Source organism: Typopeltis vanoorti, chromosome 3, assembly GCF_054136105.1.
Source record: "Typopeltis vanoorti isolate ZY-2024b chromosome 3, IOZ_Tvanoo_1.0, whole genome shotgun sequence".
NCBI lineage: Eukaryota > Metazoa > Arthropoda > Arachnida > Uropygi > Thelyphonidae > Typopeltis > Typopeltis vanoorti.
In genome coordinates this window covers 76,045,167-76,189,345 of record NC_143551.1, presented here as the reverse complement: position 1 = coordinate 76,189,345, position 144,179 = coordinate 76,045,167, and the positions used below count along the sequence as shown (strand labels likewise).

At 34.8% G+C, this 144,179-nt stretch overlaps 1 protein-coding gene and 1 pseudogene across 1 annotated transcript; both read left to right on the top strand.

The window, feature by feature from the left end:
* The first annotated feature begins 12,674 nt into the window (after window positions 1–12,674).
* On the top strand, window positions 12,675–13,463 carry LOC150108281 (general transcription factor II-I repeat domain-containing protein 2B pseudogene; annotated as a pseudogene).
* A 13,013-nt stretch (window positions 13,464–26,476) lies between these two features.
* Window positions 26,477–143,082, top strand: Ssl1 (general transcription factor IIH subunit 2 Ssl1). Its single transcript, XM_090415723.1, has 14 exons — window positions 26,477–26,679; window positions 30,848–30,959; window positions 34,591–34,677; window positions 42,749–42,854; window positions 46,855–46,960; window positions 62,793–62,883; window positions 64,871–64,958; window positions 72,955–73,031; window positions 90,183–90,213; window positions 100,826–100,877; window positions 103,014–103,120; window positions 127,391–127,499; window positions 134,539–134,578; window positions 142,909–143,082. The coding sequence occupies exons 1-14, from the start codon at window positions 26,621–26,623 to the stop codon at window positions 143,011–143,013; spliced, it is 1,170 nt and encodes a 389-aa protein (XP_090271849.1). The 5' UTR covers window positions 26,477–26,620; the 3' UTR covers window positions 143,014–143,082.
* The last annotated feature ends 1,097 nt before the right edge of the window (window positions 143,083–144,179 follow it).

Below are 144,179 nucleotides of genomic sequence, written 5' to 3'. Positions count from 1 at the left end.
TCAAGAACTCATCTAGAGAGGCTATAAATCACCCAACCCAGATGTCATACCGTTCCTTAAATTCATTCACACTAGATGCACTCATTACCCCTAAAGGCAAACTATTCACACCACTGCTCTCTGGGAGAAAAACCTAACTCTTATCCTTTTCTTGAACTGTGAACAAACTTAACTTCCATGGATGCCCCCCCCAATTTCTCTCCCCACCTTTCATATAACGAAAAATTTTATCAGACGCTATCCTATAACACCCATTCAAAAGTTTATAGCCTCTATCATATCACTCCTCTTTCTCCTGTTTATCAGAGTCTGTACTCCACAAACTTGCAATCTGACCTCATAATCTAAATCCCATAATCCAGATATAATCTTTGTAACTCTTCTTTGCACCCTTTCCGCAGCTTCGTTATCTCCCTTGGAACCAGGGAGACCAAATTTGCGCACAATAATCCAGATGTGGTCTTATCAAAGCCTTATAAAGAGGCAAAATTACTTCCTTATCCTTACATGTCAAGGTTCGCCTTCAACATCAACATTATCCTCTGAGTTGTATTTGCAACTTTTGCTATGTGACCTTTGAACTTCAAATTACTATCCACGAATATATCAAGAACCCTCGCCTCCTCAGTTTCTTGTAGCATAACCCCGCTAATATAATATGCCGCTGGAAATTTAATCACGCCAAAGTGCATAACTTTACACATACTAAGATTAAACTGACAGCCATTTTTGTTTGTCCAAATTTCCAGTCTATTCAAATCATTTTGTAATATAATTACTGTCCGCGCGGTTATCCTAGTGGCTTTGCGCTTCGCAACCATATGACTGGGGAAGGAGTGTCCTAAGTTTGATTCCCGTCGACGACGTGAGGAGTTGAAGGATCTTCCTCAGCCATAGCCAAGTTAACCGGTCTTGGGCGTGGACAGCAGGGTTTTTCTCCTCAGTTTATCTGGGGTTTTTCATCCCGCAAGAAGGCAAACCGGCCCCGTGAACACACAGGGATACAGCTAGGAATACTTCGAGGCATAGGGGTGACCATTCTATCCTCGTATTTCGGTTACGAACTCCAAGCATGCTTGGAGGGTTGTGGGCCTTAAAGGCCTGTTAAAGCCATTGAGATAGATAGAATATAATTACTGAATATCAGTAGCATCCCTGATTGCCTTCCTTATCCTCTCATCATCGGCGAACAATTCCACATCTGATGTTAGACCCTGCCTGATGTCATTGATGTATAGATTGAACAAAAATGGCCCAAGGACTGAACCCTGAGACAATACACCACTGGTCTCCTTAAATCTGGCAGATTCACACCCACCCACTGTATACCACTTTTTGATATCTGTCTGTCTGTCAACCATCCCCTGATCCAAGTAGAGAGTTTATATTCCAATCGCATATTCTCCAGTTTATCCAAAAGCTTTTCGTGTGGTATCCTATCAAATGCCTTCGAAAAATCCAAACATTATTATATTGTAACTATTCCCTTTATCCAAGTTGGCCATAACATTGTTTATAAAATATAAGCAAATTGCTAAAACATGATCTTCCTTCAGTAAACCCATGCTGCTCCTTGCAGAGTACAGCTTGTTTGTGTATCCATTTCTGTATGCGAATTCTTACCAACTTCTCTAAAATCTTCACTACCACACCAGAGATACTGATAGGTCTGCAGTTAGACACATCAGGTTTTGCACCATACTTGTACAATGGAACTATCATGCATTCCTTTCATTCCTGAGCTGAGACTCAAGTTGTACAAACATGTGAAAGGCCTAGCGAATTCGGTTGAACATTCCTTTAGCAAACGGGCTGATATTTCATCTGTCCCTATAGACAAATTCTTATCGAGGTTATGCAACAACTCTTCAACGTCATTTTCATGCATCTCTAAGCAGTAGCACTACGACTATGCACCATGTTACATACGTAACATGGTGCATAGTCGTAGTGCTTATCAACCATACTTGGTTGATATATTTTAGTAAAGTGAGCACTCATTAATTGAACAATCTCATTAGCTTCAGACACTCGAGTATCATCTGAATTTAATAAAGTTATTCTTTCACATTCATTTTTTCTTTTGCTTGCGGCATAACGATAAAATTCTTTTGGGTTGCCTTTAGCTTGCATGGCTAATTTCTTTTCGTACTCCAATTTAGCTTCTCTCACAATACTCGTTACTTTTCTGGCCTGAGCTTTATATATTTCATAACTCCTCTCACTCTTATTCTCACGATATTCTTTCCACATCATCTTCTTCTTGTGAATCTTTTGCCTAATCCATTTCACTTCCAACCTATTTATTCTTCGAACACTAGGGATAACGCTTCATTTAAGCACTTTTTCAAAGATTCTCATGCATTGCTGATATTTTTCCCATTCAGTAACTGATATGGGACCAAAGATAGTATGAACATCGTTTTTTACTGAAGTAGAATTTCGACAGGCACATTAAACGACCATTTACTCATATTATTTTAACTTTTTGATAAAATAAAATTGGTGAATGGCATGTTTGATCCCAGTCGCTAACCAAAGAAACTTTTTCTTGTCCTTTTTCAGCCGATTACCGAGATAATCGATTTCAGGCACAAACAAGATTTCTCCCGAAAAGTCGGATTTTCAGTCAAGCATTTAAGAAACAACTCATACCATTTTCGTACAATGTATAAGTGTCAATGTTTAGGATAACAAAATAGCAGCAAGTGTCTGTTGTATTGTTTCTCTTATAACGTGAAAATATCAAAAGCTGTTATGTATAAAAATGTGCTTATCTGTTAGTAACAGCTAAGGGTGAACAATGACTTCTGCATTCTCTTCTCTTCGGGTCTTTCCATCCTGCAGCTTCTCTCTCTCTCTCTTTCTCCTTGGTCTATATTTATCCGTCACTTTTGGTAGCGATATCTTCTCATCCTAAATAGATGCTCTTTCCTTTTTTCTCTATAATCCTTGATCTTTTTCATTTACGTTGTAAATATCTAGCTCTCTTCTGATGTCTTCTTTTTTCATGTGATCAAATTTTGTGTATCCTTGAATTGCTCTTAAAAATCTCATTTTTGCCGACTGTATTTTACGTTCATCTTTCTTTCTAACAGTCCATGTTTCCGAACTATATAATGGAATGGGCCTGGCCATAACTTTATAAAATTTTAGTTCAGTTTCTCATCTTGTTCTCTTATTAAGTTTCCTTTTAATTGCTTCACAGATTTTCAAAAATGTCTTTATTTTTTTTATCTGTCTTTATCTTTTATCATTATTATATTATATTATATTATATTATTATTATACATGTATCGCCATGGAGTCAGAAGACTCATCGTGAGAATCTATTTATACCCTTAGCCGTTACTAAAAAATGAGCACATTTTTATATTTTATTTTCACAAACTAGCCACATTTACATAATATCTATCATACTTCTCCTTAAACTCATTCACTGATAAAGCACTCACAACCACCTCTGGCAACCCATTCTAACTATTTACCACCCTCAAAGCAAAAAACCACCTGGCCCTATTATCCTTCCTAACCCCACTCTTACACAACTTTCACTGGTGACCCCTTGTTTTCTCCTTTCTTGCCATGTACTGAAAAAAAAAAGTCTTCAGTGTCAATCCTATAAAAAAACCTTTAATAATTTAAATGCTTCTACCATGTCTCCACTTTTTCATCTAACTGCTAGTTTTAAAGTATACTGGTAGTGAATCTATTCTCATAAAGAACACAATCTTTAACACCCGCCTCTGGATCCTCTCCACAACTTCTTCATTACCACGGAATCTGAAAGTCCAGATCTATGTGCAGTAGTCCAGATGTGGCGTTATTAAAGCCTTACAGCAGGCATGTCAAACACGCTTGGCCGCATGAGGCCCGCCAAACTTTGTAACCAATATGGTTATTTAAATTTTGACAACATCGAATTAAATAAACATATTTAAAAAAATGAACATTTCCACTTAAGATTATTTTATATCCCAAACTACTCTGCAATTTCTAAAGGAAATAATGTTCTATTTGTTATTTAAAAAAATCTTGTTACACCACTGCATAAATATCGAATTTTAACGAATTTTAATGAGCAAGTCTACGTACGCGGCTACATCCAGAGGCTAGCAGTTAGCAATTTTCAAGTCGTAAGAAAGTGCAGTGTTTTCTTTATAATTAATAAAGAATTTATAAAAATAATGTCGAAACCTTCAACCAGTATGAGTAAAAAACGATTAATTGAAGAAGAACGTCGTAGTTTTCAATAAAAATGGGAATTACAATATTTTTATATTCAAGGAAAAAAAAATTATGCCTGATATGTAGAAATTCTATTGCCGTTTGCAAAAAATATAATATTAAAAGGCATTACGATACAAATCATAAAGAAAACTATGACAAATATGTTCCGAAACTTCGAAAAAAATAAATTGTCAGAATTAAAGTTGACACTTCAAAATCAACAAAGTGTATTTACCAAACCTATTGAAGATAATAGAGCTACGGTAAAAACCAGTTATTTGTTATCACCTTTAATTGCAAGCAAGTCGAAACAAGTGATTCACTGAAGGAAAATTTATTCGCGTATGTATTATTAAAGCAGATGAAGTGTTGTGTCCTGATCAATTAAAGAAATTTAAAAATATAAGCTTATCTCAAAATACCATTGCTAGCAGAATTGATGATATAGCCGGGAACTTAAGGAATCAACTAAAATCAATAATTCCAACATTTCTGACCTATACCCTTGCAATTGACGAAAGTACAGATGTACGGAATATCGCTTAGCTGGCTGTTTTTATTCGTGGATGTGATATGAACTTAAAAGTACGTGAAGAACTTCTAGAAATGATTTCTATGCACGATACACACGAGTTGATATTTTTAACGGTAAATAACTTCCTTATGGAAGTTATTTACCGTTAAAAAAGCTAGTTGGTCTTGCAGCTGATGGTGCTCCTGCCATGACTGATGTTGTCAAAGGAGTTGTTACAAATTTAAAATAAAAATGAAAAGAACAAGGTAATAATAATTTTCAACATTTTCATTGCATTATTCATCATCAAACGCTATGCTCCAAAATTTTAAATATTGGACATGTCCTAAAAATGTCAGTAAAATTGTGAATTATATTCGTGCACACGTGGGCTTAATCATCGCCAAATTAGTAACTTTCTAGAAGATATAGAAAGTGAATATAGCGATCTACCTTATTATACTGAAATTAGATGGCTTTCCAGTCATAGAGTATACGAGTATAGAACAAAGGACGTCGCGATCTTTGCAGCTGTCCAAAGGAAGAAAGGTGAGTCATGAAGTGCAACAAGTGCCTGACTTCCGTCCGACGGAAGTCATATAACCTGCAGGAAATGCCATAGGAATCTTCACTTTACATGTTCCGGACTTTCAGAAACAACTTGGCAACGTAAATCCAATGCCAAACGAGAAGAATGGAAGTGCCTAAACTGTAGAGAGAACAAAGAAACGCCGCCATCCACGGCACAACTGATTACACTGGAGGCAGAATCGGACGATGAACTGAACAGACAACAAAATACCGGTGAGTCTTATAATTTGAATTCCGTAAATTTATTTCTAGAAAAAGGTTTATAAAATATAAAAGCCAGCTTGGTAGATCTTGTCCAAGAACTATTTGATAAACAGAATAAAGAAATAACAAAAAAAAATTAGCGAATATGAAGAGTTTGTTAAATTTAATAATTCAAAAATCGAAGAAGTCTTAAAAACGGTAAAAGACATTAAAACCAGAATTAACGCATTAACTGACAGGCAGCACAAATTGATAAAAGACACATCGGAACTCCGTCAAGAATTTAATTCCCTGAAACTAAAATACGAAGTTTTAAACCAACAACAACATAAAGAAGACCTTGTCATAAATGGTCTTCCAGAAACCGAATCCACAGAAAATCTCAGAGACGTAGTTTTAAAGTTAGGCCATGCAATTGACATCCCCCTAGAGCATAATGATATTCAAACCATAAATCGGTTTCCCAGGAAGAACAGAAAACAAGGCTCGCCATGACCTACACCAGTCATAGTTCGTCTGACAAGCAAGGCTACAAGAGACAATCTCATAAAAGCCAGCAGACTGAAAAAACCAGTAGTCAAGGATTTAAATGCATCGCAAGACAATACGCCAATCTTTCTATCTGAGTACTTAACATTTCAATCAGGATCCTTTGTACCAAGCAAGAAAAGAAAAAACAGAAAAAAATTATCAATTTTTATGGATCAAAGACGGCAAAATATTCCTGAGAAAGTCACAGACTTCAAAGTCTATACAAATAAAAAGCTCGGAAGATATAGACAGGTTGCCAGAGTGTAACAAAAGACTCCAACTTAGTTCAATAAGAAGATCTCAACACAACAAAAATGAATGTGAACCATCAAATAGATGCAATTACACCAGAATACATCAGTAATTGTACTTTCGAATCGCTTGATGCATGGAAACAAAATACAGTACAAGCGAGGGGTCTCTCAATCTTGCATATTAACATCAGAAGCATCCGAAAACATTGGTTATTATTACAGGCTTATCTGAAGAATTACACCGATATTATTAATATACTGGTTCTTACAGAAGTATCCATAACTAATGACAAAGCGACTGCTTTCCAAATTCCAGGCTTCCAACAACATAGATCATCGCCAAAGAAAAAGAGGGGGTGGAATATTAATATTTATCAAACAAAAATTAATAGCAAAAGAAACGGCCAATCAGTTTGAGCATGCTGAAACCCCTTGCCTCGAAATCACAAATACCACTAATACACAGCATCCCATAATACTAAATGCTATTTACAGGCCACCAAACCAAAACATGATAAAATTCTTGAACGAACTCAATTGCTGGCTTTCAAGCCAAGAAATATGCTCAACCGAACACCTAATGATAACTGGCGACATAAACATAAATATTGCAAACGAAAACCAGAACAACACTGTAGAATACCTAGCCACACTATCAATGTATAATCTAATACCAACAATAACACCATGTACTAGAGAAGAAATATTCGGAAATACTATCACTGCCTCCTGTCTAGATCATATAAACGTCCGAGCACCACCAAATAGTTACACTGCATCAGTCATAAAGTGCAAAGTAGCAGACCATTACTTCACCGCTCTAAACCTGCACACCAAGACAATATCCATGCAATGTCCCACAGAAGAAAAGCGACAGAAAACAATAATAGATGAAGAAATAGTCAACCACGAAATAAGAAAAACAAACTGGGAACACCTGACATCAGATTCAGCAGATATCTTATACAACAACATTAAAATTACACTGGAGGAAATATATAAGAAAGCTACAAAGAAAATCTGAATTCGTTCAAAAACAACACAAAATCCTTGGATAACACAAAACTTAATCCTAGAACTACACAGAAAGGACGCTTTATGGAAAGAATTAAAGCGATATCCAAATAACACAGCTTTAAAAACTGAATATAAGATATTCAGTTTTTAAAGCCTTACAACACAAATCAGAAATGCAAAAAGAAGCTACTACAGAGACAAACTAACCTCTGTACAAAACAACATGAAACAAACCTGGCATCTGATTAATGAGATGCTAGATTTTGTTCCCAACACCATCGCCTCTGAAACCATAAAACACAGTTTCATGAAAGACGCAAAACCTCTCCAACAACTAGCAACTGACTTTAACCAATACTTTGCAGACCCCATCCAAGAACTACACAGAAATATTCCCCCAATCACAAAACGAGACCCTCCACTTGGACCACAATCAAAACAGGCATTATGGTTCCTAACCATAAAAGAAGTAGAACTTCTCTCTTCAATAAATTAAATCAAACCAAACAAAGGCCCAGGAATAGATGGTATCAGACCTAAAGATATAAAGCAACATGCAACTAGTTTAAGTCCTATCCTACTAAAACTAACACATAAAATATTTAAAACAGGACAGATACCAAGTATGCTAAAGACTGCCATAATCACACCCATATACAAACATGGAAAAATAAATTTAATCAGCAATTACAGACCCATAGCAACATTGCCAATTATCAATCAAATTATGGAGCTGATCATACTGAAGAAACTCACAGCATACACTGAGATCTTTCATATTATCCCCCAAACACAGTATGGTTTTCAGAAAAATAAGGGAACAACATCTCTCTTGGAAGACTTTACAGACGTAATTAATACCGCCTTAGACAAAAACAAAATTGCCATGGTAGTCTTTATTGATCTAACTAAAGCATTTGATACACTTACACATCGAACCTTGTTAGAAAAGTTGAGGCATGTTGGAATAGACGGGCCTCTTCACAGGTGGTTTACAAACTACCTTCAAAATAGAAGGCATATCACACGTATCGGGTCAAACCGAAGCAGAGCTACCAGTAACCTGTGGAGTACCACAGGGAGCTGTACTCGCCCCAACTCTATTCAACATTTACACGCACGATATTAATCAGCTACGTCTCAAAGGTAAGATATTCCAATACGCAGACGATACAGCAATAATATCCATCCATAATAACGCAAGCATAGCCCAAACAAATATGCAACATGACATAAATCTGATCATAGACTGGCTCACGAAAAACTCCATACACCTAAACTCAGAAAAGACAAAATTAATGATATTCAGAAATCCACTGACTCGACCAGTTGATAACAAATATATAACCATTCAACATCCACTTTCCAACATACAAAACACACAGAACAGCAAAACCACTACAATCACTCAGGTTGAAACAATACGTTACTTGGAGTTTACTTCGATGCAGATATGAACTGGAATAGTCACATAAACCATCTACACAACAAACTCCGAACAATAAGTGGCAAACTTTACAGGTTAAAAGACATAGTTCCCATCATCATCATACGTATCAAGGATTTAGGCCTAGTATGGCCTGTTCCGGCCTTAGAAGTCATCGTTGAATCGTTTAAGAGGACGTCCTGGTTTTCTTTTTCTTAATGGTTTGGACTTTAAGGTTTGTTTTGGTAGTTCCCATACACCTAAAAACACTAATATACAAAGCACTATGCCAAAATATACTAAGATACGCTATAACAACGTATGCTTTCTGCGCACCCTACAAATTAAATAGATTAATGTCGCTACAATACAAAATGATAAAACTGATCTTTTGGGAACAAAGAGAAAATCACGACCTTATAAACATTGCAATGTCAGAACACAAAATACTGACAGCAAAACATTTATGTCACTATGCAGCTTTGCTAAAACATTATTTCGATGCCAACTACAGGACAGTCAGAAATACTTACCGTATAACAAGACCTTAGACTACTAATTATATCACATATAAATACAATAATCACTACGGAAAGGCCACGCGAAACTTCTACATCCCAGACATGATAAACAAATTACCTTTTGAATACAGAAAAAAACTTACAAATTACCTTTTGAATACAGAAAAAAACTTACAAATTACCTTTTGAATACAGAAAAAAACTTACAAATTACAATAGCCTGAAAAGAGCTCTAAGGACATACTATGAACAAGAAACACGCACCCAAAATACCATACAAACTTAATGAAACACAATATATTCGTTCAGGCTTTCAGTTCAGCGATGCATCAATGCATTCCAAGTTATTGTGCGTGCGTGTGTGTATGTGTGATTGCGCGCGCGCGAATTTCTTAATCACAGATTTCGCAGCTTCCCAACACAGCAAAAAAAAAAAAAAAAACCAATTCATAATAACCAACTGGTGTCATCCTCAGATAAGCTTACATATAAGCTTCGAGGATGAAAGCAAAGAAGAAATTAGTCCTCATCCAAGATGTATCATATGTAACCAAATGCATGCAATGTACGTATCACATGAAAACCAATGTATGTAATGTATGTATTATATGTAAACCAATGTACGTAATGTAAGTAACACATGTAAACAAATGTAAGTAATGTATCATATGTAATCAAATGTATGTAATGTATATAATAACTGTAACAAATGTATGCAATGTAATAAAAAAAAATTCTTTTAAATGTAAATCATGAGTTTACACCGTATGTTTGTGAGAATTAGGAAATATAATATTTAGTTACTTAAATATAAAGAGCTAATAAGCTTCATTTCGGCGATATAAACAATATTTTAAATTAAGGGGATATAAAATCCACATTGTTTCAAAACCGAATAAGAAACTCAAAGATTGGAATCAGAGAGTTTCATGCCGAATATAGTAAACTATAAAGTATCGGCGAACACTAGCGTGAGCTAATGCAAGTGACCCTAGTACGTAGTACAATACCGGACAACTCGTTGCAAAGGTGGGGAAAGCTCAGATCGCTATTCTTAGGTATTTTCCATAATTTAAACACATTTCCTAGGATGTGTATGCTGTTGTTACATTATGGAGGGAGGTCACTACCCAGACCGGTTTCAGCCTTTTTTGAGTTGCGTTAATCGAACAATTCAGTTTTTTTGCGTTAATCGAACAATTCAGTTTTTTTGCGTTAATCGAACAATTCAGTTTTTTTGCGTTAATCGAACAATTCCAATTATTAACTATTCAATCAATGTCAAAACGTAAGCTGTAACATTTAACATGTGTATTGCATTTATATAATGTTGTAAACATTGTTATTATTTATAAACACAAACAAAATTTACATTTTTAATTTTTTCCTTGCGAGTGTTGCAGTGTCGCAGTGCTTATGTACGGACCGCCACTGATATACTTTGTATACTTATTCAATTTCTTGTTATTTATTTATTTTTTTCTTATTTACTTCCTTTCTTCATTTTTTTTACTATTTCTATTTTAGAAAGTAGTAAGTAATAATCTGAAAAAAATTATTTCCTCTGTAAACATATAACATGGCGCTAGTTTCGGATTACTAATGATATAATCCATTATAAATCTTGTTCCTCAGCCATTCCAAGCATATTTATTTATATTCTTTTATATATTTTTTTTTATTTTTGCAAAAAAATGTATCAGCTATTTAAATCTAATAGTTCTTGACTAATAGTTCTAATAGTTATTCATGCAAATTTCTCCATATTTTCCTAAGACATTTTGGAATTGGATTATCTTCAACTTTAACATTGAGATTTCCTGCTGTTAATACGAGTATAGCCATTTTTATTACATTTATTTAACTGTTTTTGCAGTTCCTCATAAAATTGTTCAGAATCCTCTTTTCTGCTTTCTCCAGGGACATATATAATATTTAAGAAGTTTCTGTTTGTTTATAATTTAACTGTTATAATTTGATCAGTTACAAAATTGTACTTTCTTATTCTATTGTTCCATTTATTATTAATTAAAATTACTATTCCTCTAGAACAGGGGTGAGGAACGTCCTGCCCTCGGGTCGTATAAGACCAGCGAAATCATTTGGTCTGGTCCTGCCAAGGCAACCGCAGGCGGGACTCGAAATTCAATAAATCAAGGAGCTTTTTTTTTTTCATAGCAACATAAATTTATATTAAGTGAAGCATGATAATGACGTAAATTTTGAGGGACAAGCAAGGAACGTCCATTACGTTATAGACAGAACACATACGAGTACATGGTGGGACAGACACGTATGCTTCTCGTCGGCTGCCCCGGCAGCCATGGAGAAGACCTCGAGAGTCGATGGATATGTTCCAAATCCAAGATGCAGGATTAGAACAGCGATCAAAGCAAAATAATCGCGTCGCTGGCGACGCACACGCTGGATAGTTATTACAACTTAAGTGGTGTGACATCCTACAAATGGCGACTAAATAGAAAAGAAAAGTTGATGCAGAGTATCGATCTTTCCAAGAAAAATGGACAAATGATTATTTTTTTGTTGAAGTCAAAGGCAAACCTGTGTGCCTAGTTTGTGGCGATGCGTTAGCAGTAATGAAAAAAGCCAATATTGAGTGTCATAACATGCTAAATTCAATTAATTGGGAGGCCAAATGCGTCTGGATAAAATCAATGCTCTTCAGCGGAGTTTGGAATCACAACCAGCTGCTTTCACTAGGCCTCGTTGTGACAGAGGCAACGTTATTCAGACGAGTTATGTAGTGAGCGAGCTAATCGCAAAGAAGCTGAGGCCTCATGTAGAGGGAGAGTTTGTGAAAGAGTGCATGTTGGCTGCTGCGGAGTTGTTAGCACCAGACAAAGTAAAATTGTTTCAGAGAAATTGTTAGTTTGTCTCGGAGAACCATCTCAGATCGGATTACTGACTTAGCACAAGATATTGAAAAAACATTGAAGGATTCTTCAGGAGACTTCCAAGTTTTCTCTCTCTGGCTTGTGACAAGACAATGGACATAACAAATACTGCTCAACTAGTCGTTTTCGTTTGTGTGATAACTGCAGAGTTTGACACGCGAGAGGGACTGATATCACTGGAAGCCATGCATGGTACTACAAGAGGTGAGGACTTGTTTGAGAGACTTGTTTTATCAATGAAAAAACTTCAGCTAACATTTGAAAAGTTAAGATGCCTTACTACAGATGGAGCTCCAGCCGTGGTTGGCTCGCAAAAAGGGTTAATTGCATTTGTCAAGAAAGAACTGAATCGTCTCAGTCTTGATCCAAGTGATTTAATTATATGCCACTGCATCATACACCAATAAAGTCTCTGCGCACAGTCGTTGCGGCTCAACAATGTGATGCCAACAGTAGTGACATACATAAATTATGTCAAAAAGGAAAGGGTTTAACAGCCGCCAGTTTAAGGAGTTACTGAATGATCTTGAGTCTGAGTACGGTGATCTTGTTTATCACTGTGAAGTGCGGTGGCTGAGTCGCGGGAACATACGCAAGAGGTTTTACGAACTGCGGGATGAAGTCAAGCAGTTAATGGAGATAAAGGGAAAACCTGTCAGGGAAATCAATGATAGCAAGTCACTGTGCGATCTAGCGTTCAAGGTGGCCATTACCAAGTACCTTTCAGAGCTGAACGTCAAGCTGCAGGGCTCCAACCAGCTTCTGAGCTCCCTGCTTTCAAACGTGAAATCATTTGAAGCTAGATTAAGGCTGTGGAAAGTGAAACTCGAAAGGAATAACGCAGTGCATTTCCCCACTCTGGAAGGACAAAAACCTTCTACGACTCTTGAATATGCTGGTGAATGTGCGAAACTAATTGAGGCATTTAATGAAAGATTCAAGGACTTGAAAAGTAAACAAATCGAATTGGGCACCTTTGCTACACCGTTCAGTGTGGAACCAACTGATGTGCCTGATAACCTTCAACACGAAATCATTCAGCTGCAAAGCGATGATGAGCTGAAAGCTAGGTACAACAACCTCCTATTGCTTGAGTTCTATAAACGTTACATAAGCAATGATGAATTTCCAACTTTGAGGAGACATGCATCTGTGTTCGGAACAACTTACTGCTGCGAGCAGTTCTTTTCAAAACTTAGCATCGCAAAGAGTCGACTGCGCTCCAGACTGACCGACACAAACCTGGAAAAGCAGTTGTGAGTAGCAATATCATCACTTCCAACTAACATTACATGCCTCACCAAAGAGAAGCTGTTCCAGCCATCACATTAGAGGTGAGTTAATTAAATGTTTGACCAAATATAGCAGACTAATTTTAAGTTGATAATTTTGTATGGCCCGCGAATGACGTTATAAAAATCTAAATGGCCCTTGGAAGAAAAAAGATTCTCCACCCCTGCTCTAGAAGCTATTAAGTTTACAAACTTAATTAGGATTAAAATAGCTCTTCCTATCTTTAGAGAAAAAAAAAGCGTTAAAAGATTGATTTTTTTTTTTTTTGTAATTAATGAATTTACTAACGCCTTTTATTGCCCTATAGGGACTAGGCGAAAGCTTGTTAGCCCTATCTAACTTTTTGAATCATGATATCTCATAAATATCAAATTATATGTAAACAAGAAGGGTAAAAAAGGCTTACAACTGTGAACGAAGATGACTGCGACTTAGAAATATTTGTTTGGTTGACATTATTATTCTAAATATTCTGAGAATGTAACATGTAGAAATGACATTTGCATCCAAGGGCTAGGCTGTCAGAAGAAAGCTGTTCTCAGTTCGAATCTAGTGGCTGACTAGGGAAATTTTTCTAATTATTGCTTTAATCAGTTTCCAAATTAGACGATCTCGGGCGTTGTCAATCTCGGGCGTTGCCGTAGAACCCACTAGTGGAGCACTCAGGATTTAATCTTGGGGGGGGGGGAGTTGAGTAGACGATTTGAGAATACACAGTACGCATTACATACGACCAATGACTGAGCATCTGCAGTGATCGCCAATACATGATACCCGTGATCTCCTCTGGCCCGGCTCTGGCAAACGAAGTAGCGCTCGGAAAGTCTGAGAACTACTTAGTTCGCCTTGTGTTCACAGGCCGCTGTAAACACAAGGCGAATATATATATATATGTTAAAGATACCAAGTTATTTTAAATATAAACCTGGATTTTTACTCCATTTCCCAAGTAAGCAAACAGACAAGTTATTCAAGTTTGCACCTGCAAGTGTTGCAAGTCTAGCTGACCCTGCACGTAGTGCAAGTCCAAGGCAACTCCTGGTAAAGGTAGAATAAGCTCTGATCTCTATTCTTAATATTTATCCTTAATGCAAAGCACATCTACTGGAGGAGATATATGATGCTATGTATTAAAGGCAAGGGGCCACTACCCAGACCGGTTTCGACCTTTATTGAGGTCTCATCAGTGGGTACCATATTTACTCAAATATAACTCGGACTTTTTTTTTCTCAACATTAAAACTAAAAAATCCCTGTGCGAGATATATGTGGGGATTTTCGGAAACTAAAGTTTTCAGGAAAAAACTGGAAATGGATATGATTTACCAAGTATCTCCTATTCGCTATCGCTACTTCCGGCCTCGAGAGTGGTTTCCTTGTGTGCATCGTTAAATTCATCTATTCAAATAGCGTCATCTTCTTTCCCATTATTTCAAACAAAAATTACCAATAGTTTACAAGACTTGAGATACGAATAATCCTTCACGAATAACTAATGAGAAATGAAAGTAGAGCACGAAACAGACAGCAATGGCAAGCCAGTAGAGATAGAGAGCTATGAAGATGTGCATATGATTGGTGCGGTATTAGCAAAAAGATCGCGCGACCCAATGACAAAAAGCAAGCTGACAATTGTTGAGTTGAAATGCTAATTTTCTTCAACCGAATTCCATAATATCTGAAATTGCCATAACAACATTCACTATATATTTCTTAGTGAATGTTTAACATCACGATGGGGTGGTGTTTTGGCTGTTTATCGTTCCGACGGAACTTATCATTACCGTTTGTGTACTGTTACCAAGTCGCACAGGCAGGCTCAACTCACACAAAGTTTCAACTCTTCGGTTGAATTTTATTGCTGTTTGTTTGCATGCCACTTCCAAGTCGAGCTGGCAGGCACACACACACACACACACACACACACACACACACACACACACACACACACACACACACACACACACACACACACACACACACACACACACACACACACACACACACACACACACACACACACACACACACACACACACACACACACACACACACACACACACAGTATATGGCATGTTTCAATTCGTGGTAGAATTTTATCTGGAGTTAGCCTTTGTGATCTGTCTTAATGACATCGAAATTTCAAATACAATCAAACCCTTATTTCATGTAATTGAAAAATTAGACAATAGTTTTAGTTAGATCCTATGTTTGCCAGTGCAACATATGGTTTTGCTGGAGTCTATATAGCACAGTTTCTGTGGGAAGGTACATGCGATTCATCAGTTAGTGTCGTTTTTATTACAGTTGTCTCTAATTGCACTATTTGTTGTGATATACGTGTATATTACACAGACTGCAAATATCTCTGTACCTTATTCAGCAATAAAACTACTTGTTTTTGCTTGCTTCTGCAGTATAGTGCTGTTGGAGAGGACATGTTGTTTACCGCAGGGAGCGAGTTACTATCGCCACGACGTGAACGTGTTTAAACTTTTTTTTCGTGTGCGAAATATATGCGAAACTTTTTAATTTCTTTTTTCGTAAGGTAAAATCAGGGATGCGAGTTATACGCGAAGGCGAGTTATATTCGAGTAAATACGGTATTGTGTTTTTGATATTTATTTTTTGCATAGTCCAGAAGTCCTGCTCTAGAGACCACATATGGAACTTTTTCAAGCCACTTCAAGCCTCTAATAAGCTGGGAAATTTTTTTTAATCCTTTTATTTAACAGCTCCAGAATTAGTCGATCTCGGGCGCTATCAAGCGGAATTTTCGTCCTATAATCTCAAGAACATCTACTGTAGAACTCACACTATTTAAAAAATAAATAAATAATACACCTAAATAATAAAGACTGAACTTCCCCTCAGTCTCCAAAAGGTAGATAGAGCTGAAACGGCCTCGCTTCCTAACCATAAGGAAAAAGGCGTTAGCAGATTTTATTCATTTATATTCTGAGCGGAAGTGGCGTGTGTTTCCACGGCTTTAGGCCACCCGAAGAAGAGCATCTCTAGTTTGATACTTGTTTCCGATTCTATCTATCTATCTATCTCTCCCTTCCATCTGCTTCAGATGGGTCTCCTCCTAATGAGGAGTCACAGCGAAATAATGCATCCGGCATGCCACTCCTCTGCTGCATCCCTATTGGAGGTATTCATGACTATAGTCTGTGTGTGTTCACTGGGCCGGTTTGCCTGCTTGCGGGATGAAAATCCCCAGATAAACTGATGGAAAACACCTTGCTGTCCACACCCAAAACAGGCTAACTTGGCTATGGCTGAGGAAGATCCTTGAGCTCTTCATGTCTCCGACAGGAATCGAATTTAGGCCACTCCTTCTCCAGGCATATGGTTGCGAAGCACACAGCCACTAGGCTAACCGCGCGGACTGTTGCCGAGTAGAGGAAATATATATAAGCCTTTTTTCTATAGGTTCCCGACTTAGTCGATCTATGACACGGACAAGAGGGTTTTTCGTCTGAGAAACTCAAGAAAATCTACCGTAGAATCCACAGTGTCTTTCAGACATTAAACATATGTGCTAGGATTATGAACCACGAGATGGCGGCACTCGCCAGCTGCCTCGCTTCACATGAAATTTAAAACCTTACAAAGTGTAAGGTTTTAAAATTTCGGACGAAAAGATGGGATGTAGAGTATAGGATTGGTGGGATATTTTAGAGGAGGCGGAGGAGATGAAGGATTTGGGGATTGTGGTGGATAGAGACTTGCAATTTCGTGGACATTTTTGCTAAATTTGTGATGACGATACAGCAGGTTATGGGAACGATGTGAAGAACACTGACATCTAGAATTGAGGATGTTTTGATTCCATTGTACAAGACTTTCATCAGGCCTCATATGGATTTTACTGTGCACAGATATGGTCGCCAGCTTTTTCAGAAGGCTGATACGTTGGAAAGGGTCCAGAGACGATTGACTAAGCTGGTAATTGGTTTTTGGAATATGGAATATGGGGACAGACAGAGAGAATGCAAATTACACAGCCTAGTGGATAGGAGGAACACATGATCGAGACGTATAAGTTGTTAAGGGATAATTACCAGATTAGCGTGGATGAGATTTTTTATAGAATATCTGGAGACAGGAGGAGAGCGAGAGGTAGTCCCTGGAAGTGTATATATGGTGGGTGTGAGCAAGGGGATGAGGAGCAGATTGTTTGCATAGAGAGTGGTGGATGATTGGAATGCATTGCCTGAGAAGTGGTGAGTGCAGGGACAGTGAATGCGTTTAAGTCAAGGTAAGATGAGCCATGCATGTTAGAGTGGGACTTCTCACGATGAATCTCTTGACTCCTTGGAGATCTGTTGATAATAATAATAATAATAATTTAAAAAATCAGCTAACGCCTTTTTATTCCCGTATATAGGAGTAGGCGAGGCCATTTTTAGCCCTATCTAACTTTGGAGACTGATTGGGCAGTTCAATCTCCACTGGTACCCAATCAGAGTTAGCTGGCCCAAGGCTATCAGTAATTAAGCGGGACGCAGTGAAGAGAGACGGCTCTACAGGTGCCGCCATCTCGTGGTCCCTAACCCTAACACTCGTATTATGTCTGAAATAATGTGGGGTCTACGGTCGATTTGAGGAAAAATCCTCAAAAAAAAATGTGGATTTTTTAAAAAAATATTCTCAGAATGTGTCTCTACAAAATGGTAATCATATTATAGATGCAATAATTTTTTTTTTTTTTTTGTATGGAGTTCACAGAAAAAAAACGTGGGAATGAGTTGGTAAAATGCCTGGAGTACAGCGTCACGCAGAAGCGAAAGAAAGGGTAGAAAATGCAGAGTATGACAGAGTGAAAGCATGACAATAAGGATCAAGTTTTGAATGGCGATTCGTTGATAAGAGTGCTTGAGGATAGTATAACGAAATTTTGTTTCCCTGGCACGAAGATTAAGGATATCAGTGATGCTATGATACAAAGAATGAAAGTGAAAGAGATGTTTTTTTGACTGGTACAAATGATTTAGCAAGTGAAAAGTGTGCTATGTGAAAAGACAGGAAAGAGCTGCTAGTGTATGCGAAAAATGAATAGTGAGAAAGTAAAAGTTGTGAGACTATTGCCACGATATGATAAACGCAAGCTGAGACGGAAACTATAATCGCAAATAAGTCATTGCTCAACTTGTGCGGGAGAAATGGTGTGGAGTTTGTAGATGTGTGGATTAAGTTTGATGGAAGGGTATGGTTTGGATTTGAATAGAATTGGTGTCAGGAGTCTAGAAAGAGTGTAGTTCACTTCGAGTTCGGAACTGCAGAGTCAGGGAAACTAGAATGCTCAGGAATGGATATAGGTGATCATGGGCTTAGACAACCCAGAAGTTGATAAGCGGAAGAGTGATCACATGACGCAAAATATTGCACCCTCCACATTAACTTTAATCAGCTAAATAACACAAGGTGTAAGGGAGGTTGCGGGATGATGGGGGGGGGGTATTGTTTTTATATACTAATGCCACATATTCGAAATATGGGTGACGAGTTTTTGGTATTGGTTCAGTCAACTTTGTCAAAAGTTATCGGCATTAGTGAGAGTTGGTTTATGATGTGTCATAGGAATAACCATATCATCAATAGTGAGATGATATGGCCATAGGAATACAAGTAATACGGTGTCCTCAAAGAGGACAGAAGTAACAGGATGGGGGTGGTTGCTAATGATAGCAAAGGAAGTGAAGCCAAAAAAAAAGTGTGGAAGCATCTTAAAGGGACAGGGATATAGGGGGAAGTTCTGATGACGCTATCTGATCTAAGACAGAGGTCAACAGAACGAAATATGTAATTGGTTGCTTCCTCCTATAATCTAAATGGTATAAGGGAGGGTGTAGATGACATTCATTGGCAAATTAGCAGAATACAGGTAGAGTAATTATTATGAGAGATTTCAACTATAGAGACAGAGATTGGGAATCACGTGCAGGAAAGAAATAAAATTTATACAGCTGCTGAGAGATGATTACCTGAGACACTATGTAATCTAGCTACGCTTCCTCTGATTGGAGAAAGTAATCATGCAGTCTGGACCTCAGAGACTGCCAGTGCAGACATGCATTAATTTGTTAAGAATGGATATATATAAAATTACAAAGCAGACGATTTTAAAAATTTGAGCAGTTAGCTTTCAGCAGTGCCATAACATAAGAATTTGGAGTAGAGAGATGTTTGTAGTGCATAAGAGGTGTTCAATGTTCAGCAGTATCAGACTGTATACCCGAAGTCAGAAGGATAAATCAAGTAGGAATTGGATGATTAGCTTCATTAAGCAGGAGTTACAGACAAAGAAAAGGTGGTAGAGTGATTATAATAAAAAAAGAGGTGATTAGCATGCCCATGAGCAGTACAAAGCACAAGCAAGAATGGTGAAATGTATGGTAAAGAAAGCCAAACCTAATTATGAGAGAGAAGCTAGCTGATGAAGCCAAATGAAATCCTGAACATCAGCAATTTAAAAAGTGCGATGGTAGGGAGATAACAGAGCCAAACCAAATATTTCAATTACTCAGTGTATTTTGCAGGCGTGTACCTTCTAGGTTGCGATATTGACTGATAGGAGAACAAAGGTTGAAGAAATGGAGAGACTTGAAATATTGCATAACCTCAATACCAACACAGCCATAGGATTAAATGGCATATCGGCCCATGAGAATATGTAAGGGAATATTCGGGTCCTCGGACCAAGCTCTTTCATTTATGCCTTAGTACTGGGAAATTGTCAATGAAGTGAAAACTTGAAGGGTAAAATAGTCCCACTGCACCAGAGTAGGTGAGGCCGTTTAGCCATATCTAACTTTTGGAGACTGAGGGGGAAACGTTCAGTGTCCATTGGTAGCCAATAAGTAATAGCTGGCCCAAGAACTACCATTAATCATACCCGACATTCGGTGAAAAAAGGCGACTGACAAGTGTCTCCAACTCGTGGTCCCTATTTCTAACACTACATATTTATTTTCTGATATCGTGTTGATTCTATGGTCGAATTTCGTCTGATTTCTCGAACGAAAATCCCAAGTTTTTGAAAAAAAAAAAACCTTTTGCATATGTCACATGATCGACTAACTCAGAACTGGTCGAAGAAATGCTTAGAAAATGTTCCCATGATCAAGGTGTAGAACTGAATCTAGGTCTTTCTTTAGGCAGTCAAGCGCCACTTCCATTGAGCTACACAATACTCTATAAAGGACAGCACGGTTTTGTGAACGGTAGGTCTTACCTTTGTAGTATGCTTACTTTTTATAATAAAGTGACAAGTGATAAAGCTGGATAAAGGAAATGGCTATTCAGTACCTAATTCTGCTGAATAAAGGAAATGGCTATTTTGTAATACTGCTGGATTTTGCAAACAGACATCTGACAGAATGACATTGGTATCAACCTGGTGATTTGTATTAGAGCAGTGTTTCCCAAACTTCAGATATCCACATACCCCTTCTTAAATTTTCATTATTACCAAGTACTCATTAATTAATTTAAAATAAATAAATCATTAAGTAAAACTTAATTAATTAAAATTATTAAAATTAATTAAAAATGTTCATTAAAATTAAATATCTATTTTATTTGAATTTATATGTTCATGTAAACAAAAAATATGATTTGTTTGTAAATTTTGTTTCTCTAGAGATGTCAGACGACACACTCTTATCAATTTCATTTGATCTAGATGCAATATCAACGTTTTTTTTGTTGCTTACTACTTGTATTTGCTATATTGCTCTCTTTTGGGGGTTTTATAAATCCAATCTTTAACCAATGATCCATATGTAAGAATTTGAAAGCTAAAAAAATACTGTATTTACTCGAATATAACTCTAACTTTTTTCCCAAAATTAAACCTAAAAAATTGTGTTGCGAGATACGTGCGGGAATTTTCGGAAACTAAAGTTTTCAGAAAAAAACTGAAAATGGTGCGACTTACCAAGAAGCTCCTACTCGCAATCACTACTTTTGGCATCGAGAAGAGCTTCTTTGTGTGCATCGTTAAAGTCATCTACCCAAATAGCGTCATCTTCTTTCCCATTATTTCAAGCAAAATTACCAGTAATTTACAAGACTTGAGATACGTAGAGCAGCGAAGGACTGCATATGATTGGTGCGGTATTAACAAAAGATCGCGCGAACCAAAGACAAATTAGCATTTTAACAGTTGAGTTGAAATGCTAATTCCCTTCAGCCGAATTCCATAATATCTAAAACACATTCACTATATATTTCTTAGTTTTAACACGTTAATGACGGGGATGGTATCAAGCAAAACCATATGTTCCACTGGCCACATATCGTTTTGCTTGGTGTATATAGCAGTTTCTGTTGGAGAGGGGATGCGATTCATTAGTTAGTGCCGTTTTATCCCGGTTGTCTCTAATTGCACTGGTTGTTGAAAAATATAAAAAAAATCAAAAAAAAAATCAGCTAACGCCCTTTTTTTTTTTTTTTTTTTTTTTATTCCCGTATATGGGGAGTAGGCGAGGCCATTTAGCCCTATCTAACTTTTGGAGACTGAGTGGGCAGTTCAATCTCCACTGGTACCAATCAGAGATAGATGGCCCAAGGCTATCACTAATTAAGCAGTACACAGTGAAGAGAGACGGCTGAAATGTGCCGCCATCTCGTGGTTCCTAACCCTAACACAATATATTTGATGTCTGAAATAATGTGGGTTCTACGGTCGATTTTCTTGAGTTTACGGGACGAAAAACCCGAGTTTCCGGGAGGAAAAACCCACTTGCCTGTGCCAGAGATCGACTAACTCGGGAACCGGTCGAAAAAAGGCTTAGAAAAATTTCCTCTAGTCGCCGACTAGATTCGAAACCAAGTCTTCCTTCGTGCGGCCAAGCGCCGTGGTGTGTAAACGCCACATCCACTGAGCTACACATGACTCCTTTAATTATGCATAGCCAAAAATTGCCACGTACCTCCTAATGACCATTCGCGTACCCACGGCAGAACGCGCACCACACTTTGAGAATCGCGTACCCACGGCAGAACGCGCACCACACTTTGAGAAACACTGTATTAGAGGGCGGCTGATGGACGATGGATATCAAAGAGTAGTTTACGAATAAGTTCAGTCCAGGAGAAGGCAGGTGACTAATGATGTACCATGGTGCTCAGCACTTGATGTTTTGTGGATTAATTTTTACATCAGTGATATAAAAAATGATTTTAAAGGAAATATTTATATTTACGGCTATTTGCCTGCTTCTATTTAGTTGTTTTATTTATTTGTTTAAGAAATATTATTGGAAATATTTTTGGAAAAATTATTATTGGAAATATTTAGTTGTTTGCTAATGATTAAAAATTGGTAAGAGCAATGGTGAACGGCTAGAGATTCTGCAGGAAGACTTAAATATACTAGTAGTATGGTGAAAGATAAATGGCTACCAGTTTAATGTGCCAAATGTAAGGCGCACTTTGGGAAGAGATCACAAGTTGTGTACCATAATAATGGAACTGAAGTATATGAAACTGATAACAGCAGACTTGAGTGGGTGCTTGGGGAAAGGGAGTTGAAGTTTAGAGAGCAAATTTCAAAGGCAATCCAAATACCAACAAATTACATGATTATTGAAGAACATATGCTAAGGTTATGTTTTCCCATATATGGCTTTAATTAAGCCACATATAGACTACTGTGCACAGATCCGGATGCACGGATTCCAATGGGATGAAGAAACAGTGGAGAGGATACGGAGGCCAGTGACGTCTATGGAATTCTCTCTATGAGAATAGATTGATGGTCTGTAGGATTCAAAAATTAGCTGATGGGAAAAAAGAGGACATGATAAAAGCATGATTTTTTCACTGAAGATTTTTTCAGTATATTGCAAGAAGAGGGAGAGAGAGAGAGAGAGAGAGAGAGAGAGAGAGAGAGAGAGAGAGAGAGAGAGAGAGAGAGAGAGAGAGAGAGAGAGAGAGAGAGAGAGAGAGAGAGAGAGAGAGAGAGAGAGAGAGAGGTGGGGATCTCCATTGAAAATTGTTTAAGAATGTGGTTAGCAAGGGTGTTAGGGTTAATTTTTTTGCTTTGAGGATGGGGGTGTGTAATGGGTTATCAGAAGTGGTTTTATGTGCTTCATCAATGAATGGGTTTAAGGAAATATATGATAGTTATTGTGCAAATAATGACTAGTGTATGAATAATGAGTCTTCTGACCTCGTGGAGAGATCAGAAAACTTAAGGATTTCACTCCAAATGTCTTCATCCCCACTGAATATAAAGCCACATTATACAACTACACACAGACTGGGTAATGTGGCTTTATTAATATATATCTCTAAACTTCAGCTTCCTATCCACTGTTGCCCCCAAATCCTTAACCTCGTTAATTTCCTGCAGTTCAGTTCAGTATAGTACATTGCTTGAGATCTTTTCTTTCCAAAACTTGGAGGTCTATTTAAGTCCGCCTGCAGGATATACACATAATCGTTATTCACTATCGCTCTCCCCAGCTTTTATCAACATGAAATAACTCAACGTTTCGTCTCAAATCGTTTCATATATCATTGCTATACATAATAAACATCAGAGAACGAAGTATTCAGTCATGCGGCGCACTCACTAGTTACCTTTCTTCTCTTGGACTCATCTCCTTCGTAAACCATTCTTTGATATCTGTCCATCAGTCACCATATAATTGAAATCACTAGTTTCATATACATCCCCATTTACTCCAATTTATGCAACAGCAGTGGTGCACACAGGAGGGCCATGGAGCCATAGCTCCAAAAGAAAAAGGAAAGTAACACTAGGAAATTTTCCAAAATTTTTTTCCTAATTAAAATGCATTTTTTATTTATATTGTGTCGTGTCTTCTATTTCTATACTACTTATAAATTAGCAGTCACATAAGGTGAGAATACTCTATAGCTCTCGGGAATCACGGCTGCTGTGAACGCAAGGCTAACGAAGTAGTGCTCAGGTGGACTGAGCTCTACTTCGTTTGCCCGAGCCGGGACGGAGGATATCACAGGTATCATGTATTGGCGATCACTGCAGATGCTCATTCATAGGTCGTATGCAATGCGTAGTGTGTATTCTCAAATCGACTACTCAACTCGGTCCCATCCCCCGAAGATTAAATCTTAAGTGCTCGACCCAAATCCTGAGTGTGCCACTGTGCAAAAACATTCCCATGTGGAATTCTGTCAGATGTCTTTTCAAAATCCAACAGTATTACTGAATAGCCATGTCCTTTTTCCCAACTAAATTGTTACTTTATTGTTAAAAGTATGCATATTACTAAGGCAAGACCTGCCTTTTCAAAAAATCTTGTTTCCCTCTATAAAATATCATATTTCTGTCCACTAGTTTTGAATTCTATTTTCTATGAATTTCTCCAATACCAAAACCACCACATCTGAGAAACTAATTGGAATATAATTTTTACTTCTGTTTTGGATTTTCGTTTATGCAGTTGAACTATTTTCTCATATTTCTACCCTATTGGCACCTGTCCAAGCAGTCTCACAACGTTTAACTTCTCACGATTGTTATTAACTCGCACAAGCTAATCTTTCATATTCTCTCGCATACCACACTGTTACTGCTAGATCATTCATACCAGCCAAAAGGATCACTTCTTTCACCTCCCTTCTCTGCATCGTTACAGCATTGCTCATAACCTTAATCTTAGCGCCAGGAAAACACTATTTTGTTGCACTTCCTCAAGCACTCCTCTTACTATCAAATCACCATGAAAATTCGATTGCTATTATCTCCCCTTTGCTCTTTCCATAGTAAAAAAACTCTGCAGTCGATAGGGTAACGAAAACTTCATAAGATTTTGACATAAGTTCTTGACCATTCCCCCACAACTAGTAATGTAGTCAAAATAATGCGCCCTCTCTCTCTCAATATTTCTGAGTTGCAAGTTTCATAGGTTTTTTCCCCAGAAAACCTACTTACCAACACCAAAGATCGATTAACTCAGGAAAAGGCTAAAATGCATAGAGAAAGAGTTCCAGTAATTGACTATTAGGATCACATTTATAATTAATTATCTATGGTCTTGAAAAGTTCATTGTTCTAAACCAGCGATTTCCAAACTGCGGGCCGCTTCCCCCTTGGGGGCCGTGAAATAATGAAAATAAATTTAAAATGTTTTAAGACTATATAGATATTTTTTTATCTTAAAAGTAAAGGTATTTAATTTTTATTATTTCTTTTTTGTTATTTTTTATATAAAAAAAATCAGCTAACGCCTTTTTATTCCCGTATACGGGGAGTAGGCGAGGCCATTTAGCCCTATCTAACTTTTGGAGACTGATTGGGCAGTTCAGTCTCCACTGGTACCAATCAGAGATAGATGGTCCAAGGCTATCACTAATTAAGCGATACAGAGTGAAGAGAGACGGCTCAAATGTGCCACCATCTCGTGGTCCCTAACCCTAACACAATATATTTAATGTCTGTTCTAAATAATGTGGGTTCTACGGTCGATTTTCTTGAGTTTACAGGACGAAAAACCCGCTTGCCCGTGCCAGAGATCGACTAAACCGGTCAAAAAAGGCTTAGAAAACTTTCCTGTAGTCGCCGACTAGACTCGAAACCAAGTCTTCCTTCGTGCGGACAAGCGCAGTGGTAAGCAAACGCCACATCCACTGAGCTACACAGGCTCCGATTTTTTTTTTATTTTAATGGTAAAAAACACACATTGGTGTTGGTTCACAAATTTTGCTTCCTGCGTATTTCGACGCCGAAATATGTAAATAATAAATATTGTAATAATATATGTCTCTATTACGATTTTTTTCGATGGGGGTTGTGAAATATTTTAATTTTTCCAAAGAGGTCTTTACATCCATAAGTTTGGGAAGCACTGTTCTAAACCATTTAATAATAATTTCCTTACAACTGCAGTATTGTTCTCAGATAGGTGGCGTCATGTTATAATAAAGTATGTATGATGCCCTATGCGTTTTCTGGTTGCATTTGTACAACTGCTGTTGCTTTTGCGTGGACTTGTTATATTTAAAAATATAATATCGTTTAATTTAAAACATTAATTACCCTGGGTTGGGGCGTTTCTCTTTGTTTGAGTACAAGCTTACTATTAAATTCATCATAACTTTCTTGAGTCAAATTTAATTGCACAATGGGAGACGAAGATGACCATGGAGGTTATCGTTGGGAAACAGAGTATGAAAGAACTTGGTAAGTTTTAGATTCTCATAATGAGGAACGTGTGTGGAAGTGTCGTTTACGAATAAATACGGAGCTTTTTTCTTTATCCTTCGCCAATAAAAATCAGATTATTAATAAATGAAAATATTCTCGGTTGTGCTTACGCATTCCTGCACTTATGAAAAGCATTTTGAGCTTCAAAATAAATAAATAATATATATAATAATAACAGCACAAGAAAAACAAACTTGCTGGACCAAATATGAGTAATACCACATTTATGTATAAAAGAAAGGGACCAAGACCAATACAACACGTATTAATAAAATTTAGTTATAAATTTTCAAAGAAAGCCATGCAGCTTTATTTGGGCTATGTAAAATAAATAGATGTTAAATATCCAACCTTATTTCAAAGCCACATATGTATGTAGAAACTTTAACCGTTTGTACTGACAGTTCACTTGTTAAAAACTCAACTCTGACATTGGATTGCTTGGTAATGAATTAGAGTTTTTGCCTGGTCTCTGAAGAGAACTAGCAGTGAAACGCTTATCAAATACACAAATAAACGATGCCTGGGCAACATGTCTTTTAAATAGCGCAAAGCTAAAGCAGCTCCAGTACTGAGGATTGAACTCTCATGAGTTATCCGATTGAATTTTCGAAACTTGCAAAGTTTCTACATATATTTGGCTTTGAAATAAGGTTGGATTTTTAACATTCCCTATTTTTATACACTTATAAAATTGCATATAGATAGAAAATGCCAACAGAAATCATACTTAAAAAAAAAAAACTACAAAAATGCCCATGCCATTATTATAAACACATGTAGTCTCCTACATTCAAAAGCTGATCTTTTATTTTAAATGAAATCAGTATATCACTATGATTGATTAAAAAAAAAAAAGAAACGTCAGTACCAGAAATGCTATACAGTAGCATTTCTGGTACTGACCAAAAATCAGATACCAAATCAAACCTGTTCAGCTGGTATCCCTTGAAAATCTAATCCGACCTTTTAAAGTGGGTGAAATCAGAATACCATCCTTGGGGGAAGTACAACAATAAAACTTACCAAGACATGCCAAAGAAACTGATATTGTATTCATATTAAAAATTAATGAAGTCCAATTCTTGATATCAGAAAACAAACATCATGATAAACATTGTCATACTGAAGTCAAAATAGATATATCACCCATTTGAACAAGAAGAAACACACCCAAGAGTCGGTGAAATTAACGTATCACCCTTACAGACATGAAAGCAAACATAGAAGTACCAGAAATGCTAGTATAAAGAATCATACTATACCATACCATTAAAAAAAACAAAAAAAATCATGTCTTTATGCTAAAATTTTACAAAGGACAGTTATGTCCTTTGTAAATTTTATGATAAGAAAAAATATTTTTTTAAATATAATTTTTAATTTATATTTTGAGAAAAAAAGTATTTATAAAAAAAAATATTTTTATCAACATAATGACATCCAACCAGTAACATCACTTCTGGTTAGGCAAATCATATGATGGTGCAAGTTAGAAAATACACTACATCCAATGACCGAGAAATCCAGCTAACCATGTGACCTCTGTAACATTCTCAACTTAACCGACATCCAGTGATGTCAGTCATGTGACGCTGCTTTAAACAGACAATGAAAACTATACAGTTAAGAAAATAGGAAATTTCAAGGAAAAAAAAAACAAAACTAAAAACAAAAAATGCCAAATAATACCCGATACATAAAATAAAACAGAAGGAAAAACAGTATTAAAAGAAAAGACACACACAAAATAAATAAAAACAAAGCATAATTTAAATCATGCAATCACATGAAGTAAGCATATCTTCATCTCTGTAAATAACAGAATTTCTTGAAGTTTTATATGACACTTTCAACTGTTACTTTGACTTATGTGCAACAATAGCTAAAAATTACATTAATGCATATAAGCACTATTAATTATTCCCTTGTTTCTCTTCCTCCTTCAAACCACAATCCATTATTCACTAACTTATAAAGTGTATATGATTTTTATGAAATTGTCTTACTACAAATATTACATTACCTCAGTTATTCTACACTATCCTTAGCATTTTCTACATAACTTCTGGTAATATAGATGTAGCAAAAAAAAAAAAACACAAAAAAACTGATCCTTATTCTGTTTATTGATTTGATATAATCAACAACTAAACTTGTGCTTTTCTTCTGGTATTTAATACCACCAGTAGTGATGATAACATTCAATACTCCCAGTTGATAATTATATCATTAATAGTATTTCTTCACTACCTTGGAATTGTGCTTCATTCTTCAGGCTATTAATTTGTAAATATATATTATTTTCAATATTGAAAATGTTAATCATTATTAATTGCTTGAAAAAAAAGATACTAAAATATTTAAAAAAATCTGAAAAATAATAAAAAAAAACACATACCTTGGAATTGTGCTTCATTCTTCAGGCTATTAATTTGTAAATATATATTATTTTCAATATTGAAAATATTAATCATTATTAATTGCTTGAAAAAAAAGACACTAAAATGTTTAAAAAAATCTGAAAAATAATAAAAAAACATAAAATATCAGCAGGCAAACAAAATAAACATTAAAAGATCTGAATATAAACATAAAATATCAAATCTAACAGATAACCTACTCAAACAACTCAATGCAAAACAAAAATACACCAATACAAAAAGTGAAATTACCATGAAACAAAATTACATTACCAAACACCTTTAGCCTGTTTCCCTCAAGAGCTACTCTGACCTTTTAAAGCCAGAAAAACCAACATATCATTCCCTTGAGAAACAGATACAGCCATACCAATACCAAAACATCAATAGCAGACACACAGGTAACAAACATTTTAAGCTTCATTACTAGTAACCTAATATCATCCATTGTAGAAACAGAACCACCTGGAAAAAAATAAAATAAAATAATTCTCTAACTCACATAAGAAAAGGAACCCAAACAAAACCTCACAAAACATGTGAATAACTACAAAAAAACAAACTTACAACAAACACAATGGAGGAAAAAAACTCCAACAACAAACACGTCTTAAAAATTAACATACTCTCATCTCTAATAAAAACAAGCTGCTTTTATTATTATTATTATTATAATAAAAGGGAGGGCTCCTGCTCTACAGCTCTGTCTCCACCACTCAATCCACCAACTGATCTCAACTACAGCAATGCCATCTACTGTCGACCACCACCACTGGTATTTCCACAGACAATCACAAACATCCATGTCCACAGCAGGATTTGAACCCCCATAGCCTTTTGGCTGGAGAGTGGATACGCTAGCCACTCGGCCAGTCAGGCTGGCCTTAAAAAGTATAAACAAAATAAAAATAAAGACATAACATCTCCCCTTGAAAAACAAAACAATTCATTCACAAAATAATAAAAAAAAGCATAATCTTCAAGCAAAAAATTAAGAAAGCACAATTCAGATGATAAACAACAACCAATTTAATTTTTAGTATAACCAAGTGGAAAAAACTTTCAATTTCTGTCTCTAATCCAGAGTATTTTAATAATAAGGTGTGACACCTTTTGACTACTTGTGTATGGAAATATGATTTCTGCATTGCTTTAACTTTGATATCGCTTCTGGGTCTGGCTCACACTGATGAGACCTCAATAAAGGTCGAAACCAGTCAGGGTAGTTGCTCTTTCCATAAGGATATTTGCATTGCATTATGGGATACTAAGGCAATTGATGTGAAGTCATTGGACCCTATATACTAGTTGCCCTATCATGAAGTTACTTCATGTGCAAACTTTGTTTGCTTACACTTGGATAAAGGATGAATTTAAGACTATAATTTCTTGGCATCTTTAATTTATAATATAATCAAGTGGAAAAACTTTTGACATCAAATATAAATATGCTTGAGACATCAGATGGAAACTAATAAAAGTATATTGCTATATTGTTTTACTTGAAGAATCATTTTATTAACTCTGCTTAAAAAATGTAGTTTCTTTGCATTTCAAAAATTCATTCTCTCTGGTATATCAGTATAACTATTAACTATTATTCAGTCTGTAAAAAAAAAAAAGCTGTGATGATAGCTATTAGTTTTATCTATTTTTAGTTTTATTTACTTCATGTTTTTTTTTAATATGACATCATATTCACAATATATTAATATCTATAGGGAAGCTATCCACGAAGATGAAGGGGGACTTTTGCAGTCTACTGTGGAAGAAATTGTTCATCGAACAAAGAGAAGACATTTGTTGGAAAAGAAAAATATTCGACTTGGGATGGTAAGTTGTCATATTTTTTGGAAAATTTTTTTATTCTCCTGGTGACATTTTTCAGGTTGCATAAAATTAGGAAATTAAGTATTTTACTGCATTTCCTTTATTATTAAGCTTATGAAGGGACAGTCAAAAGAAAGACATCTGCTGTTTGGTTAAAAAAAAAAAATCTGGATTTGATTTATGGTGTCTCTGTAGCATTGTTGAAAAAATGGTAATGCCCCTGTTATCAGATTTTTTTTGTCTGGAAATTCAAGATATTCCTCCTTATAAAACAAACAAACAAACAAAAAAAAAACAGGCCTGTAGAGTCTGTTAATTATACCCGTAAACATGCACTCTTAACAGAAATAATCCAGATCCAGAACTAATCAACTTAGCATCAGCTCATATATGTATGAGCTCGTACTTAAGGACTGAAGCTAACTAACTAAATGCCCTTCACATATGAATGTGAAAAATTGAATCTGTGCTTCTTCCCCAGCATTTGAACTTATTTTCATGGCAGTCCATCGGTAAATATCCAGTTGGGTTTTGAACAGTAAGCTGACAATTTCAAACTTTTGTTAACCAAATTGTATTCTTCATTGACATAAAAATTAAATGCGTCTTTTGATTATACACCAAAATAAAAACTTCGCACACCATCACCAAGTTAAACAAGGCTTCTGTTGTTGAAGATCAAGATTAACAGTAAATTAAAAAAAAAATTTTTTAGCATGAACTCCACATATGAAAGGTTGCAAAACCTGTTATGATAATTTCATGTGAGGTTAAGTGATTAGGAAGAAAGATGAAATCTGTTTGATGTTATTGAAAAGCTGGTGGTTGCATTAATTGGGAAAAATAGTATGGGAAAGGATTTTCCAGGGAACATAGGTAGATGGAATGAAAAACAAGGATAAGAAATTGGTTCAGTAAATTTGGAACTAAACTAAGTATGGATGTTGATCAGTAGTTGCTGATATTATGTTGTTGTGATTCATGTGATTATGTTATTCACGGGTACTGCGAATAACATAATCACATGAATCCTCCAAAAACTGTTGGAGCATCTATAAGAAAGTGATTGGAGGGAATTTGTGGAGAGGAGGAGGAATGGTCTGTTAAGGGATTACCCTCTTCTGAATTGTGTGAAGCATTCTTGGTGTTTATGAAGCTTTATTAGGGGGTCTGCAGTGAAGAGATAGTGTTTCAAATAAGTTACCATCTTATGGTGAGTTGGTAAGAAGGCCACTGTGCTAGCCTTGCTCAAATACCTTTGCAACATCCAGAGTAAAGACATTTTTTCTGAACTTTCCATTGCTCATGTTGAAAGTGAGTAAAGTTGACTAGGATATTTGCTGCAAAGTGGGCGGCAGAAGCCATATTGGTGATTGCTAATTAATTGGTACACCTCAGTTAATGAAGAATTTGACTGTTAATGACCTTCTCCATTATTTTCAAGAGGATTGAGATAAGAGCAATGGGACAGTAGAGTAATGGCTATTATCTTCCTTTTTAGGAAACAAGTTGAATAAAGATATGCTTTCATGCTCTCCCTTCTTTGCTGCTTTAATAGCCTTCAGTCTTCTGGAAAAGCTTACTAGATTTTGGTAGATTGAGGTGGTAATTTGCATTCTTCCAGACAAGCATTAGTAAGGTCAGGCAGCAGATGAAAGCAACAAAGTGAGGCAAAGAAATCTTGTCAGATCATATAATAGAGAGTGAATTAAATCTTGCATGGAATGTCATATCATGCCACTCCAAAACTGCTAAAGTGAAGATGCAAGTTTAATTTTGAGCATTCTGTGTTGTGCCAGAATGACAAGTGTGTAGCAATGTTCCTATGGGTAATAATGCAAAAGTTAAATTTCGTAACAGTGTTTCTCTCTTTGTGATGCCTAAATGATGAATGTGGCACATTTGTGAAGTTGGCATTTCGGTACGTTCTCTTACGAAGTAGTACAACCAAGAATGGTCCCTATTTGTGAATCTTGCAGACTTTGTAGTTCACATTACATACACCAGAGATCATGGCAGTTGAACAATCATTATATTATGATATATAATAATATATCATTATATAATGTGTGTATTATATAATATATCATTATATAATATATAAAGTGGACGAATTTTTTGATGCTTTAGAAAAAGCAACTGACACAATGAGAAAGGAAAAGTTGGTCCTTGTTGAGGATCTGAATAGCAGAGTAGGAAATTATTGTCAGACATACAAAAATATTTGGGGAAAATTTGGAGAAAAGAGCAAAGCTAATAATAATGGCAAATACTTGTTGGATTTCTGCTCAGGACATGAACTGGTTATTACTAACACCATGTTCCAACATAAAAATGTGCACAAATTCACATGGAGAGAAGAGGCAAGGAATAAGAAAAGGTCAGCATTAAAAAGACAATGAAAATAGGTAGAATTGTTGAAAATGTCAACTGTGTTGTGAATGGGGAACCTGTATAACAAGTAAAACATTTCAGCTACTTAGGCATGAATTTTAGTGAAGATGGTAAATTAAATATGGAAATAGACAACAGAATCAACAAAGCTGGTATGGTAGGAAATCAATTGAATAAATTCATATGGAATAAGAGAGAAATTAGTTGGAACACTAAATTAGCTGTATACTAGACAGTGTTCAAACCAGTTTTAACTTATGGATCTGAGAGTTGGGTCGGAAGTAAAACACTTGACTAAAGACTAGAGACCGCAGATATGAGAGTCCTGAGAAAGATTAGAGGCATGAACAGATGGCATCAATGGCAATATCATATTAAAAACGAGTATTAGGAAAGATCTTGACATTGTCGGCATACAGGAGTGTTTTAGCAGAGCTAATCTCAGGTGGTATGGTCACTTAAACAAAATGGGCGAGGAAAGATTAGCAAAACAAGTGTTCTCTGCCATGTTGGCAGGAAAACGACCCAGAGGAAGACCAAGATATAGGTGGATTGATACAGTACAGTGTGAATTAGATGATAGAAATATAAGATCTGATAATGATAATATTGGAGTCTTGACAAGTAATAGACTGATTTGGAGGAAAATTGTAGATAGGAAGTTACTAATGATGTAAATTTTTCATGTAGTACTATCATATCCTGTACACCCCTTGATGGTACATGTCAGTAATTTGATGATGATGATATTTATAATTCACATAGATGGTGTTATTGTTTGATGTAGGCAGTGTAATCTGAATCAAAGGAAGGTAAGAAATTGGTAGGATGTGTCATACAATATCTTGTTGTTTCCAATGTTTTGGCAAAATGAGTGAAAGAACTAGTAGAATTCTTAATATGGCTGTGAAGCTTGAGAATGAAAGTGAAAGACTGAGTACAAATTGTGAGAAGATCATCCTTATAGGAGATTTATCATTATCACTGCAAGCTTATGAGTAATCTTTATTTTTAAAGAATTTAAATGAGTAATCTTTATTTTTAAAGAATTATGGTTGTAATCACAAGTTTTAGATTCTGATTCAAGATCAAGATTCTGCTGTACTGAATTTCCTTTAGTTTATCATTAATGCTATGATATCTGACTGATTTATTAACATGTGTTGTATTTATTCTTTCTTAAATATGTTGACAGTTTGTGTATTGTATTATGTTAATGAAATTGTTTGACATATTTTAGATGAGGCATCTTTATGTGATTATAGACATGTCAGAAGCAATGTTAGCACAAGATCTAAAACCTACGAGGCAGATCTGTACTCTCAAGGTTTGTGTTTGTTTGTAGTAATAAGAAATGTGTTGACCTGAACATTTATATTGCTTTTTTTTTTTTTTGGAATTATTATAATGCAACTTTACAACTAAGCATTCACAAGTGTGTTGTTAAATCTGTAATAGTAGTTTTTTTGACTGAAGTTTCTCTGCTCTTCATTCAACATGCTGGATTTGAATCTCACTGTAACACAGATGTTTGTGAATGTCTTTGGTTAGTAGATGATTTTAATTGACTGATGTGAGACCACCACCCTTCTTATTAGAGGTCTGAAGTGGATTGAAAGAAGTCTGTGTTTGATCCATTCTGATTTCTTTTTTTACCTATTCATTTATTGATTGAAATTCACATTCTTCATTCAGAATAAGAAGTGATATTTAAAATATTTCTTATTCTGTAAATCATGGTGGACTCAGGAAGTTAAAGAGGCAGTCAAGGAAAAGAAGAAAAGGCATTGAAAGTTCCAGCAAGAATTCAGCTTGAGGTCCTAAATATTTTTGTATTTTATCTTTTGTTTTGTAGAAATTAAGAAAGGAAGAAATGAGAGAAAATGTTAAAAAGTGAAGCATTGTATAAAACAGCTGAATAAAAGTCGTGGGAAGACTTTGATAAGAACATAGAAAATAAATAACAGGAAAGTGGTAAAATATTCTAGAGCCTGTTGGAAAAGCTCAGAAATGGAGGAAAGAGTACAGTAAAAGGAATCAAAAATAATAAAGGTGATGTGAAAAGTAAAGATAATGATCTAGATATCTGGAGTAATTACTTTGAAGGTTAATTTTGCTTTTACTAAATGAAGTGTTTAAGGGTCGAAGCTGTATAACTGAGAGGAGACCTCCACATAGCCTTTAAAGGAATGTGGAGAACTGACCAGGGTTTCTGACCTAATGTCCAATCCTCACCTTCTTGTGGTGCATCCTATTGGGCATCTACTTAGATACTGAACGAACAAGGATGGGCTGGCAATTTGGGATTTAGCTGACCAAATTGTATTCTTATTGGTTAAACCAAAATAAAAAATGATGGTACAACATGACAAAATTTCATGCCGGCTGGGGCGTCTCCCAGTTAAACAAGGCCCCCGTTGTTTTCGCCAGAGAACCAGAGTGAACAGCGAAAAGTCAGCTACTGGAACAAATCTGAAAACACACCCCAACTCAACATCACCAGAGTTAAAGATCACTACTATAAACATAAGAAGCCTGAATGGCAAAGAAATGGCACTACCTGAGGAATTAGATAAGTACCAGATCGACATAATAGCAATGACTGAAACAAAAAAAAAGAAAAACTGGTGAGATCTTTCTGAGCAATAAATACAAAATGTTATATTCAAGCAATGACAATCAAGGAAAAGAAGGAGCAGCCAATATTCAACACAAAATACAAGGCTAATCTTCTTGAATGGCAGTCAGTCTCAAGTAGAATAATGTGGGCAAATATGAGAATGGGGATCTGGACAATGAGACTTATTTGTGCCTATGGTCCCACAGAAGGTTCTACTAAGGTAGAAGTGGAGGAATTTTTTGATGGTTTAGAAAAAGCAACTGACACAATGAAAAAGGAAAAGTTGGTCCTTGTTGGGGATCTAAATAGCAGAGTAGGAAATGATTGTGAGACATACAAAAATATTTTGGGAAAATTTGGAGAAAAGAGCAAAGCTAATAATAATGGCAAATATCTGTTGGATTTCTGCTCAGGACATGGACTGGTTATTACTAACACCATGTTCCAACATAAAAATGTGAACAAATTCACATGGAGAGAAGAGACAAGGAATAAGAAAAGTCTCATTGACTATGTTATTGTTGATAGTAATGTTTTCTCCCTGGTGCAGGACACTAGAGTGTACAGAGGATTTGAAATTGGAAGTGATCACTATTTAGTCTTGAGCAGGATAAAATTGAATTTCATATCGAAAAGAATAACATCTAAGAAAGTTTTAAAACAAATAAAAGTTGAGCAGCTCTCAGATGTGAACTGTAGACTAAAATACACAAAGATTATTGAAGAAAAAATGAAAGAGTTTGAGAACAGGAATCAAACCTTGGAGATTCAGTGGCAAGCCTTGAAGAAAGCCCTGATTGATTTAGCTAGAGAGGCATGTGGTGAAGTTGTCTGCAATGATAGAAAAATTAGAACTCCATGGTGGACACAGGAAATTAAAGAGGCAGTGAAGGAAAAGAAGAAAGCATATCAAACGTTCCTGTCAAATAAGTCAGCTTGTGCTCTTAGAGAATATAGAGACAAATGCAAGAATGTTAAACACTATGTAAAACTAGCTAAACAAAAGTCATGGGAGGATTTTATCAAGAATATAGAAAATAAATATCAAGAAGGTGTCACCTTTATTTTAGATAGTGAAATGAAAACGGGAGAAAAAGATATCCTTGAAGTATGGAGTAATTACTTTGAAAAACTGCTAAATGAAACAAGCAATGATAGCACAGTGATAAAAAACACTCACAGGCATACAGTGAGGAATACATATCCATACTTGAAGTAGAAAAAGCCATAAAGGCTTGAAATGTGGAAAGGCAGCAGGAGTAGATGATATTCGACCAGAAATGCTGAAGTATGGTGGTATAAAAGTCTTACAGTGGCTGCACTGCATAGTTCAGAAGGCCTGGATAAAGGGACGAATTCCTGATGATTGGAGTAGAGCTCTAATAGTAGTCATATATAAAAAGGGAAATAAAACTGATTGTGAGAATTACAGAGGTATTTCCCTACTGAGTGTTCCTGGCAAGATCTATGCAAGTATACTTGAGAAACGGTTGAGAAGAATTGTGGAAGAAAAGCTGGGTGAAGAACAAGCTGGATTCAGGCCAAATAGAGGCTGTCAGGATCAGATCTTCACTTTACGACAAATAGTCGAAAAAGCTTGGGAATTTAACAAAGATCTGTATTTAAGTTTTGTCGATTTGGAAAAGGCATATGACAAGGTGCCAAGAGAGAAGATATTCAATGCGCTACAGTTATATGGTGTCAATGGGGCATTATATCAAGCAATACTTAGTCTTTATTTTAGTTGTATGTCAGCAGTTAGAATTGAAGGAAGTACAGGAAGATGGTTTAAAGTTAAATCTGGTGTGAGACAAGGATGTATATTATCCCCTCTATTATTCATTATCTATATGGATCACATTATGAAGGAAAGTGGTATTAAACATGATATCAAAATTGGAGATGTTAATATCAGCTCTTTGCTTTATGTGGATGATGTTATACCTCTAAATAAATCTGCTACAAGTCTGCAAGATTCTCTGACTAAATTGAATAACTGTTGTAATAGATATGGTATGAAGGTCAGCAATAGAAAGACATATTTCTCTTCAGTTCATTACTCAAAAACAAATTAACATCTGTAAGAAACTCTAGGGTTGAGTCGAAAAACTCAACTAATCTTTGTAGACTTGCACCTCTAGACAACCATCTTACTTCAGTATGCAAGAGTAATTGGTTTGATACTTCATTTTTTTCACAAATTTGGCAAACAATCGTGATTTAAGAGGATGAGCTCTAATTTCATTAATAGATTTAATACACGCTCTTAGAGTATCATGCAGTTCGTCACTGAGAGTTTTTGCCACCAAATGGTTTCGGTGCAACACACAGTGAATAGTACATACACTTTGAACTTTTTCTTTCAGAAAGGCAGCGAAACCTCGATAACGGCCCACCATTGCAGGTGCACCATCTGTGACTATTAGTACACCACCTGTTATATTAGTAAATGGAATATCATACTTATTTAAATATTCCTCCAATCGCTAAAAAATTGTCAACCCTGTTCCATCACTTTCAAGATATTTTGCAAATAAAAATTCATCAATAATTTGATGTTTAGTTTTACTATAATATCTTACATAAGCCATAAGAATAGAAGAACTATGTAGATTCATCAAGTTGGATGGAGAACTTACTATTTTTGAGTTCTGATACTACAGTTTTTCTACATCTTCAGCCATTTCACCAATATGTCTTTTCACGGTATTTGTACTCAATGGTAAGCATTTTAAAACAGGGCCAGAATCTTTTTACATTATGGTTTCAATTACTTCTTTTGATTGCAGGTATAACAATGTCCTCTGCAATTGTTTATGATTTTCCTTTTTTTTGCTATATTAAAAGAAATATTTTAGGAGGCTGTTAATCTTTGTTTATTGTCAGCTTCGGCAGGTGTTTTCATAAATGATTTTATAATTGGTCGATGTGTGTATTTCTCTTTCAGTTTAAAAAAGTCAAGATCTTTATCTTTCTTATCAGGATGGAGTCTTTGAAGATGATCTTTCATCTTCAAAGGCTCCATTTTTGCTGATTTCATTGCACCGTTACTAATTCTTCTTTTTTCATAAAGAAGACACATAGGCCTCGTTTCGTTTCTTAACAAAGCAACAAATCCAAGTTTCAAATATGCTAACAAATATTGTCTTCATTTCTTTTTAGAATCTGAAGCTGCCTTTGTGGTTACTGGAGTTGTAACAAAATAATTAAAATTGAAGTCAGTAAGCTAAAGTAATAAGTCTAAATAATATACCTACTCACGTATTCCTATAGGATGTACAAAACTACCAGCCCTGCTCAACTCTTCAACATAGAGAAGTTTAGTTTGTGAATGAATAACAATTGAATTATAATATGTATGTTGATGAATTTGAGAACATTAATGCGCATATGTCGATGCGCAAAAATGAGACTGGGATTGAATATGTGTAAGTATAAGTAAATAAGCAACCACGCACATGTTGCAATCTCACTCCTGCCACGCTGGCCGGCAGGAACCACCGACATACCTTTATTGGTAAATACATCATTTTGGCCTACTTGATTGCCCTCCGTAACTATTTTCATGACCTCGCTCCATCTTACAGGTTCTATTCATGTTACTGTTCCCACGATTCACTCTTAATTGCGTTGTCATTCAGGATGGAGGTAATCCAAGTTAACCGAATTAAATATTACCCGTACAATGATGTCTTATATTTTTCTATCGACCCCCTGAGCCCGAATCGACCCCTAACAATGTTGTATCGACCACTTTGGCAACCACTGCTCTAGAGCATAGTTTTTTAGCTTATCTAATCCTTCGACCCAACCAACGCTATTGAAAAAAAAGTTTTTTAAGAATTTTGTTCTTTCCTCAAGTGTTATCTTTTGGGGTGGGTACATTTACTTCAGCAGAATATAACTTGAATAATTCATAGAATTCATGCTGCTACTACCTTAGATGAATTTATGTCTCCTGGTGGATTTATCCGTAAAGAAATAAAATTTCTTTAAGAATTTAAGAGATTTATTTATTTTTTAATTTTATTTTTCTGAGGAGAAAATTGGAGCATAGACAAAATGCAACCCAAAACTGACTAACCAGTGAAGTTTAAAAAACCAACCAGCAGCTAGTGAGCCATATATTAATTATCATGGCTCTGGTTTCTAATGGAATTGGAATTGATATATATATGAATAAGGAAAGGACTGCAGACAATCATAAAAGGTGCATGGGCTAAGGGTTACTTAATCTGAGAACTCTTCTCTGGAGACTAAATGTAGTACCTTTTCAAACTGCTTGAGGCTTCTTATAAACAGGAGTATTCTTTCACCCGTCAATGCAAAACTTGTCTGCTACCTAAAGATTCTCAAACATCCATGCCACCATGTTAGGATTTGTACCTGCATTTTGTGTTCAGAGAGAGCAGGCATGCTAAGACTAAGACTTCATCATCTGGGTCCACCTGAAACAAAACACTAAATTTTCACTATTTTTTTTTTCTTCCATAATTGGACTGTTTTCAACAAATTTTTGTAAGTATATACAGACATGACACACAGCCTGCTGCAAATGCATTAAAAGAAAGATCTGATCCTGACAACTTCTGTTTGGCCTGAATCCATCTTGTTCTTCTCCAAGTTTCTTTTCAACAGTTTTTCTTAGCTTCTTCTCAAGTATGCATGCACAAATCTTATCAGGAACTCACTAGGGAAATTTCTCTGTAATTCTCACATTCAGTTTTGTTTACCATAGGTTATTTCTCATAGGTGGGAACTATGAGAAATCTGTTCCAGTTATTTACAATTGACTTTCTGATCAGGCCTTCTGAATTATATAGTGCATCCACTGTAAAACTTTTATATTTCCATATGCTCACATCTCATCTGCTCTAGCTGCCTTTTTACATTTCGGGTTTTTGGTGTCTTTTTGGTACCTCAAGTATTGATATGTATTCCTGATTGCATTCCTCTTGAATATTATCTGTCATTGCTTGTTTTATTTAGCAGTTAATTTTGCTTTTATAGTAGTAAAAGAGTTATTGCGTTACACAATTTCAACACTATTTTTTCCATTTCTTAGATTTCGCAAAGCTTCCAGAAACATTCTACTACCTTCCTGAAATTTATCTTCTATATTCTTACCCATGTCTTTTCGTGACTTTTTGTTTAGCTACTTTTACGCACTGATTTACTTTCTTAATTTTTTTCCTCTATATTTTATCATAGCACATGCTGACTTATTGCTAGGAACATTTTGTATACTTTCTTTTTTGCCAGGACTCCTTTAAATCTATACTTGTAGACAGCTTCACCGCATGCCTGTCTGACTGAATTAGTCAGTGTTTTCTTCAGATCTGCCACTGAATCTCCAAGATTTTGTTATAGTTTTCAAACTCTTTCATTTTGATTTTCATTTTTTCCCATTTACGTACATAAAAAAAAAAACTGAAAGAATTATTATAATTTTGAATTCAAGACTGTACTTGAGAATATCAGTATGAAAAACTGGGCACTTATAATTCTTTATATACGGTATGGTTTGAAGTTGTTCTGAGTTGAATTTTCATTTGTTGATAATCAGTTGTGTTACATTTAGATATGTAACACAACTGATTTACATTTACATTTTACATAAAGATTTCTATTCAATGGTGATGCCTTTTTAAAAATCCAATGAATGTATTTAAAAGTTATAAGTTTATGATATGCTTCTAGATATATAATTTTGTTTTTCCGAATTTGGCACTACAAATGGTCTGATTGAAACCATAATAGAAGTGATTTTACAAATTTCATTTACAAATCTCACTGCTAAGATAAAATTTTAATAAAATTTTATCTTAGCAGTGAGAAAATTCTGTAAAATTCCATCTTAGCAGTGAGAAATTATTAATATCAGTTAAATATCTTTAAACTAAAATTTAAACTACATATTATTTTGCTAATAAAAATGGTTTGATTGAAACCATAATCAAACACCCACTTGATCATCATGTTATACATCCATAATACCAAATTTTAGTAAATTCCATCCAGTGAGAGGAGAGTTATTGCATTATGTAATTTCAACACGTTCCTACAATTGGTTCAATTGAAATGGAAATTAGGAGTACAAATTGAAGGTGAATTAGCCGATCTCATATGGAGGTAGCAGGGTTTTTCATCCCACGTACAGGCAAATTGGCCATGAGAACACATGCAATTTACAAACAAAAAATACTTTTGCAGGTGGTGATGGATAGTAGATGGTAGTGTCATTATGTGTAGGTGGAGAATTGAGCATTAGGGAAGATAGAGAGATGTGTGTGTGTGTGTGTGTGTGTGTGTGTGTGTGTGTGTGTGTGTGTGTGTGTGTGTGTGTGTGTGTGTGTGTGGTGGAGTAGAGTGGAGTGCATTCCCGCAGTGAGTTCTTGGACTCCTTGGTGGTGTCACACAATAATAATAAATTTTTCTTGGATTTCAGCTACTATATTTCAATAAAATCTATCGATCTTGCATATGGATTGACAAAGAAAATCTAATATGGGACATATATATACATTTTGAGAAATGTACCAAGAAAATGCAATCCCCTACAACCCTTTTATAGATTAGCTTGATCTTATTCACACTCAATAACGGTTCTCTTTTACTCTCAGCCTTTCATTTTTCATTTTTTCAATTTAAGTTTAGTATTATTTTATATATATATACACACACATGTCATGAGTCAAAAATTATACACACATGTTCAGTAATGCTAATTACACATTGGTTATTAAAATAATAAATAAATAATGTCTCATTTTAATAGCTTTTAGAAGGTTTTGTTGAAGAATATTTTGATCAGAATCCCATTAGCCAACTTGCCTTCATTACTTCAAAGAATAAGCGTGCTGAAAAGTTATCAGAATTGGCAGGTTAGTTTGTATATTGTTTCATGTTGATGATCTTGTTTGATAATATGTTATGCATTTAACTAGGAATGGGTTTATATAGAATACTCTTAAATTATTGATCGCATTAAGGTCAAAGCCAGATAATTGGGATAAGACCTCCATATTGCTTTTAAGGAATGTGGAGAACTGACTGGAGTGTCTGATCTAATGCCCAATCCTCACCTTCACTTGGTGTGCCCCATTAGTAGGCATTCACTGGATACTGAACGAGGAATGGGCTAGCAATTTGGGACTTAGCCAACTAAATTATACTCTCTATTGGCTTAAACCACAAATAATATGATGGTGCAACATGATGAGATTTCGTGCCAACACACAATGTTGGTGTTGGCACGAAAAAGTGCCCAGTTAAATAAGGCCCCGCTGTTTTTTTCAGGTAACCAGGTTGAGCAGTGAAGAGTCAGCTACTGGAACAGACTCAAGCTCAACATATAGAAGAAGAACAACAACAACAACAACAAACCCCAACGCCAGAAGAATTGAAGATAGCAGGCATCAATATAAGGAATATTAATGGATAGGAAATCAAGTTTGCACAGCAACTGAAAAAGTACAATGTGGATGTAATTGGCATTACCGAAAGAAAGAAGACAAAACCAGGTGATATCTTACTAAATAATAAGTATAGACTTTTATATTCAGGCAATAATGATCAAGTAAAGAAAGGAGTAGCAATAGCATTCAACACCAAACATGAAGAAAAACTTCTTGATTGGAAGGTAGTCTGAAGTAGAGTTATGTGGACAACTTTAAATGGGAAAATGGACAATGAAACTTATTTGTGGCTATGGTCCCACAGAAGATTCTTTAAAAGAGGAAGTAGAGGAATTTTTCAAGTCACTAGAGTAGGCAGCTGAATAATGAAAATGGAAAAAGTGGTAATTATTGAAGATTTAAACAGCAGAGTAGGAAGTGAATCCCACAAGGCATATAGAAACATTTTGGAAAAATTTGGAGAAAAGGGCAAGTGTAATAATATTGAAAGTTTATTGTTCACTTTGTTAGACTATAATAAATTTAGTTTAATCCTTTATCCAAGTGTGAGCAAACAAAGTTTGCGCCTGAAAATATCTTCAGGACTGGGGTAAGGTAATACAACACCGGGCAACTCGTAGCAAAGGTGGACCAAGCTAGCATCACTCCTATCTCAGTATCTCCCATAATGCAAAACACATCTCCTTGCAGGTAGGTATAATGTTATGCATTAAGGGAAGTGCCACTACCCAGACTAGTTTTGACCTTTATTGAGGTCTCATCAGTGGGAGCTAGGTAGAAGATATTTTCAGGCGCAAACTTTGTTTGCTCACACTTGGTTAAAGGATTAAACTAAATTTATTAAAGGGTAATAATAATGGTAAGTATTTGCTGAATTTCTGTTGAGGATATGGAATGGTCATTACTAACACCATGTTCCAACATAAAAATGTGCACAAGTTCACATGGAAAGAAGATACAAGAAATCAGAAAAGCCTCATTGACTTGTTACCTTTGATAGTGATATCTTAATATTGGTTCAGGATACAAGAGTACAGACAATTTGAAATTGGTAGTAACCATCACTTAGTTTTAAGTAGGATAAAGGATAAAATATCACATTGAAAAGAACAGTATGTAAAAAAAAAAAAAAAGAATTCAAGTTGAACAGCTTTTACAGATAAACTGTAGACGTGACTTTACAAACATTATTGAAGAAGGAATGAAACAGCTCAAAAACAAGACCCAACCCTTACATTCTCAGTAGCAAACTCTGAAGAAGGCATTGATTGATTGAGCTGGATAGGCATATGGTGAAGTTGTCTGCAAGGGATAGCAAAATAAGAACGTCATGAAGAACATCAGAAGTTAAGGAACCAGTCCTCAAAAAGAAGAAAGCATACCAAAAGTTCCTATTAGGGCAAAAAGTTGCAGATGCCCCTACAAAAATACAGGGAAAAATATAGAGCTTTAAATAAAACAAGCAATGGCAGAAATATAGTAGAAAATTTTCAAGAGAAATGTAAACAGGACTAAATATCAATACTTGAGGTAAAAAAAAAACCATCAAAAATTTGAAATGCGAAAAGGGAGCTGAATTTTGTTTAGAATGAACAGTATTATTGTGCCTCATGAATGTGTCATATTAAAATCAATTTGCTCTTTTATATATATGCTTTCGACTAAAAATTTTAGCATGATGTTACCATTTTACTGTTTTAGAGACCCAAGATACATAAAGGTGTGTTTAGTCTCCAGAACAAGCTTGGTATACTTTTGGGTCAATAGTGACACTAGCATAGTACTAATGTGGTTAGGATACTTAGCATATTTGTATCCCAACATTTTGCAGATAAAATAGATTTTTTTTTTTTTAATAGTAGACTTATTTTTTTTTTTAAGTTTTGGTTTCTTCAAAATATAATTCTGTGATATTTATATGTTATTTCCAGATCGAACTGATTTTAATGATTAAAATAATTTTCATGGATTTTACCAATATAGTATTTTGAAGTGATACCAGTCATTTTAAAAAAACAAAGATTTCAAATATTTTGTGATAGGAAATCTATTATCAATATTAATATTATTCACTATTTCTGAAGCAGCTAGAATTTCCAACTTTCCCTCCTATTTAAATACTATATGCTATACTTATACTAGTTAATTTCTTACAGTCATGGCAAAGACTAGTTCATGGTCAGGCTGAACACTGACACTTTTAGGTATAATGTATTTAATGTTGACAACTTTTCTAATCACTTCAAGCCTCCAATAAGCAGGACAGTGGTCTCATACCAGGTGATGAAATTCATTAAACATCTCCACAGTGGGATTCAAGTGTACAGCCAACAGGCTGACATTTTTTTTCTCTCTTTCTCTCTCTCTCTCTCTGTATTTCTCTCATTTTAATTAAAATCATTCTGTTAGAAATATTTCTCACAAATTATTAAAAAAGCAAATCTTTCATGTTTATGGACCACTGAATGAGATATACAAACTTTTTTCTGTGGAAAATTACATTTAGTCCTCATAATCATTAAATGAAATTTTTTTCATCATGCAAGTAAACAAATTAATTAGTTAATTGACATTTTTTTAAATTTATTCGTGTGGATTCCCTTCTTTCCTTTACTGTCCCTGGTTGAACCCTCCTAATGAGGGATTATGTATATATTTTATGACTGTAGATCTGTGTGTGTGTGTGTGTGTGTTCATTCACGGGCTGGTTTGCCTGTTCCGAGGGACGAAAAACCAAGTTTCTGGGTGAAAAAACCTTCTACCTCCGTATGAGACCATCTAACTCACCTTTAGTTGAAAGAGACCAGGTAAAGGTTCCTCACGTCATGGATAGTAATCAAACCCAGGTCTTTTTAACAAAAGGGCTTTGTTTTTACCGACTGAGCTACAGAGGCTCTGCTGGCTTGATTAGGTGAGTGGATAGGCATCTGCTCTCCAGTGGGTTTTGAATGGGCCATTGGTTTAAATTCCACTCTATGGATGATGCTTGTGAACATCTTTAGGTGGTAGAAGAATTTCATTGTCCATTGTAATGACAGCATGTTTTGAGGTTCAAAAAAGTTCTATGTTTAGTTTCTAGAACAGAGGTTTCGAGTTATGTGATCCTTAGCAACTCACAGTACCAGTATTCTATAGGTTTGCATCTATAATATATCTCCTGCAAAAATAAAATATTTTAGAAAGGCAAAATAACATTTGATATTTGTTGACCAAATTATGTAGCAGAAGTTTGTACTTGGAAATAGGATTGTTTCTGACTATAGAAGTTGCAATATGTGTTACACAAATTAATTTGTGTAATTTCACAAATGGTAATTAGCATAGATTTATTTAAATAGTTGACTTAATCTGTATGATACGCAAACTTTTATTATTTAATTATGCTTGCTTTCTCTCTCTCTCACTCACTCATAATCATTCATATATATATATTATAATCATTATTCATGTTTATTTTATCATATAGGAAATCCTAAAAGGCATATTGCAGCTTTAAAGACTGCCTCAGAAATTACTTGTGAAGGAGAACCATCTTTACAAAATGCTTTGGAACTTTCTGCCCAAATTCTAAGGTAATATTAAAATAGGTTTTGCAAAACCTTTAAAAACAAAATGTACCATTTTCAAAAATTAGATTGATACTTGAACTTAAAGCTATATCTTATTCTTAATATTTAGAGTTATAATTTTCAGTTTAATGTACAGTAGTGTTGGTTGAGAAATGCAAAAAACAATCTAGTTATGTTATGATATTCTGAAAAGGGGGAGACAAGTATCCATTACTTTAGATGCAAGCATTACTTCCAAGTAATGCTTGCTATACTGTGTCAGAATATTAAGTGGTTTGAATGTGACATAGAAGGATGTGAAATAGCTGTACAAAATGAATGGTTACACAGATGAGTTGATCTTGTTTCTATTTCAGAAAACATATATGATTGCCTATTCCAATGAAGCGATTGAAAAGAAAATACAACAGTAGTCACTGCTGCATATTCTTGATGTGTGCTTTAAAATTAAAATATATCTGCAGGGCTCGACAAATCGCTTGCCCACTCATATATGGTGAGCAGATTTTGTCAGTTGGAATAACTCTAGACTGGACAGAATGAATTTTTTTTTTTTCATAAAAAAATAACTTTCTGTACAATATCTTTTTAACTTTAAGAAAACACGTATGGCTTGTAGAAAAAAAAACAACCACCATGATATATTCTTTGATGGATATTGCATATCACCATTACACAACAGAGAACTATATATCAGCCTAGATAATCTTATGACAGTATCATGCAATGGACTATCAAATGATTTGTGTGAACCAGAATGTGCAACTGATAAGGGGTAGTATTTTTCTGGAAATATGCATCATATGAAATGCCATTCTAGTAACAAAAATTAATGCTGTAATAAATTATATTTCTCAAAAATTGTTGTTTTTACTGTTCTTTCTATTCTTATTATTTATCCTGACTTTTCCTCATTTGAGTGGTTCTGACACAGAAGGATATCTTCTCCAACTACAATACTTTACCACCAATACTTCTTGGGATATCATCATCATCAAATTCCAGACATGTATCCTCAAGGGGTGTACAGGATATGATAGTACTACCTGAAAAATTTACATCATTACTAACTTCCTATCTACAATTTTCCTCCAAATCAGTCTGTTACTTATCAAGACTCCAACATTATTAGATCTTATATTTCTATTGTCTAAGGCACTTTGTACCGTATCAATCCACCTATATCTTGGTCTTCCTCTGGGTCGTTTTCCTGCCAACCTGGCAGAAAACACTTGTTTTGCTAATCTTTCCTCGCCCATTCTGTTTAAGTGACCATACCACCCGAGATTAGCTCTGCTAATGCATTCATGGATGCTGACAATGTCAAGTTCTTTCCTAATATTCTCGTTTTTAATATGATATTGCCATTGATGCCATCTGTTCATGCCTCTAATCTTTCTCAGGACTCTCATATCTGCGGTCTCTAGTCTTTGATCAAGTGTTTTACATCTGACCCAGCTCTCAGATCCATAAGTTAAAACTGGTTTGAATACTGTCTTGTATACAGCTAATTTAGTGTTCCGACTAATTTCTCTCTTATTCCATATGAATTTATTCAATTGACTTCCTACCATACCAGCTTTATTGATTCTGTTGTCTATTTCCATATTTAATTTACCATCTTCACTAAAAATCATGCCTAAGTAGCTGAAATGTTTTACTTGTTCCACAGGTTCCCCATTCAAAACACAATTGACATTTTCAGTGATTTGACCTATTTTCATTGTCTTTGTCTTTTTATTGCTGACCTTCATACCATATCTATTACAACAGTTATTCAATTTAGTCAGGGAATCTTGCAAACTTGTAGTTTGATTTAATTAGAAGTATAACATCGTCTGCATAAAGCAAAGAGCTGACATTAACATCTCCAATTCTGATATCATGTCATGTTTAATACCACCATCCTTCATAATGTGATCCATATAGATAATGAATAACAGAGGGCGATAATGTACCTCCTTGTTCACACCAGATTTAACATTAAACCATCTTCCTGTACTTCCTTCATTTCTAACTGCTGACTTGCAACTCAAATAAAGATTAAGTATTGCTTGATATAATGTCCCATTGACACCATATAACTGTAGTGTATTGAATAGCTTCTCCCTTGGCACCTTGTCGTATACCTTTTACAAAACTTAAATACTGATCTTTGTTATATTTCCATGCTTTCTCAGCTATTTGTCATAAAGTAAAGATCTGATCCTGACAGCCTCTATTTGGCCCTGAATCCAGCTGTTCTTCACCAAGCATTTCTTCCACAATTCTTCTCAACCGTTTCTCAAGTATACTGGCATAAATCTTGCCCGGAATACTCAGAAGGGAAATACCTCTGTAATTCTCACATTCAGTTTTATTTCCCTTTTTATATATGACTACTATTAGAGCTCTACTCCAATCATCAGGAATTCGTCCCTCTATCCAGGCCTTCTGAACTATGCAGTGCAGCCACTGTAAGACTTTTATACCACCATACTTCAGCATTTCTGGTCGAATATCATCTACTCTGGCTGCCTTTCCACATTTCAAGCCTTTGATGGCTTTTTCTACTTCAAGTATGGATATGTATTCCTGACTGTATGCCTGTTGAGTGTTTTTTACCACTGTGCTATCATTGCTTGTTTCATTTAGTAATTTTTCGAACTAATTACTGCATACTTGAAGGATATCTTTTTCTCCCGATTTCATGTCAACTTTATAATCTCTAACTCCTTTTACAGCACTCCTTCCTCCGTTTCTAAGCTTCTTCAACAACCTCCAGAATATCTTACCACCTTCTTGATATTTATTTTCTATATTCTTGCCAAAGTCCTCCCATGACTTTTGTTTAGCTAGTTTTACACAGTGTTTAGCATTCTTGCATTTGTCTCTGTATTCTCTAAGAGCACAAGCTGACTTATTTGCCAGGAACTTTTGATATGCTTTCTTCCTTTCCTTCACTGCCTCTTTAACTTCTTGTGTCCACCATGGAGTTCTCATTTTCTATCCTTGCAGACAACTTCACCACATGCCTCTCTAGCTGAATCAATCAGGATTTTCTTCAAAGTTTGCCACTGAATCTCCAAGGTTTGGTTCTTGTTCTCAAACTCTTTCATTTTTTCTTCAATAATCTTTGTGTATTTTAGTCTACAGTTCACATCTGGGAGCTGCTCAACTTTTATTCGCTTTAAAACTTTCTTACGTGTCATTCATTTCAGTATGAAATTCAATTTTATCCTGCTCAAGACTAAATAGTGATCACTTCCAATTTCAAATCCTTTGTACACTCTGGTGTCCTGCACTAGGGAGAAAACATCACTATCAACAATAACATAGTCAACGAGACTTTTCTTATTCCTTATCTCTTCTCTCCATGTGAATTTGTTCACATTTTTATGTTGGAACATGGTGTTAGTAATAACCAGTCCATGTCCTGAGCAGAAATCCAACAGATATTTGCCATTATTATTAGCTTTGCTCTTAGGAAAGAGCAAAGCTAATAATAACAATCACTTCCTACTTTGCTATTTAGATCCCCAACAAGGACCAACTTTTCCTTTTTCATTTTGTCAGTAGCTTTCTCTAAACAAATTCCGCCACTTCTACCTTAGCCTTCTGTGGGACCATAGGCACAAATAAGTCTCATTGTCCAGTTCCCCATTCTCATATTTGCCCACATTACTCTACTTGAGACTGACTGCCATTCAAGAAGATTAGCCTTGTATTTTGCATTGAATACTGGCTACTCCTTCTTTTCCTTGATTTTCATTGCCTGAATATAACATTTTGTATTTATTGCTCAGAAAGATCTCACCAGTTTTTGTCTTTTTTTTTGTTTCAGTCACCCCCATTATGTCGATCTGGTACTTATCTAGTTCCTCAGCTAGCTCCATTTCTTTGCCATTCAGGCTTCTTATGTGGATAGTGTAAAAATTTGATGTAGCTTAATAATGCCAGAAATCCTTACATCAATTTTTACAGAAGTCAAGTCCTGTAAGGATGTTATAAAAATAACCTGTATGTCTATGTATATTTAAAACCGTTTGTTAATGTAAATAATCCCTGTGGGAATTGTCCTTACTTGCTGCCCTAAACTGAAAATTCTAGAATGTGTTGAACTAAGGCAATACCTTGCCACCAGAAAACCATATATGTTAGCTCCTTATAAGGACATAAAATTTGTTTGTGAAATCCACCTGTAAATATTCAAGGTCAGTGTTAAACGGACCGACAAACTTCAGACAAATGTCCGCTGCCCAAAACAAATAGGATTAACGGAGTACACGAGAAGAACAAAGAAAGGGTCAGCGACAGTGGAAGAACAAGGGACCGCATCTAAATGTTCGGTTTCCCATATCTTCGTGCAGGGATATGAAAGAAGGCGAATAAAAGGTGTTGGCCAGAAGATCGAGTATCGGTTCCAGGAGTTCCTCATCGGTTGTCGAGAGGTCGTTATCGAAAAGTCGTCCACGGTTGTCTGTCAGATGTAAGCTATCGACCACGCGACTTCAGGAGAAATCATGCCAGTGATCTAAATGAAAGATGACGGGAGCCAATCCGCCAGGTAAAGCAGATATTTGATGACGAATCATCGCCGGAAGCTGTTGTCTGAGGGGAGAAATTTTAGAGCCGGAAGAAATTGCTCCGTTAGTCCAACGCGCATGCAAGCATTCCACAAGCCAATAATCTTCACCCGAAGTGCAGCAAGGACAGCGTCCCAGAAGCATCAGTAAATCTTTGATGATTCGTCATCAAATATCTGTTAAATGTTAAATGCGTCCAGTAGTTTTCCCATTACATTCAAATTATCCCTGATTAATTAATATCTGCAGTCGCTAATAGGCTCTAATATTTTTTCGGAACAGTGCATCAAAGAATTAAATATCAGGCAATACTCTATTAACATTTAAACAACATATCTATTTTATATAAAACAATTTACACTAATTTTGCACTAAAGAAAAATTTGCTCAGTTCAACAATTAGCTTAAAATGCCCTTTAAATTCATGAAAATTATCTCACAAAATTAACCACTCTCTTCCAAATACAAGTTACTACCCTAAGCAGTGGTACCTATTAATAAACTGTTACTTCTTAACTGTTATGCACATAAAAAATATCATTACACACAAAAGCTCTTTCCTTCCGATATTAAGATAATTCTATAGGCAAAATGCACCATTGACAAACAGTTACCCTCTGACTGTTACACATATAAATTTCTATTAACTATTAAACATCTAATTTTCAACCATTAACTCTGCTCAATTTCATCAGCCTCAACTTAACAGTTCACTAATAAAGTTCTCCTATGATTCATGAAAATTGAATAAACGGATCAATTCACTTTATGGCTGCTACCCACTACACGTGTACTTGGCTTCGAACTGGAGTCCTGATCCTTTTCTCCCAAATCAGGTTTTTTCCTCCCCTTTTTATGCCTGCGATAGATTTACTGACGCTTCTGGGACGCTGTCCTCGCTGCACTTCGGCGAAGATTATCGGCTTGTGGAATGCTTTGCATGCGCGTTGGACTAACGGAGCAATTTCTTCCCACTCTAAATGACCTCTCGACAACCGACGAGGAACCCCTGAAACCGATACTCGATCTTCCAACCAACACCCTTTATTCACCTTCTTTCGTATCCCTGCACGGAAATATGGAACCCCGAACATTTCGGTGCGGTCCCTTGTTCTTCCACTGACACTGACCCTTTCTTTGTTCTTCTCGTGTACTCCGTTAATCCTATTTGTTTCGGGCAGCGGACATTCATCTGAAGTTTGTCGGTCCATTCAACATTGACCTTGAGTATTTACAGGTGGACTTCACATACAAATTTTATGCCTTATAAGGAGCTAACATATATGGTTTTCTGGTGGCAAGGTGTATTGCATTAGTTCAACACATTATAGAATTTTTGTTTTAGGGCAGCAAGTAAGGACAATTCCCATAGGGATAATTTTCATTAACAAACTGTTTTAAATATATTGTTTATTATTTTAACGGTATAATAGAACACAGAAACTAAGTAAATAATTAATTTATTCACTTGATGCTGATATTTCGCTGGTATTATAACCAGCATCTTCAGAGCACAAAAACACTGTTTGTCACAATACGCGAGACTAAAACAACATGGTGTACATTAACAAAATTGTAGCAGCAACACAAAGACTAGAGTCCTGATTTTGGCGCCCTCTATCTGAAAAAAAAAAAAAAAAAAAAAAAAAAAAAAAAAAAAAAAAAAAACGCTATCATATATTGCTAGAGTCCTAGAAAAGTGCTAGTTTTTCCTTAATATGACTGTCTCCCAGATCTTCGGCAAGTTAATACAGCCATATTTGTTGAGATTTGGGGTGTGTTTTAGGGCTTCTGTCGCCTCTAAGAACAATCTCTCTGATTTATATGGGTTTCTGTGTAGTACTTTTGTGTTTTTCCAGTTGATCCTGTGTGCAGGGGTATCCAGAGCATGGTCTGCTAGGCCTGACTTCCCATAATGATATTTCCGGACGTATCGTTTATGTTCGCTGATGCGGATATTCACAGTTCTTCCTGTTTGACCGTAGTAGGCTTGATTGCATGAGCAGGGTACTTGGTAGACTCCTGGATGTGATAAAGGAGGAATGCTGTCCTTGGGTGAGCGGATGAGGGTGGCTAATTTGCTACATGGTCTGAATGTAGTGCGTAGTTTATGTTTAATGAGAATTCTTGAGATCTTTTCGGATGTGCCTTTAATGTAAGGGATGGTGACTGTTTTGTTGTAGTTCTCTGTGGTGGATGGTGGGAGGGGTTTCTTAGGAGTGTTTAGTATTTTGTTTATTTTTTGTGGATTGTAGCCGTTGGCCAAGAAGGTGTGGCGTAAGTGAGTCAGTTCAGCAGTAAGAGCCTTGTCATTTGAACAGATTGCTCTCGCTCTATGGGTTAGCGTTTTTAAAATGCCATATTGTTGAGAAGGATGATGGTGTGATTGTTTGTGTAAGTATCTGCCTGTATGTGTGGGTTTTCTGAAAACTGAAAATGATAAGGAACCATCTGGGAGACGTGTAATGAGTGTATCCAGGAAGGGCAGACAGTTGTTGGCTTCCGGTTCCATAGTAAAGTGGATTTTTGGGTGTTGGCTATTTAAATGTGCTAGGAATGTTTTCAATGTCTCAGGGCCATGTGGCCAAATGGCAAGCACATCATCAACATAGCGTAGCCAAAGTGTTGGTTTGAGAGTGGCTGTATTGATTGCTTGTTTTTCCAGGTGTTCTATGTAAAAGTTGGCTAGGGGGGAGAAAGGGGGGAGCCCATGGCTGTCCCATTAATAGTCCCACATACAAACTGGCTAGACATTTAGCAAAGCTACTAGCCACTCTCACTAACAATTCTCTCTCCTTTATCAAAAATTCAGCACACCTAAAAAGCATCTTACAACACCTCACCCTAAAAAGCTCAGACTTAATAGTAAGCTTTGACATCACTTCACTATTCACAAATGTACCACTAATAGAAACCCTCAATCTACTGAAGTCACACTTCCCCCCTGATATATTTGAACTATTCAAATTCACAATACATGCAGGATATTTCACATGGAAAGGGAAAATATACAAACAAATTGATGGGACAGCCATGGGCTCCCCCCTTTCTCCCCCCCTAGCCAACTTTTACATAGAACACCTGGAAAAACAAGCAATCAATACAGCCACTCTCAAACCAACACTTTGGCTACGCTATGTTGATGATGTGCTTGCCATTTGGCCACATGGCCCTGAGACATTGAAAACATTCCTAGCACATTTAAATAGCCAACACCCAAAAATCCACTTTACTATGGAACCGGAAGCCAACAACTGTCTGCCCTTCCTGGATACACTCATTACACGTCTCCCAGATGGTTCCTTATCATTTTCAGTTTTCAGAAAACCCACACATACAGGCAGATACTTACACAAACAATCACACCATCATCCTTCTCAACAATATGGCATTTTAAAAACGCTAACCCATAGAGCGAGAGCAATCTGTTCAAATGACAAGGCTCTTACTGCTGAACTGACTCACTTACGCCACACCTTCTTGGCCAACGGCTACAATCCACAAAAAATAAACAAAATACTAAACACTCCTAAGAAACCCCTCCCACCATCCACCACAGAGAACTACAACAAAACAGTCACCATCCCTTACATTAAAGGCACATCCGAAAAGATCTCAAGAATTCTCATTAAACATAAACTACGCACTACATTCAGACCATGTAGCAAATTAGCCACCCTCATCCGCTCACCCAAGGACAGCATTCCTCCTTTATCACATCCAGGAGTCTACCAAGTACCCTGCTCATGCAATCAAGCCTACTACGGTCAAACAGGAAGAACTGTGAATATCCGCATCAGCGAACATAAACGATACGTCCGGAAATATCATTATGGGAAGTCAGGCCTAGCAGACCATGCTCTGGATACCCCTGCACACAGGATCAACTGGAAAAACACAAAAGTACTACACAGAAACCCATATAAATCAGAGAGATTGTTCTTAGAGGCGACAGAAGCCCTAAAACACACCCCAAATCTCAACAAATATGGCTGTATTAACTTGCCGAAGATCTGGGAGACAGTCATATTAAGGAAAAACTAGCACTTTTCTAGGACTCTAGCAATATATGATAGCGTTTTTTTTTTTTTTTTTTTTTTTTTTTTTTTTTTTTTTTCAGATAGAGGGCGCCAAAATCAGGACTCTAGTCTTTGTGTTGCTGCTACAATTTTGTTAATGTACACCACCATGTTGTTTTAGTCTCGCGTATTGTGACAAACAGTGTTTTTGTGCTCTGAAGATGCTGGTTATAATACCAGCGAAATATCAGCATCAAGTGAATAAATTAATTATTTACTTAGTTTCTGTGTTCTATTATACCGTTAAAATAATAAACAACATGTTCGACGAACACATAAGTCTGTCCACATGTTTTAAATATACATAGACATACAGGTTATTTTTATAACATCCTTACAGGGCTTGACTTCTGTAAAAATTGATGTAAGGCTTTCTGGCATTATTAAGCTACATCAAAATTTTACAGTAGTACCAATCTTTAACTCTGGTGGTGTTGAGTTGGGGGTGTGCTTTCAGATTTGTTCCAGTAACTGACTTTTCGCTGTTCACCCTGGTTCCCTGGCGATTAACGGGGGTCTTGTTTAACCAGGCGACGCCTCAGCCAGCATGAAATTTTGTCGTGTTGTACCATCATTTTGTATATTGGTTTAAGGCAATAAGAATACAATTTGGTCAACTAAATCCCAAATTGCCAGCCCATCCTCATTCGTTCAGTATCCAGGTAGATACCCAATAGGGTGCATCATGAGAAGGTGAGGATTGGACATTAGGTCAGAAGCCCTGGTCAGTTCTCCGCATTCCTTTAAAGGCTATGTGGAGGTCTCCTCTCAGTTATACAGCTTTGACCCTTAAGCACCCGTTGTTGGGGGTATTTCATTTTAAAAAGAATGGGACAGGGTATTGTGCAGATGCATTTTTTTGTGCCAAGTAGGGTTTTGCATAATTTGTCAAGCCCTGCATAGCTCTTCAAGGTGTGTTCCTCGAAGAGCTATGCAGGGCTTGACAAATTGGTGAAACACTACTGCATTGCTTATTGAAAGCAATTCAATAAGTTTCATTCAGTAAGAATGGGTTTACAGTGATACTGCTGGACCTGGCAAAGGCATTTGACAGGACACCACATGGAATTCTAATCCATAAACTACAACATATGGAAATGGATATAGGGTTGGTGAGATGGATAGGTGGGTGGTTGATGGAGAGATATCAGAGAGTAGTTTATTCAGGAGTAGAATCCAAAAGACGGCCTGTGACTAGTGGTATGCCGCAGGGTTCTGTTCTTGGACCACTGCTGTTTAATTTGTTCATTAACGATATAGGGAAGGATCTAAAAGGAACAGTTCATTTGTTTGCTGATGATGCAAAGTTGGGTAGGGCAATAGTGAATGCAGAAGATGTCAAAATCTTGCAGGACAACTTGGATAGATTGGAGTTCTGGGTTAAGGAGAATGGATGTCACTTTAATGTGACAAAATGTAAGGTTATGCATTTTGGGGTGAAAAGATTAGCAGCAGTATACCACATTGGTGGAACTGTACTCCAGGAGATTGATGAGGCCAGGGACTTGGGAGTGTTGGTGGATAGGGAGATGAAGTTTAGGGGGCACATTGCAAAAGTAGCTAAATCAGCTCATCAACTCACTTGGTTGTTGAAAAATACCTTGACGAGCAGAGACAAGCAAGTTATTGTACCTCTGTACTGAGCCTTAATAAGACCTCATCTCGACTACTGTGCCCAGATTTGGTCACCTAGGTTCCTTCTTGATGGAGAGGAGGTGGAGAGGATCCAGAGGTGAGTGACCAAGATGATAGCAGGTCTATGGAATGAACCATATGAGACAGGTTGAAGATTTGTGGGTTGCAGAAATTAGTTGATAGGTGGAAAAGGGGGAGATATGATTGAGACATTCAAATTGCTAAAGGGTTTCTATAGGATTAACTCAGAGGATATTTTTGAGATCAGGACTGGTGGTGGGAGAACTAGGGAACACCTATGGAATCTGGGCAAGAGTGTGGTTAGCAGGGGGTGTTAGAGTTGGGTTCTTTACTTTTAGAGTGGTAAATGAGTGGAATAAGCTGCCAGAGTTTGTTGTGGGTGCTAGGACAGTGAGTGAGTTCAAGGCAAGGTATGATAGATACTGTGAGAATGTTGTATAGTTGTGATGTTTAAGGCCTTCCTTGATGAGTCTGAGGATGCCCTGGAGTCACCCGCAATAATAATAATTTAATAATAACTCAGGAAACTGACACATTGTATAGCTTCCATAGCTGATCATCTGCCACTTACCTTGCTAGGTCATGCTTCAAAGGAGTTTAAATATAGGGGTATGCTGAGGAAAACTCAAGTCCATGCAATAGACTGACTGAAGACTGTAATTTCTCTGTATGGAAATTTACTTGTGAGTTTTTACCCTCACAATATCACCCTACTCTTTATCATCATCAAATTCCTGATGCATACCTGCATTCTGCAAGTGTGTGTGTGGGGGGGGGTATATAGGATACTGTGAAGTATTATATGAAAAGTTTATATTATTATTATTTACCCTTTTTTTTTTTACTACTATGCAATCAATAAAAAAATTTCTTCAGCACTAGAGATAAAAAAAAAATCTCCTCTCTCAAAAAATAACATCACATCCCCCGAAAAAATAACAAAAAAACCCATGTGCAATTTCCAAAAAAAAAAAAAAAAAAAAAAAAAAACCTCATATTCGCTTCACCAACATTTATTGCTTAAATTGTAACACCAGTTTATCATTTAAATTTGTGTTACACTAATATAAACAATATGCATTACCACTTACAGGCATATAAATTTGATCTGCTATTTTTGGTAGAATCTCAGCTGAGAGGATCCAACCACTACTCTACATATTAGCTTTCCAAACTACACTGTGCATGATTCTATCCACTGCAAGGATGGAACCTGTGCATTTGGGATGTCTGACATTCTGCATCAGAGAATGGCAAATCATGAATCTTCTACTTATGATTTTCTGTGTCTCAAAATTTAATTTTTTCCATTCAGTTACATTTTAATTGCAGCTTGTTTCTTTGCCAAATTCTGATAACCACTGAACATTACATTATTTGTCTCTGAAGTTTGATCACTTACAGTCCATATAACCAAACAGTGAACTTGTCTTCTTTGGGATGTCAACATATGCAACTCACAATGACTTCTCTTCTCCAGTTCCACCAGTCAATCTGAAAGAGATGCAGAGAGATAATCATTGTCAGTAACAATCTTATACAAATTGTATATCTGCCCACCAAAAGATCTGAATAATCTTTTCCACCCTTTCAATAACTTTAATCTCTTTTGTAACCAGATTTCTTAATATGCTGTAAATATTGGCTCTCTTCTTCATAATTTGGTGCCATAACCTCATCCATGTTTTCTTTTTTTGTAGAATGCCATTCATTCAGCACTTGCAATCTTATGATTGTGAGTGCTGAATCACAATGTGATTACAATCTGGATGGGATGCTGCCTGTGTGATTTCAGGCAGAAATGATTTCTGCCTCTCCTTTCTTTGGGCTGACGACTGTTTTCACTCTTTGGATTCAGACATTTGCTCCAACTGAATATCTGAAATAATTTTTACTGGACTTGAAGGCCTTTCTGACCCATTCCCTCCAAATGCCCAGATCCAAGCCTTGTTTTTCAGCAACGTCAACAAGATATTCCAAGGAAAGAATTCATATTGCATGTGACTTAAACCTAAGCTACAGCATCTAACTCAACCTACACTTTAACACACTGAACCTGCAAAAAGATTCCAGCAATTCCAAGCTAGCTTTATGAGGGCAAAGTGCAAAAAACGTTCTTCCTGTTCAAATGGCCTTACCGAGGATTGAGTACAACTTCTGTCTATCCGTGTTTTAACCTCTCCCATAACCAGATGCCACTATTATAACAAATCACCCAAAGACAAGACTGATGGCATCATTCTTCTCTAACTCCCATATTGATCAAAACAGAGCATCTCCAACATATGCATGTCCACATGCACATTACTAAGAACTGTTCACTGCATGTCTCCTCAGGTCTTTTTGTTAGACATCAAAAGAATCCTGAATAGTTTAAATACCAGTATGTCTTCTTGGTCCTGATATTATCCCTCTCAGTTGTATTTAAAATTTGTGCCTCTCAACTAACTTCTGTCATCTTTACAATTTTTCATACTCATCTGACATCTACCATACAGTATAGAAGCAAAGCATAGAAACAAGCCTATATCCAATCCATCTCAAAGAAAAGAGATAAACATTAACTATGCATCTATCATCCCATTGCACTCACCTTGTTTCTAGCAAAAATAATGATGTCATCAACAGTTACACTCCTTCACCATCTAGAAGCACTCCAATTAAGTAGTTACTTTTTTGGTTATTAAGCTAATGTAATTTGTAGACTACTTATTATACACATAATTATGTGAAGATAAAGTATTTCATATAAAAACATTTATTTTGTATGCATTTTGATGTGATGAATATCTTATCACATAAGAGTGAAAGCACAAAAAGATAAACTGTTACGTGAGTGAGAATGGAATGAAAACAAACATTATAGGTACATTCTTTTTGCTACTCTCTAATAATATGATTGTCTTATGAACCTGTGGGACAGAATATAAACATAGTTAATGGAGCATGAATGCTCATTACAGTGTATACAGTGTAAAAAAAATAATAACATATGAATAAGAATTGCACACACACACACACACACACACACATAGATTAAAATTAACCATTAGATTATTAGCAAAAAATTCAATGCCACCATTTCCTATAATTTTGAAATCTTTAAACTGTCACTGTATCTGTATTTAAAATTAGGTTGATCGTGAAGGGCTTCATAGCACTCTTTGAAGTCTCTCAGATCTGACTGGAAGGACTGGTGTGAAGAATTTCTGTTGTTTTTTTAAAGGATATTCTGTGACTAGTTAATGCAAGGATATCCATATCCACAGATTTCTCAGATTGAAGAAAATGTATGTAATCCATGTGTTCTAATTGTCAGATGCCTGTGCTATGACTAATCTGGCCAGAATAGGAAAATAGGACAGATTGCAGGAAAAGGAATCTTGTAAACTGTCACGTAAGCAAAGAGAGGAAGTTTATCTTTAGTGGAAAGCAGGAGCGAAGAAATCTCAGATGGCATCAATGGCAATATCATATAAAAAACGAGTATAATGGGAAAAAACTTTACATTGTTAGCATCTAAATGTGTTAGCATAGCTAATCTCAGGTGGTATGGTCACAACAAAATGGGAAAGGAAAGATTAGCAAAACAAGCGTTCTCTGCCAGGTTGGCAGGAAAAAGACCTGGCAGAAGACCAAGATATAAGTGGATTGATACAATAAAAAGTGCCTTAGAAGACAGAAATATATGTTCTGATAATGTTGGAACCTTGACAGGTAACAGATTGATTTGGAAGCAAATTATAGATAGGAAGTTAGTGGTGATGTAAGTTTTTCATATAGTACTATATATCCTGTACACCATTTTGAGGGTACATCAGGAATTTGTTGATGATGAATTTCTGAATTATCAGAAATGTCAAGAAATTTTTGAACATGTCCTTCTGAAGCATCAAAATCTGTAATGGCATATGAAGGCTTAGAAATCAGAAACATCAATTGGAATGCAAAAAAAAAATTACTGGAGAAATTGGTTTCATAACACACAGCAAAATTCAAATGAAACCTATTGTATAAATATGTGTAATGTAACAATAGATATAATATTTCATTCTTTTAATGAGATATTTAAAATGCCATAATTTTTACAAAGAATTTTCATGTTAATTACCATTTAACAGCAATATCATAAAAGAAATGTTATAAGCCAAGATGATAGCCAATAAAATGGAAAAAATTCAGTTCATTTTCATTCTTACTGAAGATGTACATCTTCAGTAAGAGTCAAACTGAACTGAATCATTTTAAAAGTAATCGTTTTAAAAATTAATATTTAAAAAATTATACTTTGCATAAACATTTTTGTAAAGATATAAGTATTTGCTGGCCTGGTTCGTCAAGTAGCTTGCATTCTGCCATGATGAGCATCGATATTTGTGGTAGAAGATGAATTTCGTCAACCAGTGTGAAAAGCCAAATGTGGCTTGAAAAAGTTCCATTTTTATTCTCTAGAGTGGGGTTTCTGGATTATGAAAAAATAAATAAAACATACCAAAATTAATTTTTAAAAAATAATAAATATTATTATTGTAAATAATAAAATAACACCAGACAATATTTGACAATATTGGAGTGCTTACAACTGATAGACTAATTTGGAGAAAAATTGGTGATTGGACATAAATAACAATGTAAGATTATCTTGCTCTACTGTCATAGTATCCTATATGCTCCTTGAGGATGCATATCAGGAAATTGATAATGAGAATGGTATGAGAATGTATTTTATAAAATACATTATAAAAAATAATAATGTATTTTATAAAAATGTAATAAAAAATCTCTTAGTCCTTATAGGGTACAATATACCTTTCTTTATAAAAAATTATGTAGTATCATGTTAATATCTTGCAAAAAATGACTTAATGAAATAATGATGTTCTTAATGAACTAACTTCAAAAAAGCAGGAGGTTTCATTTACATAGGTTTCAACTCTAACTGGATTCAAATCATCCGATATTATTAGCAGCATGCTTCCTCCTCTCCTTTCCTCTCTTTCTTCCTAAAAATACTGTACCCTTGACACACTCGATACCAGTTATTAGGCCTGATTAGCACTAGCTAAGGTCCTTTTATGTTACAGCTCATCATTTCCCATTCATGTAACATAGTGTAGAGGACAGTTGCTTCGATTGCATAAAAATTATAGTTATTAGAACATCTTTTATGTTTGCTCATGAGCATTTGTACAATTCATTATTAAGTTGTAAATGGTTGATGGAATCAGGAAATGCAGTGAATAAAAACTTACTTTGGTGGAGTAAAAGATATATTAATACTTTGTGCATATAATGTGTTTTTTTGTATGACTGAGTCATGCAGAGGAATTCATACAGTGTTGTTTAGTATACTGTATTAATTAATTATACGAAAGGTTTCAAAAATAAGCAATTTTTAATAAATTCATTTTTATTATTTAAACAGCTTTATATATTTTAGAATTTAAAATTAAGTAATATTTTCTGTCTATTTAGTTTCAAAGTAATAACTGTTAAACAGGAATGTGCTGTCTTTATATCTGTTTGTGCTCCTAGGTATATGCCAAGTCACACAAGTAGAGAGATTTTAGTAATCCTTGGCAGTTTAACAACTTGTGATCCTGGTGATATTTATTCTACAATTGAGGTAATTTTATTATTTCTTGCTGCATTAGTTTATATCATAAATTTTCTGTTCTTTGAGTCATGTATCTTGAAGATTCTGTTTATAATTGATAAATCAATAAAAAAGTTTTTTTTTTTTTATTGAGAGTGAGAGTTAGTAGGATAGTTTGCCTGTTGAAGTGGTGAATTCATCTAATATGAATGAATTTAAGAAAAAGTATGACAGCTGTTATGGGTGTGTATAACTTCCCTCGATGAGTCCTCGATTCCCTGGAAGTCTCAGATAATAATGAAGATTAGGTCTTGAAAATCAATTAACAAATCATAAAGTCTAAAGTCATAATACTGGAAAAGAATTATGATCCTATAGACCTGTTACTAAACTTTTCATCTCCTATAATTTCATCTCCTAGCTGAATTGGCTAGATCCCTTTCACACATTTGTATAACTTGAGTCTCAGCTCAGGAATGATACCACAGGAATGGAAGGAATGTATGATAGTTCCATTGCATAACGGTGGTGCAAAAACTGATGTGTCTAACTACCGCCCTATTAGTATCTCTGGTGTGGTAGTGAAGATTTTAGAGAAGTTGATAAGAACTCATTCTGTACTCTGCGGGGGACAGCATGGGTTTACTAAAGGAAGGTCATGTTTTAGCAATATGCTCATATTTTATAACAATGTTACGGCCTAGTTGCGTAAAGGGAATGGATACACTATGATAATGTTGGTTTTTTTTTAAGACATTTGATAGGATACCACTAATAAACTGGAGAATATGGGATTGGAATATAATCTATTGACTTGGATCAGGGGATGGTTGGCAGACAGATATCAAACAGTGGTATACAGTGGGTGTGAATCTGCCAGATTTAAGGTGACCAGTGGTGTACCTCAGGGTTCAGTCCTTGGGCCATTATTGTTCAATCTATACATTAATGACATCAAGCAGGATCTATCATCAGATGTGCAATTGTTTGCTGATGATGCGAAGATAGGCAGGGCAATCAGATACTACTGATATTCAGCAATTACAAAATGATTTGAATAGACTGGAAATCTGGGAAAATGAAAATGGCTATTAATTTAATGTTAGTAAGTGTAAAGTTATGCACTTTGGCATGATTGGAGTTCCAGTGGCATATTATATTAGTGGGGGTCATGCTACAAGAAACTGAAGAGGCAAGGGATCTTGGTGTATAAGAATTTAATTCAAAGTTCACATAGCAAAAGTTGCAAATACAACTCAGAGGATAATTGCTACGTTGAAGCAAACCTTGACATGTAAGGATAAGGAAGTAATTTTGCCTCTTTATAAGGCTTTGATAAGACCACACCTGGATTACTGTGTGCAGATTTGGTCTCCCGGGTTCCAAGGGGATAAAGAAGCTGTGGAAAGGGTGCAAAGAAGAGTTACAAAGATTATATCCGAATTTTAGGATTTAGATTATGAGGACAGAATTCGAGTATGTGGATTGCAGACTGGTTAACAGGAGAAAGAGGCTTAATATGATAGAGGTCTATAAACGTTTGAATGGGTGTTATAGCATTTCAAATGATGAAATTTTTAGTTATATGGAAGACAGGGAGAGAACATCAGGGCATCCATGGAAGTTAAGGTTGTTCTCAGTCAAGAAAGGGGTAAGAGCTAGGTTTTTTTCTGAGAGAGCAGTGAGTGAAATAATTTACCCATAGGGATAGTGAGTGCATCTAGTGTAAATGAACTTAAGGAAAGGTATGATAGCTGGGTTGGGTAATTTACAGCCCCTCTTGATGAATCCTTGATTTCCTGGAGGTCTCAGATAATAATAATAATATAATCACTGGTTTCTTATTCTTTCCTATACCAGTTCTTCCTCCGACACATACCTTTTTAGTTCAACTTTGATAAATAATTGCATAGTTGTCTATGTTATTTATTGTGTAGTATGTTATATTTTTATAGCAAAATAAACTTAAAAGTACAAAACCTGCTTTACAGTAAGAGTGAATGTACTTTATTTTTAGGCCCTGAAAGGAAATAATATTCGGTGTTCAGTTATTGGACTGGCTGCAGAATTAAGGGTGTGTCGTTCATTAACAAAAGCTACAAAAGGTACTTTCTTAGTGTGTGTGTGTGCACGTGCGTACACACACATATGCTTGCATGTAATATTGAAACAAAAATTATATTGATATTTTGTTGCTTAAATTATTTTTCAGCATAAAAAAAAACAATAAATATAACATGTACAGTATTTCATTTGGGGAAGGTTCAGAAAATCTGCAAAAATTTACAGATTTAAAATTTCATGGCTCTCATAATTCAGAATTGTGACCTTCCTGAATAATGTGATTTAATTTATAAATAATTCCTAAAGAATGCCTATGGAATGCAACCATTATCAGTTGTTATAGTTCTTAATATATACAAAAAAAGAGATCATTATGAGAAAAATGCATTTATATGGTATATGATTTGTAATACAGTGCTAATAGCAGGGGTTCTTGTCATATCTAATCTTTGAATTCCACAATACTAATTTACTACACATTTCTAAACTTTCTTAGAAAGGATTGCTATTTAAAAATTTTGTCTATTCCAGAAAAGTATTCAAAATCAGTAAAATATGATTGTTAAGTATGTTTAACTAAAACTAATTTTGTCCTGTTTCTTATTTCCATAAAAGTAGAGACAAAAGAAACAGGTTGAAATTGGCTCCCCATTTTTTAATGCAATAATAGAATACTACTACTACTACTATCTATTTCCTTTGGAGAGAGAGAGAGCTGACCATCTTTCTGGTGCTTTCTGTTGTTTTGTTCACAGCATAAAAGTCCCAACTTATGCTTTTCAAAAATTAAACAACTATAAATTGAAAATATTAGTTACTTGAAAATATTATGAAAAGCATAAATTGGTACTTTTATGCTGTGCACAAATACAGCATGCCTACATTGTTCCACTCATGAGAAATAGTAATATACAACAAAAATGTATATGTCTGCTACTCTACTATTTGCCCTACATATATTTAATTAATGATAATCTATAATGTTATGATTCATACCTTCCATGTTGTCTTCAGTCAGTAGCCATTTTTTTTTTTTAAATATATTTTATTGATGGCTAAAATATTTATACATACAATAAAATATTTATACATACAATAAAATATTTATACATACAACATCTTGTGTGACATTGCATCTTATAATTTTACAGAGTTCAGCACTAAGTGCTGCAATTCCTACATTGGATTTCAATTAAAATTTTTAATAATACTTTTTTGCCTTTATATTATGTATTTACAACACATGTTCTTCTAATGATAACAATGAAGATTATACAGAATTTTTTTGTATAATTTTTTATTTTTTTATTTATTTTTTATTTTATTTTATTTTATTTTTTTAAGTTTGAGGAAGAATGATTATACATACAAATTTCTGCATTTGCTTATAAGGATTACTTGTAGATGAGTGAGGCAAGTTAATCCCACCTACTTCGAAGCTTGGGTTAGCTTTTATGAAGAGAGTGGGATTTAGACTTCACTATTTGTGTTGTTGCTACTGTTTATGTATGGGATGTAGGCATTGGATGCTAGTGCTTTAATGTGTATATTAGTGTTAATGGTTTCTTAACTTTGTTGGTATATTTTCCAGAGTTCGTTTTTTCAATGTTCTGTACTTATCTACGTGTTTTAACTTTCTTAGTAGGTTGTTGAGTTGTGTGGGTATCTGATGTGATCTCACAAAAGAACCGTATGAGTTGTTGAAGGGTGTGGGGATGTAGAGAGTTGCTGTAGGTCGTGTTATACGATATGTCTCTGTTGTTTCAATAGATGATGTTGAAGTAATTCCTTGTTAATGTCACGTAGTGTTTCAGGTTTTTAATGCTCAGAATTCTGTGTATCGCCATGTGCTTGTCGGATATTGGTTGTTGCGTGTAAGGTGTCCAGATCACTGTTGACACGATTTTCCTGTGTAGTGTTTCTAATTTTGTTAGGTGGCTGTTTGATGTATTTCATAGACTGTTATTCCGTATCTGAGTAGGGATTCGCAGATACCGTGATATAGGAGTTTTTTTATGTTGGGTGGAATGATGTCTTTAACTTGGAAGAGTTTTGCTGCGATGATCTGGAGTTTGGTGTGTAGGTATTCTATATGTTTTGTCCATTTAAGGTGGGAATCTATATAGAGACTGAGGTATTTTCCGTGTGTTACAGGTTTGATTTCGGAACAGTGGCAGGTATTTTTGTTGTTCATGCAGCGGTATGCGTGACAATGTATCGATAGTGATGCGGGGGCGTATGATTCTTGGGTTGTGTATTATCAACATCTGTGTTTTGGTGCCGTTGATTAGAATTGCATTTTGGTGGAAGTATACTGTGATTTCGTTTAGGTCTTGTTGTGCTTTGCAGAGAGCTGTGTTAATGTCTGTGTGGATTGCTAGTAGTGCAGTGTCATCTTTGTATTGAAATATTTGACTTCTTATGGATATGTTATGAACATCGTTAATGTATATGTTGAATAGAGTGGGTGATAATATGGCCTTGAAGTACACTGTGTTTTACTTGTATACTCCGACTGTGACATGTACCTATTTTTGTTACTTGTGTTCTGTTTGAGAGGTAGTTCTTGAACCATGTATGCAGTGTTCCTCTTATACTTATTGAGTATAGTTTGGTGAGTAGTATGTCATGTTCAAGCATGTCAAAAGCTTTGGTTAGGTCCAGCAGTATAAGGATGGCGTACTTGTTTCTGTTGAGAGCTTTGTTTATTGTGTCGGCGATGTCTTCTAATAAAGTAATGGTGCCTTTTGTTTTCTGAAAGCCGTATTGGTTTTGTGAGATGATGTTGTACTTCTGTAAATAGTTCTGTAGTCTGGTGTGTGTTATTTTTTCTAGAATTTTTGAGATGACTGGTAGTGTAGCTATTGGTCTTAGTTCTGAGTATCGTTTCTTTGCCGTGTTTGTATATTGGCGTAATTACTGCAGTTTTTAGTTGTTGTGGAATAATGCCTGTGTCGAATATTATGTTCACAAGTTTCAAAAGTATTGGATTTATTTGTTCAAAGTGTGTTATAAGGTCTGTGAGTCTTATTTTATCTATTCCTGGAGTGGTCTTTGGTTTTAGTTTTAAGAGTGCTTCTTTCAGTTCCTGTTTTGTTATGGGTGGAAAATACATCGTTTGTTGTTGACTTTGTGTTGGTAGTTTTTTGTTGATCGTTGGTAGTTTGTCTTTTTTGAGTTGTGTGATGTTGTTTGTGAAAGCATGGTTGAATGAGTCTGCTAGTTCCTCTTGATTTGTGTCCTGACCGAAGCTTTTTGCAATAAAATCTTGTGCCGAAGTTTTCTTTTTTCGGGTTACTAATTCGTTGAGTGTAGCCCATGTTTGCTTAATGTTGTCATTATATACCATGAATTTTTGGAAGTAGTAGCGTCGTTTTGCCCTACGAATTTTTGTTGTTAGTTTATTTTTTGTGTTTTTGTATAAGGTTTGTAAATGTGTGTTACTGGGTGACTTTTAAGTTTTTTCCATAGATTTTATATTTCAGTAATAGTATTTAGTATGTCGTCATTTATCCATGGATTGTTATCTGTTTGTCACCTCGTTTGTGTAGGTTTGTTGCTTTTTGTATATTTCTGTGAACTTTAGTTGAAAATTCTCGTATAATGTTACAGGATCGTTTATTTTAAGTAGGGAATTCCAGTCTGTATTTTTTGCTTGGTTATCGACAATGCTCTTTAGTATGATCAAGTTTTGTTGACTTTTGTGGTGGTGGGGAGGGGGGGGGTAGGAAATGTAATAAAACGAAGTTGAGACAAAGTAGTGATCGGCAATTTTTATGTAATTACTGATGATGTATATGTATGGATGGGAGCCTGTATATTGATGTGATCAATGCATGATTGTGTTAGTGAGTTATTGAGTATTTCTTCTCTTGTTGGGGAGTTAATGGTAGGATTTATGTTGTACTGACTTAGTATATCAAGATATGTGTTAGTGGTTGAAGAAGCATGGTCAAGAGTATTTATGTTAATGTCTCCTATTAGGATGAGCCTGTGTGTTGTACGCGGTTCGATGCCGCTTAGCCATGTTTCTAACTCGTGAAGAAAACTGAGTGGATTATTATCTGGGGGTCTGTATATTGTGTTTATTGTGTATTTGATACTATTGTGGCTATTTGTGAGTTCCAAAATTAGTGTTTCTGCATGTTCGAAGTAAGTTTGTTTTTCTGTCACATTGTATTTTTCTTTGATAAATGCCACAATACCACCTCCTCTTTTGTTTGGTCTGCATAAGTTGTAGGTTTGATAATTTTTTGTGTTTTATGCGTAAATTTCTGTGTCGTTTATTGCAACTTCGGTCAGTATTAGCGCATCTATGTTTATCATGGTATAATTGAGCTGTGTTATCAATGTAAGCCAGTGTTTTTTTATACTTCTTATGTTTGTGTGTATGATTATGAAGTTGGTGTTGGTGGAAATGTTGTCTGACCATTTCTTCAAAGAGTCAAAGACCTTGAAGTTTATGTTGTCTGACTGGATATGTTCGCCTATGTTTGAGATCTCCATTATATAGTTTTTAAATGAGTTCTAATCTTATTCTTAAGGATGTAAAGAGGTAGTTTTTTATATTGGTAGGCTGTGTAAGTCGGATTCACTTGTAATTATGTATACTCGAGTGTTTTCATTCTTTCTCAAAAATATCTGGGAATTCTTTGTCCACAGGAACTTGTAGTTTTTCTCTGTTTTTGTCTTCCTTGCTTGGTATAGAAGATTTTTGAAGTATGGAGTCCAGTGTTCTGTTATATAGATTGGTGTTGGGAGTTTCTTATCATTTAGGATCGTTGTTGTCGGCCTTGTTTTCTTGCTTGCTGTAAGAATGGAGCCTCTCAGATTTCTGTTGGTAAAACGAGCGACGATTGGTGGCAGTCTATCTTTATTTTTTTGTGGGCCTCGGTTGATATAGGTGATATCTGTGGTTGCGATTTGAATTCCAATTTTGCTGCCGATCAGTTGCATTATGTTGCTTAAGGCTTCTGTATTTTCTTTTGTTATTCCCTCAATTTGAAGTTCTTTATTTCTTTCTTTTTGTAGCATGTGTTCCATTTGACACTTGAGTGTGTTTACTTCTTTCCGCAATTCTTGATTTTCATGTTGGAGTGTTTCTTGCATTTCTATCGCTACCGTTAATTTCGTCTTTATTTCTCGCACAGTTCCTAACATTTCTTCAGAGGTCTCGTTATTGAACTGTATGTAATGTTCATACTCCTCGAATTTTTTGTTAATTTGTTCCATGTGTGCATTTAATAAGTCTTTCACCATGAGTTTAAATGAATCAAAGTTATTTTGATGCACCTAATGAGCATTATCTGTTTGAATTTGAGTCATTCTGTATGGATCATTTATAAAAAAAAGAGATGTTATGCTAAAGAAATTTTTCAATAAATAATTGAATGGTAGAAAAGGAGGGATCATCCATTAATGACAGCTTTTGTTTCAAGTCTGTAAGTCACGGTTTATATCTAAGATACAAGCCAGACAAAATGGAGAGAGATTATCAAATATTTAGTCTCAACCATTAATGGTATTAAAGGTGAAACTTTCTTTATTTTAACATTTTGCATTTTTTCATCCATCAGCTCATTGGACATCAATCAGATGCCATATGATCACTTCTTTCCTTGGTAATGTTCCACACCACTCCTCACCAGGTGGTCCTGTCGTATTCCTTTCTGGAGACGTCAACTCTTTGAAGGTCGGTCACTCCAGACACACCATCCATCTTATTGAAAGTCTACCCCTTTCTCTTTTTTCAGGAACTTTACCTTCTGTTACTGGCTTGAGAAGTCCTCCTTACATCCTTTCAATGTGTACAAAGTATTTCTGCTTTCTTCTGTCAATACCTTAAAGTACTGCCAATTCTTTTTTAGCTCCCATCCATTTGACCACATTTCAGTATATGATATCCTCAGCAGCCTTCTGTAACACATTTCAAAAACAACTATGCATTTTTGCCATGTTAAAATCATAAAACAACGGTAAAGGAGAAGTAAAATATAAAACTCTACACAAAAACATCAAAGTTACTATAATAATAAATATTGTATTATTTATTAGTATACAAAAGTAAACCAGGTGAGATTCTAAATGTGAAAAGCAATATAACAACTATGAGATGTTATATTTATGCATTAATGATCAGGGTAGCTGTAGTACACTAAACATGAAATTAAACTCCTTTAATTGCACTCAATTTCAAGTAGAGTAATGTGGGCAAACATCAAAATGGGAAATTGGACAATGAGACTTATAGTCCGTCAGATGTATCTATTAAAAGAGAAGTGGAGAATTTTTTTTTTTTTTTGTCATTAAAGAGCAGACATAAAGAAGACAGAAAAGACAATCCTTGTCAAAGATCTAAACAGCAGAGCAGGAAATTAATACCAGACATGTTTTGGAAAAATTAAAAAAAAATAGCAAAACAAATAATAATGGACTGATAATCACTAACACCATGTTCTAACATAAAAAAAAAATTGCACAAATTCAGATAGGGAGTTATAGTTGATAATGATATCTTCATGCTGGTTCAAGAGACATGAGTATACTAGGGATTTGAAATAGGAAGTGATCCCTATTTAAATTTGAGCAGGATAAAATTGAATACTTACTGGAAAGAAAAGTGTTTAAGAAAGTTTTAAAAAAGAATCAAATTTGAGTGCTTTTGAAGGTAAATTGTGACTCAAATATAGAAAAAATGTATATTAAAAAATGTAAGAGTTTGAAAACAAGAATGAAGTTTTGGAGACTAACGGTAGACTGTGAAGAAAACATTGATTGATTCAGCCAGAGAGGCATGTTGTGAAGTGCTTGCAGAAATCTAAAAAATCAGAACTCCACAGTGGACTCAGGAAGCTAAAGAGGAATAAAAGATGACATGAAATCTGAAGACAGAGATATCCTAAATAAGCTGTTACTTTGAAAGATTTAAATGAAATAAGCAATGACAATTGTGGTAGCAAATGTTTAAGCAATTAGGAGTACATATCACTGCTTGCAGTAGAAAAATCCATCAAATGCCTGAGTTATGGAAAGTCAGCTGGACTAGATGATATTCAAACAGAAATGCACAAATATGAAGGTGTAAATGTTTTTACAGTGGCTACACTGCATAATTCAGAAGGTCAACTGGGACACAAGCCCCACATTACCCAAACCAACATGCAGCTTCATCTTCATTGGTACAAAAAGCACGTAAAGTAGAAGAAGCAACGAATCACACTACACCCTTTACCAAGCAGATGGATGGGTATGATGGATGCCCAGTGAACATCTCTTACCAGAGTGCATAACCCCAACTATGAAATTCAGAGGTGGTTGTAGTGGTGTGATGCTATGAGCATTGAACTCCGAGAGACATCTGAATATTTTGGACAATGCAATGTTTGCTACTTTATAGCATTTCTATGGAATGGGTCATTGACTCTTTCAGCAAGACAGTGCACAATGTCATAAGGCTGCTGCTGTGATTGTGTGGTTTGTGGACATAAATGTCAGCACACTTCTGGCTTCCACAGAACCCTGATCTCAATCCTATTGAACATCTGTGGATGAACTGGAGTGTCGGGTGAGGTCAAGGGACGTCTATCCCATAACAGTGCAGGACCTCATTACATGCCTTCAGGAAGAATGGTCTAAATTCCTATTGATCACTATCATATGATTGTGGAAAGTGTGCCATGTAGGATTGCAGCAAAAGGAGCGCCTACATCTTATTAAGATGAGCCATGGCTGTTTGTTCCTCACATTATGGTGTTCGTTGACTCCTTTCCAAGTAGTGTATTTTAATTACTGGATCAACAGGATAAAAAAACAGTGGCAGATTATTTTAATTTTAATTGTAACATTATAGTATGTGCATTTTAATAAATTTAATTGTATACTTGGATGCATCCATTGCATAAACAGTATGAATTAGTATAAATTTAAATGCTGACAGTATACTTTTCACTAAATTAAATAATAATGATTGCTAAATCAAAATAATTCTCCTAAGCTTGTTTATATTTAATATTACAATGTACGCATTTTAATATATAGGCACATATGATGTGATATTAGATGAAGGACATTATAAAGAGTTGGTTTATCAGCATGTAATTCCACCACCAGCAGCTGTGAGTAATCTTTAAATTCAATTTTCTATAATAAATTAAATGAATAGGTACTCCAAACTTTTTTATTTTATTGTTATTACATTAGGTTATTGCTAAGCATTCACATTAAGATACATATTTATTGAAAATTAGCCAATTATGTAATACTAATATTTTGTTGCCATTTTATTTTGCTTGATCAAGGTTTAACTGAAAAAAAAGTTAAGAAACTGAATGTATTGTATTATCTTAGTGAATAAACAATTTTAGCTATTCTCCTGAATTGAAACTGAGGAAACAAACATATAATAATTATCAGATCATGAGTACATGGTCAGCATTGATGATAATGAGCATTGATAATAATGATGCCCTTTGGAAAATGGTTTGAATCCCATCTAGGTTAGAAGAACCTTTATCAGGGCTTTTCAACAGACAGTGAGTTATCTGGTCTCATATGGAGGTGGCAGGGTTTATTCCTCCTGGAAACTCAGGTTTGGCCAGAAGAGCATGTGCAATTTACAGATATAGCAAACATTGCATATAGGATTAACCACCTTATCATAAGCAGTTGAAGTTGTTGAAGTCATTGGAAAAACCTACGGCGATATTCATTCAGACCACTGTCAAATAAGAGCCATCCTCAAAATACATAAAAAAATGAAGAATGCATATGAGCACAGTCCAACCATAAATAGATAAACTCAAAAGAATTTAGAAAAAATGTGAAAGAAACCAACTGGAAATTAAAAAACGACATCGACGAAGATTTAACAAACTTTAATAACTATTTATTGAACTGCAAAGAAAGCGTCTCCTATGAACGTCCTCCTAAGACCAGGAAACACCTATCAGCAAGAACGATAGAACTGTTGAAGAAAAGAAGAATACTGAAAGATACAGGAAAAGGCCATTTAGAATATAAAATTATCTGTAAACAACTGAGACAGAACATCAAAGACAACTATAATATATATAGAATGACAAAATTGGCAGAAGCAGCTAGGCTCCACAGTAGCTTAAAAAAAGTAGAAAAGGAAATAAGTCTAAAGCAACCACTACCATCAGCCTTCATAGACAATCAAGGAAACAGAGGTGAAATGGAAAAATAATAAAATCGTTTTATGAGAACCTTTACTCATCTTTACTCATTTTGTTGATGGAGGTTTGTGTCCTAAACAGAATACAAACCACCATCAACGAAAATAGCTACAAATAACAGGCCAGTTTCAAAAAAGGCTTTTCAACAATGGATCACATTCACACTATTACTCAACTAACAGAAAGATGCAGAGAATACCAGATTCCACTTTGTCTTCTTTTTATAGATTTTAAAAAACATAACTGCATTATGTTTTTTATAAAGAACACAACACAGTATTCCAAGCTTTAATGGAACAAAGAGTAGAAATAGCATATATCCAGCTCATAAAAGATATCTACCAAGAAGGCACAACAAATATCTTTTCAATCACAGTACGTCACGGCGATCACCTAATCTCTTCACATCTACACTATACAACATCATTCGAAAAACTGACATGAAAGGTGGAATAAACATTGATGGTGAAATGTTAAATATCCTATTATTCACTGACAATGTGATATTAATATCTCTCCCTCGAACTCTTAGAATCAATGCTGAATGACATAAGCCAAAACTGCCAAAAAATTGGATTGGAAATACATTCAGACAAAACAAGATGGATGAAAAACGAATACTGTAAAGATTATACAATCACTCTAGAATCCCACACCATCGAAAAAGTTGAAGATTAACAGTCCATAAAAATGAATAACGACATATCAAATGAAATAGCAAGGAGAAAAAGAGCTGCTTGGATAGCCTTCAACAAAATAAAATCAACAATCACCACCAAAACATAGATATAGAAATAAGAGCCCATCTTTTCAATAGTCACATCCTTCCAGCCTATGGCAGTGAAACATGGAACACAACTTTAAAAGAACAAAGCTTAATAACAACTCAACGTGCAATTAAAAGAAGAATGTGCAATATAAATAATATAGACTAAGACACGCAAAAATCAGGAAGAAGTCTGGACTCAAAGATGTAATAAAAGCAATCTACAACAGCAAAAGTAGATGGGCAGGACATCTCACCAGAATGAGAGACAACAGATGAACAGTCAGAGTAACAAATTGGTATCCGAGAGATACCAAAAGGAAACCTGGAAGACCAACCTTAAGGTGGGAAGATCCAATGATTAAGAACATTGGAACAAAATGGAGAAGAAAGGCCCAAGATAGGAATAGCTGGTCTCTATACCAGCTAGTGAGTACTAATAACACACTTTAGGGTGATTGCTCTATCATCCATCACCCTTAAACAAAAGCTTCTTTTTAGAAAGTTAGTAATTTAGTTTTTTTTCTCTCTCTCTCTCCATGCCAGTAAAATACATTGCTGTTGTTTTCTCAACATATGTAAATATATATATCCAGAATCATCAACTGGCGGCTTGTAAGTTGATGATGCAAGTAAATCTGGAGATAGATCTACAAATAAATATGGATAAATCAAAATCATGTATAGTGAAAATACTCCAGAATGAAATAAATCAAAGAAAGTAGGTTGAAATAATGACTTCATGCAAATATTTAGGACAAATCATTACAAACAACCATCAAGTTGTAATGAAATTTCAGCTAGAATAACTAGCCAGCAGAATGGTAAATTTGTAACCATTAAAAGCAATTTACCAAACTGCCTAAAAGGAAAGATCTACAGTGCGTAATGTCAACAATGACCTATGGTGGCATGGCCATCGCCAGATTAGATCACGCCCTGAGGCAAACAATTAAATATTGCCCCTGATGGATTACAAGACAAAAATATAAGAAAATCTCCAATTGCTATTTTGTTTTTATTACAAGAGAAACATCGATGCAAAATGATTACATAATAATATTAATTAAATGTTGCTCTACGGGGATATCGCGCAATAAAACTGTTTATAAGCACTTCTAAATTTAAATTATAAGCCATGTCTGCCTCTGTCAATATAGTTGCTAGACCAACCAATCTTTCTTGGGTTGTTGCTGTTTGCAAATAATTTTTAATCATTTTAAGCTTGGAAAAACTTCTTTCTGCACTTGCTATGCTAATAGGAATTGTTAGTATAGCAACGCCACCTACCGCAATATGACTGAACGAGCGCCCTTATTAAGCTGTACCGTGAGGCAGGCTGCCTCTATGCTACACCCTGTCGACGGTACTGTATGGTGGTGAAACCTGGAGTCAGATTAGAAAGCACCTAAAGAAGCTGAAAAAAACATGGAAAGAATCGTTTTGGGAATAATTCCGTTAGATAAAAAGAATAATACTTATATTAGGAAGCAAACAAAGGTTTTCTTCCCAAGAAATTCACTTTTTTCTTTCTACAAATTAAGCAGAATGGCTGGCTGGCGAGAGCACGATTACAGGATTCACTGGACTACTCCAACAACCAGTGAATGGGTGTGTAGGCATACATAATTTTTGTAGTTAAATTGACTGAAAAAAGTAAGGGACATCAACTTTTAGAATGATTTCTACAACGAAACCCTTTAAGCTTTTCTGATACATGTATATGTAGTGTTGGATTCTGATTATGTAGAGATTAGAGTAATTATTATTTGCTTCAGAATCCAACATGATCTTCCATCACAAAGGCTAGACTTGTAAATATTATTTAATGTATATAACTTATTTTAAAATTTAATATTCATATAACTGCCTTAATTTTGTCTAATATTTAATTATTTAATCAAAGATATATGTATGAATAATGAAAAGACTGTATTAAATATTAATAAGTTATTTTATTTATTGTTATGTCAATATTATAAGAACTTGTATTTGTAATTTAACTATGCATTTATTGAAATGCAAATATTCTATTTATTCTTGTTTGTGAAAGTTTAACGTTATGTAATAACTGAATGTAGTTGTATAGCCTAATGTAACATTCGCGAGAATGTTTACGTTTATCGGTTGTCATAGAGATGCGTGAAATAAACGAGCGTGAGTGGAAGGGAGCGTGGGCTAAATAAGAAGAGAAAATATATACGTAGTAAGGGAGTCGGAATGGAATTTTGAAAGTAAAAGGTAGCAAGGAGATAAACTAGAGAAGTAGAAGTAAATAAAAGGTTCTTAAGGGTAGGAGTTGAGTGGATATTTTTTTATAAGTGAGCAAGGACGAAACGAGTTTTATAGTTAGCTGAAAGTATAATCAGCAGTAATAATGAAAAGGAAATTAATACTACAATCGGATAAAATAAAAAGCTGGATGTTTAAGGAAGAATTCTGAATGAAACCGGCTATTCTAGAATTGTGGCTTATTTCCGATTTGCCCTAAAAAGAACCTCACGGTGTTTAATTAGTTTATGAGTGGTAACGACGATAGTTGAAGTACCCTGTAATTGAAGTCTAGAATTCTGAAGTGCGTTTGATAGTGCTTTAAGTATAACCGTGGATAAGTCTTGTAGATGTGTTTTTATTAAGTAAGATAAATAAGTTCCAAAGGTTTGCTCACAACATAATTGATGTATTAGGAACTATTTCCGGTAAGGTTTATCATAGTGTATTATTTCTATGCTTGAAGAATTGTGTGTTAATTACGCTATGCTTAACGCTACTTTAACTGTGGAAACTCTTTGTGAATGAGAGTTGGAGATAAGAATTGTTTGAAAGATATTTTCAGCTATTAGTGCTTGTAATATTTTGAACTTATAGCATGACTGAGAATTGTGTGAAAACCGACTAGATTGGATGTTCCATTATATTAATTTAAGTGTAGAAACTTTGTAACCCAGAAGCTGAGAAAGTACATGTGAAGACTTGGAAGATTGTGCTATTGAGATTATCTAAACTTAATGTTTGACTTGTTTTTAGTATATAGAAATTAGAAGTAAAATTTATGTATGTGTTTATTTATGTATATGACCAAATGTTTCATTGGTTAATCTAACTATTGTATTTGCCTGAATTTCTTATTACTGCACCGTTTACAAAAATTCGAATCTAGCGGGAATCCCAGAAAGAAAATAAATACTTCGGCCTGAATAAATGAAAAGACTGCTAACTAACTTTGAATTGATCCTACTATTTCATATAGACTTATCTAAGGATAGAGTGGCACAGTATAATAGAAATTTCTCTACCCTTGGATTAGTGATCAATTTACAATTAGTTGTGTTTACTTAGATGAAAGTGACTTGTAACAAGATGGCGGATTCGAACACAACATGAGGAAAACAATGTCACGACAATAGTATGGTTTTCAAAATGTTAATTCCAAAGAAATTACAGAAATTGGCTGTTCTTCCCTAAACGTTTGTCAAATTGTAACATATACCTCCTGAATTTTATGAATCTATTTTTTCTTCAAATTCATAGTAGGAATTTGTACAAATCATGTATTACAGTATGTTCATTGTTGACTCATGAACCCTATTTTATTTGCTTGATATAGTGTTTGATGAGGTCTACCAAATGTTTAAATTTATCCCTTCATTTTTATTGCAACATCTTTCAAAATATTCTAGGATATCTAAAGCATCTTGGGATCTTGTTCATTAATAAGTATGCTCTGATTTCAGAAAATATATAAGAATTTGGATATTCTCTTGTATTGTACAAATTTCAATGTTTATTCTGTCTGATCTTTCCTGATCTTTTTGTCTGTCTATCTGTCACCTGTGCAGCTCATCCTGCAATTATTTGCAAACAGCAGATCTTATTATATACTGTTTTTTTTTGAAGGTGGAAGGTTAGGAGAAACACAGATGTGTACTTTTGTTGATCAGTGCAAAAACCGTTTTGATATTGTTTTGTTTCAGCATTAACCTTACTACTGGTCACTTGACAGAATATGGAGGTAAAGCATACATTAGAGTTGAAATAACATGAATAAGAAGTGTAAGCTATCAGTTATTTTCATTATAAGGTGTGATAATTCTTCATGCTCCGGATTAACATCCTGAGTTAACAACTCAGCTAACATGGATTAACTTGTGCTCATAACTAAATTTTTGAGCTAGTGCTACCAAAAACAAGCAATGCATAGCTCCTATTGTATGCTCTCTGATTTTAGAGATATTAGGTATACTAAACATGTCCAGTGATTTATTTTTATATTTCCAATTCTTTTATCACATACAGGAATCTACTGTTTATCTGACCTTCAAATCAATGAACCTTTCAGTCATCAGAACTTGCTGTTCTGATAATTGAAGGGTCAGGTAAACAATAGATTACTATCATTTGTTGTTAATGGCAGGACAGCATAATAAAAACTTCCTTGCTGCAATATATGTTTTTTTTTATCAGTGAAATTCAAAAAATAAAATAAAAATAAAACTGGTCATCAGTGGGTATGGGAAATAGTTATAATCAATTATGGCACATAATATCGAATCAGCAAAAAAGTACTGTCAGATTTTCTGTTGTTGTTATTTTTCTTTAATTATACTTAGTTAACAGTGCAGTTCTTGAAGAATTTTAATCAAGATAATTATTTTCATAAAATAGTTATTTTATAAGTTACTCATACACTCATGAGCCAAAACATTATGACTAGCCAGCTTGTTTCTGGTTAACTGGATGGCACAATTGGCTGGAAATAGTCTGGTGATGGCGGTATTCCAGTATAGGAATAGTTCTGATGGGAATTGTTCCCATCAGAACAATTGTAGCACTAAACATAACATCTGACTAAACACATTTGTCCTAACATTCTCTTTCAAATTTTCAGTTGCAGAAAATACACATAATAGCTTTTATAATGCAGTTGTTGGGTATAAAAATACCCAATTGCTTAATTGCTTACACAGTTTATGTAAGCAATTAAAGATACATATGTGACTTGAAATCAGTTTGAATTGTGTTTAGGATGTTTGAGATCATTACGACATTTTGCCAATGTTAATTTTACAAATAAAATTCTGTCAAAAAAGTTGCAACTAACATACTCTATAAGCTTTGTTAATATATGACATGTTTTTTTTCACTGCTGGAAACAGTTCTGGAATACTGTTTATGGCTCCAGCAACTTTTCTTTGACTTCGTTCACATCAATGAATCACTGCCCTTTCATGGTTTTCTTTATTCATGGGAATAAAAAAAAAAAGGCACATGGAGAGAGGGCAGGTGAGTAGGGAGAGTGGAGAACAATTGCCATTGTGATTCAGAAAGCAACAAAACTATAACACCAAGAGTCATCCCCCAGTCACAACTTTTGAAAGAAAGTTCTGATCATTAAAAACTTGTTCCCTCAAATCATGGCAAACATTCACGTTTTTTTTTTATCCTCTGTGAGCAAATGAGGCACAAATTTAGTGGACACATGCTTCATTTTGCAAATCTTGTTAAAATTTGCTGACATGAACTCCATGAAAATTCGTCTCTTCAGAAACTTGCTCAATGGTCTTGCAGCAATCTTCATTGATTGCTTGGCAAGACTTTTTGAAGTTTTCATCATTTCTATTTGTCAAAGGTCAGTCAGATCATGGTTGGTCTTCAACTGACATGTCCCCATTTTCGAAATGGGAAAAACCACTCGTAAACCTGCATTTTACCTAAAGTATCTCAATAAAGGCTTGCCAGAGCATAACAATAGTGTCAGCTGCAGTTTTACCCAAAAGAAAACAAAATTTCACACACATTCTCTGTTCCTTGTGGTCTGCCATCACAAAATTGCCAAACTTGGTTGTAAGCACTAACAAAAAAGCAGCCAGAACAACGAACCAGTTCACACAGGATAACACCACTTGCCAGTCTGTCAAATGGTGTTGTCGCAATGCCTAGCAGCAGCAGTATCCATAATTAGAAAATGCACGTGCATCAAGTTCAGAGTCCAGTTATTTTTGGGTATCCCTTTATATATGTGGCAAAGATAGTTCCACCAGTGGTTTTCGCATATGCAGACAATGCCCAGCACAAACATGTTAATAATACCATTCTTGTAATCACTTCATTGTTCAGCTCGCTTGACAAATATAACAAGAAAATAATCTCTGCATGCTTTTGTTTTGGGGAGAAACAAAACTGAAAGACCATTACAAATAAAAAAAATCATGTTTCATGAAGGAGAATTAAATACTGCATATTTGAAATAAAAACAATTTACTGTTAATTTTGGTATTGTAGTATTTTTGAACTCTTAATATTGTCTTACACTAAAAAACTCTCAGGATGGATGCTTCCAAAGTGAAATATATTTTTAATTCTCTTGTGAGCAATTTGAAAATCAACTATAATCTGAAATATCTGTAGTTTTGAATAGTTGGCTAACCCCCCCCCCTCCTCCCCAATCAAAAATAACTGAAGGTCTGTGTAACAAGTTGTATTTTTTTTTTTAATTTTTGAAATTGTTTTTTTTTTTTTTCTAAAGTAATTGTATCAGGTCAGATAATTTATCATTTTTTTGATAATGAAATTGAAGTGATTATTATAAATTAGGAAATTAGGTGGTCTTGGGGATGATTGGGAAGAATTAATTTTGACAAAAATAAATGTATCTGCCTACAAAGGAAATATCATAATTTTTGTTTAGAGTGTGTGATAAGCAACGGAAAATATAACAAGAAACCTATTTCCTGTTATATAAATTTTTTTGTAATATTTACAAATTATTTGTAAAATTATCTGTAAATATTAGATTAGAGTAATTTCAGCTGCTTGCAATCCCTTAAACAACCAGTATCAGGCTCAGAAGAAAATAAACTAGTACCCGGAGTAATAGTCTGGTTTTAGAAGTACCTACTTCAATCATGCAACAGCATTATTATCTTATTTCTTTTCTTGAAATGGCAAAATGAAGTAATAAATTTTGGATACTGTGTGTAACAAATTTTAAACCAGTGAGAAATAAAATAAAATAAAAAGTAAGTTATAAATCAAATTTCTGTATGTAGGAAATGGAGGGGGATATAATTGGAATACTGCAAAATGAATATAAATTTTGAATCAGCCTGTAGATAATTTGTTTTAGACATTTTCATCTTATATATTTACATTAGTTGAGCATTAGATATTATTATTGAAATGAGCAAATGATAGGAAAATTGTGTGTGCGTGCGTGTGTGTGTCAGGCAGGGGCAGGAAAAGGATCCTGAAGAAGACCAAGATCTAGGTGGATTGATACATTAAAAAATGCCTTATAAGAGAAATATAAGATCGGATAATATTGGAGTTCTGACAGATAATAGATTCATATGGAGGAAAATTGTTGATAGGAAGTTATTAATGATGTAACTTTTCAAGTAGTACTATCATAATATCCTGTACCCCCCCCCCCCCCCCCCCGAGGGTATATCAGGAATTTAATTAGATATATATGAGGGTGGTCTGAAAAGTTCTCTGCCTAACAATGAAAAACGAATATATAATTTTAAAATTATTTTTATTTTTCAACATAATCTCCATTTAATGTAAATAATTACATTTATTCCAGCGATGCTCCAGTGCCATTATCTTGTCCCTGTAGTGGTTCTCAGTAAGATCTGCAAAATACCCCTCAACAGCTGCAATTACCTCTTGATTCGAAGAAAAACGCTGACCATCGAGGAAGAGTTTTAGTTTTGGGAAGAGATAGAAGTCAGAGGGAGCCAAATCTGGAGAATAGGGTGGATGTTCCAACAATTCATAGTGCAGATCCCTTAATTTTCCCATTACCAAAATACTTTTGTGGGCAGGTGCATTGTCCTGATGAAAGATGATTTTTTCTTCTGCAAAGCGGGTCTTTTCTCACGAATTTTTTCGTTTTGTCTGGTTAAAAGATTGGAATAATATTCCTCGGTTATTGTTTTACCCTTTTTAAAATAATTAATAAACAAAATGCCCTTTAGCATCCCAAAACACCGATGTCATGACCTTTCCTGCTGATGGAATCAACTTTGTCTTCTTTTGGCGCTGAACAACCGGCTTCTGTCCACAGTTTTGACTGCTGTTTAGAGTCTAGTGTGTAATGGTGAATCCAAGTCTCATCCATAGATATTTTGTATGACAATTTATTGTCATACAAAACTGATTTTGTATGAAAATAAATTGACATACAAAATCAGTTTTATTCTCATTAAAATGCTCCAAGCATTCAGAGATTTTCATGTGAGTGCGTTTTTGATCTGCTGTGAGCAAGCGTGGCACCCATCTTGCACAAATCTTTATAATATGCAATTCTTCATGCAAAATATATCTTACACATTCTTCTGAAATGCCTATAGTCTCAGCAATTTCACACATTTTGACTCGCCAGTCATCCAATACCATATCGTGCACTTGATCAATCATTTCTGGTATTGTTACACTTTTTGGGCATCCTTTACGTGGATCATCTTCAAGGCTGGTATGACCATGTTTAAACTCGGCAGCCCATTTCTTGATTGTCAAAAATGAAGCAGAAGAGTGTCCATAAACTTTTATGACCCTCGAATGAATTTTTTTTGGCATTAAACCTTCTTTTACAAAGAATTTTATATAATTTAGTTTAATCCTTTATCCAAGTGTGAGCAAACAATGTTTGCACCTGAAAGTATCTTCAAGACTGGGGTAAGGTAGTACAACATCGGGTAACTCGTTGCAAAGGTGGAGCAAGCTAACATCACTCCTATCTCAGTATCTCCCATAATGCAAAACACATCTCCTTGTGGATATGTATAATGTTATGCATTAAGGGAAGGGCCACTACCCAGAGCGTGCTCCACCTTTGCAACGAGTTACCCAATGTTGTACTACCTTACTCCAGTCTTGAAGATACTTTCAGGCGCAAACTTTGTTTGCTCACATTTGGATAAAGAATTAAACTAAATTTGTTATAGTCTTACCAAGAGAAAAATAAACTTTCATCAAAGAATTTTATAATTGCAAGATACTCAATTTTATCTGTTTCAAGGGATACAGACAACACTTTCTTCAGACAACTGTATAAAACAAACTACTAATAGAATGACTTGCAATTTCACATGGATGCTTATGACAGATGTTCCAACTTAGAAAAAAAAATCTCTTCCCGATAGCATTGCCATCTATGGTCGAGGCCGAGAACTTTTCAGACCACCCTCATATATATAAAAGCATGTTGACTTTGTTGGTTCATGGCAAAAGGAAGTAATAAATTTTTAATGCTATGTGTAACAAATTTCAAGCCAGTGAGAAATAAAATAAAAAGTAAGTTAGTCAAATTCCTGTATGTAGGAAATGCAGGGGGATATAATTGGAATACTACAAAATGAATATAAATTTTGAATCAGCCTGTAGATGATCAGCATGTTGACTTTGTTGGTTCATAAGTTCATATAAGTAAGAGTTTATAAGGCAGAAAACCAGAATAAGTTGGTGACAATAATTTAATTAAAAATGTGATATTTCATCCTAATTACATAGGGTTTCTTCAGGTATAAACACACAAACTAGTAGACAAACAGTAAAGACTAACAAAAGGTGACAACTACTATGTAGTTATACAAGAGACTGATGTTTTAAAAATATTTCTAATTGTGTGTTGCATTGTTCAGCACGTTGTGTGGCATAATATATATATATATATATATATATTATGCATTCGCTTACACCTGTTTGGTTAATGATGGCGAGGATGTATTTGACAAGTTGGGTTTTATAGTTAGATATATACATGGGTTTTATATTTAGATATTTTGGATCCAATGCCATTTCTAATAATTACCAAATTTTTTTCTCAGTTATGTTGTCATAGCAACTGTGTAATAGTTCATATTTATCCCATAACACTTGATGTCTCATTGCCAAAGCATCTTGTGGATCAGCTGAAGAGATGTATGTGATGACACAGCTGAGGCCTCACTCCTTCAGTATTTAACATCTCAGATGTGTTCTTTGGTATGTTGCTTGTTAGATTTTTCTGTCTATCCATAGTAAGATAACCTGCATCCAGAGATTTAAATAGGCTATGCCAAGGTTTTGTGGATCAGAGTAATGATTTTATCTTGTTAAGGGGATGAATACTGTTTTGATTTTATGTTCTTTAGGTATTTTTGCCAGTTTTATGGCAATAGAGCTAATATATGGATGAGCTAATACAGTGATGAAGCCTCTGTTTTTCTCTTTATTAGAAATATCTCTAATCTTGTGTTGGTTAAGTTGTCTAGAGATGATGTGGTCATCATAGCCATTTTGAAGAAAAGTGTTTTTTAAATATTGGAGTTCTTTAGCTAGTTCATTCTTCTCAGTAATGAGTCAGTGGGCTCTTATTCCTAGTGTGGAAATAATATCCAATTTTTGAGGTCTATAATGATGGGAAGAGGCATATAGATATATATCAGTATGTATTTGTAGGCTTTTGAAATAGACTTTTAACTTACCTAATTTTTTTTTGTTAGTCAAAGATCCAGAAATGGGAGTGAACCTTTAGATTCTAATTCATAGGTAAATTTTATGTTAGGATGTTGATGATTGAGGTACTCATGAAAAAACAGAAATGAGGGTAGTCTGTGGTTCCAGAGTAAGAATATATCATCAGTATACCTTTTCCATAATTTTGGTGGATACTGGTATTCTTCTGGGAACTTTTTTTGAATGCTTCCATGTAAAGATTTGCTAAAACCAGCAAAAGAGGGCTGCCCATGGCTAGCCAGAGTTCTGTTTGTATATTATGTTTTATTTGAAATGGTTCTAGGAAAATTCACTGCAAACGTTTTCGCCATAAGACATTTTACATTAATTTTTGTAAATAATCAATGGATGATAAAAGGTATTATGAAATCATTAAAAGGGCAAATCTTTATTAAGGTTAATGTCAGAATTTTCATAACATAATGAAATCATTTAAAAATTGTGCAAATTAAAAGAGATGCTGAGTAAATAACTAACTTTTGCTGCAGATCGTCGATTCAACAAATCCATCAGTAACATTGCTCATTGGAAGAAATGCTAATGCTGTGAAGCATTTAATTTTCATGTTGAATTCAGCATCTGTTTAATAGCGTAACTTCAAACCAATGGCAACAATTTTGCGATAAAGATTTTGTGCCATATGAAATAAACAACCTGTTATAGTTGTTGATATTTTACAAAAAGCATTGATAGTTGCTTTCTCAAAGTCAACCATTAATGTTTCGTGATCTAGTGATGAACATAAGCCCTTTAAGGCACTGAATAATCTGCTGTAAGTTAATTCTGATTTGCCGGGAAGCAAAGCAAAAAGCTGCCATGGAATCCTTAGGGATCTCATGCCAGTCCGAAGCCTGGATAAAGGAGGAGGGTCGGTCAGATGAGTGTCGATGCTCTGACCATAAAGAAAAAACACAATTGTTATCTGATGCCTATATGATCAACAGCTACAACATGCTGGCTCGGACGTAGTCCGGATCAACAAGGTCCATGATACCAATCGAGCGATTGGGGGGTTGGATCGAAAAGTGCGATTCCGAAAGGAAACTGAAACTAACAGAACTATTATCAGTATGAACATGGGATGTACAGACACTTTGGATGACAGGAAAATTATAATTACTTCACAAGGAAATAAAGGGATACTGGTGTGATATACTAGGACTGGCGGAGTTGCGATGGACATCAGCATGAAAGATAAATAGATGCAAAGTCATATGGTCATGGCATATTACCAAGCATGAAGCAGGAGTTAGTTTCCTTCTTAACAAAAAAAGCACTAGCTTTTTTGTTAAGTGCAGAGTGATCAAAACTTGATCACTTTGCAGCATTAGTTGGGTGTTGTCAGATTTAGACTATTCTATCACATGAAAACAGAAGTACTGAAGTTTGAGACAGTTAATTGCATATGTAATAGTAAACTTCTTTCGTGACTATCCAGAACTCCATCCATATAGTGGTCATTCGGAAGATGGAGTTCTTCAAAAAATCGGTAGAACACTTCCATGTTCAATACTGTGATCAGTTTCAGAGAGTTTTCTTTTTGCATGGATAATCCATTTCTATTGCAGTCTGTGAAGATTACAGTTAGATATGCATCTGTTGGCGTTTGTGGGTTTAGACTGCTATATTGCAATAAGTGCTTGAAATTAATGATGTTACATATTGACTATTAAAACTTTTTTAAATAGCGAAACCTGTGATGAGATCATAATTAAAAGAAATACACGTATTAACCATAGTGCAAATTATGTAATTGTAAATATTTTATCCTAAGTATCTTAGGACATCATCAGTACGGTAGTTTAAACAATGATAGGAATAACATACAGTTAAGGCGCATGATTACAATAGAATCTCTATTGTAATCATGCTCCCTAACTGTATGTTATTCCTATTATTGTTTAAACTACTGTACTGATGATGTCCTAAGATACTTAGGATGAAATATTTACAATTAAATAATTTTCACTGTGGTTAATACGTGTGTTTCTTTTAGTAATGACTGTTAAAGTATGCTGTACATTAAGGTATGAGGTGCATTTCATAAATAAAAGCGTCGTCTTTAGCCAAAAGAAAATTGCTATGCCAGTCTTCGATCAGTGAGATAAAAGACTAATTAATTTTATATCCACCGTAAAGATGCCAGACCATGGCTCGCTTAGGAAAGTTTAGTTTTTAAAAGCAAACTTGAAAAAATTTTCTTCCTTGGAAACCTTTTTTTTTTTGCAGAATTAAAAAAAAAAAATTAAACTTCTACCAAAATTCTTAATACTGTCTTTGACATTCAGGATCCAAGAATGAACTCTACAAATATATTTTAATAATAATAATGATAATAGGGAAACTCTAGTGCCATCTGTACGGCATATAGTCAACTATTAAATTTTTTTCCTAATTGTTAGTAATCAAAATAAATCCTCTGAAACAATATAAAACGCATCCTATGAGCCAAACACAGAATTATATGGAATTTTCCTAATTATTTATAATAATAATAATAATAAATAGAAAGCCACAACTTAGGCTACAAACCAGTCAATGAATGAATTGTTGCAGCAAGATTTCAAGCAAAACCATTTAATATATCAATAGTCCAGATATATGCACCAGCATCTGACAGCACAGATGAAGATATTGACTTATTCTACAAAGATATGACAGAGAGAGGATAGAAACAATACCAAAGCAAGATGTACTAATTATTGAAGGAGATTGGAATACCAAAGTCAGAATATATAATGATGGTTGGGAAAATATGGTTTGGGAGAAAGAAATGATCAAGGTGAAAAAATGTTAGAATGTGCTGTGGACCATTAGATGATGATCTGCAACACAAGATTCCAGCAAAAGGAGTGTAGAAAATGAATGTGGTGATCAAATAATGGGAAAACCAAGAACATGATTGATATGATTAAAAGAAGATAGATAACAGTGTACTGATTTTTCAAGGAGCGGATATAGACTCGGAGCATAGTTTAGTGATTGCAAACATTAAGTTGAAATATAAACTCCATCATCAGAAATGAAGAGATACAGCAAGAATATGTGAAGCATAAATAGGAGGAAGGTACAAAACAGTGTTAGAGGAGAAACTTAAAAGTGTGGACAAAGAAAAAAATTTGAATCTAAGAGTGAAAGGAGTAATGAAGGAGATAGAAGATGCAGTTGAAGAAACAGTACCAGAAGAAGATCAAGAAGAAATGGATTAGACAAGAAACACTGAAGTTAGTACAGGAGAAAGGAATGTTGAAGATAAGAAGGGATACATCAGAACAAACAGAGGAGCAATATAGAAGAAAATGCAATGAGGTGAAAAAGCAGTCAGCCAGATAAGATGAAATGGTTAGAAGCCCAATGCCATAATATAGAACAGTACTATGAAGAGTATAAAACTAGTGAGGTATACAAAATGATTACAACCATTAATAGAAGGTGGCAACCACAGTTAAAGACGAAAAAGGCAAAGTATTGATGAATAAAGATAAAATTTTACAGCAATGGACAAGATACTGTAGTGAGTTATATGGAAAAAAACTAGATTTAGATAGCGTTGGGAAATTGACTGAAGAATTGAAGCAGATATCACCAGCAGGTAAGGAGTATGATATGGGATCGCTCGATTGGTATCACGGATCTTATTGTTCCAGGCGATGTTCAAGCTGGCATGTTGTAACTGTTGATCGTATAGGCATCAGATAACAATCATGTTTTTTCTTTACGGTCAGAGCATCAACACTCATCTGACTGACCCTCCTCCTTTATCCAGGCTTCGGACTGGCATGAGCGATGTTAATGATGAATTTGTTGAATTGACGATCCGCAAAAAAAAGTTAATTATTTATGCAGCAATCTCTTTTAATTTGCACAATTTTTAAATGATTTCATTATGTTATGTATCACAGGCTTCGGATTGGCATGAGCGATGTTACTGATGGATTTGTTGAATTGACGATCTGTAGCAAAAAGTTAATTATTTATGCAGCAATCTCTTTTAATTTGCACAATTTTTAAATGATTTCATTATGTTATGTATCACTGACATTCACCTTAATAAAGATTTGCCTTTTTAATGATTTTATAATATCCTTTATCATCCATTGATTATTTACAAAAATTAATGCAAAATGTCTTATGGTGAAAATGTTTTATGGCGAATTTTACGATCACGATTTGAAATATCCAGATAAGATACAATGTTTAAGGAGTGCCATAACTTTCTTTCAGAATTTATCTTGCAGCAGTACAAGGAGATCTTTTGTAGGAACTTTCGTAAAGAGATTTACTATATCAGAGTTTGCTTGGAGTTTTTAACAAAGGATGTTGATTGTCCTTTCAGGCCTTTACATAGCTTAACTAAATGTTTGCAAGAAAGTATGTCATAGAATCTATCCCTTCTACTAGACCATAAATTCTCAATCGAGCTGGAGAATGCCAAGATCCTTCCCAATGAAGCCAGCATGAATAACAAAATATGCCATGCCAGTAATATGAAAATAAAATATTGTGGGTTTTCTACCATAAAATAGTTGAATTAGTAGATGGGAAAAACTCTAATAGAAATGTGGAAAAGAAGTCATTACACATGCATGCATATTTTAAAAATATTCTTCAACTGTTGCAATAGAAAACACCACTGTGTCTCAGCATTTGCAACACAGTTGATGTTTCATACAGTTGTCCTTGAAAGGGTTGAAACAAACAGTCCCCTCCTTTTTTTAAAAAAAAAATAATTTGTATATACTTTTTTATTGCATATTCCTTCTTTAAGCTGTGGGCTTTATTCAAGTATTTTACTTTTGCAGGTGCATAGTGAATCATCACTGATAAGAATGGGTAAGTGTTTTCTATATAGTAATATATATATATATATATATATATATATATATATATATATATATATTTCTTCACAATTTGTTCATATATTGTATATGTATGGGTACTGAACAGAAAAATGGAAATACTAGCATAATACTAATAGCTGGTGCTAGTCCTTTCCAACATCTATCCAGGACAAGTACGCCTCATGGCATATTGTAACATCAACCTGCAAGCATAAACAAAAAATGGAGATTTCAATAAAAGCCAATTGCGATATGCCAAGGTCTTCTCTTGTACAATCTTGACACAGCACCTTATTGAGATTTTTCTGCATGTTTGTATTGTGATATGTTATTATACATGCATTTTTTATTTATATACATTTCATAATTTCAAAATGCATAGTCTATTTCTTGATGGTAATACTGTTAAAAGCATTTTTCCAAGTCAGTGAAGCACATAATTACCAGTTTATTATATTCTATTGATTTTACTGTTTGTTTTGCAACAAATATAGCATAAGTATATGATACTTATTTGCTTGTTTATTACATTATAATTTAATGGATTCTAATTGTTCTTAACTTTTGTGCGTAGTTTTTGGTAATAAACAGTAAATTTATTCCTCAATAATTTTTTTGGTTTTATTTTATTCCCATTTTAAAAGTTTCTTTTAATAGCCATCCACTATTCACCAAGGTGGTCTTTTTCTTAAAAATTAGTTTAATTAAGAACCAAATTGCAGCAGTGATCTCCTTACCATCCAATTTCTCATTCCACAATATAGCTGCAAGCTGTCTCCTGAGTGTCATAATCACCAGCCCTACAGCTCTATGTGTATTCCTTACTTACAGAAGTAATTCATATGGTGATCACCACCCAAGTGACCATCTTCCTCCAGTTGTTTTTTCACCAACTGGAGGAAGATTTGGCACCTCATTTATAATCTTATGAGATGATGAAGTCCAAGACTCTTGATCCTCATGTGCCCTCTGTTACATACTGCTAAGGTAGTTGCCTCTCAAAATTACCAGAAATCAGTTTTTCCTCTTCATTCTTCATGCCATTCTTCATTCCAATTTATATTACCAAATTAAAATCGTCCATAACGATAATCCCATTCTTATTTTCCAGGATAACATGCCTCTATATTTTCTTCTCACTGCCATCTCTATTAACAGTTCTATAGCAACACCCAACTAAATATTTCACTTTCTGCTTATATCTCCCACTATACTGCCTCAAAACCATTGCCACTATTTGCCTCTTGCATCTTCACTTGGATTGGGCATAAACTCCTCTGCTACCATCAACAGCACTCCTCCCTTTCTGTACTGCCTGTCATTACAAAAAATATCATATCACTCCATCTGTATTCCTTTCACATCTCATCCTCATCCAACCATATTTCAGTTACCTCGACAATTTTTGGATGAATGAACTTGTTATGCAACAGTTTCATTTCCTTTATTTCATATACTTTTGGTATTTGTATACAAACATAATAGTTCATTATATAAAGAAAGACTTAGTTATCATTCATTATTTATAATAATACTTAATGGTATAAACAACACCAAGAGAAAAAAATACAGATGATTCTGACTTGTCATACAGATGATCTTCGATGTAGTTTTTGTGTTCTTCAAGGCAGATGTTAACTGACTTACCAATCTGTCCAAAGATTGATAAATCAGATAATCAATTCTGTTGATCAAATTTATCAATCAATTTTATCAATTTTGTATGTTTTTATTTTCTGCAATTTTAATATTGTTACCCTGACAATGTCTCAGTGACTAAGACAAAACATAGGATTAATTAAATGTGTGTTAAACTGCAGGCACAAGATCATATTTGCTAAACTGTAAATATGATCTTCATACTACTATCCAACCTTTCATTCAGCAGCTATCTTCATATGTTCTCTTAAAGATTGACTACATCCTCTTGAACATCCTGGAGTGTATAAAGTTTCTTGTGCCTGAAGTTTAGCCTGCTTTGGACAGACTGGTAAATCAGTTAACATCTGCTTCGAAAAACACAAAAATAACATCAGAGATCATCTATCTGTATGGCAAGTCAGGATTGGCAGACCATGCTCTAGATACTCCTTAACATAGGATCAGATGGAGATAAACGTCTATGTTACATAGAGGTCGTTACAAGTCTCAGAGGCTATTCTTAGAATCAGTATCAGTTATGAAGCACTCTCCCAACCTCAACAAGTATGGTTGCATTAATTTACCAAAGATCTGGGGAACTGTCATTTTAAAACCTAACAGCCAGACTTCTCTAAATTAACTTTGTAGTTAATCAACAAAGTTAATTTAGAGAATTTGTAGTTAATCAACAAAGTTGGGAAGCACAGCCCATAGAGCTGTGCTTCCCAACCTTTTTCATATCACGGCACACCTCACAAGCATAAATAATTTCACAACACACTATGAAGGAACATTTTTCTATTAAGATGATTAATTTCTTCTATTTCATACAGGGATTCAATTAATAAGATCTTTTTTTGAAATATTTCTGCATTATAATACATAAACATTCCAGCTAGACATTCGTTTCAGATAAGTCTTCTTATGCAGTCATAAGCATGAAATAAACGAAACAAATGGAATGAAAATACCTAATCCATACATCCTCATTGATTGATATTTGACATAGGTTTTATATCGCATCTATGAACAAAATTGTCAGATTTGACTGAGTGAAACTGTGATTAAATTTTTAGAACACTTATTTTATAAAATTATGATGTGAAAATACAAAAGAAATTAATTATTCACAAAAGAATTACTGACTATGTATAAATATGCTAATAATAATAATTTAATGACAAACATTTTAAGTATTAACATAAATATCTACAATATTCTTTTGCCACAGTTAATACATATATTTCCTTCTTATTTCAGTGAGATACTTGGGCTTGTTTCTGTGAACACAACTTTTTTATATCTGGGTGTATGGTTGAAAGAGCTACATGCAATTCATGATCAAGACTCTTCAATGATGATCTCTTTAAATTCCTGACAGTGAGCATAGAAGAGAAACTTTGTTCACACATGTATGTTGTAGCAAATGGTAAAAGAATGTTTATAGCTTTTTTGCTGATGGATGGAAACTCCGTTTTTGCAGTTACCCAGAATTGAGATAATGGAACATCCTTAAACTCAACTTCAAGGGTACGATCACTTTTTAAGTCTAATAACTCCTCCTTTTCTTTCACTGAAGAATCGAATGCCATGCGATCTAATGAAAATGCAAATGGATTTCGAACCAAATCGAATTTCTTTGTCTCCGTTAATCAAAATAGTGATGAAGCTTTCTCTCAAGCATGCATAGGTGTTGATCTACAAGTTCTAGTAGTTCTTTTTTAGGATTCGAACTACAACACCGACTAAACATTTCAAGGGAACCATTTTTCATCACATCTTTCCAAAGTTGAATTTTGTTTTTGAATCCATTAATTTTGTCAGTGCAAGTTAATATATTCTCAAGTGGTCCTTGCATTTTTCGATTAAGTTCATTTAGCTATCAAATATGTCAGCTAAGCAGGCCATTTTTTGCAACCAGTAATTATCTTCCAACTTAGCTGATTACTGAGAGTTACTCTCAAAAAAATACTTTTAATTCTTCTTTCAACTCATGAACTCTGGACAGAACTCTCCCTCTCGACGGCCAACGAACTTCAGTATGGAACAACAAAGATTGATGCTCTGATCCCATTTCATCACATAAAATTGAAAAAAGATACAATTGAAGTGGTCTACTTTTGATCAAATTCACCATTTTTATAATGTCATTAAGTGTGAACTTTAATTCTAGAAGTAAACTATTTGACATGGGAGCTTCTCAATGAATAAAGTAGTGTATTATTTGAACATCAGGGTTTTCAGACCGAACTTCGGACGCCAAGCCTCTGACACTTCCTGCCATTGCAACCGTACCATCAGTACCATAAACTTATGCAATTTTTCCATGAAATTTTGATTCATCAATCTGTAAGGAAAATTTCTTAACTTCACAAATTTTCTGGATTAGTGTTCCTTCTATGCTAACTGACATGTCTTCAATGCGCCTGCTGATCATATTATTCGAAAGTGGTACTTTTTCAATTTCTTTTACTTCATCGATTCCAAGCATAGTTTTGACAATTTCCACACAAGCTGGTAAAATGAGTGATTCGGCAGTTGTGTGAGGCTTCTTGTCTTTAGCTATCAATCTTGCGACTTCGTAACTTGCTTCAAGAGCTCCATTAAATACCGTTGTGGCTGATCTCGTGAAAGAACTTTGCATTTGAATTTGAGTTTGCAGACGTTTAAAATAGTTAAAATCCTTATCTATGTACGAAGGATACTTGGTAGAGAGGTGCTGATGTAGTTTACTTGGCACCATCGCTTCATTTGACAACTTTTCCAGGCATATGAGACATTGGGGCACAGAAGAATTATTGGAGCACATGAAACCAAATTTCAAATAATCCTCTTTATATAGTCTATGACTATGTTGCGCTTTAAACTTTTTCTTTGGTTCACTTTCTTGGGCTCACGAATTTGATGGATTTTCTGATTTTTTTAAATATTTGATTCATTATTGTGGGTAACTGAAAATTAAATTTAATGGAATTAAAATATACGCAAATAAAAAAAAAAGCCATTGAATAGAAAGATATAAATCACATGAAACTAAAAATAGTACATTATAATTGAGGATATCAAATAGGCATCCAAAATACCGGAACACGCAAAACTGTTAGGAAAATGCCTATTAATGACAGAAAGTCTACGTTTACCAAGCTTAAGCTATACAAATTACACATTAATCATTTTGTAACTCATAATGTCAGCGTCCATTGTCCAAAAAATATCTCAGATACCTTTTGATTCCGAAGAAAATACATTACGAAAAAATGGTTAACTATAAGAAAAAAATGACTCACCAGTGTTTATTTTATCATGCAAAGGTACTTATTTCTTGTATGACTGTTATAGCTTCAGCTAAAATGAATGTTATAGATCGACAGTGACAAGAAAAGCGTCTTTGTCAGCAAATAATAACAATTCGACTTATGTTCCACAAACTATCACATTTGTTAAAACACAAATTCAGAAAAAGATGCAATAAGACATTCCCGCTAAGATTTTTTACACGGACCACTTAGCAACACTGAACATCCACTTGAGCGCAGTTCTTACAAAAATGATACGCTCTTGAAACACTCAACTGGTACTCTCACAACGCAACAGACTAGTTGGAACTGAAGCAGAAGTAGTGATCTTCTGAGTTGTAGATGCAAAATGTGAGGGAGGGAGTAATGGGAGGAATGGTGCCTATGACATTCTGGGAGGTCGCCTTCACATGCATAGCTAGAAAAGGGTTCAAGATCAGTACTAACAACATAAGAAGACTGAATGGCAAAGAAATGGAGCGGCCGATCGCGTAAATAACGCAATCAGCCGCTCATCTTTATCACGTGACATATTTGAATCTTTAAGAACAATGCTTCTATAATTAAATTAAAACAAACAATTTGATTGTTGCTTGTCCTTTTATCATTTCGGAATAATAAGATCACCATGATTTAAAAAAACTTAAAATGGGTATGACTTGCCAACAATTTACTATTCTCTATCTCAAACTGCTACAGTTGTATGGTGTCAATGGGGGCACTATATATCGAGCAATACTTAGTATTTATTGTTATTTTATTGGTTTCTTTTTGTATTTTCTTATGGTTATCTATTAATTATCTCGTCCTTGTGTTAATCGATTAAATTCTGACTTAGACTGACTATCCTGAAAATTCTAGACTCAGAAGGCTATCTATCTACTTGGCCGAATACTAAGAGTAACCACGTGTATTGAACTCTCGGACAAAGGGCTTATCTCCTTGTTGGAGCCAAATGCTTTGTAATTACTGTCTGGAGTTGTTTCCCCATCAGATACTGGCAAATTTATTTGTTTCACTGCACCAGCCAGTATCCTTAGGTTAGGAGAAATCCTTAACCAGGGAACTTCTCTCAGAAATTATACAGAGGTGATTATCCTTACGCTTATCCTTCGACACCTAATTATCTAAACTAATTATATTCAGTGAAGCTTGCAATCGTGGCCTATATATTCAAATATACTCCGCATTAGGTTCCTAATTTTATGAGTGATGAGTTGAATTCGGGCACAAGCTACATAGTTACATTCATTTTCACTATTAGATGAAAGTCATACTCATGTGAGGAGCTATTATTGACATTTAGAACTTAATTGGAAATCTAACATAAGCTCCCTTTAAGACTCCACTCATTTGACTGTATACAATACATTTATCAAAATTCTAATCTTCCCATTTATCCTATCAAGCTATGTTAAAAGTTACAAATCATGATTATCACACTCTACCTAATTCACAATCTGAGACAAAGTTACCAATAGAGCTAATCTTTGCAGTTAATGCTAATCACCTAAAGTTCCTTACTAGAATGTCCGTTCACTCTTAATACTTAACTGCAATTTACACTTATTTCACAGCATGCTTCTCTTTTTACACAACGGTGAATAAAACTCTACTTTACCAAGATAGTCCACATTCTGCATGCAGTGCTAGGTTCTCCTTCCTTGAAACTGGGTCTGGAACATCGTAGAATTACCTTTACGCACATGGTCATACATGGCATTTGTGTCGTCTGCCCCTTCAGCACGGCTGGTGATCTGTTCACGCTGGTTTGGTTCTGTTGCTGGTTGTCCTATTCCACATCGCTGTCTCAGCGGTCACGTATACGGGAACTATGGCTGCCAATATTAAACATCTACAAGCTATCCTGGATCCATCACGAAGCGAGATAGAACTGCTCGTCCAAGAAGAGCAGGTCAAATAACTAAAACGGTCAAGACACGAGCAAGGGCGACGACGATCAAATATCCCTCTGGGGGGGGGGGCAAACCCTTTTTATTTCTCACCTCTAGCGCCCTCTTTTCTCTTACGAAACTTCCCCTGACACTTATCTTCCTTTCCCACTAGCCTATCTGGGTCACTGCATCTCCTTAGGTTTGCATCTTCTGTGAATTCAAGTGTGAGCCACTTTCCGATAATTTACACTGCCGCAAGCGTTATGCTCGCCCAAGCACCTTGAACCTTAGATTACATACGTTTGACATAGAACATATTATGGTCATTACAACTCACTAAGGCATAATTCTTCACACAGAATAATTGACATATCTGATTCATGCCTTGTATCTTTACATAAATTATTCATTCTATATATTCTTTTTACAATCAGTTTCTATACTTAAAGTTCAAGTATCCCTTAATTGTTTTCTAATTCTTGTTGAATCCTGAATAAATCAAATTAAAATTTAAAATTTTCCATTCAAGATTCAACAACCAACTCTTTTGTACATTTATTCCTCATGTCCAACCTTTTTCTTTGTCTCTTGTTAAGTATGCTTGTGTATGAATCTTGTTGCAATACTCAATAGGGTAATTCCTCTATAATTCTCACATTTAGTTTTATTTCCCTCTTTTTTTTTAGATGGATACTATCAGGGTTCTTAAGGGTCAAAACTGTTTAATTGAGAAGCGACATCCACATAGCCTTTAAAGGAATGCAGAGATTCGACCAGGGCTTTTGACCTAATGTCCAATCCTCACATTCTCATGGTGCACCCTGTGTTAGGTACCTACCTATCTGGATGGGCTGGAAATTTGGGATTTAGCTGACCAAATTGTATTCTTATTGGTTTAAACCATAATATAAATGATGATACAACATGACAGAATTTCATGCTGGCTGGGGCATTACCCAGTTAAACAAGACCCCCTGTTGTTTTCACCAGGGAACCAGGGTGAAAAGTCAGTTACTGGAACAAATCCTGAAACACACTCCAATTCACATTCACCAGAGTTCAAGATCGGTACTAACAACATAAGAAGACTGAATGGCAAAGAAATGGAGCTGCCGATTGCGTAAATTATGCAATCAGCAGCTCATCTTCATCGCGTGACATGTTTGAATCTTTAACAACAATGCTTCTATAATTAAATTAAAACAAACAGTTCGATTGTTGCTTGTCCTTTTATTATTTTGGAATAATAAGATCACCATGATTTAAAAAAACTGAAAATGGATATAACTTAACAACAGTTTACTATTCTCTATCTCAAACCACTACAGTTGTATGGTGTCAATGGGGGAACTATATCAAGCAATACTTAGTCTTTATTTGAGTTGTATGTCAGCAGTTAGAATTGAAGGAGGTACAGGAAGATGGTTTAATGTTAAATCTGGTGTCAGACAAGGATGTACATTATCCACTGTGTTATTCATTATTTATATGGATCACATTATGAAGGCAAGTGGTATTAAACCTGATATCAAAATTGGAGATGTTAAGCTCTTTATTTTATGCAGATAATGTTTTTTATACTTCTAAATAAATCTGGTACAAGTCTGCAAGATTCCCTGATTGAATTTAATAGCTGTAATAGATTTGGTATGAAGGTCAACAAAAACAAGCTAGACAATGACAATGAAAATAGGCAGAGGCATTAAAAATATCAACTGCATTGTGAAGGGAGATATATAGACGATATAGGCCTATAGACAAAGTAAAACGTTGAAGCTACTCAGGCACGATTTTTAGTGAAGATTGTAAATTAAATATGGAAATAGACAACAGAATCAACAAAGCTGTTATGGTAGGCAGTCAACTGAATAAAAATATATAAAATAAGAAATTAGTCAAAACACTAAATTAGTGTATACAAGACAGTGTTCAAACCAATTTTAACTTATGGATGTGAGAGCTGGGTTAGAAATAAAACACTTGACCAAAGACTAGAGACCACAGACATGAGTGTCCTGAGAAAGATTAGGGGGTGTGAGCAGATGGCGTCATTGGGAAATATCATATTGAAAACAAGGATATTAGAAAAGAACTTGATATTGTTAGCATCCAGGAATGTGTTAGCAGAGCTAATCTCAGTTGGTATGGTCACTTACACAGAATGGAAGAGGAAAGATTAACAAAACAAGTGTTCTCTGCCAGGCTGGCAGGAAAAAGACCCAGAGGAAATCCACAATATAGGGATTGATACAATAAAAAGTGCCTTAGAAGACAGAAATATAAGATCTGATAATGTTGGAGTCTTGGCAGGTAACAGATTGATTTGGAGGAAAATTGTAGATAGGAAGTTACTAATGATGTAAGTTTTTCACGTAGTACTATCATATCCTGTACACTCCTTGAGGATACATGTCAGAAATTTGATGATGATGGATACTATCAGAACTATATTCCAATCATCCAGATTTGAGTTTCCACTGTCCAGGCCTTCTGAATTATGCATTATAGTCATTATAACACTTTTATACCTTGATATTTGAGCATTTCTGCTGCGTTATCATCTACATTGGCTGCCTTTTCACATTTTAGGTTGATCACTTTTTCAACCTCAAGTATTAATATTTACTTCTGACTGCTTTCTTCTTGAATATTTTCTACCAAAATGCTCTGATTTCTTGTCTCATTTAGCACTCTTTCAAAGAAATTATTCCAGACATCTAGAATATCTCTCTTCAGTTTTCATGTCACCTTATCATCTCTGATTTCTTTTACACTACTCTTTTCTTCATTTCAATGCTTAATGGCCTTCTATGTTCTTCTTATGACTTTTGTTTAGCTACTTTTATGCACTTCACTTTCTTGCAGTTTTCACTGCATTCTCTCAGAACACATGTTGACTTACTAGCTAAGAACTTTTGATACACTTTCTTCTTTTCCATGATGTCTTTAACTTCTTAAGTTCACCATGGTTCTGATTTTTCTATCCTTGCAGACATCTTCATCCTGTGCCTGCCTAGCTGAATCATCAGTGTTTTCTTCAGTCTTCCACTGAGTTTCCAAGATTTGTTTCTTGTTTTCACAATCTTTCGATTTTTCTTGAATAGTGTTTGTATATTTTAGAGTCCAGTTTCCTTTGAAAGCTACTTGAATTTGATTCCTTTTGAAATTTTGCCACTCACTTTCCTTTCTTTTCAATGTGATATTCTTTTTCATCCTACTAAAAACTAAATGATTACTTCTTATTTCAAAGTTTCTGTATATTCTGATGTTCTGAACTAGATTGAAGATATTGTTATCAACAATAACAATTATTCACTGAACTTTTTTTTTGTCTTCTCTCTGTGTGAAATTTGTGCACATCTTTATGTTGAAACATGGTGCTAGTGATTTCTAGTTCATGTTCTGAACAAAAATTCATCATGTATTTACCATTATTATAGTTTTTTTTTCCCTCCAACTTTTCTAAAGAATTTTTATGTCTGGTATAGAACTCTGTAAATATGAGTTATAGAACTCATATCATTATAATAATATGAGAAGACTTAATAGCAATTGTTTGTAAGGTGTTTTGAATCACTTCCTTTCAATGTGCTTCCATCTTTTTCAGCTGTTATTTTTTTAATGGTCTGACCAGTTGAGATTTAGTGGTTTAAAATCTATTTTAAATTTAAATTTTTATAAGACTTTAATTGGCCAACTTTTTAGCCATTAAGAAGTAACTGTAAAAAATATAATAAAAGAAAATGATAATGCCCATCATCTACAACTATAGGTTTTCCTCATCATCAAGGTGAAGGAGAGGGGAAACCATCTATGTGTAGTTGGTAAGTTCATAATTTCTACTTTTTAATTTAAGTGAAATAAATATAATCCATGAAGGTTGTGTGTTGTAAGAACTGTTTACTTGTATATGATAGAATACTTTATAAAAAGATTAAAAAAAAATTCAGTCGAAGTCTGAAAAGTTTTCATACATTGTTATCTTTAGGTAGAGTTACCATATTTTTTAAGACCAAAACTGTGACAAAATGTTTTTTTTGGGGAAAAAAAAAAAAGAAGAAGAAATCTCCACGTTTGGGTCTGCCTCCCACTGACGAGACCTCAATAAAGGTTGAAACAGGTCTGGGTAGTGACCCTTCCCTTAATGCATAGCAGTATACGTGTCCGCAAGGAGATGTGCTTTGCATTATGGGAGATACTGAGACAAGGAGTGATGAGAGCTTGGTCCACCTTTGCTCGGAGTTGCATGGTGTTGCACTACCTTACCTCAGTCCTGAAGATATTTTCAGCTGCAAACTTTGTTTGCTTACACTTGGATAAAGAATTAAACTAGATTTATTAAAGAAGAAAGAACAAAAGTGGTGTGCATATGTGACTGTGACAGAATCCACAATCATCTCCTGTTTTCCTCTAAATTAGTAATACACTAATTTTGTGGAAAATTGTTGATAGATGATTAATAATGTATTTATTAATAACAGCACTACATGTAAACTTAATCATGTAGTGCAGTATAGTAGCCTGAACATCCTTTGAGGGTACATATCAGAAAATTGATTATGATGGTGATGATCCTGGGTGGGGACAAAGAGTTCAGAATCCAGGATGGCTGTTCTAAATAGTATTATCAAAGTATTATGATACTGTTATTTTAACGATACTTTCATCATTAATTTTTAGCATCTCTATGGCATAGATTTTCGTGCCCTGCAGACTTTTAAGTCAACTATTAATAAATAAATAATTAGTAAATTATGTATAGAAACAAAACTTCCATGTTCCAACATAAAGATGTATACATATTTGCATGGAGAGAAGACACAAGAAATAAGAAAAATCTCATTGATAATATTCTTGATAATAAATGCCAAAATGCAGAAATCCTTTTGTGACTTATTGCTTAGTTGTTTATGAACATGTTGTTCATTGTTATTTTATTAATTATATTAATTGTAAAGAGAGTTGCATAGTTAAACTTATGAACAGTTAATAGTGATCACTTTCCAAAACTTGGATATCAGACTTCATGCTAATATCCAAGTTTTGGGAAGTGATCACTATAAAAAAAAAAAAAAAAAAACTGTTGATAAGGGCTTTTTTTTTAATCTATACAACATTTACAATTATTCCTTTGAACTCTAATAGTGTAATATCATGTGCTTGAGCTGTGACCAAGATACAAGCTAATATGTGCATGAATTATGACTCATTATTGTGATTCATCTTTTGAATGTAGTTAACTCACTGTCTGCCTGATGAAGTCCACGTAATGTTGGATGAAATATACTGGAGTTTTTAAATAAAATTCTGTATAATTTTGAGCTTGAGCTGTGACCAAGATGCAAGCTAATATGTGCATGAATTATGACTCATTATTGTGATTCATCTTTTGAATGTAGTTAACTCACTGTCTGCCTGATGAAGTCCACGTAATGTTGGATGAAATATACTGGAGTTTTTAAATAAAATTCTGTATAATTTTGAGCTTGAGCTGTGACCAAGATGCAAGCTAATATGTGCATGAATTATGACTCATTATTGTGATTCATCTTTTGAATGTAGTTAACTCACTGTCTGCCTGATGAAGTCCACGTAATGTTGGATGAAATATACTGGAGTTTTTAAATAAAATTCTGTATAATTTTGAGCTTGAGCTGTGACCAAGATGCAAGCTAATATGTGCATGAATTATGACTCATTATTGTGATTCATCTTTTGAATGTAGTTAACTCACTGTCTACCTGATGAAGTCCACGTAATGTTGGATGAAATATGCTGTAGTTTTTAAATAAAATTCTGTATAATTTTTGCTACATATGTAAGCCATAATGTTACTTTATAATACAATGCAAAGCTGTTATCCAATTATAGCTGTATGCGATCTCAGTGCTTCATATTGCATATGATAACCATAGTATTGCATTTTTGAAAAAATTTTAATTGATTGATTTATATTTTAGTCATTTAGATAGTAAAATTCCAGGCGAGGGATTTGGCACATCAGGGTATTATTGTCCACAGTGCAATAGTAAATACTGTGAATTACCAGTGGAATGTAAAGCATGTGGTAAGTGCTTAGCTATTTCTAGGTTTAGTTTACTGCTTAATAATCAGTAATTTTCTGTAACATATCAGTTTATTTTTCTTAGGGAGATTCCAAGCTGTACAATACTCTAAATGAATTACATGGTCATGTCCATTATTTTATGCAATGAAATTCTTATCTCTTTGTATGTTCTATGACATTTCTAACTAACTGACAAAGAATGCTATTTGCAGTTATGGCTTTCTTATTACACTTTAGAGTAAATTTCATATTTGACTACTGAAATTCCTAAGTCTTTTCATCTTCTGTTTGAAGTCTGTGCAAAATAATAGATCAATCCTGAGATTTTACTTCCCAAACAAAGAATAACCATCTACTTGTGTTGCAAAGATCTGGGTTTGAATCCTAGCAAGGAACATTTTATAAGTGCCTTTTAGCTGAGGATAGTTAGCTAGTCTTATATGGAGGTGACATAGTTGATAGTCACATAATTGACAGTCACAACAGTTCTGTGGAGAAAGGATTAACTGCTCTGGCATTAAAATAAGGTTTATAGGAAGCCAGGTTACAGTCACCACTCACTGTGACAAACTCGTAGGTGCCACAGGAAGCTTGTTATAATGAAGAGTTTGCTATGCTGAGTTTTTAGCTTAGCATTGTACCTATAGAGTTGGGAGTTTTCAGTAGTTTGTTATAGCAAGCAGATTTTTGTAGTAGAATTTCCCATAGTGAGACCTGATTGTACTTCATTGTAACAGGCCACTGAGACTAATATGTTATGTGAAAGTGAGATGAAATCTTAACTGTAATTTTTTAGAGGTATCTTGTTTGAATATGCTGAAGCGGTAAACATTGCTCATCATTTTTTATTCCTGTTCTGACTTTGATGTTATCTGAAAGTTTTGGCATTATTTCATTTCCTTGATGAATATTCACTATCGTTGTCATCCAGTTCCTGATAATGTACCCTCAAGGAGTGTACAAAATACATACACCCCTAGAAGATGCACTACATGAAAAGTAAACTTTCCATCACCAGTTTTCCTCCAACTTAGTGTGCTATCTGTCAGGATGCCAATATTGTTGGATCTTATATTTCTGTTTTCTAAAGTAGTGTTTCTCAAACTTTTTTGGTTGAGGCTTACTTGGACAAAGCATGTAACTCACAGCCCACTATCTTTTAAGCCTTTGCTGATAGGTCATAGGTTACTACTAGATGAGCCTTCATATACTACTCCTTATTGCAAAATTGTGGAACAGTTGTCAAAGCATATACAATTAATATTTTTTTCAATGAAGTTGGAAGAAAATTAGGATAGGATTTTTCTGCATACTGTAGCAACACAGTGGTGAATTTTATATACTACTACTATACACACACACACATACACACGTTGAGATATACAGCATGTGGCAAAACATTATGCATATATTATATTGAAATTAAACAAATTATGTAAAAGAACTTTTTTAATTAATAGGATTTTTAATATATCACATTTAAATTGTATATGAAATTTACAAACTGAGATAAAAAAATATATATTTACTAATAAAATTTCTCTCACTGCCCACCAGGAAAACCACAAGCTCCACTTACAGGCTGTAGACCACACTAAGAAATACAGTTACAAGGCTTCTTTGGCTGCATCAATCCAATGAGATCTTGGCAGGAAACAGACTTCTGGGTCTGTTTCCTGCCAACCTGACATTAAACACCTGTTTTGCCAACCTTTCATCTCCCATTCTGTTCAAGTAATCATATCACCTTGAAATTAGCTCTGCTCACACATTCCTGAATGCTAACAAGATATTGTTAGATATCTTCAATTTTAATATGATTCTGCCACTCTTCAATCCAATAGTTTTTATCAGAACTTTCATATCTGTGGTCTCTAGTCTTTAATCAACTGATTTCTTTCAAACTTAGCTCTCAGATTCATCAGTTAAATTTGGATTTGAATACTGTTTTGTGCATACATTAGATTTAATCTTGAAAGGCATCTGTGGCATAACTATAAACAACAATCTACATAATAACCATAGTAATTAACTTTAATGAAAGTACAGATGTTTCTTATCGAAAATAATAGTATGTCATCAATGTGTAGAAACAAGCAAATCAAAGAACAGCAATACAAGGTACATACTACAACCAGTTTACCGATTAAAAACGGTTGCTGTGAGCTAGAAATTAATATTAATAAATAATATTAACACTATTTTTGATGTTTGCATAAAATGAGAATCTCCCAAACTTTTGGGAGAGTGAGAGAATCATTCTGATTCAGGTTAGGCCGATGTAAAAGGGCTTCACAACTTCTTTGAAAAGGCGTTCATATTTAAAACTGCTTCTACAGAAGAGACGAGCTTCATCCCACTGGATGCTGTACCAGATTAGACTTTTTGAGGCTTCACATATTCAACGTAATATTGATATTCACTAATTCTTTTTTCCACAGAAGTCTGTTTGCCCAAAGTATGTCAAATTATATTCACAAGGAATCTGGTAAACACCAGCTAAAGATAGAGCTGACAGTTTGAAAATAGTTTTAATATTATTTATTAATATTCATTTCTAACTTGCAGTCACCATTTTAATTGGTAAGCCGATTGTTATAGTAACTTGTATTCCTGTTTTTCAATTTGCTTGTTTCTACACACTGATGTACTGTTATTTTCAGTGTGAAATATTTGTACTTTCATTAAAGTTAATTACTGTGGTTATCATGTGATTTGTTGTTTGTTATGTATACAGCAGGTTTATTGTTTTAACTGGTTTCTTTCTTACTCCTGAACTGTGTGTGTGTGTGTGTGTGTGTGTGTGCATGCATGCTTATATTCTTATACTATATTGCTTATACTCTTTTCACCTTTCATTTGTCCTCTTTATTAATAATTTTGACTAAATAGCTGAAGTGATGCAGTATGTAGTTTATATATCCATGGTACTTCATGTTTTATATTCTTTGACTTTTTATTGCTGATTTTCATACCACATCTGTTTCAGCAGTTATTCAATTATTTAAGGAATCCTGCAGATTTATTTAAGAGTATAACATTATCTGCATATATCAAGTAAAAAGCTCAGTTGATTATTTATTTTTTAACTCAGAGCCAATGCACTTCACTTCATAATGTAGCCCATGTAGATGATGAATAAAGCAGAAATAGTGTATACCCTTGTCTCACACCTGATTTTACATCATCTCATTTGATTCTGACTGCTGATTTACAACTTAAATATAGTTATTTATAGAGGGACCTGTGGCATAGTATAATTATTAAAAACAACACATAAGTCCACAGTAATAACTTTAATTAATAAATAAGGTAGATATTCCATACTAAAACTAATAGTACATCTTCAGTGTTACAAACAGATAGGAATAGAATACAAGTAACGAACATTCGGTGGATCACCTATTAAAATACAATGTTGTCGCGAGCTAGGAAATGAAAGAAATTAATAAATAATGAATATTTAAGATAATGTTTTTTAATGATTACATTAAATAAAAGTCTCCCAGATCTTCGAGAGAGAGAGAGAGAGGCAATCATTTCTATTTAAATTCGGTCGGTGTAAAAAAGCTTCACACCCTTCTTTAAAGAGGCGTTCATATTTGAAACTGCATCTATGAAGGAGAATAGCTTTATCCCACTGGATATTATGGGTAGTGGTAATACTATGTTGTGCTAGACCAGACTTCTGAGGTTTTTGTTGTAATCAATATAATATTGATATTCTTTAATTCTTTTTTCCACAGAACGGCCAGTTTATCCAAAATAAGAAACATCACATTCACAAGGAATTTGGTAAACGCCTGCCAAAGACAGAGATGACAGTTTATCTTTTGTAGAAGGCAATATAGAAGAAATTTTGTTGATAGGAATATAAGTGGGAATCAATTGGTACTTTTTTAAAATTCTACCTATAGGTTCTGAGATTCCTGGAATCTGGGGGATTGGAACTCTGTGAGCTGTTGAAGGAACCTTAGGTATCGGAACATAAGATTCAATTATCTGTTGGATTTGATTAGGGTGGTAATAGATACCATTAACTTTTTAATGATGGAAAGTTCTTACTGTAAGATTTCTGGAGAAGAGCAAACTTTATGTGCCCTATTAATTAGAGATTTAAGAATGCCAAATTTTTGAGATGTATGGTGAACAGACAAAAGACTGGAAACGTTTGTCTCATAGTCAGTTTTATTCATAATTACAATAGCTTTTCCTTTTTACAATATCTATTTCTAAGGCAATAAAGGAAAAGCTATTGTAATCATGAATAAGACTGACTATGAGACAAAAGTATCCAATCTTTTAGAAGAACATCTACCTACAAAGAGATCATGCATAATCCTACAAATTCACAGATTAAATAATTAAATAAATTACTTGATGAGGTCATCAGTTGGTACCCAAATTATGTGGATAAATTACGCACCTACTTTGGAAGATCTCCCCGTCTATATGGTCTCCCGAAAATCCATAAAGAAGGCTATCCAGTACGACCAATCGTGAATTGCATTGATTCTCCTACTTACCAAATTGCAAAAGTTGTCTCGTTCTTTAAGTGCTCTCACTGGACATTCAAGATCCTACATAAAAAATTCAACAGATTTCCTGGAAAAAATCAAGGATTTAAAAATCAAAGAGTCTGAGGCGTTAATCAGTCTTGACATTGTATCTCTGTTTACCAATATCCCATTAGCTGACACAGTCAATTTATTATATGAAGATTACCCTCCAGATATCGCAAAAATTTTCAAATTTGTTATCCATTCAGGTTATTTTAGTTGGAAAAACAAGTTCTACAAACAAGTTGAAGGTAGTGCCATGGGTAGTCCTTTGTCTCCACCTTTGGCTAACTATTTTTTGAAACAATTTGAAGAGACCATGTTTTCATCCATTCACCCTCAACCATCTCTTTGTATCGTTATATCGATGATGTTTTTGCCATTTGGTCACATACTGAAGATGAGCTTTCCACCTTTCTACAACAGATAAATAGCCTTCATCCTCATATCCAATTCACCATGGAAAAGGAAAATTCTGGTAGTTTATCATTTTTGGACATCCTGCTTACTCGAACTTCTTCTGGTACCTTATCTACAAGCGTCTTTTGAATGCCCACATTTACTGGCAGATACATTCATAAAAAGTCTGCTCACCATACATCTCAAAAATTTGGCATTCTTAAATCTCTAATTAACAGGGCACATAAAGTTTGCTCTTCTCCAGAAATCTTACAACAAGAACTTTCCATCATTAAAAAGTTAATGGTATCTAATAATTACCACCCTAATCAAATCCAACAGATAATTGAATCTTATGTTCCAATACCTAAGGTTTCTTCGACAGTTCGCAGAGTTCCAGTCCCCTACATTCCAGGAATCTCAGACCCTATAGGTAGAATTTTAAAAAAAAGTACCAATTGATTCCCACTTATATTCCTATCAACAAAATTTCTTCCTTATTGTCTTCTACAAAAGATAAACTGTCATCTCTGTCTTTGGCTGGCATCATCATCATGCGTATCAAGGATTTAGGCCTAGCATGGCCTATTCCAGTCTTAGAAGTCATCGTTTAAGAGGATGTCCTGGTTTTCTTTTTCCTAATGGCTTGTACTTTAAGGTTTGTTTTGGTAATCTTTCTGTTTTCATTCTTTGTGATCATACATCCTAGGTAGTTAAATGAATTCCCCGTTCTAAGATCTTGTTATCTATTACTATTTTAGTTCTTGCTGGATCTTGTCCTTTAAAGGCCATAGTTTTTGATTTTTCCATTGATATTATCATACCATAATCTTTGGATATCTCATTTAGATCTAAAATAGCTTTCTGTAAGTTATCTTCAGAATTTGTAATTATTATTTGATCATCGGCAAAGAGGAGAGTTTAAGTTAACTGTAGGAGAAAGTTTAATTCCTTGATGTAAATTTTTATTCCATTTTATTATTATTACATTTAAGTAGATATTAAAAAGAGTTGCTGAGAGGGGACATCCTTGTCGGACCTCTTGGTTTATCTCTCTCGTATATGATAGTGTTAAATTGTGAATGAAGCTATGTTATGTAATTTATTATTTTTCATTCACATTTAACATTGCTTATTAAATATTAATCATGGTTCATATAAATTTATTTATTATTCCTTAAATAAGAATTACTAATTAAATATTTACTCAAAATCTGACCTGCTATTAACTTATAAAATAATAATATGTTTAGAATTTTGTGTAACTAAATATATATGGTGTAACGTAAAGTGTTAATTTATATTTAACTGTATACGTAATCAAAAAGTTAAAGAAGTAGCTTAAATATTCTGTTGTTTTTATTTGTGAAATATTTAATGTTATGTAATCACTCATGAATAATATTAGAGCATACATTAGATTAGCGAAATGTTTACGTGCAGTCTGTTGTCATGGAGACGCACGCGTAAACAACCACGAGTGGAGTAGAGCGTGGCGTTCGAACGTAAGGTGGGAGTGAAGGTCAGATAAAGAGATATATTAGAGAAGGGAGTGAAGGTCAGAGATAAGAAAGGGAGAGTAGAATTATTATTAAGGAGTGAGGAGAGAGTTTTGCGGAACCAAGATTATATAATCCTCAGGGCAGAGATTTATGAGTATAGTGTTCGGAAGTGAACCTATAAGTAGTGAAACATAAAGTTTAATGTTATAAGCGAAAATTGCTGTTGTTATGAAGAAAGGTTGATGCCGTAATCAGATAAAAGGAAACTGGACAGTCAATGCGAAAATTCTGATTAGTTCTAGTTAATCTGGATTACGATTAAATTCTATGTTGCCCTAGGAAAAGGTTATATTGATTACTTGGAGAAAAGTGAACAGGAAAAGATATTAGTACCTAATTACTGTTGTTTGGAATAGTGAAGTGCGACTTACAGTAATACAGTTTAAACTTTGGAGAATATTTATTATGTGTGTTCCGCTAATGTTAATTAAGTTAATTCATAAGTGCTCTCTCAATAATTTGATGTATTGAAGAATCTGTCTGGTAAGAGTAGTTGTATAAGTTTCTCTATTCTAGCATTAACTGTAATATACCTCCGATGCTCAAGGTCTGGAAACATATTTGCTTGGAATATAGCTTACGTAGTTTATTGCCTGCTGTGAATATAAACATTGAGCTGATAGATTTGTGAAGACTGAATAAGATGTGAAATTGTTATATTAACTTGAGATAAGAAGATTTGTGTTTTTTGAGACTGTGAATAGTATATGAAAGTTAGAACATTGAATTAGCATCTGTGACCTAAGAAGATGTGTTAAGTTAATTGTATAGTTCTATTTTAAAATAGAGTTCTTGTATTTGTTAACCATATCATATATTAAATGTTTTATTTTGTTGATCTAAATATTGTGTTTGCCTGAATTCCTTATTATTGCACCGTTCATAAATATTCGAATCTTGCGGGAACCCCAAGTAAAAATGATAATAGATGATTCGGCCTAATGAGATGACTGTTAACTTAATTTAGAACTGATCCTACTATTTATATAGACTAATCTAAGAATAGGGTGGCGCAGTATAAATATAAATTTCCCTACTTTTGGATTGGTGATCATTTCGTAATTAGTTGTATTATTCATAAAAGTGACTTGAAACTAGATAGATTTAGAACACGACAGAAAGGAGTCGTCACGACAATAGCTCATGATTGAATCTTATTTGTATTTGATTATTTTCATATATACTTGTGATAGCTTTTAGGATATTATTTGGTATTTGTCTTTCTTTTAATATGTTAAATAATATGTTTCTTTTAACTTTGTCAAATGCTTTTTCAAAGTCAATAAATGCAATATGTGTTTCTAAATTATATTCTCTTCTTTTCTCTATTATTAATTTTAGGCAAAAGGCCGGATCTATACATGATCGTACTTTTCTAAATCCATTCTGTACTTCTAGAATAACGTTTTGAATATTTCATTAGTTTGTTATTTAAGATTCTGCTATATATTTTGTAACAGGAATTTAGTATACTGATACCTCTATAGTTTTTAGGGTCATCTCTATTACCTTTCTTAAAGATAGGAATCACAATTGCTTTTTTCCATTCTATTGGGGGGGGGGGGGGGCGGATACCAGTTGAGTAAATTTTATTTAAAAATAATAAGAGTCTTTCTTTGAATCATGTTCCTGCATATTTATATAGTTCTGAACCTAGCTTATCTTTTCCAGGTGATTTTCCGTTTCTTGTTTCTTTCAGGCTGATTTCTAATTCTTCTTCAGTTATTTCCTTTTCATTTTCGTTAATTGTTTGCCAGTTGTCTTTTTTAAAATATTTGTCTGTCCACAGTTCTGTGTAGTAATTTAGAAATTCTTCTAATTTCAATTCAGTGTTTAATTTTATGTTTTCTTTGGTATCTGCATTTAAGTGTTTCAAAATCTTATATACATTGGGTCTTATTTTATATAAATCATGTTCTAAATTAGAAACAAATTTATTCCATGATTCTCTGTCTTTTTCTGACTTCTCTTTTAGCTATGGCTCTTATTCTTTTATATTCTATTTCATCTTCTAATCTTTTACTGCTTAACCATTTGTGATAGGCTTCTTTTTTCTTTTTGATTATTTCTTTGATTGTATCATCCCAGATCTTCAGTTTTTTCTTTTATTGAATTTTTTGGTCTTTCCTAAGCTTTCATTTGCTGCTGCATTTAGTATCGATTTTATATTAAGCCATTCTATTTCTTCATTTTGTTTTATTTTATCTAGATATTGGTTAATTCTTTGTTCATATAGCCATTGTACATTTGTGTCATTCAGTAGTCTAGTTTTATAAACAAATGTTTCAAGTTTTCTTTCTGTTCTTGTTACTTGTAGCCATTTAGGTGGTAATCTTAATTTTATTTTAACAAGGCAGTGGTCACCGCTTATTTCATATCCTCTGTGAACTCTAACATCTAGTGAAAATTTTGATGTCTTTTCATTTAATATGAAGTAATCTAATATTGATTTCCATTCTCTTGCTGCCCAAGTATATTTATGTATGTCTTTATGTTTATAGAAGGAATTCATTATTTTTAGGTTATTATAAACTACAAAGTCAATCAATTTTTTACCATTTCTGTTTAGAGTGTGTTCTCCATGTATTCCTATATTATTATTAATTTTTGTATTTCCAATTATTGCATTTAAGTCTCCTGCTAAAATTATGTAATCATTTTTATTTATTTTATTATATATGTTTTGTAGCTGATTATAAAAATCAATATTATCCTGTTCTCTTCCTTCTTCTGGGGCATATAAACCAATTATTGTTAAATAGCCTCTATCTATTTTTATTCTAGCTTCTATTATTCTTTCATTCCATAATTTATAATGTTCTAACTGTTTTGAAAGGGAGTTATGAATCCAAATCACGACTCCTGCTTGTGCTCTTTGGTCTCTGTCGACTCCACTGTATATCACATTAAAATTTTCAGTTCTCATAGTTCCTTTTAATTTCTTTTTTTGTTTCAGTGATTACTGCTATTTTAAAATTTCTTTCATTTAATAACTGGTCTAATTCTATTTCTTTATATGCTATTCATCTTACATTCCAATTTGCTATGTATTATATTTTGTCGTTTCCATTTTTGTTTTACCTTTTTCATTCCAGGGTCGTTTCCCATAGATTCAATCCAATTATCATTTTCTGTCAGCTTACAAGTAGGATTATGTTCTCCATGTCAGGGGACTAGCCTGACGATGGAATAGTTCAGTGGTAGGGCTGCTATCTTAAGGCTTCTGAACTAGTCTTCTTCCGGATTTAAACCCATAGGAGGAATAGGGTATGTTGAAGGGGAAAGAGTAGCTTATAGAAGAAATATAGTAAGGTTTGTAGAGAAGGCATAGTTGCAAGGCCAGAAATGAAAAGACCCCATGGCCCTCGAGTACTCTGATAGCATAAGGGTCATAAAGTAAGAAGAGTTGGCTGATAAGGCCTTATAGGAAAGATTAAAGTAAGTGGATCTTCCTCAAAGTAGAAGAAGGAGAGAATAGATCCAGCTAGGGGTCCATGGGAGTGCCGCTTCCCTTACAATCAAGATGATTGCCCCTTATGGCCCTGTTGGTCCACGAGTCCTTATTCAGTATATTCGGACAACCCACCATTTATATACACACACACACACACACGCACGCACACACGCGCATGCACACACACACATGGTGGGCTCCCCTATCCGCCACCCAGGGGACGCGCTCTCTAGGGGTTACAGGGTCCCCCGAGAGAGCGTTTTTGGCATTTATCAAATTCCTTTTGAATGCAATGTTTCTTATTTTGGACAAACTGGCCATTCTGTGGAAAAAAGAATTAAAGAACATCAATATTATATTGATTACAACAAACCTCAGAAGTCTGGTCTAGCACAACACAGTATTACCACTACCCATAATATCCAGTGGGATAAAGCTATTCCCCTTCATAGGTTCAAATATGAACGCCTCTTTAAAGAAAGTTGTGAAGCTTTTTTACACCGACCGAATTTAAATCGCAATGATTGCCTTTCTCTCTCTCAAAGATCTGGGAGAATTTTATTTTATGTAATCATTAAAAAACTAATTATCTTAAATATTAATTATTTATTAATTTCTTTCATTTCCTAGCTCGCGACAACATTATATTTTAATAGGTGATCCACCGAATGTTCGTTACTTGTATTCTATTCCTATCTGTTTGCTAAAGATGTAATATTAGTTTTAGTATAGAATATAATATCTTACCTTATTTATTAATTAAAGTTATTACTGTGAACTTACGTGTTGTTTTTAATAACTTAAATATAGGCTATGTATTACTTGATATAATGTTCTTTTTACCTCATACCCTTCTAGAATGTTAAACAGCTTTCCTCTTTTCCTTTTACATATCTATGGAACCTAAATACAGATCTTTGTTATATTCCCTTGATTTCTCAAATGTTTGTCTCAAATGAAAATCTGATTTTGATAACCTCTATTTGGCCTGAATCCAACTTGTTATTCTTCAAGTTTCTCTTCCACAATTTTTCTTAGTTATTCTCAAGTCTTAAATCTTACCTGGAAGAATCAGTAGAAAAATTCCTTTTAATTCTCTTTCAGTTTTATTTCTCTTTTTATAGATGGGTGCTATGAGAGCTCTATTCCATTCATCTGGAATTTCAACTTTTGATGGCTTCTGAATTATGTGATTATTTAGCTGCTGCTCAGTTCTAACCTACTCAGCTCTGTTTACATATTTCAGGTTTTTGAAGTACTCTTTCTTCCATTTTTCAGCTTTATCACTAGCCTTCACATTTTGTCACATTTCTGATATTTATCTTCCATATATTGATCCCAAATCTTCTATGACTTTTGTTTGAATCTTACTTTATAATTCATGTACAAATAACATGCACACTATATTTGGCTATTATTTGTGCATGGTGCTTTCTTTAAATTACTAAGTATTTGAATCATGAAATTATGCTCTATAAATATATATATATACAGAATATTTTCTAAAGTGGATATGTTGCTGTGTGATTTATCTCTTAGCACCCATGCACAGGCATAGAAAGTATGAAGTTTGAGAAAAGCAAGTTTTCATTCTCTATTAACTAAAGGATTAGTTGTATTTATCAGCACAATGTACATCAAAAAAAATGTCTCAAAAATGGAAATTGCACTCGCAATAAAACAAATGCTTCATTTATATTTCTCCAAAAATTCTTGATGCTGTTCAGAGGAGAGCAGTTGGGCTCACAAACAATTCCTGCCTTACAAATTCACTTCAATCTCTGTCTCACAATGTACTTCAATGGTCATTGCCCTACTAAACTGGCAACCATCATTCCTCCATTTCTTAATATACAGGAACAGCAGCTGCCCAGCACATCTTTACTGTGCAACTTCAGAAACACACCAAACCAATTTTATATAGCCAAGGTGCCAAAAAGAGAAGCTATTCAATACACTACAGTTGTATGGTGTCGATGGGGCATTATATCAAGCAATACTTAGTCTTTATGTGAGTTGTAAGTCAGCAGTTAGAATTGAAGGAAGTACAGGAAGATGATTTAATGTTAAATCTGGTGTGAGACAAGGATGTTCATTATCCCCTCTGTTATTCATTATCTATATGGATCACATTATGAAGGAAAGTGGTATTAAACATGATATCAGAATTGGAGATGTTAATGTCAGCTCTTGGCTTTATGCGGATGATGTTATACTTCTAAATAAATCCGCTACAAGTCAGCGAGATTCTCTGACTAAATTGAATAACTGTTGTAATAGATATGGTATGAAGGTCAGCATTAAAAAGACAAAGACAATGAAAATAGGCAGAATCATTGAAAATGTAACTGTGTTGTGAATGGAAAACCTTGGAACAAGTAAAACATTTCAGCTACTTAGGCACGATTTTTAGTGAAGATGGTAAATTAAATATAGAAATAGACAACAGAATCAGCAAAGCTGGTATGGTGGGAAGTCAATTGAATAAATTCATATGAAATAAGAGAGAAATTAGTCAGAACACTAAATTAGCTGTATACAAGACAGTGTTCAAACCAGTTTTAACTTATGGATCTGAGAGCTGGGTCAGAAGTAAAACACTTGACCAAAGACTACCGCAGATATGAGAGTCCTGAGAAAGATTATAGGCGTGAACAGATGGCATCAATGGCAATATCATATTAAAAACGAGGATATTAGGAAAGAACTTGACATTGTCAGCATCCAGGAATGCGTTAGCAGAGTTAATCTCAGGTGGTATGGTCACTTAAACAGAATGGGTGAAGAAAGATTAGCAAAACAAGTGTTCTCTGCCAGGTTTGCAACAAAACGACCCAGAGGAAGACCAAGATATAGGTGGATTGATACGGTACAAAGTGCCTTAGACGATAGAAATATAAGATCTGATAATGTTGGAGTCTTGACAAGTAACAGACTACATCACATTTTTTATTCAGTTATTCAGTTATATAAAATACTGAAATAATAGTTCCCGACAAGTTTCGTAAATCGTAGGATTTACATCTTCAGGGGGTAAATAGTATAACTTAAAGTTTACACAAGAGAATTAATAAATACAATTCATAACCATCTGGCTATTCATAAAACTCAAATAACAGAATGCAGATATATAACGTTATTAACATTGACCAATACTGGACAATGTCATGTGTTCTTGTTTTCGTTCATACAGTCCGAGCTCAGATTGAGGTAGAATTTTTATTAGAGCTGACCACACTTGATGGAGAATTAAACCTTGATTTTTATTGCATTGGGTTGGGTTTTTTAGCATATTAGCAGCTTCTTTAAATTTTCTTATATAACTGTTGTTTTCTATGTATGACATCATGGTGTTTTGCCAGAGTACATCGTGTCCAGTGGAAGTGGTATGGAAAGCAAGACCTGTTTTTTGTTCTCTTTTGTATTGTACGTCTTTTTGGTGTTCAGCCATGCATATTTCTCCAGATCTTCCTGTATGTCCTACGTAGCAAATCCCGCAAGAGCAATGGATTTTGTAGACTCCTAGTTTTTTAAGAGGATGATGAGGTGGTTTTGGTGGATGTAGGAATCTTGAGATTTTTTCCATAGGAAGGAAGGCTACCATTATGTTGTGTTTGTTCATTAATTTGGCTAGCTTATCTGTAACATTTTTGATATAAGGAAGCGAGATTGCGTTTTTGTAATCCTGTTTTATTGTGTTGTTAGCTGGAGGCATTTTGAGGATTCTCTTGATGGTTTTTGTTTCATATCCATTCTGTTGGAGGATTTGTGTTAAGTATTTTAGTTCTTCATTACATCTTTCTTGTTAAAAATGTTACAAATAAGCTAGCCAAATTAATGAACAAACACAACATAAAAGTAGCCTTCCTTCCTATGGAAAAAAATCTCAAGATGCCTACATCCACCAAAAGCACCTCATCATCCTCTTAAAAAACCAGGAGTCTACAAAATTCATTGCTCTTGCGGGATTTGCTACATAGGACAGACAGGAAGATCTGGAGAAATACGCATGGCTGAACACCAAAAAGACGTACAATATAAAAGAGAACAAAAAACAGGGCTTGCTTTCCATACCACTTCCACTGGACATGATGTACTCTGGCAAAAAACCACGATGTCATACATAGAAAACAACAGTTATATAAGAAAATTTAAAGAAGCTGCTAATATGCTAAAAAAACCCAACCCAATGCAATAAAAATCAAGGTTTAATTCTCCATCAAGTGTGGTCAGCTCTAATAAAAAATCTACCTCAATCTGAGCTCGGACTGTATGAACGAGAACAAGAACATGTGACATCGTCCAGTATTGTTCAACGTCAATAACGTTATATATCTGCATTCTGTTATTTGAGTTTTATGAATAGCCAGACGGTTATGAATTGTATTTATTAATTCTCTTGTGTAAACTTTAAGTTATACTATTTATCCCCTGAAGATGTAAATCCTACGATTTACGAAACTTGTCGGGAACTATTATTTCAGTGCTTTATATAACTGAATAACTGAATAAAAAATGTGGTGTAATCGCCGAAATATATCTTTTGAAACAATTAGCCACAGAAGTCTACACCTGCAAGTAACAGACTGATTTGGAGGAAAATTGTAAATAGGAAGTTAGTAATGATGTAATTTTTTTCATGTAGTACTATCATATCCTGTACACCCCTTGAGGGTACTTGGCAGGAATTTGATGATGATGATGATATATATACAGGCGGTTCCCGGGTTATGGATGGCCCGACTTACAGCATTTCTTGGTTACGAACAGGCTCCCCATAAGAATAATTAAATTAATAATTTGGAACCTAGTTCTTTCACACATGCAAACAAACCCTGCACTTTGCCACGTTATTAAAGCAGCTCTTCCTGTTATTTGGAAGTCAAATTTAAGGGCTGGGTCATGCTTGCCATGTTTGAAGATTGGTTCTTGAACTGTTTTATTCCTGCTGTGGAACATTGTTCTTAAAAGAAAATTCCCTCTAAAATTCTGCTTGTGTCAGACAGTGCTCCTGGACATTCAACATCTTTAGATGACCTTCACCCTAATTTATAGGTCATATTTTTACCACCCAATACTACATCGTTACTACAGCCAATGGACCAGGGAGTCATTTCTGCATTTAAGGTTTATTACTTACAGTGTACACTTCCTCAAGCAGTCAGGGCTACGGAAGATGAATGTGATGACCTTGAGAGAGCTGAAAGAATTATAACATCCATAATGCCATCAATAACATTGTTGATTCTTGGGAGGAAGTGAACCAATCACCAATTAAAGGGGTGTGGAACAAACTGCACCCTCAGTTCTGTGATGATTTTTGGGGCTTCACAGAATACATCGCCGAAGCCAGAAAAGCTGTGTTGGATAGTGGCAATGCACTGCAATTGGACATCCATGAAAATGATGTTATTGACTTACTAGAGTCCCATTCACAAGAATTAACCAATGAAGACCTGATAGAGAAGCAGCTAAAGAAACACAAGAACATGAAGAATCAGATCCAAGAAAGTTTACAACAAAAGAATTAGCTGAAGCCTTTCCTTTCATTGAAGCAGGATTTGCTAAGCTTGAGCAAGATCCTAACATTCAGTTGTTTACAAAGGATTACCATGCAGTTAGTGAGAATATCAGCTGCTACAAGGCCATTTATGATGAAAAAAAGAAAAAACTGTGCAAACAACCCTAGATACCTTTTTCAAGAAACCGACTTTGGTGGTAAGCTCTCCTCCTCCAGAAACGAATCAAATCCTGATTCTCAAGCACCAGGTCCATCCTCTCTGGCACCATATCCATCATCATCTTCCGATTAATGTTAGCCTACCTTCTTGTTTCAGAAATGCCCCTTCAGTAAGCAAGACGTTGATGCAACCTTTAATATTCTTTTTTGAAATTTCTCCTATCTAAACTTTTGTATGAGTTTGTTTTTATGTTCTGTTTGTTTGAATTAAAAGAAAGAGCACAATAGTTTCTGTAATTTATTATTACAGTACAGGGGTATTATTAGTGTATTATTATTTGCCACATATGAGCCATTATAGTATTATTATTATTACCACATATGCCCTGTTCATCAGGGATCTGAGTTACATACAAATCCAACTTAAAGACATTCTCAGGAACGTATCTCGTTCGTAACCCGGGGACTGCCTGTATATATATATATATATATATATATATATATTGCAGTAGGCTGATATCGTTACATGCAGATTCTATTCATTATATTTAATTGAAGCAAATATTCAGTTTTATCATTAATGATAGAACTGAATATTTGCTTCATTTAAATATAATGAATAGAATCTGCATGTAATGATATCAGCTAAATTCTCAAAAACAAAAAAAAATTTCTCGATTATCTGATTAAATAAGGTGCATGAATATACAGTGAGAGCAACTATAGTTAGAATAGGATGTTATATTTTTAAAACACAATAAAATATTATAAAGTTTGAATTGTGTAAATTTTTCAATTGTCCATGAATCTGTTCCTCCATCAGCCTGGATAATCAAGATTATGCTGATAGATTTCTTTTCATTTTTCTGTAATTGGACCATTCTTATTAGCAAAAAGATTCAAAATGATTATAATAATTTCTCCCTGGATTGATGGAATTTAATGAAATTTGTTATTTAAGATTATTTAGATTTGTCATTGTTATTTTTCATTTCATCTACATAAACACTGAAATTATTTTTCTTGGAGAATTTAATGTTTACAATCCACTTTGACTTTTCCAATTCTTCCATTTCTTTTTCCTTCTACTGACCAGTTTGGAAGAAAAGCTGAAGTATCTGCTTTAAGTAATGACTTAAAGCAAATTGTTTCATCTACTAACCAGAATAAATACAGAACCAGACAATCTTCTCCACTCATCTAATGCACATTTCGTGTTCTTCCAGGTGCACTGTTGAGTTCGCCTATCCTCTTCGGAACTCAGGCCATTATCTTGAACAAGTTTCATCTCTAGTGCAATGCTGCTTCCATCAACTATTCAGGTCTGTGTCTTTTGCCATTACAATAATGCCAAGCAGGAAAACTTCCAAAATTTTCATCCTCTTTTCCATATTCAGGTTACTTTATGTTGGAATGAGAGCCCTCATTCCATACTCCATCTTAAACTCCTACTCGTTATCCAGCACTGGAGTCCCTGTAATAAGTGCAAAATGCAGAAAATTTGCATCTTGTGTAAATGGCAGTTTTGTCTACTTGTCCCTTTTCAAAAGTCATTGGGCACAATTTCTGTCCATCAGAGCTCTTGCTCCTCTCTGACACAGATGGTGCTATTGTAAAGTAATTAAAGATAAAGCTAATTTCCTGGCATCATTGTTCTCATCCATCTTATGCATTAAATTGCCTCTGACTATGCCATGAACAGGCATTGCATGTCTCCTGTGGTCTTCCACCACAGACATAGGAATATTGAACAAACTAGATAACAAAATGGCTTTTGGTGCTGATAGTATCCCCTTCCCCGTTGTACTCAGGAGTTGTGTCTTGAACCGAGATCTGTTTTTTATCACGTCTACTACCATTATACTCAATTGGCATCCACCCTGCAGCATAGAAGCAAGCAAGCCCATATTCAGCCTATTCCAAAAAAAAAAAAAAGGAAAGAAATGTCTTACATCAAACTGTTGATCTGTTCTTTTCAAAAGTCATTGGGCTCTCAAGTAAGGGAGAATTTCATCAACAGCAGATCTTCTCACTAACATCACCCACCTTTGAATCCATACCATGGAATGGGTTGGCAAAACCCGTGAGGTGCACTTGATCTGGTTATAAGAACTTCTGCTCTTGGTAATTGGATCACTAGTTTTCTCTCAGGCTGTTTTTCATTCAGGATGTTATACTAATGCCAGTGTTCTTCAGATTCTGTTATATCATTTGTATCATACACTCTCTTCCTCATATATATAAATTATCTTCTCTCACAGACCTTAAAACTTATTCATAGTTCTGCTGATAATAATCAGCAGAACTATGAATAAGATTTAATAGCACCTTTCATGCTTCCTACTTATATAACAAACATTTGCGATGCTTAAATATCCCAAGCTTCCAGATCATCTAACCTGTGCCTTAAACAGATCTCTGTACCATCCTTCACTGCAGTAATAAAAACTGTCACCTTCACCACTTTCAAAATACAATTTTTTTTTTCTCACAAAAAAGATCTTGGCTCCTCTCCCTATTGATAATACTCAGCTCACCAGTTAAGATTAGATCTCTTTTCTTAGACTGATACCTCTAGCTCTTCATGCCATAAACACCACCTCCTGTAGCATCCTCAGTCTCCAAAAAAGTTTGCATCTTTTTTTCATTTAGGATGTTACTTTTCATGTGTGCAGCAACCATACCTCTTCCAACAATTCCAAATCAATACCAGTACAGAAGCAGTTGCTGTAAGACTCTGTTGGAAATATAATAACAATATGTTGCATCTTCCTCCCTCCTGCTGCAGATGATCTTGATGATGTCATATTGCAGTTATCATCTCCATTTCTTTTAATGGGAGATTTCAGTGGGCATAACACTCTGTGGGGTAGTGCCCAAATAAACATCAGAGGCAGTTTTTGATTCTGCAACAGTTAGTTCATCTCCTTTCAGTGATGCAGTGAAGCATGTAACAGGGTGTATTATAGCAGCAGCCACAACTGCAATTCCCAAAACATCTAGCCAGTTCCCATGTTTCCCTAAGCCATGGTGGAATGATGATTGCACAGCAGCCAAAGAAACCCAGAAGAAAGCTTGGGGTATTTTCTGCAGATACTCCACAACAAGAAACTAATTGCTTTCAAACAAACCAGAGCCCAAACAAGATTCATCTGGCATCAGAAATAAAAAGAATTTTGGATCCAATTTACTTTTATAATCAAGATCCACCAATGGCAAAGAAGTGTGGGAAAAAATCTGGAAAATGAAAGGCAGATAACTACCCACCAGCTGCTCTCTCTCTCTCTCTCTCCTTGAGCACATTGGTTGCACAGTTGCTGATCCAACAGCAATTGCTGACACACTCACTCAGCAACACCTTCTTATCCTTCTGAGTTCTTTGCCCAAAAAAGCAAAGCAGAAAAACAACAAATCTGTTTTTCTTCGAACTACACAAAAGAATACAACAGACCATTTAACAAAGTAAAAACGAAAGCTGCCTTGCTTAAGTGTTGTCCAACTGCTGTTTGATTAGATAATATCCATTACAAGATAGTAAAACATCTCTCGTCGGCCATGTATCAACTGCTGCACCTTTACGACAGAATTTTCTGTGAGAGCATATTTCTGGATGCCTGGCAAAAGGCGATTATAATTGCCTTTTTTAAGCCAGAGAAGGATTCAATATTCCCAAATAACTACTATCCAACTACTCTGATCAGCTGCTTTTGCAAGATTTTGGGAAAAATAAACCTCTTCATTATGATTTCTGGAGAGAAACAATCTCTTTTCCAGAACACAATCTGGCTTTCAAAAATATCATTCCACCACTGATCATCTTATTTGGCTGGAGGCATCCATTTCTAATGTGCCTCAATAATAGAACAACTTCTTCCAACATTCAGTAATGCCCTATATGTGAATGACTTTATCATCTTCTGTCACTCATGTAGCATGAGGGTCATGGAAAGACAGTTGCAGTAAGCCATTAACCATCTCTCAAAATCAATACTTGCAAATGGTTTCAGTTTCATAGCAGAAGAAAGTTTGTGGACACTTTTGCCAAAAGACATGGTCTTCATCCTGACCCAGAACTCTGACTACAAGCACTAATCATACATCAGTTATGAGACAAGTGCTGTAACGCAATTAACATCCTATGCACCCTATCTTCCCCTGGGGTGCTGACAGATGTTCTCTGCTTCATTTGTACAGGGTATTGATAAGTTCATAACTTGACTACAGGTCCCAAGTCTATGCTTCTGCCAGGGAGAGTACACTGCAATGGCAAGACCCCTATTCACCATCAAGCCATCGGGCAACTACTAGAGCATTTCGCACATCACCTATTTCTAGTCTGCACGTTGAGGCAAATGAATCACGTTTGTTGCCTTGACACCAACAGCTTTCTCTACTGTATGTGACTAAAATAAAATCTCTGCCACACCACATATCCAACTATCTTTTGCCCACAATGAGAGTATCTCTACAACACTCAACAGACTGCCATGAGACTCTTTGCTTTGCAGATAAAAGCTCTTCTACAAGCTCCAGAAATAGTGGTAGACGACATAGCTCATACACGCCAAACTCACTTCCACTGTGGCAATCATACATGCCAATATGCAACCTTTTTTTTCAGCAAGCTACCGAAATTTTCTGCCCCTACTGTCATATGTCAACAGCTCTTTGAAGCTCATAGAACTGAATGCCTCTGATTTGGTGCCTGTCTTCACAGATGGCTTAAAATCTGAGGACCTAGTGGTCTTCTGCCATCTTTTCAGACTACATTATACCTGCACAAATGTCACTAGAATGTAACATCTTTACAGTAGAGCTTGCACTAAAATAAAATCAGATTCCACTGCTACCAAAGGTGCACAATATATTCAGACTTGCAAAGTTCTCTTCAAACAATAAAAAGCCTAGAGCTACAGCAACATTTGGCACTTTCTCGAATTCAACACCTCTTCTTTCAGTTTTGGAAGCTACACCTGGATTCCAAGCCATGAAACGAGGCTGCAAATACTGCAGCGAGGTCAGCTTGTTTCTCAAACATCCACCATCTGCGTGTACCATACATAGATTTATCAGACAAAAACTCCTATCCCAATGACAACTATCTTGGAGCACAGAAAGTAATAATTAGCTCTACCAAATTATGCCTGAAATTAAATTATGGCAGTCTAGCTTGCACAGGGTTCAAACAGAGGAAGTTATTATTGCTCTGCTCCACATAAGACATTGCCATCTCACCGACTTCTTCCTCCTGAGGGGGTGATGACATGCCTAGGTGTAAGTTTTGTGACTCTGGACTATCCATCTCACATATTTTAATCAACTGCCCTCATTTTGTCAACAAGGTGCAGTCATTATTTTATCCACTTTTTTAATCTGTCTGAGCCTTACATACACACTTAGGCAGATTTTATCAGACTCATCAACTGTTGACCTGGTTTTTAAGTTTTTACAGAGTATTAATTGCTGGCTTGATTGGCTGAGTTGTTAGCATTACCACTCGCCAACTAACAGGCTGCAGATTCAAATCCTGTTGTGGGCATGGATGTTTGTGATTGTCTTTAGGTGGAAGATGAATGTCATCACCCAATGCAAGACCACCTCCCTGCTTATTGGAGGCCTGAGTAGCTTGAAAAGGTTCCATGTTTGGTGTCTAGAGCAGAATTTTTGAAATGTGTAAAAAAATGAATGAAAAACACAAATATATATATATATAAATATAAAACTGATAAAAAATAATATCCCTAACCTGTCCACAAAATGTACTGTAGGTTTACAAATAAACAGGGCTGTACTTACACTTTTCCAAAGGGCTCCAGATCCATCCATCATTGTTTGGGGCCCTTAAATTGGCCCTATTTTTATCCTATATAAGGATTAAAATTTTTATCCTTATATAAAGTGTATATTTTTTAGTTTAAGTTATTGTAAATATGTTTTTAAAAATCCAGATTTATGTGCATTTTGTGAATTTTAATATTTTTTATACTTTTTTTATCTGTTTTATACTCTTCTTTTACATTTGTTTTTCTACACTGTTTTTATGTTGTCTTATTTATTATTTATTAAATAGTATACCTATAAGAATTGTTTCATTTATGATTTTTTGTATTTTGACTTTTATATATTGTTTTTTAGACCTATATAAATCCCTTATTTATTATGTTTTTGGCTCAGTAAGACCATAGCTGTACTTATGACATTAAACCCAAAAAACAAACAATCACTTGTCCAGCTGCTAACTCTGTACAAATCCCAAATATGTCTAACCTTAGAATATCACTCTTGCATTTGGGATGATTTGCATCACACCAGATGTAAGAGTAGTATTCTAAAATCTTCTCTAAAGAAGAGGGAATGATAGATGCCAGCTCTCCTAATTGGTTCCATGGAAGTATCTGCAGAAAAGACAGAATACAGAAACAGACCATCTGTGAGATAGTGGCTGGAGAGAGGAATCATCAGTTAGCTAACAGAGGACAGTTTTGTTACTTGATGCCCCCACTTTCCTACTGCTATTGAGGGTGGTCTGAAAATTTCTCAGCCTAACAATGAAAAAACGAATTTATAATTTCAAAATTATTTTTATTTTTCAACATAATCTTCCTCAAGACTAATACATTTATTCCAGTGATGCTCCAGCACCATTATCCTGTCCCTGTAGTGGTTCTCAGTAAGATCTGCAAAATACACCTCTACAGCTGAAATCACCTCTTGATTTGAAGAAAAAATACTGACTACCAAGGAAGAATTTTAGTTTTGAGAAGCGATAGAAGTCAGAGGGAGCCATATCTGGTGAATAGGATGGATGTTCCAACAATTCATAGTGCAGATCCCTTAATTTTCCCATGCCAAAAATACCTTTGTGGACAGGTGCATTTCCTGATGAAAGATGATTTTTTCTTCTGCAAACTGGGTCTTTTTTCATGAATTTTTTCGTCTAGTCTGGTTAAAAAATCAGAACAATATTCCCCAGTTACTGTTTTACCCTTTTCAAGATAATTAATAAACAAAATGCCTTTAGCATCCTAAAACACCGATGCCATGACCTTTCCTGCTGATCGAACCGACTTTGTCTTCTTTGGTGCTGAACAGCCAGCTTCTGTCCACTGTTTTGACTGCTGCTTTGATTCTAGTGTGTAATGGTGAATCCCAGTCTCATCCATAGTAATAAATCGACACATAAAATCAGTTTTATTCTTGTTAAAACGCTCCAAGCACTGTTCAGGGATTTTCATGCGAGTGCATTTTTGATCTCCTGTGAACAATCTTGGCACCCATCTTGTGCAAAGCTTTTTCATTTGCAATTCTTCATGCAAAATATATTCTCCACGTTCTTTTGAAATGCCTATAGTCTCAGCAATTTCACGCACTTTGGCCCACTGGTCATCCAATACCATATCATGCACTTGATCAATGATCTCTGGTGTTGTTACACTTTTTGAACGTCCTTCACATGGATCATCTTCAAGGCTGGTACGGCCATGTTTAAACTCAGCAGCCCATTTCTTAATTGTCAAAAATGAAGGAGAAGAGTGCCCATAAACTTTTATGAACTTCGAATGAATTTTGTTTGCTGTTAAACCTTCTTTTACAAAGAATTTTACAACCACATGATACTCAATTTTATCCATTTTAAGGAATACTGGCAACACTTTGGCTTCCGACAGCAGTATTAAAAAACTACTGGATAGAATGACTTGCAATTTCAATGGATGCTTATGATAGATGTACCAAATTAGAAAAAAAAAAAAATCTTGCGGATAGTGTTGCCATCTATAGTTGAGGCCGAGAACTTTTCAGTCCATCCTCGTATTTCACATATGATCTGTTTCAGCATTATGTGTTTTCTATAGATACTTCCGTGGGTGATCATCAGCAGAACCACCATCCGTCATTCCCTTCATTTCTGCTAAACCTACAAAAACATCAGAATCAGTTACCCAGCATCCATTTGTCATTTAATAGCTAACCCACTAAACCTGTTCATCTTTCATTCTATCTACTCCTGTTCTCTGAAACAGGCTTCCTCATGAAGTATTCTCCCCAAAGGCTACAACTCTCTAAATCAGTAGATTCCATTTTTCTTAATTCCTTCTGCACACACACACACACACACAGGAAGGCAGTTAAGAGAGAAGAAATCTATTCTCTCTCATTTATCAATTTGATATTTACAAAAAAATTATAAAAACAGAATATTGTTTTTCCCATTAAAATGGCAAAATTAAGTTAAAAATGCTAATAATTATGCAATTAATATGTGCAATAATGGCTCTAGGTTCAATTGCATGATAACAAATGGATAAAAAATGCAAAATGTTATTACTAATTGCACTTTTTAATGATATTCTGTTATAATTTGCTTAGTTGTTTATATTTTATAAATAGTAACTGTATACTTTAGAATAGATCCCTTTCATCTTTTGTGATTTTGAAAGTATAAAGTAAAATTCAAAATCTCCGTTTAAATAATTTTTTTAAATATGTATATTGGTTCAAAATATAACTTACATTATTTCTTAATATTCTTTAATTAATATTTTCTAATCTTCATGTTTGAGCCATTAATATTATTCTTTTTATTGAAATTTTGTATTTGGTTCTGTATTATTTTAGGTTTAACACTTGTATCTGCTCCTCACTTAGCTCGATCTTACCATCATCTATTTCCTCTTGATTGTTACAATGAAATTCCACTAAGTAACCTTTCAGAAGATGATTCCAGGTAATTCTATATATGTATTAAAACTTGCACTTTTTTTAATTACACTTTTTATTTTTGGAAAATAAAAGTTGTGTATTACATGTTGCCATTAAAATACATAATTTGTTATTCTATAAATAGCAGTTTTTCATTTAAGGGAAGAAAATTTTTCATCCTTTAAATGACGTTCATAGTTTTCACACTGCTGTTAATCAAAAGACAGATCTGATTTGTTATGATAACTTTTATGAGAATAACATCTGTGGTCAATGTGTGTTATGAGTAACTAACTTGAACTAAACTAATGAAAAAAAACATTAGGTTCTTATTGACAACACAAGTGTGAATGAGTTGTGTAATTTTTAGAATCACAGGATTCTGTAAGAGAGGAAACAAAAGTCTTTAAGATCATAATTAAAAAAGAATCAGAAAAATATACATGAAATATGATGAAAATATTATAAAAGTTATGCTCCTTAGTGTACATTTGTATTCGTACCCTCACTTTTGAACTTTAAGTCAATCAGCATTTAGCATTTGACAGGTCTTGGTAGTGCAGTGCTTGTGACATGTGCTTACTGTATGAATTGATCTGAGTTCAAATCCTTCAGAAAGTTGAAAAACTTTTAAATAGGCTACAATATGCATATTTAGCCTGCTTTCCAACCAACAGGCTGTGGGTTTAAATCCTGCTATGGGCATAGATGTTTGTGTTTGTCTTTAGGTGGGAGATAAATTTCATCATGTGGTGTGAGGCCATCACTGTGCTTATTGGAGGTCTTGAAGTGGCTTGAAAAAAGTTCCATGGTTACTTAAGTATAAAGAGCTAATAAGCTTCATTTCGGCAATGAAAACATTACTTAAATTAAGAGGATATTAAATCCCACATAGTTTTAAAACCGAATAAGAAACTCAAAGATTGGAATCAGAGAGTTTCTTGCTGAATATAGTAAACTATAAAGTATCGGCGGCCGGGTAGTGACCTCCCTCCATAATGTAATAACAGCATACATTTCCTAGGAAATGTGTTTTTACATTATGGAAAATACCTAAGAATAGCGATCTGAACTCCCCCACCTTTGCAACGAGCTGCCCCGGTATTGTACTACGTACTAGGATCACTTGCATTGGCTAACGCTAGTGTCGCCGATACTTTATAGTTTACTATATTCGGCAAGAAACTCTCTGATTCCAATCTTTGAGTTTCTTATTTGGTTTTAAAACTATGTGGGATTTAATATCCCCTTAATTTAAGTAATGTTCCATGGTTAGTTTCTAGAGTAGGATTTCTGGATTATTTAAAAAATAAGTAAAAATACCAAATATATATATATAATTAAATAAAAATGGGGGGAAAAATCCTTAGCTCATCCACAGTACGAATGTACTGTAGGTTTACAAATTACCTTTCATGGCTAGGAGCCACATAATTAGCATGCTTTCTGCTCATTATAATTAGTACCTACAGAAGGTGATGTGACAAAGACTGCATAAAGCAGGAATTGTTTTCTGATTAATCTATAGAATAACTTCTTTTTTATGTGAATCACAACCACAAAAGGCTGTAAATTAATTTTTTTATTCTTATTTTATTTTCTTAACTCTGCTCTGAATAGTGTTACGTATTATGATCCCACATGTAGAACAAGAAGAGGCCTAAGTCCCAGATACTACTCTGTACTATTGAACTTCAGACCTGGGAAATCAAAAAGTCATTCTCTGTAAGCTTTCCTTGTGCCAATGTGCCATGCAAGACACACAAAGACAATATCTTGAAATCAACCTAAGAGAAGCCAAAGCTTAGCAAGTCTATATAACTTCACTGACATCATATACCTCTAACGGTTACAGTTGCACAGGTAAATATTGGTACAGTGTGATGTTCTTCTTGAAGTAAATGCCCTAACACCTGGTTTTCAGCATGGTAGGCAACTTTCGGATGTTAGGTGGTAGTAAGTCATTGCCCAGTACCCATAACTTGTATGTCGATAATTACTAATTTATCTCCCTTTTTTTTTTTTTACTTACAAGGTAAGTAAAAATGAAATATATACATATTTCATTCTAATGTTTAGTCATATAGAGGAATTCTACTGCTTTTATCCAACTTTTATTTTTTTAACTTATTCTCTGTTACATTATGTCTTCTGACACATACTCCATGTGAAATAACAACATTGAGCAAACATGAACCAAATTTCTGTACTCTGACAGCCTGCTCTGCTGTTCTTATCATCACTTCTTCCCCAAGTTGTGTAAGCTCAAGTTAGCAAAACATTGATTCTTGTCTTAATTAATTAAAATCTATATATTCAAATCCAGAGGCAGAAGGCATTCTGGATTTAAATATTGTGGTGAGAGAACATGTTTAGATTCTTGTAATGCAGCTACGTCGACTGAATGGTGCAGCAACTCCATCTCCTCTGTTCACCTGAGGCAGTCATAATCAGCATCCTTCCATCAAGCACCCATCCAGAGGTATGTCGGATTTTTTATGTGAATCACATCCACAAAAGTTAAACATTTTTTTTTTTTTTAATTTTATATTCCTAACTTTGCACTGAAAACAGTGTTACATGCTATGATCCCACATGTGGGACCAGAAGAGGCATTGATTTGGAGGCAGCAAGAATTATGTTTAGAAATTTCTTTAATCTGGTTAGATGTAATCTAGGCATTAACCATTAAAGAAATCAATATATTATTATTGTGATATAAAATCTCAAGGCTTCCTTGGTTTTCATTGGCATAGAAAATGCTAATGGCAGATTATGAGGAAGATGCAACTAAGAATGGGCTGTTCAGCAAACAGCTACATCCATCTGGGACAGTATGGAGAGAGAGAGAGAGAGAGAGACTTTGCCTGAGACTAACCTATGGCAGAGTCCAGGAAGAAGGAAATAATTTAGAATGAAGTACTAGTGATGAGTTTAAGTGAGACTTTTTAGAGCAGAAAAAAGATCCTAGAAGGAAAAGAGGAGTGGCCTATCAGCAAGAAGAGAACACTAAGGTATCTTCACTGCTCCAGAATAGAGATAGAATGCAAGGACATAACTGTGCAGGGTAACTCAAAGTTCTACATCTTCAGTTTTCTCTGCCTGAGGGACAAGAGAAAGTGTACTCGACTTTGCCACATCAATGTGTTGGGCTTGATTCTGAAAAATGTTGACTGCTTGGCTGAGGAATTCCTACAAGCCTGCTCTAGTAGAGGCTGTCATCATCAGTGAATTTCATAGCATTAACAGTGATTGTGCCATGTGAGTAGAAAATATGGCTTGAAAGAGATGAAGATACTCATCACTGACACAATTGAAGAAAACAGGGAACAGAATTTTCTTGGCTTACACCTCTAAGTGCCAGGATGAAAGTAGATCTAGGGCATTCTCTTTCTTATAGTAGCTTAGTATTAGTTCTGTCGGTGGGCTAAGAATTAGATAATCTGGAAACATGCTCTAAAGATTAAGCATGCAACTTTTCCAAGCCACTTTAAGCCTCCAGTAAGCAGCTTAGTGGTCCTACACTGCTCACCAAAATTCATCTACATCTTAAAGACATTCACACATATCTGTTCCTACAGATAGCAGATATACTGCTGTCCACTCAATTTACTAAGTTGGCAAATTGTTAATACCCATTGACAATAACATGCTACCTGTTCTGGGTTGCTGAGTGGATAGCACACTTGCTCTCCAGCTAATAGGATATGAATTTATATCCTGTCATGAGCATGGAAAGTCTAGATGGCAGATAATTTTTGTTACCTAGTATACCCTCTATCCAAAAAGAATCCGAACTTTTCGAAAATAGAAGAAACTAGTGCCGCCACGTGTTGTATCTTTTTGTTTTCAAAAGCGGCAACCTTCAGTGTTGTGTCAACTGTTTATGACATTTGTTTCGTTAGAAGCCCAGTTATAGTGCCAAGAGTGACAGTGTGTTTTGATGAACAATCAGAAAATGAGTTTCAAACAGAGCTGTGATTGACTTTTTGTGTTAAATTTGGTAAAAGTTTTACCAAAACACATCAAATGCTTCAAAAAGCATACTGTGATGAATGCTTATCCCGTACTCAAGTTTACAAGTGGTTTAAATGATTTCAAAGTGGTCGTGAGGCGCTTGAGGATGATGAAAAGTCAGGCCGTCTAAAAACTGGACTGAGCGAAGTTAACATTCAAAAAGTGCGTGATTTCAACAAAGAAAACCCGAAATCATCTGTGAGATTGATTGAAGATGGGATTCCAAAATCAACTGTGCACAATATTTTGACCGAGAGTTTGGGCCTTCGTAAATTGAATTCACAATTTGTTCCCCACAAGTTGACTGATGATCAAAAAATTTATCAAATTGAACACTCAAAGGACCTCATTAAAACCACTCGTTTCAAACTTCCTTGAAACGATCGTTACTGGTGATGAAACTTTGTGTTTTGAGTATGAGTCAAAACACCACGAATATGAGTAAAAAAGTCACTTGGAGAAGTCAAAAGTAAAGACAATGCTAATTTGTTTCTACAATTCCAATGGCATTATCCACAAAGAATTCATTCTGCCTGGCCAAATGGTCAATGGTGAGTTTTATCTCGAAGTTTTGAAGCGATTGATAGTGAGAATTCGTCGCGTATGGCATGAATATCGTAATGCAGGCAGCTGGTCACTTTTGCATGATAATGCACCATCTCATTGTGAGACAGTTTTTGAGCAAAAACCAAGTTTGTGTGTTGGATCACTCGCTGTATTCACCTGATTTAGTACCCTGTGACTTCTTTCTCTTACCCCAACTTCATTTGCCGATGAAAGGAAAGCGATATGACACCATTGAAAAATGTTCAAGCGGCTGTAACCACAACCCTCAACAGTATCCCAAAAACCGATATAAAAAACTCATTTAACGAATTAATTGACTGTGCCAAATGCTGTATCGACGCTGAGGGAGAGTATATTGATTGAAATAAATGATTTGAATAATTATAATTGGCCTGTGTTTTATTTTCTATCAAAAGTTTGGTTTCTTTTTGGACAGAGGGTGTATGAGACCACCACCACTTCTTATTAGAGGCTAGAAGTTCTTAGCACCACCCATGGTACTGTGTATGATAGGTTTATTGCCTTTCATGGGTAGGATTCACATGAAAAAAAAAAATAATAAATACATAAATATATAAAATTGTCTAATTTGAAGTAGAAGCCAGATAACTGGGACTGCACCTTATTGGTAGGTATCAACCTAGATACTGAATACCAGATATGGAGCAATTTAGATGTAGCTGACTAAAATTAGATTGTATGTTCATTTAAATCACAAATGCAGCATTATAGTATAATATAATGAAATGTCATGTGATGAGGTAATGTCCAGTTAAACAAGGATCCTGCTCTGTTCATAGACAAACAAACAATGAAAAAAGCCAGTGAGTTTTTTGAAAGTGTTATCAGAACTGGAGATAATCATCATCAGTATAAGAAGCATCTCTGGAAAAAAGACAGAGCTATCAGAGGAATTACAGAAATATGATGTCATAATTAATGTTACCAAGATGAAAAAAAAGCAAAAAAACAGGTGTGATACTTCTAAATTATGTTTTTTATTATTTATTTTATTTAATGTTTTTATGTATTTTTTGTATATGAATCCCATACATTAAGGTAAGAGTTAAGAGAGAAGGAACCTATGGATATGTTTTTTTCTGAAGAGCTGAAGGTTGTAATTGTTGGGAATACTTTGCAAGGAAGACCGTTCTATAAAGTAGAGACATTTGGAATGAAAGAGGAAAAAGAGAAGTTGGTTTGGTAGTTCTGAAGTTGGATTTCTACCATTTGTGTTAAAACAAGAAGCTTATTAGAAAGCAGAAGGATGATGGATGGATGGATGGATGCTGGTTCTGTGTCTGTGGAAATATTTCATCATTAGAGGAGATATAAGGTTGAAATGGGCCATCTGTGAGATAATGGTTGATGTGAGTCATTGAGAGGTATCACTGATCAGCCTAGACCCTCCTCTGCAAAATATCAAGGACCTTCCTCACAACAAGAAGTGCGAATTGGTGCATTCTCCCAAACATGAGAACAGCATTTTAAGATTGAGCACATTTCAGATTTATGCAATATTAGTAACTGGGTAGGTGAAAATAGCATCTTGAACAAAAGAATGCCATTTTTAAGCAAGTAGTAATAACTATAACTTTGTATTCAAGCAACAGTCATAAGATAAAAGGAAGGAGTAGCTATAGTTATACAACAGTAGACACAAAGATAAACTCCTCGAATGGTATGCAATTTCAAGTAAAGTGATGTGAGCAAGTTGGAAAATTGTAAAATGCAACTTGGGTTTGTGCCTATAGTCCCCCCCCCCTCCTGAAGGATACTGGTAGTAAAGGATTAGAGAAAGTCTTTGACCACTATATAGATATAAAGAAAAGGTGACATAAAGTTCTGTGGAAACATATAAGGAATAAGACAAGCCTCTTTCAGAAAGTCTCCTTTTGAGTTTTCAAAAAAAAAAAAAAAAAAAAAAGACAGTTTCTCTTATGCGGAAAACTTTCCAGTTAAGGAACTCTTGTAAACAAAATTCAGGCGTTTTCGAGAGGAGATTTAAAGTTATTCGAGAGAAACTTGAATTTGAACAATGCATTTGATATTTACAAATTGAAATTTTGTAAATGTGAAAATATGATGTGATGAGGTGCCGGAAGAAAAGCTCTTCAAAATGCAATTACAAGGTTTATAAGCAATATGTGAATAAGCAGATTTCAAGGATGTGCGGGAAATAGTATGATGGTAAAATCAGGTTCAAAAGTCAAGGGTACTTGCTGTCTTTATATGGAATAAGAGAGAAATTAGCCAAATAATAAACCAGCAGCATACTGGATTCGATAGATTGGGTCACACATTTCTAGCTAATAATCATATTAGTATTCACTGTGGTAGGTTTCTCTTTCATCATTTTTTTTTCTATTTTTTATGACTCACTCCCACCCATGAAAATTGAAATTTTCCATTCCCTTCTTTAAAAGTACTGGACTTTTCAATCATTGTTCAGTACTAAGATTTTGTTTATGTATTACTAGGTATTGCTACAGTTGCCAGAGTGGCTTCAGTTCTTCAACAGTAAGTTTTTTTTAAGTTCTTATAATTTTGAATGGTTTGTATTTTTATTCAGTAAAGTTAAAAATCTTTTCTCTCTTTAAGATCATTATTTTAAAATTTTGTTAATAAATATTAATATATTACTAGCATTTGTTAACTCAAATTATATTAAACAAAAATGTTTCTTTGTGACTAAAATTTAAAACTATTATTTACTACTTCTTAATTAAATCCTTGAATTCAGTTTTAAATTTCATTCATAATTTTTTAAGAAGTATCACCACAGCCATTTTTTTATCTGTTGTTACTGATCTTCCCAGTTGCTAATGGGCAATTATGTTGATAATGAAGCCTGTATATTTCAAGTACTGATAATAGGTAGAGTTCATCTTTTCGAGAGTGGCTAAGGGAAGCTTGAATATGAGTATATAGATGGTTTGATACCATTATTGAGTATATTTTTTATTATACTTTATTATATTATATTTATTGATATTAATGCAAAGGGGAGAAAAAAATATTTTGTTTTGATTGTATTTGATAAAATATTACTTATATTTCATCTCCCATTACTGCAGCACTCTCCAGTTTGAAAAATCACAAGGTGCACAATAAAGAAATGGGGCTTGATATACTAAAAACTCATAACTTGATTGCATGTACATCTCTGGGTGCAGTGAGAAGTAATCAGTTTTGTTGTTGTTTATTGAGGGGATGGTAGGGGGTATGATAGATAGTCTCTCAGAACTTGATAGTTTCGCATCATGATCATCATCATCATCACAAATTTCCTGATATATACCCTCAAGGGATTTTCAGGCTACTGTGACAGAACTACATGATTAAATTTACATTATTATTAATCTTCTGTCCACAATTTTCCTCCAAATTAGTCTCTTATATTTGTCAGCACTTCAATATTGTCATAATAAAGATAAGGCACACTTCTAAGGCACACTTCTGACTGAATCAATCCACCTAGACCTTGGTCTTCCTCTGGGTCTTCCATCTTCATCAAACACTTGTTTGATGAAGATGGAAGACTTCATCAAACACTTGTTTCCCCTGCAAACAAGTGTTTGATGCCATCTTGGCATCAAACACTTGTTTTGCTAACCTTTCCTTACCCATTCTATTTAAATGGCCATACCACCTTAATTTAGCTCGATAGTTTCTGGAAGCCATTCCCCCCCCCCCCCTCAAATTAAGACCCTTCTGTAATGCTTGTGCTGATTTCCAAAACAGACATTCACTTTTTGAATTGGCTTCTTAAAAAAAAAAAAAAAAAAAATATTTAAACACAAAAAATAATAATAATACTCTTGAAACTCTATGCTGAAACAGTTTTTCAAGTTTTTTTTAGAAGATATTTGAAAAATGTAGTTTTTCAAATGTATTCTGTTAACCCACTTGTTCTGTATTGGTTTGTTATTATAAAGGTTAGCTATATTCTTTCTTTCTTTTTTTTTTTTTCTTGCTGATCTTCCCAGTTTCTAATGGGCAATTATGTTGATAATGAAGCCTGTATATTTCAGGTACTACTACTACTGATAATAGGTAGAGTTCATCTTTTGGAGAGTGGCTAAGGGAAGCTTGAATATGAGTATATAGATGGTTCGATACCATATTTTTAAGTATATTTTTTATTTTATCAGATGCCCTCAGCATGTAAAGGACTATTCCTGTTTTTGAGTGTTCCATAGGTTCTCTGTTAACAGGGAGGAGTTAATGATGATGGCAGTATGAGTAATGTAGGAAATGGAATTCAGGCTGCTCACTGTGAGATAAAGATTAACAACATAAAATATGTAGTTGGGTGATGCTACAGACTAGGATTCATCTGAAGAGAATGAACTGTGAAATCACATACACCGATAAATCTTAAGGATATAAGGAAGAGGACTGTGTGTGTGTGTGTGTGTGTGTGTGTGTGTGTGTGTGTGTGTGTGTGTGTGTGTGTGTGTGTGTACACATGCAGTCTTGCCATAAGTACTGTTACAACTTCCACATCCCTGCGCTGCCCACAGAATTGTGCGAGTCCAATTCCATTAGTGGTACTGTGTGCAGTAAACATTCGCATGTTTATCAGTAGAGAAAGTTGTCTAGCTATACTGATTAACATGCAGTGTGGAGATTATGAGAACTAGCTGTAATAGCAATACACAAGGTTGGAATGCAGCCACCTATTATTTTCGATATGCTAAAAGCACTCGGGATCTAGGATGTTTGTGTATCAGACTATTTATCATTATAATGATAAAGAAGACGTATCTGCCTGCCAAAGAACAAGTTGACTGCTTTAGGGTGTGCAAACAGCTTGTAAGGCCTGCATACCTTCACCATAATCCTTTGGGAATGCAGAAAATGATGTTGCGAGAAAAGAACATTTCACAGAGAATGATGTCATGTGTACTAACTGATGACCTAAGGTGAGAGCCTATTGTTGTTCTGCTGGACACTTCCTAACAGTGCAACTTATGCAACAGAGGGTGATAAAATCAAAGGCCTTTCTCTGGCAGTACGTGAACAACAGACACAGAGATATTCTTTTCATAGATGAGAAGATTTTCACCATTGAAGAGTTGTTTAATTGCCAAAACAATTGGGTATATCCCCCGGATGGTCACACAGTACTTGCTATAGCACCCAGGATTCAGAGTGGTCATCACCCTGTGTCAGTGATGGTTTGGTGGGGGGGGGGGGGAACATATCAGGAGGTATTCAAGTTGCATTTTTGTGAGAAAGGGGTCAAAACCTCTGCCAAAGTGTATCCAGCATGGTATCAAGAGACAACACCATGCTGGAGCCTGTGGTACGCCCCTGAACAACACCTTGTTTCATGGTAGGCAGTGGACCTTCCAACAGGACTCAGCCCCTGCACACAAGGTGAGGACTACACAACAGTGGTTGGAGGTGAATGTGCCCGACCACATTTGGCCTTCTGAAAGTCCCATTCTGAACCTGTTGGACTTCAGATTGTGGTCAGAACTTGAGTGAGTAGCCTGCAAGAAACAACACCCCAGAATTGCCAGCCTTGAAGGTAGATTTGGAGTGAGCAGTGGCAGAGTTTCCATTGGATGTTGTGCATGGCCTCATTTTGACTTCAGGCATGCATGAAGGCAAAAGGGGGACATTTCGAACATTGAGTACTGCTATATGCTTTTGGTTTGTGTGTGCTGAAAGCTGTAAACGATTTACTGATAGATTTAAGGTTTATGCACTGCTCAAGTTATAACAATATTTATGGCTAGACTAGGTATATAACTCGTACACCAGTGAACTTTCTATTATGGCATTCAAAGATAATAGAGACCCGTTGAAAGGAACTTTCTGCCATCTATATTCCCCCATCAGATTGAGCACTTCCTTCATGTGTAAACAGATCTTTGTTCGACTTATTGACCAATGCTGAATGATCATTATGAGCTGACTTTGCTGGCTAGTCAAATCCAGTTACCTTCAAAGGGAACCTGCTGCTGCTTTTCACTTCCATGTCACACTTTCATTTCACACTCCACCTTGCTGGCTAGTCAAATCCAGTTACCTTCAAAGGGAACCTGCTGCTGCTTTTCACTTCCATGTCACACTTTCATTTCACACTCCACCAACAGCGAACAGAAATGTGATTGCTTATTATGATAAGTGACCATTTTCAATCCTCCAATGCCATTTGCACCAGAATTTCTCTTAACATCATGAAAAGCTACATGATAGAGGAATCACTAGTACATGGAAAGTAATTAAAAGTGAAAAAAGCTATATCTGATATCATCTCCAAAGTTAGAAGAATAAATTGCACAGCAGTTAAATGGATGAATTACACTTTAAAGCAAGAGCTACATAAGAAGAGAATGTGTGGATGTGATATTGTGAGAAGAGCGATGGCATGCTTAAGCGTAGTATAAAGAGTTGGCTAGGACAATGATGGCCATACTGAGGAAGGAGAAATCAAATTATGAAAGCAGCTAGTTGAGCAGGCCAAGGAGTTTTCTGATTATTTTTAAAAAATCAATAAAAAGTTTAAAAAATACAAAAAAAATCCTTATCCCACACATAGTACTATATTTCGGGGGGGGGGGGGAGTTACATGAAAGGAAAAAAAAAGAGCATTATCAATGTTCTGTGGCATTACTGACATTCATTATGCATTTCATATAGTCACTCATGATTATTACAGTGGACACATCTTAAGTTTTCCACCCAGAATAATTCTCATTACATAATATTACACCTAGAATAATTCTCATTCTTTAGAATAACACGATAAACACGGAATATTAGATAATCTGTTTATCTGATAACTTTAGCCAGAAATGAATGCCAGTCTGGTCTGGACACAGTAACCAAATATTGTCATATTTGGTTACTGTGTTCAGTAGAGGAGAGGGCAGAAATTCTAAAGGAATTCAGTACAGCAAACTGTTAACTGTACCATACTATTTGTTTGGTTCCTGTGAATTCACTGCAGTAAAATTCAATTGGATAACCCAGTACATCTTCAACACTACTATAATCTAGTATGATAAGCTATTCTGGTAGCTATTCTTACTACATACCTGTATGTGGCTTTTGCAAACCATCATCATCATCAGCAGCAGCACAGACTAACTGAACTTTCTAGATTGACAACATGAAGCCTTATTCCACTGTGATACATACATTTTTGCAAATGTTCTCTCTCTCTCTGTTGAAGAAATTGGGTTGTGGATTCCATTTGACTGTTTAGAGTTTCTTAAACTCAGTGACTAGTTAATATGGGTTCAGAGATGTCCTGGTAATCTTCATTATAAGTCACTACAACATTGAATGCACACAAATTATACATGCCATATTGTCACAACATAGTAATATTATTTGCTCTGATGAAAAATGAAAAATATGATGGAGTTTATTATCCATTCAAGGAATAAGAGAGAGATTAATCAAAACAGTAAATTAGCTGTATATACAAGACAGTGTTCAAACCAATTTTAACTTATGGATCTGAGAGGTTAGAAATAAAACACTTGACCAGTGACTAGAGACCACAGATATTAGAGTCCTGAGAAAGATTAGAGGGGTGAACAGGTGGCATCAGTGGCAATGTCATATTAAAAACGAGGATATTAGGAAAGAACTTAATATTGTTAGCATCCAGGAATGTGTTAGCATAGCTAATCTCAGGTGGTATGGTCACTTAAGCAGAATGGGGGAGGAAAGATTATCAAAACAAGTGTTGTTTGCCGGGTTGGCAGGAAAAAAACCCAGAGGAAGACCAAGATATAGGTGGATTGATACAGTAAAACGTGCCTTAGAAGATAGAAATATAAGATCTGATAATGTCTTGACAGGTGACAGATTGATTTGGAGGAAAATTGTAGATAGGAAGTTAGAAATGGTGTAAGTTTTTCATGCATTAGTATCATATCCTGCACATCCCTTGAAGGTATATATATCAGGAATTTGATGATAATGATGAAATTTCTGGATTTTTTTGCAAATTTGCTACACTTAATAAAGCTATCCTAAACAATTACATAACATACTGGGCCACTTTCTGTAAACCACAAAAATAAATTTTATAAATCCTCTCTTTTTCTTACCCCAAAAGGGATATGGGATGAGGGGGGAAAACTCCTTTAGCCTTAACTGTTGGAAAATAAGTAGACAGCTGGTCTCTCCACCATTGTCATTATTAGTAGTTCATTACTACTGATGATTTCTAGACTTGTGTGTGTGTGTGTGTGTGACAAGTGTATGGCAAACAGTTGCCATGATTTTGTGCTCCTGATCCTAATTGATATTAGTAATGAGTTATGGAATTAAAAACTGGAGTTCCCAGGATGCAGAAAACCTTAATTGTTTGTGTCAGAGATCAGCTGATACAGAACCTGGCTGGAAAAAAGAAAAAAAAAATTAGAAAAGTTCTGCTAATCAACAATCAAATCAAATTTATAATGCTCTTTCTTTTGCCATTCTGTTGTCATGGAAGTTACTACAGCACTCTCTCTCTAAACAACAAATTTCACAAAAAAAAAAAAGCATATGTTATTTTAATATATTGGGTATGGGAAAGTAAATATCTTATTTAGCACTGAAATATTAATAATGATTAATAACAATTTATTACTATATGTTGTCTGTGCAGTTAGCCTGGTGGCTTTGCGCTTTATAGTCATATGCCTGGGGAAGGAGCGTTCTAGGTTCAATTCCCATCGACGACATGAGGAATTTAAGGATCTTCCTCAGCCATAGCCAAGTTAGCTGGCCTTGGGTGTGAACAGCAAGGTGTTTTCCACCAATTTATCTGAGGTTTTTTCATCCTGCAAGCAGGCAAATCAGCCCTGTGAACACACACAGGGTACAGTCATGGGATATAGTACAGCAAGGAAGGCAATGGGAAACCACCTTGCTCAGAGTCATTTCCCTAGATGGTATCATATATAGCTGCCACTAAACAGCTGAAAGGCAATAACCACAACAACAACTATATGTTATGTTATAATTAACACACATATATTAATATGTATGATATTAATAATGTTTTGTTAAATATTTTAAGCCATTTAGTAAAACGAAGTTGTCTGTCATACTTTAATCCCAAAGTCTTCAAAATCATCAGTAGCCTTGAACTCAACTATCAGTGACTACTAAGTGAGAGGCCAACTGCAAGTTTTTTGGCACAAGTTAGTGCTTCTTCTGCTTGCATACTCCCTTTGAGGAATAAATAGCATGAAAAGATTTATTTTATTTTTTAATAATACAAATTACAAAAGTTCTTTAATGTCTTTAGTTTATTATGCCTTATCCATATATTTAGCATTAAGTAATGGTCATTCAGTCATATTATTGCTGTTTGGAATTACTAGAGTAACTAATGCTGTGAGATCAGTATTATGTTAAATTGTGTGGCCTGTTTTGCAGCATGGAAGAACCTTGGAGATAGATGTCATAAAATATTAATACCAGAAACACTTATGTTTAATATTTTTATTGTAAAATTTTCAGCTAAGTTTCATAGCCATTGTTTCTGGTATTAATATTTTATAATGAATTCTTCTGCTTACGTCTCGATTTTCAGATGAATTGGAGATAGAAAGGTTAATCTTCCTGGAGGTTTCCTGAAATAATAACTCTTCCACCTCCATATGAGACATCATTACTGAACACACTGGAAAAGTGTTATTCACTGTATGGTTGATCAGAGCTATAAGTTCATCCTGGCAGTGACATCCAACATTTTTCTTATATTCGTGAACAGTAATTGCCATTATGGAATTATGGCAATTACTAATTTCTCTACTTCTTCTTTTAGCAATATGCTTGGGTTAATTTTTGGAATTGTTTTCAAATGATAACACCAAATGTCTACAGACAGCACTAATGTCCTGTCTGTAGACATTTGGTGTCAGAGTACATTGGTTTAGGTAAGGAAGTGAAAGCCTAGGCTTTAAAAAATCACTACATTCTGATCAGAGCTACAAGTTCATCCTGGCAGTGACATCCAACATTTTTCTTATATTCGTGATCAGTAATTGCCATAATTTCTCTACTTCTTCTTTTAGCAATATGCTTGGGTTAATTTTTGAATTGTTTTCAGATGATAACACCAAATGCTTACAGGCAGCACTAATGTCATGTCTGTAGACATTTGGTGTCAGAGTACATTGGTTTAGGTTAAGAACATGATTTATTAATACCTAAACAATTAGGTAAGGAAGTGAAAGCCTAGGCTTTAAAAAATCACTACATTTTGGTCAAATTGTAAATAGTTGAATTAAACACAAAATAGTGAATAATAAACCATTGTCTATATGCTAAGGCACATTTATTGTCTAAAAGAAAGAAAAAATTTTTTTTTTGAATGAGAGAATCTATTTATTGTGAATGGATTTTCATAGACATATAGTGGGTATTGCTCTTATGCAAATCTGTGTGCAAATTTGTATTGCTCTTGTGCAACGCTACACAGAGATTTGCAATTAAGAAAAGCATTTTTTTTTCTTAATTAAAAAAACAACAACAACTAGAGGTTCCTTATTTAAGTATGAATTGATCCTGGATGATGTTATTCTTATCCCACCCACATTATTAATGCGCTGAAGACCAGCATTTCATGATTGTAATAACTAGAAAAAAAATCATTCTATAAATACAGACATGATATATATATACATTTATCCTTCAAAAATTAGAGCATAAGGAACAATACTTTAAACATCTACTCTCTCTGCAACAAGCTGCAGAAGGTCTTTATATATAGTATTTATTATAGATAAACTTTATAGCAAATACACCAATAAGATAAAGTTTACTTTTGTCTCAATGTTATTTATTTATTTATTAAACTATAATGTATTAATCTCTCACAGGTATATCAATGCAATCGTTGTTATCAGCTCTTCTGTCTTGACTGTGATTTATTTATTCATGATTCCTTGCATATATGCCCAGGATGTGCTAGTATTCGACAATGACAGCTACATCGTGATCAAAGCCATTGTATATATTGTATGTTTTTTATATTCATCAATAAGTATTATTAAAATTTTATTATACAAGGTTGATTTATTTGTGTGGCACATGGTGGTATAGCAGTATAAATTAGCAGCAGCGAAATTTTCTTATTTCACAAAAATATGCTTCTTTTTTGAAAATGATATTTGTTAAGTGGTCGAAACTTTGATCCACTGGAAAATAGTAAGGATAATTTTTTTTAAAAAGCGGGGGCTTGAGGGTATTAAGCTTTCAGTGGGTTCCAGAATCGAGTTAAGAGAGTTTTTAAATACAGTTGAACTTTGTTGTAATGAGCACAGAAATAACAAGATCATGGCTGTAATGAGCAAAAGGCCATAATGATTTTAATTCACACACACATTCCCATACAATTGCTCACTTTTATAACAAGCGTACTACATGGATATAATGTGCAAATTTTAGTAACTATGGAAACATTCTTAATTGCTCAGGTAGTTCTTGAGTTACCCAATTTTGGAATAGACCAAAATAAAAGGAGTGACTTAGATTACCTGCATCAGATTATATGTCAGTTTACAACCTAATCACTAATGCCACAGGTTATTGGCATTAGTGAAACATGGCTGACGGAAGATGATGTAGTTAGTGGGATAGAATGTGTAGGTTATAGTGTATTTAGAAGGGACAGAGAGAGAATAAAATTGGGGGGGGGGGGGAGTGTTATCGATGATAGCTGATGAACTGCAGCAAAGGAGAATTGAAGTTGTATTGCAGGATAGTGAAAATAGCTTATTTGAGGCTATTTGGTGTAAGATTGAGACTGGCAGAACAAAATATACAGTTGGGTGCTGCTATAGACCAGGTGATGGAATAGATCGTGGAGATAATATGCATAAGCAAATAGAAGCAATGAGTGGAAGGAGGGTAATTATTATGGGGGATTTCAAGTATGGTAACATTGATTGGAAGGAGGAGAGGACACATGTGAGGAACGAACTGGATTTTATTCAATTATCAAGGGATAACTATCTGAGACAGCATGTAATTGAAAATACTAGGGGTTTGAGAGTGCTTGACCTGGTAATAGCATCTGAGAATTTGACTGTAATGAATATGACCATGTTGCCACCTATTGGTGAGAGTGATCATAAGGTCTTGACCTGGG

What these genes read in the sequence shown, in the direction of transcription:
- Ssl1 (XM_090415723.1), top strand. Translation starts at nt 26,621, where the DNA reads ATGGGAGACGAAGATGACCATGGAGGTTATCGTTGGGAAACAGAGTAT. An exon ending in ATCATCACTGATAAGAATGG is followed by an intron (nt 90,214 to 100,825) that starts GTAAGTGTTTTC and finishes CTACAACTATAG; the next exon opens with GTTTTCCTCATCATCAAGGT. An exon ending in CTTTCAGAAGATGATTCCAG is followed by an intron (nt 127,500 to 134,538) that starts GTAATTCTATAT and finishes ATGTATTACTAG; the next exon opens with GTATTGCTACAGTTGCCAGA.